The sequence below is a fragment of the Mirounga leonina genome, unplaced genomic scaffold (assembly GCF_011800145.1).
Source record: "Mirounga leonina isolate KUSES-001 unplaced genomic scaffold, KU_Mleo_1.0 Mir_125, whole genome shotgun sequence".
NCBI lineage: Eukaryota > Metazoa > Chordata > Mammalia > Carnivora > Phocidae > Mirounga > Mirounga leonina.
In genome coordinates this window covers 23,436,242-23,580,420 of record NW_023270305.1, presented here as the reverse complement: position 1 = coordinate 23,580,420, position 144,179 = coordinate 23,436,242, and the positions used below count along the sequence as shown (strand labels likewise).

At 40.8% G+C, this 144,179-nt stretch overlaps 1 protein-coding gene across 4 annotated transcripts; it reads left to right on the top strand.

Moving 5' to 3' along the window:
- Positions 1 to 39,748: 39,748 nt before the first annotated feature.
- Positions 39,749 to 101,612, top strand: ATL2 (atlastin GTPase 2). Of its 4 annotated transcripts, XM_035000944.1 has the most exons (14): positions 39,749 to 39,922; positions 65,742 to 65,986; positions 84,227 to 84,361; positions 84,641 to 84,745; positions 88,455 to 88,505; positions 88,808 to 88,864; positions 90,323 to 90,415; positions 92,702 to 92,840; positions 93,603 to 93,730; positions 94,851 to 94,907; positions 96,491 to 96,562; positions 97,229 to 97,660; positions 99,172 to 99,186; positions 99,282 to 101,608. In XM_035000944.1, exons 1-14 carry the CDS (start codon positions 39,805 to 39,807, stop codon positions 99,387 to 99,389), a joined length of 1,755 nt encoding a protein of 584 aa, XP_034856835.1. In that variant the 5' UTR covers positions 39,749 to 39,804; the 3' UTR covers positions 99,390 to 101,608. The 4 variants fall into 4 exon arrangements, with proteins under 4 accessions (XP_034856835.1, XP_034856832.1, XP_034856834.1 ...); XM_035000941.1 differs by lacking the exon at positions 99,172 to 99,186 and having other exon boundaries at positions 99,771 to 101,612; XM_035000943.1 differs by lacking the exons at positions 39,749 to 39,922; positions 99,172 to 99,186 and adding an exon at positions 40,508 to 40,977 and having other exon boundaries at positions 99,771 to 101,612.
- Positions 101,613 to 144,179: the final 42,567 nt, after the last annotated feature.

The following is a 144,179-nucleotide window of genomic DNA, read 5'->3' as shown; positions in this document are numbered from 1 at the left end:
TTTGGACCTGAAATCCACGTTTGCCCAGTCTTCCGTGGACCTTTCAATCACTGAGCTCTAGCGTGTGACTGGTGAACTCAGTCCCCAGTGGCTACTGCACAGCAGCATCCTTGGGCACTTAGCCCTCAGTGAAGCCCAGGCTGGCCACCATCCTTGTCAGACCCAGGTGACCTCTGCTTTAATTGGCATTGGTGTCCCACCGGGAGGCGGAGCTGAGGTTGCCCGCTGATGACTCGTGGCCTTGCACCCACTTTGGGGGCAGCCGGGTCATTGCATAATCATTAGGGCAACGTGGCCATCCCTGGGGCTGGGCCCACTGGCTTCTGAACACGTGAAGCCACTTAATTGTGACTTTTCAGCTGCCACTGTGGCTGTGAGCCCCCTGGAGCTGTTTCTGCTTGGAAATGTACTCATTCACCCTGTTATCATGGTTGTCTTTCCCTCGACTTCCTTCTCTCAGGAGTCAGAGACTTCATTAGAAAAGCTTAACCTTTTTTTTGGTCAAAACTTGTGGTCATTTTAATGGGAACTGCTGAATTGGTTCTTTCCAATTTCCAAAAAAACAGATACCTCTTATTTCTCAGGATCATAGAATGTCAGAGGTGGAGTTAGAGCTCACCTGTCACAGAGGTTCTCAAGCGGGGCCACACGTTTGAACCGCCTGGCGGTTTTAAAAGGCACTCGGGGCTGAGCCTGACTAGTCAGACAGTACCTCCCAGGGGGGGCTCAGGCACCTGTGTTTTTAAAGCCCCCTTGTGATGCTCATATGCAGTCAGGGTTGAGAACCATTCGCTAATTAAAATTCCTTTATTTTTCATTTGAGAACATTAGGACTGAGGTGTTTGGAGGCAGTTCTGAGCTGTTAGCCCTGTGTGGATGTCCAGTGTGTCCAGTGAGCCAGAGTTATAAACAGCCCTCGGGAAAGTTCTGCTCTTTTCTGCCAAGCAGATCTCTCTGGACCATTCGCCAGCTCTCCCATTTCTTTCTCCTCACCAACTTTATATTTCTAAGTCAGAAGTCTTAGAAGTTCCAGAATCTCTTTTCTTTCTAAACCCCAGACTCCTCAGGTACAGGTTCCATAGGTGAGCTAGAGCAGAGGGTGCCTGGCCCAGGACTGCCCAGCAAGTGGCTGTGTCCCGGGTCCCATTTGCTGTCCCCACGCGGCGGCTGCTGAACGGGAGCCCACACCAGCGGGCTGCCCCAGGTGGACCGTTCCTATTTATTTAGTCCTTTTGCAAAGCTGGAGGTTGGGACATTGAAAACTGTATCAGTTGTAACGAGGAAGGCTCGAATTGTGGGGGGTTTGTCGGCCCCGTTTATTCTGTAGGTGCTAAATCATCTTGGTGACACCACAGGGGGTGGAGTGGTGGATGGGGAGGAGGTAACTAGGCTGTGGCTGGGGTGAGGCAAGCAAAGGGCCCCCAGGGACAACACTGAGGGCAGTGTTCATTCTCAAGTAGTGCAAGGGCCTCCTTCAATTGTGCGCCGTAGGCACCTGTCTTGCCTCACCCTAGACTTGGCTCTGAGGCAGGAACAGTGAGGGCAGGGGAAGAGGAAAATTCTATCCTAGCTGAAGAGCTAAATCTGGAATGTATTGCACGTTAAATATAGTTGGAATGCTAATATGTTGGTCCTAGCCTGCCTTAGGTGCAGAGTCCAGCTCAAAGATCAGTGCCTTCCCAAGTAGAGAAGGCCAGGGGGTATAGCTCAGGGGTACAGCATTTGACTGCAAGTAGAGAAGGCCAGAGCTGGGAGGGCCCTGAGGCTGCCAGGCGCCGGCTCACCAGCCTCATGCAGCCTCCAGGCCACAGGGGCCCCTGGAGAGGCAAAGAAAAGAGACACCTCAGAAGCAGCAAGTCTGAATATTTGTTACTTTCGTTCCTTTGACTTGAGAAATAACTTTCAGAAATAAGCCCGGATCTGGAGGCTTTGCACTCCTGCCAGAGTGCAGTGCACGCAGTGTGACTTCAGGGCGCGGGGAAGTCTCTCCTCTCAGGCACAGAAACGCTCGACCTCTCGGTCCTCTCTGGTCCCAGAGTCCGTGGTTGGAGCCGTCTACCCTGTGTCCAACGTGAGCTGCAAACTCCTCAGGCAGTTAGCACACGGAGCCCTGTCGGCCATTTCTGAGAGCTGGAATGCCTGTCCTACCCCTGTCCGCTGTGGAACAAAGACACATCCCTCCAGGCACATCGGGGACCCCACCGGTTCTGAGATACATGCCGAGACCTCTCTCAGCTAGAGAGGATGCTCTTTTTACTGTCTGCATTTGATTAACTAATTATCCTGTGACATTTCCTGGGTCTTGTTGAATGTATTAGTGCTCAGCGTGGGATCCTGGAACAGACAAAAGGACATTCGTGGAGAAACTGGTGAAATCTGGGGCGCCTGGGTGGCTCAGTTGGTTAAGCGACTGCCTTCGGTTCAGGTCATGATCCTGGAGTCCCGGGATCGAGTCCCGCATCGGGCTCCCTGCTCAGCGGGGGGTCTGCTTCTCCCTCTGACCCTCCTGCCTCTCATGCTCTCTGTCTCTCATTCTCTCTCTCTCAAATAAATAAAATCTTTAAAAAAAAAAAAAGTGGTGAAATCTGAATAAAGTCCGTAGTTATCACGATAAGGTAGCAATGTCGATGTCTTAGTTTGGGCAGAGGCACCCTGGCTAGGTAAGATGTTAACATTCGGGGAAGCTGGGCAAGGATTGTACAGGAATTCTTTGTGCTAGCTCTGCCAATGTTCTATAGATCTAAAATTACTCTGAAATCCAAGAATTATTTTAAAAACTGCGTTCGATGTTTTATGCTGTAGTACAGTGGAAAGGCTGAGGGTTTAGAATGAGAATCTCGACCCAACCACTCAGGAGCTGAGAGCTTTTGGCCAAGTAAATTACTTTGCATCTGTTTGGCCATGAAAGGGAGCTATTACCTATGTGGTCAGGATTGGACCTGTCCACTGAAACTGGTCCTCCTCCTCTTGCACAGTTATAGAATCTGGCTGCCCACCTTCGCAGTTCATTATGGTCGGGTAGCTGTTCTGCCTGCAGCCAAATACCTGATCAGATTCTGGAAGCCAGTGATGGAGCTGGCTAATGCTGGTCATGCAACCTGAACTAGGGGATCACACATCAGTGGGGCTGCAGGGCCGTTTGGGTAAGAGGGGCAGTGACTATGGCATTCTATAGTCAAATCACCCGGGAGCTATAAAGAGGAAACCCAGATGCCTAGGCCACACCCCAGACCAGTAAAATCAGAAGCTCTGAGGGTAGGACCTGGGCATTCATATTTTTTCAAGCTCTCCAGGCGACCCCAACGCACACCAGAATTGAGAACTAGTGAACTAAGATGGTCTCTAAAATTCTTTCCACTCTTGAGCTTCTGGATGGTGCACAAACCATGTTTTTGGACTTTAAAATGTGTTTCCATGTCGATCAATAATGGGTGTGTTTGGGATGCAGAACACTCTGAATGAAGTCTGGAATCTCACACCGAAGGGCTGACCTAAGAAGATTTGGAAAGTTGTTAAATTTCCTCATTCAGACCCCCTTCTAACCCTGCTCTCCCCTCTTCTCAGTGTCTAGAACCAGTATGACTTTTCCAATGGATAGAATTCTCTGAACGCTTGCTTTTCTGGGTCAGGAAAGTAAGCGGGCTTTGGGGAGGCTATAGAGAGAAAGGAGAATTTGTGGAGTCAAGAAAGAACTTTTGCCGGGACAAATGTTTAGAAAAAGTACTCATATGAGTCGTATGTGTCCATACTAGTTAGAAAATATAGAAAAGTGCAAAGAATAACATTTAAATCATATCAATTTCAGAGATACAGACCATTAACATTTTGGTATATTTAATTCCCCTTTTTTATTTACATAAAAGTGGGGTAATGGTGATTATAAAATTTTGTATCCTACCTTGCCACTTAATGTTTTGTGCTAAATATTATTGAAATCCTGATTTGAGTGGCTACATAATATTTTATCAAGTGGTTGTTTCTTCTTTTATTTAACTGTTTTTTATAAGTGCCATTAAATATTTTTCCTTTTTAAATTTCCTTTTATAAATTTATTTTTTTAAATGGATATCTTTGGCTCAAATGCTTGTAAGATCTCCTGTGGGATGTGTGTGTGGGGGGCGGGGGCTGAGATTTCTTCAGAGAACTGAGGGCTGGTTTCCTTGCACAGCAAAAATCTGCTCATGCATATTGTTTGGGAAAGTCTTATTTGTTTTCTTAGAGAGGTCTGGAGGCCCTAACAAATACTTATGGCTTCCTTCTATTCATCTCCTATGTTTTGGTCCGAAGATTTCATAACTCCATCCCCACCCTAGCTGTTCCCTGGGGCATAAGGGAAAAAGAAAAAATATTTTTTAAAGGGCAGGGATTGTAGCCTGTTGGCATGTTCCCCAACAAAGCATTGTGTACACTTAAGGCTCTTTATAAATAAATGACACAAATACAGATCTTGTGGGGGACGGCTCTTGCCTGCTGTTTTTCTGGGGCCCAATGGAACTATTTTATTCAAGTGTTTATGAATCAAGGCTGGTTTGTGCTTGGAGTTAGGACCTCAAGTAGAGATATGGTTGAGTGTTTGAATTAGACCAGGTTGAGACAAGTAGGTATTGATTTTCACACATGACCTGGTTTTGGAATTTGAGGAAGAAGTGATGAAAGATGAAAGGGAGAAGGAGAACAAAGGAAAGGAGGAGTTGAGGTTGCAAGGGCCCTAAAAACAAAAACAAAAACAAAAAAACCAGGGCTTGGTTTCCTGTGCATCTCATTCCCCGGGGATCCTGTTAAAGTGCAGGCTCTGACTCAGTCAATCTGGGGTGGGGCCTGGGCCTCTGCATTTCTTCTTTATGAAGGGATGTTCACCACAATATATGGCGTCTAGCAAGTCTGGAGGAAGACGGTTGTTTTCCCTAGAACGCAGTTACTGTGTCACTGTGGTAAATAGGAATAGTCAGACTTGCAGTCAGTGAAGGTCTTCAAAACCCTCTTTGGATGAGACTAATCCCAAAGGCTGCTTAACCTCCCTATAAATGAGAACTTTACGAGGCTTATTGCCCAAATGTTTGATTATCCTGCCTGAAAACAGTGATTTGGGTGTGAGTCACTGACCACACATCGTAATGCGTGACACCATCCCTCCAAACCCACTCGGGACCAGCAAACTGTGATTAAGCTGACAGAGCTGAAACAGTCCTTTCCAGCCCTAACTATGCATGTAACTCACGAAAACCCAAAGCTGTTTTGGCGGTAACCTCATTAGACTGTTTCATGGTGTGTCCATTAAAAAAAAAAACAACAAACCACAATATTATTCAAAGGTTGGCTTATATACCATTCTATCAAATGGGACTTTCTATTAACTGGTATTTGCACAAAGTTATGGTGTAAGGGTAAATGATGTTTATAATGATGCACCCAAAGCACTTACTGAAATGCCTTCTGAATCATCAAAGAAAGATGTGAGTTTTGCTTAACACTTTCTGGTGTTAAATACATTTGAAGTTTATTCCTGGGGAATTGGTCAGGTACACCTAATGATCCCTTATATTGGCAGCTCAATTCACAGCTTATCCAGTATTTTATTTTTTATTTATTTTTTAAAAAGATTTTATTTATTTGAGAGAGAGAGAGCACAAGCAGGAGGAGCAGCAGAGGGGGTGGGGGAGAATCAGACTCCTTGCTGAGCAGGGAGCCCGACGTGGGGCTCGATACCAGCACCCTGGGATCATGACCTGAGCCGAAGGCAGATGCTTAACCAACTAAGCCACCCGGTGCCCTTATCCAATACCTTAAACAAGAAAACTTTATAATCCATATTCTGAAGCTGAAGGAATTAAGGTGAAGTTACTTGCCCAGAGTCAATAGAAGGTGGTAAGTGGAAAAGCCAGGACCCAGGATCCAGGTGTCCTGTTTTCTTTTATGATGGTTCTTTATTTGATTAATCAGAACACCCACTTCTCTTACAACCACTAATGAATAAAGTTAACTGAATGTTATCCTGGCTCTAAAGTGTGACTGTAAACTAAGGAGACAAATTTAGTTTTACCTTCACGTGCACTTTGACAGAATTTGCAAATCCAAAATTCACATAGAAGTTGTTCTTTAAAGTAATTTATTTGGAGATGATATGCACATATGACTTCATTTTTCTTCTCACACTGTGAGTTGAACGAGAAAAAGAAAATGGCTTGTTATTTCAGAGTCATACTCAATTTCAATTCAATTTGATTCAACAATCATTGGTGAGGTAACTAGCATGTGTCATGCACCAAGCTGGGCACTGGAGGAATAGAGGGTGATAAGACACGGTCACCTCCATCTGCCTGTAGGGATTTACGGACTCACAAAATCAGTGAGTCTAATAAAGCGGTGCAGAGGCTACTGTCGTGGCCCAAGGAGGGAATGGTCAGTGGGTGGAGGCAGGTTGCTGGGGGTGGGGGGGCTGATTCTTAAGGATGAAGAGGCAATTCCCAGGCATAGAAAGGGCAGGAATTATTCCAGGGCGAGGAAAGCTGACCCATGGTCAAATAGTTGCTAGATCAACCAAGTTGCTAGGAATCTGGATGCCCGAAGTTGAATGTCTGGAGGTCATGTCAAGAGATAGGGCCAAGCCAGGTCCTGTATGTCACCCTAATGGACAATGGTGATTGGAGTTCACCGTTTGACAAGGGGAAGCCAAAGAAGGATTTTAAGTAGAAGAGTAACCATGAGCACAATAGTTGGCAATTCTAGCTTTTGACCCTCATGAGGGTCCTTCCTCTTCTTCTCTCATTCGTTACCTTTGCCCTCTGCTGAAATACACTTTCTGCTGTCCAGGTTAATAACCAGCCAGTTCCAGCAAAGCCCCTGGGAGCCTCCTTAGTCAGAGACCCCATATGCTCACACTGCGATTTTGGGTCCCAAATTGTATTTGCCTGCTTTGTTTACCAGACTTGACCAAAATGACCAACCACATTACCTGATAGTCAAGATCAAAGAAGTAGAGACTTCCCACTAAGCAAAACAAAGTGTGAATTCCTGTTCCACATGCTTAGGTATTCCAAGTTTGAGGCTATGCCCATCGTTGGTGCTGCAAGATTGGTGAATTTTAGAGGTGAGTAGATTGAGTAGTGACTTTAGGAGAAAGTCATCTATCTGCTTTCTGACCAGCTGCTAAGCAGCAGGTGAACTAGCATCAAAACCACAAATGTCTCCAGTCTTTCTCTACCCCTGGGGACCTACCATTCTCCCACAGGCTCCTGGAGGAAGAGGAGCGTCCAGACCCACCGGACGCCTAAATGGCTCCCTCCTTGGCCATCCCAAGGCTACAGAGGCTTTATCAAAAGCTGCTCCAGCCCCTCTCCCAAGTAGACAATTTCCTGTCTCTGCTCCAACCTCTGTCTTCCCATTTCGTCTCCCACCAACCCAAGCCCCTAAAGCCACTTCTCACCAACTGCCACTTGGTTTACAATCAGCCTGGTTTGGCACCAGGGGTCTCAAGATGAAAGCTCTAGGAGCACTAGCCTCTGCTCCAGGGACAACACTTTGGGGGACACTCCACCCTCACTCAGCTGCCCGTAGTCCATTCCTGCCTGGCCCAGCAGAAGAACAATCATCTCATGTCATGTTTGCAAACTGTTAGATGAGTAACAAAAGCAACCTCATTCTGATTGGCCTGATAGCTTAATGCCTTTTTTCCCCTTGTTTGAGGATTGCCTGGAACATCGGCAAAGTTTATACAATATAAAATCATCAGTGGTGTGTCCAGGACCTACAAGATGTATTTATTTCGTAGGCAATCAGGGTTATACAAACTTCATCACTTCAATTACCTAAATTGTTTAAGTAAAAAAAAAATTTTTTTAAAAGAGCAGCACACGAATTTATAATTTAAAGAATATGCAAATATAACTCTTATCTCCCTGTGCTTCCTTCACTAATATTTTAATTATCTTTGATTCTTCCTTTGAAGGATGAAAATTTTAGAAGTACATGCTCCTTATTTCTTTTGAGCCTTTTATCTTGCCAAAATTTTTAGAGAAAGATATTAAAAACTGTCATTATTATGTACTGTGGGCTCCCAGTGGGGAGGAGGGAGACTGTTGCAGCTGATGTTGATCTAGGGGTAAAGGGGGAAATAGCTGGGATGGAGGGAATGACAGAAGACTCCTCCTCCCCCAGGAGTAGAACCCATGGTTCAAACCACTAAGCTTGGGGAGTGGTGCTGAGTGTGATCCAGACTGAGCTGGTCCATGGGGGATTCTATTTGAGTTGAGCAGGTAGAATTGAGGGTAGGATTTCTGAGAATTTGGGTGCTCTATGTATATCCAACATGTTTATCCAACATGTCCATCTGTCCTGGGGAAGAGACTGGAAGGAACAGGGCCCCAGCCAATTGGATCAGAGCTTAGGGATGGGCCCTAGTCCCAAAGGGAGCTGGAGAGGGAATTGGAATCAGAAATCATAGCAGAGAACAGTCTGACAGATGGACCGTATGTGGTTGCCTGTGATAGGAAGACTAGGCTGCAGGTCCCACTTCTGTGGACACCCAAAGGCAGATTCATTCTTGCCAGGATCACTGGACACTGGGCATGGAGCTCTTTCCGGCTCCCCCTCAATAGCAGGGAAGGCTGTGCATGCATTGCAAGCCTGGTCTTGCATCGGCTCAGAGACCAGGCTGGATGAGCCTACAGATCTTGGAACTCCTTTCTTCCTATTCCAGAAAGCTTTCTTTTCTCTCTGCCTTCTTACCTATCCACAGATATTATTGTCTTAATGTACAGTTGTCACTTTCCAGGTTACAAAGCAATTTCATACATACTGCCTCAAACAGAATCTGATACCAGCCAGAAAGATGAGTAAAGGAGGAATTACTACAGATGAGGAAATGGAAGACGAGTAAGTTGGCCAAGGTCACAGAGTAAATCCTGTTATTTTGCTCCCCACTCAATATAGTACTGCCCACATTCTGAGACAAGTTCCAAGGATGTCTACAGTAAGCTGCTGGACCAGAAAAGCCAGGATTCTGATGAGTTCCACGTTGGGCACTGGGAGCCTTAGCTGGGTGAGTTTCCTGGGCCCTTGCTTCTTGGGTCTATAGTCCCCTAACTGGGCTTTTCCACCCTGTGATATCTGTTTCTGGAATGTACCTGCCTAAGCTCATCAGGCCCACCTGCTCCTCTCTCTGTTGAATGATGCTCCTGGATTTGGACCTAGATCCTCACAATTTGTCTGCAAAGCCTATACCTGTCTCTCTTGTGTAAGGAAGTGGTAGACTAGTTATCTCTAGATCCTTTAGGGCTAAGGGCCTGGAGGAGCAAGCACTTGGGTAATAAATATTTCCTGCTTCACATTTTATTCCCTCTCATGAGGAATTTCTCGTGTATCCGTTTTGGTGATTTAAAGATTATGTCTCTTTTATGGATGGTGGTCTTGCTGTTATGATGATCTCCAAGAGTCTTTGCTGTTTGTGGGGTGTGGAAGTAAATGTCCATGCCACACACACGAGTGCTAACGGGTGACAATTAATTCATTTAAAGTCACAAACAAGTCATAGATGAGACAGAAAGAGGCTCTAAATCTCTTTCCTCCTAAACTCTGTCTTTCTCTAAAATGACAGGTAACACTGGAGAGCCTGGATTCCTCTTCTGTTCAGTGGGGACAAAGGGCTAGTTATAAATCTCCTGCAGTAAAAAAATGCCGAGAAAATGATCAAAAGAGACATGGTGCTACCAATCATTTTTTTCACATCGTTTGGTCTCCTTCCTAACATCTAAAGCAAATGCTCAGAGAAAACACTAAAGGTGGGGCGGTCACAGTTTAGAGTTTTACCAAATGCTCAGCATCACCGCCTTTACCCTCCCACTGCCAAGTTCCAAAGGTACTTAGAACTCTGGCTCTCTGGACTTGGCTAGAGGTCCAGGATGGGCCTCAGACAGGGATGCTAGTCATGAAATAAGTAAACACATCCATGCAGTAGCCTGAGCACTGGCTGCAGTGGGTCTCAAGGGCTTGTGGCTTTTTGGCTGTGTTTGAAAGTGGACCAGACAGGCTTTGACATGGGAAAAGATGATACTGTCCTTATCACTTTATGTCTTAGGTTGGGTACCCTAGAAGCTGGGCCCCAGGTGAGGATTCAGATAGGTATAACTTGGTAGGGCAAGGCTCTAGGAGAAAGGGAATGAGGGAAGCAGAATGAGACGGAGGAAGGAGCTAAGCCAGGATGTCAGCCCCGCTACAGTCTAGCTTCGATCTGATCCCAAAGGAGTATGGATTATATCACAGAGCTGGTCTCACCTTGAGACAGGGCTGTAGCCGTTTGACCACATCAAGCAGACATTGGTCGACTGCCCTGAATAGAGGTGATGGTGTAATCTCCAGGACAAAGGGCTCACAAGCTGTGAGCCCTTCACAGCTATCCAGGAGGGGCACCAACGAAGTCCACCTAGTACATGGGTCTGAATGGTAATCATCACGGGCCATTTGGCAGAGCTGAGGCCAAAGAAATACCGATCATATTTTGGCTTCCTGGTATTAGATTAAGCAGGTTATATTGGGAGACTGATCTAGGTTTGGTGAGTCCTGAAGCTTATTACAATTTAGGGAGTCTTCTTCAAGAAAAAGGACACAAAATGACTTCGAAATTAGATTCACAGCCTGTGCAGGTGGTAGTAATGAAGGATAGTTGGAAGAAAGACAGGCAGGGACAAGGGGTCCCTGCCCTAAGAAGAAACCACCCCTGAAAGGATTTTACACCCACCCGGGAAGGACCCTCCACCCTTTCCCATGTGATAGGTAGATGACAAAAACCTAATTGGATGACAGGCGCATGGAGGGTTAAATCAGATTAAAAGAGCCTGCCAACAAGCTCATAAACATTCCCCCCACCCCCCCAGACTTAGAAACTCTGTGGCAACCCTCTCAGATCCCCTTCCTCTTCAGGAGCTTTGTACTATCATTCAATAAACTTTGCTTTGCTGCGCACCACTATTCATCTGGTCTACCTCTTCATTCTTCAAAGCGGTGTGACCAAGAACCACGGGCACCAAAAGAAAAGAAATCCTGCAACAGTAGGTCCTGAAACTAAAGCTTTGTTAGTCCCATCCATCTCTGGGTGTTTTGGCTCCTTTGTGCAGAAGAGAAGGCGGAGGATCACAGTTGAAGTGAAATTGCCCAAGGACATCAATCAAGGAAGTGGCCGGAGCTGGAGCCCTCTCCTTTGGGTTCATGGTCCAGAGCCTGCTCTGTGATAACACCAGTCAAGCCCACAGCAGAGGGCTGCGGGCAGGGTCAGGAGATAACAAATGAGAACATGCTTTGTAAGCTTTCCCTGAAGGGTCATGTGGCTATAAGGCATTATGATTCAATGGGCAATTGATCTGGGAGATGGGATGTTGTCAACTTGAATAATTTGTTCAAAGGATATATATTCTCTCCTGGGTTTTCCACAGTGGCTTGCTAGGTTTGTACAATAGCAAGTATCTCTGGTTTGATTCAAAGTTGCAAGCTCCCCAAATTGGCATGAGTAATAAATGGATAAATCTCCCAGGCTTGTGGCTACTTGCCTAAGCATGAAAACAGAACACAGAAGCTTTATCGTAAAAAACAAGAGAATTCCTCCTTATCACTGTACCAGGATGAACAGTTGATAAACACTCAACGGTTCTTAAGAGAGCAGGTTGAGGAGATAAGAGAAGTAAGGAGTGGTCTCTGGAATTTATGGTGCAGAGCAATAATAGAGTAGGTTCCTAAAAACGTTTTCTCTGTCCAAAAACTGTTGCCAATGGTCACAGCTAACTCTAGATCCTGGATGTACCAGTTTATGCCCAGTGAGTTTTTCTTCACCCAAGTTTCATCAGCAATGGGTCAGAAGGGCCCACCAATGAAAATAACTGGGGGTCAATAAACTGGGATTATGTTGAGCCCAACGTAGCTCATTTGCATTATAAGGTCTATGGAGAATAAAGGCATGAGGGCTTGAGAGTTGCCCCTCTTCTATTTATATCACTGGCCTGCCCACCTTGCATGAGTAGAAATGACTAGTAGCGTGCTCTTTCTCCATCATTTCCTAGCCTTTCTCGGTTTTCGTACAGCAAGGTCATTTCTTTTAAGTGTGTGTCAACTCCTAGGGCACTGGTGCTAGGGGTGGGCCATGTGGGTATTCCCTCTCACCACTTTGTTTATAGAGCTACTCTCTGCTTGGCCTTGGAGAAGGTTCTTTAGGGCCATGAAGGGTGGGTAGGGGTGGAAGAATGGGTGTGGGTGGGGGCTGATGGGTAGGATGAAGCACAGAAGGTGAGGAAACTGGGTTGTCAAAATCCTGGGATTTTAGGATCTTGTGGCTTTGAGATGCAACTTTCATTGCTTCAGTACACTGAAGATAAACTCCTTGAAATAGAAGTGAGCCATTCGCTGAGGCTGGTATGCGAGCCAGAGAGGGAACCACATCTTTGGAACTTCCCTAACTTTTTTGCATCCCAGAATTCTAGGTCAAGGGCTGCAAACAACAGTTACTTGGGTATTAACATTTAGCGATGTATTTGACGATTTACTTAGAGAAGCAATAACCCAATAAAGCCAATTGTAAGGAACTCCTAAATTAGAATGTGTGTTGTTTAGACCTTTGTCTGTGGCATGTGACACTGCTTGCTACAGCCAAAAAGGAACAAAGAAGAAAACCAAATTGATTTCCACTTTCCCTCAGAACAGAAAATGCACAAACATGGGATACGAGTTAGAAGGTCTGGACTTTCTGTGCTAACTTTCTAACATTGGCCAAGATCAGTAAAATGGAAACCACTCTCATCAGTAAAATGGAAGGGACAATGGGAGTTACTGTATCTGAAAAGAGAGAGGGTATGAGGATTGTGATTAGAAATATTTTGAAGTGTAAGAGAAAAAATAGTTTCTGTTGGAAATAATAGGACTTAAGGTGACACCATGGGCATGACCCTTCCATTGTCCCCACATTTCCATTTCTAACACCAATCCCACTGAAACAGGTCATGTGGCCACAATGCCCATCCCACGAGCCCTTCTCCTCTCAGCACTCTTTGGATAGTAGTGAAAGAAGTTGCAGCCAGTGTTTATTGAGCATGTGCAAGGAGCTTTATCAATATGTGTTAAGTGCTTTATCTCATTTATTTCTCACTATAAGCCTTTGTGGTATCATCATTTTTTAGATGTGGGAACTCAGGGGTTAAGTCACTTGCCCAAGATTACACAGCTGACAGAAATATAGTTCTTTCACTTTCTCTAAGTGTTCTTCTCATTCACTCTAACTCAGATCATCCTTTTGCTGTTGCTGTTAATTTGGTCTTCTGGTCTTTTTCTGAGGTTTCCACCTTAGCTGCCTGTTAATTTCATTGGCATATCTACAAACTCAAATGGATCTAGTGAGGTAAATCCTATTAGGTTGCATACTCTATGAGAAGAAGGAATTGTGCCTGTCGTGTTCATGGCTGTATCCTCTGACACATGGTAGGTACTCTATCCATATTTGTCATATGAATTATTTGTTATTAAAAAAGAATGGTATGTCCATAGGGATTTGCTTTTGGGCTGAGGTCAGGCTTCTTGAAGCTCTGGGTCTGGGATGATGGTTCCTGGAAGGTATTCTCTGGGACTTGAGGGTCTGGGCAGGCAGATCCCCCCAGGGCAGCCCCAATAGAACTACAGATGAAGGATTCATCCAGAATATATGTCTGGGTTCTGAAGACTGTTTGCAAGAATGCACGCAAATATCATGAGGTGGTATAATTGTTCAAGAGATGGATGTATGTCTGGTCTTAAGGCCAGAATGAAATTTCTCCTGAGAATCCTCATAAAGAGAGTCTTGCATGATGGTTATACCATGTTTTCAATGACATCCATGTAAGAGACACCATGGAGATATCCTATGACTCTTTCCTATGGCTAAGCTCAGTAGAGGCGGATGGTAGTTTCCAGAAGTGCAATGAGAAGTCGTCAGGCCCAACCCTTGGATGCCACAGAAGAGGCAGCCCTCCCCCTGTTTTACTCATCTGGTCTCCCTAGCTGATTCCATGTCGGGGGTTGGCCCTCTGGGAGCAGTTGGACACCCTGGGGAGACTTCACTCTTGGATTTTTCTCAAGGCAGCACTAGAAATTTAAACACACGCTTTCATACACCCTGTGCCTTCTCTTTGACCCATTACTAATCCTGAAATGTGCTGGATCTAAAAGACCATTTCACTTGAAGGGAGCCAAAATAAGGAACAATCATACTTGCTTTCCAAATAAGACAATGGGAAAAATGCAAAACAACCCAGCAACCCAGCCACCCAGTTTGCTGCTGGTGCTCTTTGTTTTGATGCAAATTTAAGACAAACCCTACCCAGTAAAGAAAAAGGGGCAGGACAGGACCTGGTCCCCCAGAAAGGCAAGTTTGCATTCTCTCCCACGTGCTTGGCTAATGCCGAAGGGTTTTGGAAAAGCCACTTACTCAAAATTAACACAAAATTTTCCAGCCCTTGGGGAATCTTACAATTTCCTTTGGAGCGGCAAAATAAATTTCAGACCTTATCATTTTGTCATTTAAAGTCCCTAAATCTAGAGCCAGTGTGATTAGGGACACTGGCGAGTTGCAGGGAAGAGCTCTCTCCCAAGACCTCGCCAGTGTTCCAGCGAGCTTGCCAGTTCTGCCTGTCTGTCCGGCTAGAGATTGTGTAATGCCAACACTCCTGGGAGACTGGGGAAGCTGAAAGGGACTGCCTGGTACTTTAACCTACCCCCGGCAGGTCCCCCACACAAAGAACTTCTTCATTGTCCCTCCGTAGAACCAGCTTGGACCACATCCTGCTGGATTTAAAGCTATCAACCACCCATGTACTGGCTCAGAGGTAGCTCTTTTCTCCTTTGTGCAAGTCAGGACTTCTGAGCTGACTAGCGTTGTACATCCCCAATGACCGTAGCACCCGAAGGTGTGGCCTCCGAGTACACAGCGTGGCAAACGTAGGTTCCACTGAAGGCAGACCGCTGGCTGGGGCAGGTGACGGACACCAGGATGGGATTACTGCTCCCTGAAGGAGGCGGTGGGGGAGTTGTTGGGTAGCTCCGATTCCCCTTGGGGCAGCAGGATTACCGCTAAATTATAATCTCAGGGAGGTCCAGAAGTCCCTGGCTCAAAGAATTTATCTTTTAAATATGTCCACTGATAGGACCCTGTTTCTTGGTGAAAGCTGCTAGGCTTCAAGAGTGCCCTATGAAAATGTAATGACCTTATGGTGGGTTCTGCCTTAAACATGACCAGTTTTCTAGTAGAGACCATCAAGAGCAGGGAGGAAAAGGCTGGGGCAGGGATGGGGGGCGGGGAGAGGGCAGAGCCCCGGGTGGGCAAGGCTTAGACTGGAAGAGAGGTAGAAGAGGTTGAAAGAGAAACATTTTGTTTCCAGACTGCACTGCCTCCCATTGCCACCCGTAAGACAAAACAAGGCGTCGGGGTCCCTCTGTGCCATCAGTGGGTTGAGGACAGAGCCGGGTTGGGAAGGAAAAGGGGAGAAAGAAGAAAGGAGGAGAAGGGGAGAAAGGAAGGGTGCTTGGGTGGCTCAGGTGGTTAAGCATCTGCCTTTGGGTCATGATTCCAGGGTCCTGGGGTCGAGTCCCAAGGCTGGTTCCCCACTCAGTGGGGAGTCTGCTTCTCCCTCTGCCCCTCCCCCTGCTCTTGTGTGTGTGTGTGTGTGTGTAAAAAAAAAAGGAAAGGGAGAAAGGAGACGCCTTGGGCGGGGGCGCGGCTAGCCTCCGCCAGTGTGGGGGGTCATGCCCAGTTGTCCCCTCCAGCCATCGGCTGCTGACCGAAGGTCCATGGATGTGTCTGAAGGTGCAGGCAGTGGGGGAGAGTGGAAGGGGCACTGGCCTGGATGGCAGGAGTTCTGGTCCCTGTCCTGCAGGACCTGGCTGGGTCACCTCTGGGGTTTCTTAAACACAACAGGAGGGGTTGGTAGAATGGAACAGTTCTTGAGTGGTGAGTTGGTGATGATGGGACAGCCCTGCGATTCCACCACCAGTGGGGAGCAACACCCTGCCCAGAAGACGTCCTGATGAACCCAAGGGAGCAGCTGACTGTAGAGGCCTTGGTCGCCCCAGTTCCCACCCAGGGGCCTCACTGTTGGCAAAAAGTTTATAGGAGGAGTGCTTGGAGACGCTGCTACTCTTAATTCTTTTCTTTAACCTTGAGATAAGAGCGCCTTTGAGTCTCATGCAAGTCTCAAGTTATGTAACTCACTTTTAATAAAACTCTCCCTGACTGCTTTATATTCAGCCTTTTAGCTGCCCTGGTTTGAGGCTTTCATTGAATAGGTGGCCTTGTATTTATGCTAAGTGTTTTGTCTTTGTCTTTCAGATCTTGACAGGATACGAACATTGGTTTGTTTAGTAAACACTGAGGCCACTCTACCACCACCCAGCTACTTGGCGCATGGCCTGGGGAGGCCCTGGGAAAGCTTCCCTCTGAGCACAGGGCTTCAGGGGAACGAGCCCCAACCAAGGCAGATCTGCCTCCTTCCAGAACCCATAGCCCCTCAGAAAACCGGACAGTTTTGTTCTTGTCTGTAGATCCAATCCCAGGGACAAGCTGCGGTCATCGGCTACTCCTTAGAGTGGTAGTCCCAGGTGCTCTGTCCACAGTGTCGGCTGTAGTCCTTTTAATGAGCTATTTGCTAAGTTTTGTTTAGCGTTAAGTGCCGTGCTCCACCTTGCCCTGGAGAGGGCGCTCTCCGCGGGAGCAGGGTGCCCACAGGTGCGCTTTGTATCGGGTAGGTGCGCACCCATGCAACCAGTAACCACATGCTGACCACCCAGTGTTTCCTGGGCCCTGGGCATGCTGGGGTAGATGTGTACATAAATTAAATAAAAAAAAAAAAAAAAGGCTTAGAGCTATGTTGGCAAAACTAGAAGTTTCCTCAAACCCTCATGTTCTCTCCTGCTAAGCATTTGGGAGGTTGCCATCCCCTGATTCACTACTTAATGTGCTAGATCCCTGGGATGGGGCAAGGGAATGCAGGAGATGAATAAGACCTGTTCTCAAGGAATCCACTAGGCCAGTTTGTCGGGGGGGCGGGGGGTGAGAACAGATGTGGAAATGAGTAACTCTGATTACAGTGAGGTTGGGGTCTTCAGAGAGTGATGCATTCAGGGTCATGGAAGCAGTAGTTGGAGGAGGACGAGAGGGCTCCAATTTTGTAGAGTATGAGTGCAGCAAGGGTTTGACAGGAGAAGAGGGGGAAAAGCATTCAGGCACGAGGAACAGCATGTGTAAAAATATGGAGCCAAGAGAGGATTTGCTGGTTTCCAGAACAGGAATGAGTTGCTGCAACTTTATTACAGGTGCGGGGAAGGTAGGGGAGGCAGAAGAGGGAGAAGGCTTGGAGAAGCCATGGGGGATGAGGCTGGGAAGGTTAGCTGTGAACAGATTGTAGAAAGCCTGGCCCCAAGGCCTAGTAAGGCAAAGAGAAGTAAGTAGGGCAGCCCATAGAAATGTTGGTCTCAGGCTTCCTGCGCTGGTTGAGAAGGACCCTGAGTAGTCAAAAGGAGGCATATTTACAAACCTCTGGGTCCTGACTTGTTGCTGAAGCTCTGATTCTAGAAATTTGCAATAGCATTTGGACACATTCAGGGGTTGGGGCCTGTCTGGGAGACCTTTTAAAGAAAAAGAATACCAAATTGGATTACAAGAATGCTGGAGTGCCTCCCAGGGTCTTGGAAGAGTCTTGTACGAGTGGGGCACTGTGACATTCACCCTCCACCAGCCTCAAAGCGAATCCATCTCTGGAGCCTGAGTGGTGTTTATCTGAAATACTCCAAGTCAGAAGTAAGGCCCGGTTTTATGATTTCACAGCTAGTTCCCTGGGAGAAAAGTCTTTTGCTGCCAGGTCTTTCTGTACTATACACGAGTCTTGGTCCTGTGCCCTCTTTTCTACCTGCACCCTTTCCCTAAGTGACCAGCTTCTAGCACAATCCATGATGTCTTCTGGGCTCCGGCCCCCACCTGCCTTTCAGGCCACCTCTCCTCTCTTTCCCTGCTCTAGCCACAGGGGCTCTCTGTCTCTTCTCACATATGTGAGGCTCCCTCCCATCTCAGCACCCTTGCCTTGGCCCATCTGGGTCCCCTCTGCCCCCAGAGCCTCCTCTTCACTTTCGGGACACAGCTTCAATGGCCCCCCCTCAGGGAGGCTCTCCCTGGTCGTCCAATCTAATGAAACCTCCTAGTCACTCTCTATCGCACTGCTTTGCTTTCTTTTTAACTAACCAAACTCACTCATTTATTTATTATTAGTTTCAGGTATGCAACGTAGTGATTCCACAATGCATTACTATATGTATACTATACACTACTCAGTGCTCACCAAGGTAAGCGTAGTCGCCATCTGTCACCGTACCACATTAGGACAATATTATTGACCGTCAAAGTCATCTTATTTTTCATTTGGCCTTTTACTATCTGTAAAAATGTCTCCTCACCACATAAGCTGCTTGAGCGCTGGGACCTCGTTTGTCTTGCTTGCTGTGCTTTATCCTCAGCCCCTGGACATTCGACTTTAAAACAACAGAGTTTACTGACAGCACTCTTACACAATTATCATCCTTTGCATTTGGGTAGCACTTTCTAGTTTCCAAAAAACTTTCACATACGTAGTCTCACTTTTACCTCAAAGCAACCTGATGACGTAAGTAGGAGAGGGATTGTTATCTCATCTTAAACACGAGGTAATTGAAATTTAGAGGGGTGGAATGACTTGTTAGAATTTTCCAGCTAATAAGTGACAGCCCCAGTCCCCTCCCACCCAGACCAACTCTCTTTTCATTTTGGCTCATATTTTGCTAAGACTTGTTTCTTCTCCTGTTCCTCAGAGCAAGGGAATCCACCCACATAAGGATTGAGAAAGCACCTGTCCCCGTCCCTCTGAGAGCTTGGCTTCCACATAAAGATTTATGGCAGACAGTCTAAGCTTCACCTGTGGGCTGAGCAGAGAATGAGAATGATAATGATTTCCTTTGGACAATAACAACCCATCCCCTATGGGCAGCAGAATTTTGTTACCTATCATGAAAATTGAAAGGGACTTGAATTTTCGTTTTGATTTAATGTCGAAAGCATCAACTGCTGGGCAATTATACATATTTTACCCTTAAAGGCAAACCCATTAGCTGGTGATTGAAGAATGAAAGCCAAACTTGCTATTTTTAAAAAGAGAGGTATGACAAGTAATGTTTTTCTAAAATTGTCTAGAGAATCAGTAACAGAACAGGGAGTTCAGAAACTTGAAATTCCTGGTCCCAGTCAAAGACTGCTGGAAGTAAATTTCTAAAACTCTTCTGGGCTTCAATTCTCCATTAGTAGAGATCTTTAGAAAATGTTTATGCATTTAAAATACTCGATGTGACCCTTGTATGGATTTTTTTATTGACAGATTATATAGAAATGTGTGCAAATCACAAAGAGCTCAGTGAATTTGCACAAAGTGAACACTCATGTGATCACCTCCCAGATCAAGAAATAAATCATGATCAGCCCCCCAGAGTCCTCCTCTTGCCTATCATTCCAATAACTACCCTTCCTGAACAAAGGAAACCACTATCTTGAGTTCTACCACAATAGATTAGTTTTATCTGCTTTTGAACTTTATACAAATAGAATCCTATTGCATGTAGTTGTCCTTTTTTTTTTTTTTTTGGTCTGGCTTTTTCTGCTCCACATTGTGTTGGAAAGACTCATCCATATTGTTGGGTATAGTTATGGTTTGTTTATTCCCATGGCTCTTTAGTAGCTTATTGCCTGAATATGCTACATATCTATTCTGCTACTGATGGCCATTCGGGTTGTTTCCAGTTTGGGGAATATTATGAATAGTGCAGCTATGACCATTTTTATATATGTCTTTTGGTGAAAATATATGTGGATTTCAGCTGGGTGTAAATCCAGGAGTAAAATTTCTGGATCATAGGATATACTTATATTTACAGATACTGCCAAAGAATTTTCCAAAGTGGTTTTAGCAATTTCTTCTTCCATCATTGATGTATGACAGGCCCAGTTGCTCTACATTCTTTTCAACACTTGACATTATCTATCTACTCGTTTTAGCTGTGCTGGAATGCGACCAATGATGGATTTTAATTTATTAAATTATACCAAATTAAATTAGTTATAATTTAATAAATGTATTTGTGGAATGGTACCTAAGAAACCCGAGACTGGGTAAAGATTAGATCAATTTTGATGCTCAGTTATATTCTTATGTTGCTCTCTAATTCCTTCGTATATGTAGCTTCAGCCTACCCAACAAGATGGCAGGCTTCTTGAAGTCAAGGGCTTTGTCATAAACTTCTTTCACATTTGTTGTAGCCCTTAGCACAGTGCTGAGTAGTTCTGATTGAATTTGGTTGAAACCCACCAAGGTCTATGCAGTATCTCTCTGTTCCCAGTTCCTTGCCTAATCACTGTTTTCAGGCACTTCCTAGGGTGATGAAAGGATCAGAGAGGAGTTCTAGAAAATCTCCAATTCCTTGATTTTCTACCGGAGCCTGCATTCCAGGTGCTTTAAAACTCTTTAGGTAGAATGAGCCCTTCTGTTTTCAACAGGATTTTCCTGAGGCATGTACCTCAGGCCACCAGAAAGTAGAACAGACAGAAGACTGTCTTATCCTGCGTTATCAGGAGGAAGCATTGTTTGTGTCCTTCCGTGCTTGAAGGGGTGCTTTGGACTCAAAATGTCTGGTCTGATTACGCTAGCCTAATTTCCGTGTAGCTGCAACCAGTTTGATAGAAATTTCTCCAAAGGCCACAGTAATCTCTATGATACTTAGTTCCCTGTTTTGCTGATTTTTTTTTTTATCTGTCCTGATTTTTAAGAACTATTTCTGTCATCTCATCAGCTAAAGAATCTGTACTCAATTGTCCACTTCAACATGCAGCTGTATCATGCTATGCACATTTTTGTTCATACTGAATGTTGGCTATTTCTGGACTGAGATCCTGAGACGTTAAGTTAGTACATTTTTACTGTTCTGATTTAGTTTGGAATTAGGCACTTACTGAAAATAATTGGTAGAACTTTCCCTCCATTCCCATCCCTGGCCCTCCAGTTTTGGACTCTGACATTTAGCAAGTAAGATAGGTTTTAACAGATGTGGTCATTAAATGGGAATTAAAGAAGGAAGAAAATGGACCTTGAGAAACATGTATAGAATGCTGACAAAACAGAGCCAGTTTTCAGAGTCCATTTGGGCCACCTGCTATCAGACCTATCAAGGTAAGTGCATGTGTGTGTGTGTATGTGTGTGTGCATGAGTACCTGTGTGTCTGTGTGTCTGTGTGTAGGGGGTGGAAGAAATGAGAAATCCCTGAAAAGAATACTGTGGTAAGATCCCAAAAGCATATCAGTTAGTAATTGTATACAGTCACTAATGGGAACAGGCTTGTTCTGCAAGCTGAAATCATGATCAGTAGGTAATCAGATCTAGTGCGCTGGGGCCTCCCCCGACACGGTGATTGTTGTAGACTAGACCAGAACACAATAGTATGTTTGATTCTTTCCTCTTTCTCTCCTATCAGGACTGGCCAGCTTCCCAAGATTTGTGGGGAGAGGGAGGAGGGCTGTGAGTTTCAGAATGTTTCTCCGTGGGGGATGGGCCTCATGGCTCAGCCCTTCTCAGAGATCATATGTCTCCTATCATGTGTGTAACACATGTATGTCTCTTCCTTCATATATGCATTTGCTTTTCTTTCTTTTTTTTTTTTTTTTAAAGATTTTATTTATTTATTTGAGACAGAGAGAATGAGAGACAGAGAGCATGAGAGGGGGGGAGGGTCAGAGGGAGAAGCAGACTCCCTGCCGAGCAGGGAGCCCGATGCGGGACTCGATCCCGGGACTCCAGGATCATGACCTGAGCCGAAGGCAGTCGCTCAACCGACTGAGCCACCCAGGCGCCCCGCATTTGCTTTTCAATCTCAGATTGAACTGGCTATGACTTATCAAATTCAGGTACATTAGGCAAGTCCATGTGGAGTTTTGATTAGGTAGCCAGGGGCCATAAACTTGGGATGGATCAAACAGGCAGATGAATATGAAATGGAGTCTGTAGCAAGCTGGAGAATCTACTTCCCTTCCAAAGGGGGATCACTAGTCAGCTTCAGACAATAGTCACTATGTGACCCCATGGTCAGATCTGATTTTTTGAAAAAAATCCAGAAATCCAGATTTTTAAAGATGTGATTTCTTGATTTTTAAATGTTTGTAATTAATTTAGAAATTTTAAAAACCACTTTATAGGCTAACTATGTGAGGACAAAATAAAACAAATCTGTAGGTCCTCATTTGGCTCCCAACCCTGGGCCTCCAGGTTAAATTGACTTTCTGCAGAGAAAAATCCAACTTATTAAAGTTACTTTAACTTATGGGAGACTATGTTATAAGGATATGTGTGACAATAAGATAAACAGGATTTTCAACTATGCAGTAAAGCCTCAAAGAAACCCAGGACCTCTATTAAACAATCCAGGTCAAGGGATGAACAGGAACAACATCTAACTGGTACTTACTGAGTATTGGAAGGTCCTTTATCACCATCAGTGGTACAACTTATGCTTCTCAATTGGTTTCAACATAAGCTGCCTATGACTCACATTAATTTTTTTGGTACTTGTAGAATTCTTGACTGGGTCTCAGGGCTTCCAGGCTTGCTCCTAGCCTGTCTGTGAAGGGTCTTCATTACTTCAGTTATGCCCAAATTTAGGGGTAGAGGGTGGAAGAGTCATTATCCTTGTGTCAAGTGGATTGTTGGAACAGGAGCAGCAGCTGGTGGGTCAGGGTATGTTTGGAAATCATGTTCCTCTCTAAGACAAACAATATGGCGGCCTCTCCATCAGCCATTCCTCCCTTCTTTCTTACTAACAATATCTCAATTTGTTCAGATATCAGGCAACTTATGTGCTTCAGGGAAATTTGATTTCAACCCAAAGCAGGGTGGATCTTGATTACATTAAACCAATCACAGCAAGGCCATTTTCCTCGTCAAAGTTTAGGAATTGTCATGAGTAGCAATTTTGAGCAGTGAGATTGCAAGAAATTTTAAAGAAAGCTTAAAATTAAATTAAAATTTAAAAAACTAAATTAAAACATAAAATTCCCTCTGAATAAAAGAGATTCAAGGCAAGAAATAGACCCTCTTTTGTTCACACTGTGGCATCTCTACGGAGCACTTACAACTTTGGCAGCCAGTTTGCAACTGTAGAGGATAAATGTGAGGACAAGGGTCAAGATTTTGGTTGGAGGAAGGAAGAGCAGAGGAAGGAGAAGTAGAAAATTGGAAAACACATTGCAACCAGATGTCTTAATGATGTCATTGAACAGTAAGCTTATCAACCCTGAAACCATTTTACCTTTGAACTTACTGTTACATGAGATACTACATTCTCCTTTTTGTTGCTGATGTTCCTGGTTGGGTTTTCTGCTATTTTCAGCTTAAAGCATCCTAATGTATTATATTATAATGTTATACTTCCACTTGAAGTAATGAAATAGCCTAGCTTTCCCTTCAAGATTAAATTGTGTCCTCAAAAAAAGTGTTTACTAGAAGCTGCCTATGAGTTTATTGCCCTTTGGGACGTCCGGGTGGCTCAGTCGGTTAAACGTCTGCCTTCGGCTCAGGTCATGATCCCAGGGTCCTGGGATCGAGTCCCACATCGGGCTCTTTGCTCAGCAGGGAGCCTGCTTTTCCCTCTGCCTGCCGTTCCCCCTGCTTGTTCCCTCTCTCTGTCTCTCTGTCTCTGACAAATAAACACATTACTTAAAATCTTTAAAAAAATAAAAAAATAAAAAATAAATGTTGCCCTTTATGCTCCAGTCTATGTTGGAGGAACCTGCTAAAGACTTGCAGATGTGATCAGAGATCTCACTGGCCGGAGAGAAGAGCTATCTTGAAAACCTGTGGTGGATTGGTAGCTTGTGCCCAATACCGTATCCTAATACTATATATACCCCAGGTATGCTACCTGGGGAACCAGGCACAGTCTTAGATTTAAAATACTCATATTCATTGAACTGCAAATGATCTAATTTTCAAAGGATCTATTGAGCCTAGAAAGTTGCCTTTGGGTTGTGATCACTGTCTACAAGCCTAGTGTAGACCCCCTGAGGCACAGTCTACTAGATCCCTGCCTCTCTCACTACGGAGCCCACACTCCTCTCAGGGTGTTTCCCCAGCAGCACTCCCAAGTCTCTCCTCTACTGAAATACTTGATGCTACTGTCTATTTCCCTCCCACCTTTGTTGTCTGTATGCTTCCCACCCAAAAGGGAATAGCTGGCCAGATTGCTTTAGCAGATGCTGGGGAAAATAGAATAGAAACCAAGGTCATCTTATTCTTCATTTTCTTGCTGTGGGATTTGGGAGCACCATCTTTTGGTGAGCAGATGCAGATTCCCCGGAATCATATGTGACACTAATACATTCATTTATTCTCTTTTTTGGGGTTCCTGAATTTTTGTTGCTGAATTTCTCTTTCCTCCTTTCTGACCCACAAAGGGCACTTCTTTGATTGTCAGCCTTTTCTTACCTTCCTAAATTGAACTTCCTCTTAGCTTCTTCTGCCCTTTCTCGACTGCTCACAACTAGCTCCTTTACCCCCAAATATCTCTTTTCCTTTTTTTTTTTTTTTTTTTCCCACCAGAGACCTGTTATTTTCCTTCCAACCTTCCTGGAGCGTCTGTGTGTACACCTGGAATTTCAGCAGTTTCCTAGAGCTCTCCTGTCTTAATTTTGGGAGGTTGCCATGTCTTAATCTGTGCATAATGTTTAGCCTCACCCCCAGAATGACCACTAGCACCTCGGTTCTCACATAAGCATGATGAAAGATGTTAAAATTGCTCTGAAAATAGTTTTCCTTGTTAAGGTATTAGACTGAAAGATTTTGTGTTCTTCTATACAACTACAACATTTATGGTGAGACATAACCTGCTTATCTTGTCAAGAACAAGTCCCCTACCTACTGTCACGACGAACTTCCCTTAGTGTTTCTTCATTGCATTTGACAAATCCTGTCACTCACCGTCATTCAGGATGAACTAAAAGAAAACATGAATGTGGGGCACCTGGGTGGCTCAGTCGTTAAGCGTCTGCCTTTGGCTCAGGTCATGATCCCAGAGTCCTGGGATCGAGCCCTGCATTGGGCTCCCTGCTCTGCAGGAAGCCTGTTTCTCCCTCTCCCACTTCCCCTGCTTGTGTTCCCTCTCTCGCTGTGTCTCTCTCTGTCAAATAAATAAATAAAGTCTTTAAAAAAAAAAAAAGAAAACATGAATGTATGTGAGGACAGAGTTCCAATATGGAGTGTAGGGTGTTGCTGGTCTTGACCTTCAGATTTAAATATACCCATGATATAAAAATGCTGTTTTCCAGATAGATATGCACATTTTTGGTTCTACATACTTAAAATAAGAACAGGAGGAAAATATTTAACCCATGCTGAAATTCCTAAGTATTTTTTAACATCTGTTATAGGGCAATTTTATCTTCCTGAGTGAGGGCCAAAATACAGCTAGTGAAGACAATATTTTTCCTTCAAGTCCCTTTCAGCTTTGCACCCATTTTTATCACCAATGTGCATTGTTTTGTGCTGGGTTGGTCAAATATCCAGTGCCCTTGCAGGGAGGACAACTAAGATTAGTGAGGAGTTGGGCCTGAGAAGTGAGTGGCAGAGCAGAGGCACAACATCTAGAAGGTGCTGCAGACACTGGTTAGAGAGGAGAGACCAGAAATGGAGGAGCTGGCTTCATGAGACTTTAAGCAATTCCCAAAAAGAGGCGAGAGGAAGAAACTGCAACATCTTTGAGAATCTTCAGGTACGAGCAGAACTGCTTGGAACAAAGCATGGCAGGGCTGGTCGGAGGTTGATCTCACTGCCTCTGTATGGGATCTTCTCAGCTGCGGTGCCTACTGGACCAGAGGCTCCAGGAGCATCAGCAGTCTGCATGCTTGGCACGAGTCCTAGCTCTCTCCATGGGCACTGCCAGCACCAGCAAGGAGATGGCTTTGTCCTTAAGAACTCGGAGGAAAGTAGATGCTGATGGGAGGGGTGCTGGAGGAGATGGCGCAGCTGGGCAGAGAAGTACAATTGAGCATGAATACTTGCTCAAGAGGAAGCCAACCAACCAGCCTAGAAGTGATAGTGGTATGTTGCACCCCCTTCCGTTTTATGGAAATGAAGTTGCATGATGGATAAATACATTTTCAAGCGATCCTGTCACAGAGTCAGAATTGCAATCTGGACCCTGCAGTGCTCCACTTTCTGGATTATCTGTAGCAAGTGTGATTACTTCTAAGGATGAATTTCCATGGATCAAAATATGTTGTGCTGGAAGTGAGCATACCTTTAAGATGCTCCAGAGGCTTCTGGCATGGAGCAGAGAACATGGGCATGAGCATGGGTATGAGATTAGAGCATACTTGGTCTCTGCCAGGGTGGCCTAGTGTAGTAGCCACAGAATAGTAATGGCTGACGCGCGGCGCTTCTCCAGCAACAGGTGACTCTCCCCTGAAGCAGTGTGAGCTCTGCATTTGAGAAGCGAACCACACTACATAGACTGGAGCAGCAATCCCTTTATCTTCTGAGATCTGCCACTGATGTCACGCAGTGAGAAGGAAGGGACTCATGGTGGGGGATGGTCAGGCCAACCCCAAGGAGGTATTGGTATTATACACTTAGAGTCCTCAAGCTGCTACGGGTAAGCAGAACTCAGCAGTTCCAAGTGTGCACTCCCGAGTTCTACCTGTGAGTTCAAAGCCCAGCTCTACTATCTTATAAACTGGGTAGCTTTGGGCAAATTAAAAATTTAATTTCTCTTGGCTTTAGGCTTCTTAGTGTAAAATGGACATAGTAGTAGTACCTCTGTTTTAGAGATATTGTGAAGCTTAACTGAAAAAAAGTGATATAAATGTATTATTATGGTAACAATTACCGGACATATATAAGAACCTGATGGATATTGTTAATAAGTCTTGGTAGAGGATTGCAGGGATCTTCCCCTGTGACTTGAAAATCTGACTCTGGTATCTTAGGTTCCATTGTTTTCTACTCCCTCCTAGAACAATAGTTAAAGGAACAGGGTTGCAGACAGAGTGGAAAGCTTACTCAGGTGGCCATCTGGCAAGGGCAGGGGGCCTGGGTTACATGCCTGTGTCCCAATGCTCTTGTGTGGGGTGTTGCTGGGCTCTGCTGTGAGGCCACTTGGCTAGTCTGGTCCCGGGGGCATCTTGCACTTGACTCTGCCATTGGAGTTGACCTGCCTGGACTTTGTTCTTGGTGCGTCCAGGACCCAGTGCTCTTTTTTGCTGATTCAGGTCACCTTGGTGTGGCATACCTGTCTGAGTTGCACCTACAACCTTCATCAGATTCCTGGTTTAAGTTGAACACTGTACTCACAGCATGCCCTCTGGCTCCCAACTCAGCTGCCTTCCCAGTCCTTCATGGGATATATGGTGACAACCAGGTCTCAGCCAAGGGGGAGGCTCAGAGGGATAACCAAGGCCCATTGCCACCTAACCCCCATGCACCACTATTTTTAATCTACAGTGAGCCTTTCTTAAAGGAGCAAGCCCACTCTGTGCAGCTGTTCCCTCCCCAAGTTCCAACAGGGGAGGGGCCAAAACCTCCGCGGCTTCCTGTAATCCCTTCAGTCTCTTAAACTTCAATTTCCTGAATTCAAGCCCTAAAGGAGCAAACCAGAACATAGGTACCCTTTGTCTCTCTGGTCCTTGTTCTTAGACTCAAAGGTGATATGTAAAAAAAAAAAAAAAAGCTCCAACAGTAGGAGAGTAGAAGGGAAATAATGTTTGGGAAGTATGGAAAAAATGGTCTAGGGGAAATCCTTCCAATCACTAGATGGGTACAATTGTAAAAAGAAGATTTTGACCCCATCAGTAACGATTAGAAATGGAATTTCTCTTGGGGCACCTGGGTAGCTTAGTCGGTTGGGCGTCTGACTCTTGGTTTCCGCTCAGGTCATGACCTCAGGGTTGTGAGCTGGAGCCCCGCATTGGGCTCTGCACTGGGCATGGAGCCTGCTTGAGATTCTTTTTCCCTCTGCCACTCCCCCACCAAAAAGAAAAAAAAGAAAAGAAATGGAATTTCTCTCCTGTCAAGAATCTCCTGCAAAATGCAGCATACGCAATTATAAATGCTGCATGCATTTCAAATCAGAGTATTTGAGATTGGTCACTGAAAAGATAACTTGATATGCCCTGAAATCTGACACTCCTGCACAAAATACCTGACAGGGATCTCCCCAAATTTGACAATAATCCTCAAAATTCACATGAGATCAATAAGAAAATATTAAAAGCTGACGGAGACTTTTAAAAACTCAATAAATAAGAACTTCATTAACTATGCTAGAAGAAAAACTAATTTGTCTTTCCATTTTCTTTTCAGAAAATGATATCCCCAGATTGGTATACTGTGAAGAGCCAATCGAAGACTGAACAGCCACAACTTCAGAAAAATAGTTTTAGAAAGATATGTCATAAAGTGAATTAATAAAAATATTATTTTTCTGTATGTTTGTGGTATGTGTTAGCTTTATAAAATTTGTGATTTCTCATTCTAAATAAGTATTTACTTTTACATCTAATTTTGGTTCAGAATTTTTTTTTCTGAAAGAGGTTCCCCAAATTTGTGGATGGTTTAGGCCCCACAAATCCTGGATCTGCTCCTGATGGGTGCTGCATGACCAACAGTCTAATTTACAATGATCACAATGGATATTTGGGCACGCCTGTGGGAACATGCCCTGCAAGTGCATGCCATTTAACATTCATATCACTGTTAAATAGAACAAAATGGCAACAACAAAAAATTAAGATCCACTGTTCTACAGCAGAGGCAAACAAGTGACTTTACTGGAGTGATTACCACCATCCTGAATTCAGTGTTTATTGTTGCTACGTACTTGTTTGTTGTTTTGGCACATAGATATTTTTATGCGTTGGTATCATACCATGTATAGGCATCCTGGTTATCCATTGCTGTATAACAAATTGCCCCCAAACATAATGCCTTACAACAACAATCATTTCATTATGTATTATGATAGCTCACCTTCTGGGAGGGTGATCAGGGCAAGGTTGAAAGATAAATATTTGCTGGGCCAATCAGGTGGTGGTGGCATTACCTGCTGACGTTTCAGCTCGAGCGAAGAATGGTTATGGGAAATAGAAAGAGGGAGTTCACTTTCTGAGCACTTGTACTTGAAGACAGACCCTGAGAATAGGAGGGAGGGAGAAGTGGCGTGGGGCTTGGGGAGGTGTTTGAGGTGAGGTGCAGATCTGTCAAAATATAACGATGAAACTACTCTAGAAGGATTAAATAGGTTACAACAAGGACAATCAATTCTAAGGGCATTGTCAAGGTGGAATGCTCTGCCTGCCAACTAGCCAGTCAGATTTGGGATCTTGGAATTAAGCTTGGGTGTGAGATAGGAAAGATTTGGCTGCTTTCCAGTTACAAATAAAATATGTTGATTGTAATAGGTCGCTGTAGATATTGTCCTCATCTTAAAAGAAGCTAAAATATGCAATTCCTTCTGAGACGCCTGGATTTCCCACTGACTTCAAAGGCATTCCTGAAGTCTGGGGAGTGATGGGGAGGATATTAGGTGTACCCAGACAGGCTCCTTAGAGAGGATATCATTGTCTGCCCTGTTCTCAGAGGAATAGAAAGCACACGGCCGTGTTTCCTTCAAGCCACAAGCCCATTTTGTGTATCATGATGGCTACATCGACTTCCTTGTTACTATTTTTGAAAAAATGTGATAGAATATGATAATCATCCCTAAAGAGTTCCTGACAGTGTTCTTTTCTTTTGTACATTGATCTTCACTTAAAAACTGGGCTCTGTCTACTTTTCCAAGTATTCTCAAGCAAGTCCAGTTCACGGATTTGGATTTTTGTTGCTCCTACTGCTGACCTACTTTAGTGACAGCAAGACACGTATGAATTCTGTAAAAGTCATTCAAGTAGATGCTCTCGTTGCATTTAGGAGAGTGCTTGTCAGAATGCTCATGGGCACCCTCGTCCTGGACTTTGAGGGGTGTCTTATCTCCACTCCAGCTACCTGAAACAGTCTCCTGGACATCCAGAAGCTGCTTCTAGCTACTTAGTGGTCTATAGAAATGGCTTATGATGATAGAGTTTTCAGTGCCTAGCCTTAAGACCAGTGTGTAATCTGGAGATACATGGTTAAGAACACAGGATCTGGAGGCAAACAGAGCTGCATTTAAACCTTCAGCTCTTCAACTTACTCGTCATGTGGCTTTTTTTGTTGTTGTTAAGATTTTATTTATTTATTTGACAGAGAGAGAGACACAGCGGAAGAGGAAACACAAACAGGGGGAGTGGGAGAGGGAGAAACAGGCTTCCCGCAGAGCAGGGAGCCGGATGCAGGGCTCGATCCCAGGACGCTGGGATCATGACCTGAGCAGAAGGCAGACGCTTAACGACTGAGCCACCCAGGTGCCCCTCGTCATGTGGCTTTGAACAAATTATGTGACCTTTTAAAACCCGGGTTTCTTCTGTCAAAGGCTGATGATGCCAATAATACTTGTCTCATTGAGGTATTTTGTAGATTAAATGAAATTATGAATAGGTATTATTATTAATTATATTTTTGCTTTTCCAGTCTATTCCTGGACTCAAAAGAGCTGCTTCAGTGGAGCAATAATCATGATGGCTATCACTTATTACCATGTGCCAGCCACTGGGCTAAATACGTGATCTACATTATCTGTAATCATCATGACAAACATGCTAGGAAGAGACCCTTATGTTACAGCAGAGGAAACTGAGGGTCAGAGAGGCGAATTAACTTCCTCAAGGTTACAAGCTGCAGAGCTGGGGTCTGAACTCCAAAGTTGGTGTTCTTTTTCACTAAGCCACACTGATGCTAATGTATCCCAGTTCAAGTCATTCTCTCTCAGGTTCAGTGTGGATTGGAAGGGTTGTTATTTCCCTCTTGCTCTAGAGAAAAATGGACACCTACGATTAAGCAGCAGGCCGAGGGGGAAACTCATCTGTCCACAGTGTTCCATATAGAGCAACCACTTTTCTAGATGCCAACAATTCTCAGTACGAGACAAACATGGTTGTGCTGGAGAAGCATGCACTCATGTCCAGGCCCCTGCAAGTACCAGCCTCAAGGAACCTTGATGTTTTTGGTTTGGTCTCCCTTAGATAATATAACGAAACCACTCTGGCTCATCAGCTTTGGATATAAGTAAAGTCTTCCTGCCACTCAGTAACCCAGAATCCCTATTCTTGTTCACATCTACTCTAGTTTCTCTCTTTTTCTGCAAAAAAAAATCTCCTCTCTGCCCTCCCCCTCAGGATGTTTAATCTCAAAGAAAGCCCCCTGGGTGGCAAAGCAGTTTGCCAGCCACAGTCACCGTGCAACTTCTGGGATTAATCAGTGGCGCTAACTACCACCAAGCCTGCGGAGTCCACCAAGGGATGCCAGCAATTGGGTCAAGCTCACTGGTTCCCAGTGCTCCCGACGCTGCCAGACCCCAAGCCAGTTCTCCAGCCTTGTTCTTCTTTTTGTCAACTGGGCCCTGAAGCACCTCTGCCCGTACGCAGAACTCTACCTGGTCTCAGGGAAATGGCGCATTCATCTTCTGTCAACGACTCTTGCACAAGAAAGCGCACATCTTCGCATGAAGGAGCAGCAGTTTGTAAGCATGGGGTAGCTTAAACTATACTTCTAGAAAACACAACACTGAAAACGCAACAAGCTCTCCAGTTTGCCCTAACACAGACAACTTTCTTATTCTCAGAGAATAAACCATCTCATTTTAGCCTCAGCCATATCCAACACCTTTTCCAGTGTAGTTGCTACTTTATATTTGTTAACCAGGTCCCCTACCCTAACCCTGCCCCATCCATCCGGTGTCCCCCAAACCAAGGGAAGAGTTTCCCATAGTGGATATCCAAATCTCTACTTCTTACTGGAAGGACATTCTTTCTATCTTACACCATTTCCATGAAGGTTAAAAAGATCGTAGGGTCCGTCCTCAGTCAGTTCTCACACTCTTGGTAACTTGTACTTTCCTTCCATGGAAAACTCAGCAAGAATCCCTGAGATAGGAGAGTGGAAGGTTTTCTCTAGGGTTACTGCCTTTTCTCTCCGAGAAGGCTTTTTTCTTTCTTTCTTTTTTTTTTTTTAAGTAAGGATTTGGCCCATCTTGTTTCAGGTATAGGAATCACAGACTGGAGGGAGTATGGAGGAAGGGGGCAACATACACAGAACACCAAAAAGAGAAATGTCTATTGAAAGAAAGGGAAGGAAAAGACATGGGAGACCAGACTGACAGATAGAATTGGATTCCTTAGAACTGAAGTGAGGGAAAACCATAAGGGCTCTATTACATTATATTTTGAATCTTCTGAAAGAATACCTACACTAACCAGTAGAGAGTGAAGTGACTTCTCAGGTAAACTTACAGGTCAGTAAGGACTTCAGTAGCTTTTTGGTTGACTATATCAACTTCAGTTTAGCAAATGGTCTATGCTGTCCTGTGTATAAACTGTTTATTTCCATGTGTCTTGGCAATTTTTTAGTGAGTAAATGACAATGTATAAATCTTTGTGGAATAATCCTTTTAGAGCTTTTTTCTTTTTTCTTTTCTTTTCATCTTCTTTTTTAAATATTACATTCTTCAGGCCAATAATAAAATAGACAATGTCCTGACAAAGCGGACTTTCAAACTGCATGTCACTCAGACATAAGGAGGATTCAACCGACAAGTTGGTAAAGATCCTGCCATTAATATGAAATGGGGGAAAGGTTTATCATTCTTCGGATTGTGGTGGCGGTTTAGGTCCCAGAACTGGAATTAGAACCTTTGGACAACCTCAGTTACTCAAAGAATATCGCCAAGAACAGGGAAATGGTTATTCCCTTAGTTTTGTGTGACAACTGGAACAAACTCTTGATTCAGGTTAAATATTTGGATTGAGTCTGTGGCTTTTCTGTAAATCAGCTTTATTCTTCCTTTCTGACTTTTCAGGGAAGTCAAGCAACTTCTAGAGGTTCTGTGAGAAGAAAGGAAAAGGGAGCAAGTAATTAAGAGGGGTAGAGGAAATGGGGAAGAAAGTTCTTCAATTCCCCTAAAAGGATAGTGATGACATATTCACAACTAAACATCTGAATGCACGATTTCATACAGAATAGGTGATTATGTATGAAAGCAGAATCAGCTGGGAAATCCAGACTGTGTGGTTGGAGAATATGCTGAGAGTTTTCCTTCTGTTCTAGAATAAACTGTGAAGCATATAACAAGGTATTTTAGCAGTATTCTATATAAAAGGAACAAACTCTATATCAGAAATGGACTTTGAGAAACTTCGGGTCATTAGTTATTCTGTTTAAAATTTTTCTTTTATTGCTGACTTGTGCCAATATTTTCTAAAATTTCTTCCAGGAAGGAAGTCCTAGACATTAGAATGTCCAACTTAGATCCTTCCTCCTGAAATTAAGGTCTCTTCTATCCTCCATCACAGAAATTTGTTAGAAGCCCAAAGAGCCACTCGCAAAGTAATTTTTAAAAATATTATGGGCAATTTTGTAAGACTACCAAAAATTTGTAAAATAGAGAATAGATATAATCCCCATATCATTCTACCAGTTTTTAACATACCTCCTTCCAGTTTTTTCTATGTCCACACATATCTTTATATAGTTGTAATCTAATTTTTTTCCGGCTTGACATAAAAATTTCCTCCTACTGCTGAATTGTCAGTGGTGATTATTTTTAATAATTGCACAGTGATACATGAAGTGTTAAGTTTTTTTAAATTTTTAAAAAAGATTTTATTTATTTATTTGTCAGAAAGAGAGAGAGAGAGCACAAACAGGAAGAGCGGCAGGCAGAGGGAAAAGTAGTCTCCCTGCTGAGCAAGGAGCCCCACGAAGGGCTTGATCCCAGGATCTTGGGATCATGACCTGAGCTGAAGGCAGATGCTTAACCGACTGAGCCACCCAAGCGTCCCATGAAGTATAAGTTCTGATCAATGTTCGATCCAATCAAAGAGAGATGATGTTTTGTCTTTAAAAGAAACAATTTAAATTTTTATTTTACATTTTTAAAAATTATAAAACCCAAACAAATCCATTTTGGCAATAATTTCAAAATTACAGAAAGGTTTCAAGAATAAGAATAAACATTGACCACCTATATGTTCTATATCCAGGCTCACTATTATTAATATTTTGCCCCATCTGCTTTATCATTGCTTTCTTCTTTTCTGCCTTCTTCTTCTCTCTCTAATATTTTCTAAACCATTTGAGGGGAAGTTTTATACACACTGGCCCTTTACTCTAAGATACTCCTGTATGTATTTTGTATAAATACAAATATGCTTTTACAAATTTAATACTGATGTGATACTTCTATCTACCATCCATATTCCAATTTTGCCAATTGACTCAGTAGTGTCCTTTATAGCATTTCCCCCTCCAATACAGGATCCAGTCTAGGATCAGATCAATATCTGATCTAGTTAGTTGTCATGTCTCTTTAGCCTCCTTTAATCTAGAACAGTTTTACAGTCATTCTTTGTCTTTTGTGACACGGATGCTTTTGAAGAATATATCCCCTCTTCTGTTTTTTTCTTTTTTTTTTTATACAATGTTTTTTTGTTTTAGGTTAGTCTTAGGTTCCCTCATGGTTAGGTTCATTCCAGACTGGCATACTGCATAAGTGATATTGTGTTTCTCTCTGGGCATCAGCTCTAAAGGCACATGATGTCCATCTGCTTCCTCATAGGTGATATTAATTTTTTTTTTTTTTAAAGTAAGCTCTATACCCGATATGGGGCTTGAACGACTCCAGGATCAAGAGCCACATGCTCTACCAACTGAGCCAGTCAAGCACCCCTGGAGATGCTAATTTTAATCACCTACTCGAAGTGTTGTCTAATTTTGGTTTCTATTTTTCTCTTGCAATTAATAAGCAAATGTGAAGAGAAACTTTAAGACATGCAAATATTTGACTCGTCATCAAATCTTTGCCCCTAGATTTAGCATTCATTGATGATTCTTGTCTGACCCACTCTCTGCTATCATGGTTGCATTGCAAATTGATGACTCTTCAACTCTAGCGCTGTCTCCACATTTACCAGTCGACCCGCAGCATTCTACTGTTAACAAGAGTCCTCCGTTCATCTATCTATCATCATCTACCTATTTACCTATCTAATCTATCATCGGTTATAGACTCATAGATTCTTATTTTCTATAATTCATTGTTGTCCTTAATTGTTTTAGTGCTCAAATTGTTTCAAATTTGGCCAGTGGGAACCCCTTATGTGTCTTTTTGACATGTCCCATTTTTTTTTTTTTGAGTACTTCCCTTCTTCTGACACAAAAATGATGCTCATAGCTCATCTTGTACTCTCCCCCTGCTCCAGCTTTGAAACCAGTGGTTTCTCCATGGACTTCTGCTTCCTTTTAGTAGGGAATGGTATTAGAGGCCAAGATTGGGCACTAGGTATGATCGTTGCTACCTGGGTGTCTTTGCTTATAGGCCTTTTTCGTGGATAGGAAAAGGAAACATATGCATGCATATACATGTATATATTGTACATATGTATATGCATGCATATTTACACTTGCAAACACACATATATGTATGCATGTTTTAGAAATCTTCAGTCCATATCAATAACTTCAATTATTGCATCCCATAGGATCCACCTTGTTTTTCCCCTATCATTATTTATATGTCCATTCTACCCCATTAAGAACCCTACCTCTCAACAATATCAACACATTTACTCATCTATAACTCATCTAAAATATATTTATATATTTGTATATATATAATATCTAATATATGCATATATTATGTAAATATATTTATATAGATTGATCATATATTATATATCAGTATTATATATATATCATATAAATATATATACATTTACTGATCTATAATACATCTAAAATAGATTCAAAATTGCTTTGCCCATACCTCTACGAAAACAAGCCTACTGGAAAATGTTCAGGATTTGTTTGCTGTTTTCACCCTATCCCAACCAAGACTGAGAAATATTTATAGTCCAATTCTATGTTTGTAAATTACTTGGATTAGTTGGCTCTTTTTCTCCCTCTTCAGTGGGGCTCTGTTATTCATTTTGATACTGTTATAATCATTTATTTGGTTTGCTTTCAGTTTTAGGTACCCCTTCCTGTCCTTGTTGATTTAATTTTATGTTTTGATCATGTAGATCATGTTTTCAAAAGTCAACATTATGTAAAACAGGATACTCAGAAAAGTGTCACTCCATTCTGTATTCCTTCTTATTCCCTCCACCACCCCCTCTTAGAGGGAACTAACTGTTGTTCTCTGTTTAACCTTTCTGAGTTTCTTTTTGGACAAGTAAGTGGATATACACATGTTTTCTTATTTCTCCCTCTTACACAAAAGGTAGCATACTACATATACTATTCTGCAGTTTGATTTTTCCACTTAAGAATATCTCTTGGGAATTACTCCATACCAGTTCATAGAGATCTTTCTCTTCTCTCTTTACAGATACAAATTGCCCCATCATGAGTATTTATCATAGTTTATTTAACTGATCACCTATGCTTGGATATCTTGTTTCTAATATTTTGCAACCGCAAATAATGCTGCAGTGATTTACCTTGTGCAAATGTATTTTTTTGTATTACTGGAGTTGTACCTTCAGAGTTAATGCCAGAAGTGTGATAGGCAGGTCAAAGTGTAAACGCAGATGAAGTTTGTTGGACGATGCCAAATTCCTTTCCGTAGGGGTTGTACCATTTTGCATTCTCAGTGAGAAAGCAACGTGTGAGTGCCTGTTTTCCCCCATGTCCTTGCCATCATAAGCCAGTGTCATCATAAGCTTTTGAATTTTTGCCAAACTGATGCATGAAAAATGGTGCCTCAATGTTATTTTAATTTGCATTTATTTTATTATGAGTGAAACTGAGTATTTTCTCACATGTTTAAGGTCCATTTTTATAACATATTTTTTTTACGAATTGTCTGTGGACATCTTTTGCCCATTTATTAATAGGATTTAAACATGTTTAAAGTTGTTTATTTGGAAGAAATAGTTTTTAATACAATTTACACTAACTGAAGGCAGAATCCCAAAGTATCTGCTGTAAGGATAAGCTATGGCTTCTGCCCTCCAGGAATTCACAGTGTATAAACTGAACACCGTCACAGTGGATCCAAATATAAACTCTGGAACCAGACTGCCTGCCTTTGAATGCCAGTCCTGCCACTTAGGCACGTTTTAAACCTCTTGGCGCTTTAGTTGTTCTAACTGTAAGATGAGAATATTAACAGCATTTACCTCTTAGGATTGTTTTAAGGATTAAATGACTTAACATATGTAAAGTACATTTCATAAATGTTAGCTATTTAGCAATCAAGAAAAGGCTCTGATATATACTGATTTGATCCCATAAGAATTTTGTTATATGTAGTTAGTTATTAAAAATGAGACCTGGACGTTTAGAAACATTAGGTGAATCAGCAGTAGAACCAGAATTTTCTCGAAGTAATCTCCACACTCCACATGGGGCTTGAACTCAAGACCCCAAGGTCAAGAGTCACATGCTCTACCACTGAGCCAGCCGGTTACCCCTGAGTAAGATAGATCTTTGAGCCTGTGAAGCTCACTTTCTTGTGCTGGAGGGGTCTGTGTGGGCTGTAGAAAGAAAAAACAAACAGCTAAGTAAACCAGTTTTGTCGGTCATGTTCATTATTTGTTGTTCAGCACACAGGACAGTGTCAAAATTCATTTGTTAAATGGAAAAAAAAAATGAGGAATGAGTGACAGAGTAGTGAAAAATGAAGCTCAATACATAGGTAGGACCCAAATCATGAAAGGCCTTGTCAACTATTCTGAAGAGTATGGACTTTATCCTGAGCAGAGAAATCACATCAACCGATCTGCATTGAAGAAAACTTAAGCCAGTGGCTGGGTGGAGGACCCACGGGAGAAGGGCCCACAGCAACGTTACCTCACGGTAGTGGGACATGATGGTGCTGAATCAAGAGGGAGACTGAGGGGATGGAGAGGAGGTGACCTGGACAGAGATTTAGAAGTCAGAACCAACTTCACACAGACTTGTTTGGTGCAGAGGGGAGGAGAGAGGAGAGAGAAGTCTGAAGTGACACTGAGGTTTCACTGGGATTAGAAACTGAAGAGGGGTAGCCGACTGGGGAAAATGAAGAAAGGACTTTCCAACATGCACAGATTTGGGGCGACTGTGGGACAATGCTCAATCTCTTGACTATACTTCCATTTGGCTTCTCTACACTCCTTAAAGTCAGGAGTTGTGTGGACCTGCTCAGGGCACTGTAGCAGCAGCCTAGTGTCTAATAGTGAAAAGGAAAGCAGTTAGGTCAATAGACTAGGAGGGGTGTAGCCTTAGGTCTCTGGGGGTCCGTGATGGGGTGCACTGAGTACTAAGTTAACTGCTAACTCTAAGGTTATTCTTTGACTGCAAAAATACTCATTTTTGCATCTTCTTTTATGCCCAGGATGATACCTTGCATAAAGCAGATTGTGGACAACATTAAATAGATGCCGCACAGGGAGATTATGAAAGAAAATCCATTATCAAGCCAGGCTCATGGCTGGGAGCTTAGGGGCACTGAACCAGGATGCAGGGAGTAGGAAGTCCAGGAGGAGCTCCAAATCCCTTTCCATAAAGACAGAAAACAGATGAATAAATCGACAGCCCAATGAAAACCCAGATAAAATGGCACTGTGCAAATTTCCAGGACACCAGTGCTTTTCTAGAGATTATGCAGGATGAAAAGCCGTGATTTTTAGACTTGTGAGAAGACCTGGACAAGATAGCAATCTGGACACCTGGACACCTATCTCTACCAAGAAAAGGAGTTTTTAATGCTTTGGTGATATGGTAAAAAATCCAAAAGAAAAGAGATCGTGTTTCACAGAAGTTTCCACAGGCTGGTATTTATTTTAAAAAGTGACCTGAACTTTCTACAGGCTATCACTGGATTCACACAAGAAGGTTCATCATAGTTGGTAAAGGACCTGCTACAATTCATTTTCTGATGACAGTGCTTTCTGGCTTGTCCCTGCAGGTACTAGGAGCAGGAAACGGTATGCACAGACAGGAAGATAGGTGGAGGGTCTCATAAGCAGATGGGAACTATTGCAAATAAACCATAAGATGGTCTCCGGAGGGGAAGCAACATTAGGGACTTGGACGAGGAAAGATCAAAAGGTAAAGCTTGCGAGGGGGGCAGACAGGCAGGAGGAAAATAGCTGTGGGGGAGAAGTGGGGGATAAAAAAGAGAAAGGCGTGTGAAAGCAACCTCAAGCGCAGGACACGAGTTAACGATTATGAAGAAGAGCAGTAAAAAGAATTGGGTTACTGAACTGGGAAGGAGGGACTTGGTTCTCTGGAGATCCCTTCTGCGTTTACACGGACCGGCTCAGCGCTAAGGGGGTGTGGTACTGAGCTCAGAGCGGTGCGGTGCGAGGCGATCGCGGCGGGGGCGCCGCCCAATCCCTTCTAGAAGTGGAAGGCCAGGAAAACCTAGCGACTGGCGGGCAGGCAGGCAGGGAGGTTGGCAGAGCGGAGGCGGAGCGAGGGCGCCGATGGGCGGGACGGGGGAGAGAGCGTGGGGAGGACAAGGAGGCGCTGGCTACCGGCGGCGCTAGGACCCACGGGCGCCCCGCCGGCTCCCGGGAGGTTGATAAAGCGGCGGCGGCGTTTGACGTCAGTGGGGAGTTAATTTTAAATCGGTACAAGATGGCGGAGGGGGACGAGGCAGCGCGGAGGCTGCAGCCGCACGAGGGGCTGCGGCGCCGGCGGCGGACTAGCGACCCAAGCACCGGGGTTAACCACGTCTCGTCCACGACCTTCCTAGGTACGCGCCGGGGGAGCGGAGGCCGCAGGGCCCGGGTGCGGAGAGGGCGCGGGCCGCTCGGACCCGCGGACACCGGCCGCAGGCGGCGGGGTCGTCGGCCGCGGCTGGTTCAGCTCTCCTCCTGCCGCCGCGTCTGACGGCCGCCGGGCCTAGCCCCCGCAGCGTGCCGAGCTTCCGCGGCGCGCGGCCTGAAAGGGCGGCCCTGGGGCCGCGGCTCCCGCTGCTGTCGGGTGAACGGGCGGCGAGCGCGTCTGCGCCCGGCCCGGCCCCCTGCCCGCCCGCCGCGTGGCTGCCTCCGTGTGGCTGCCGCCGCGTCCGCCCCGACCTGAGGGGGCGGCCTCGAGCTGGGGTCGCAGACCTGGGGCGCGGGGAGGTCGGTGACGCCGCGGCTAGGTGCAGGAGAGCTCCGGACGCGGCAGGGCGATCTGTCTCTTGGCGGGCACTCTGCGCTCTGTTGCTCTGTCAGAAAGGGAGGTAGGGGTGGCCAGAGCTTTATGGGCCCCCACGGAGGAGGAGGACGCGGAGCGCGCGGGGGGAGCAGACACCTCGCTGCCAGGTCGCAAAGCTCTCCAGACACCCTTCCAGGAGGGAACCGCAGTCCGCAGGCCAGGGCTGTGCCCCGGGGCTCGCGTTCTAGGGCTCCTCGGCCCCCGAGCCCATTGGCGCGGGTTGCGCGTGGCTGGGATGCAAGTCCGGATTTAGTTGTTAAACTAGGGTTGTGAGCAGTTTCCTAGTCACTCAGACGGCATAGTAAGGCCCGGTCAGACTGGAGTGTCTGCGGTGTGAAGTCACCTGATCCTTCGCTCCCCGGTTTTGCTGAATGTGAGCTGCTACTGTACGTGGACAAGGAGCGCCCCTGCTCCCTCCAAGACGCGTTTGCTTTGGCAGCGGAGTGTTGTGTGTCCCTCTCATAACACCCCTATTTTTAGGAGTTCAGCATTTGATCTTTCGCTCTGGCGTGAATTGAACGCATGAAATCCTGATTGAGAATTTTGATAGTACTTAAAGGCATAAAGTTTTTCAAAGGCTTATAAATAGTAAAAGCTTGCGGTTAGGTAAGTACGGCCATGGCATACATTAAGAGTTTATAAACTACACTAAATGTGAACTTGTGTTCTTCAGATTCCTCTCTTTCCACAGTCTGATAAAGGTTTTGTAAGATGAAATGTAAAACATTTTGATAAGGTGTTATCCGTGAAGACTAACTTCAGTAGAAAAGTTTACGTGAAATATATTGCATCATTTATAGTAACCTTTGGATGTGCTGAACATATGTCAGAGGTGATGACAAACTAGAGTTCAGATACGGGAGAAAGAACAGGAAATAAAGCTTATTTTATTATTGCTTGCCAACAAAAGCACTTGACAGAACTGTTTACATAGAAAAATACCCCCCCCCCCCCCCCCCCCAGAGGTTTTGCCTTAGATTTCTTCTGGTTGGAATTCTCAAGTAATTAGTTTTGGAATGCTGATGGATTGATTTAGATCTTTTGGACCCTACGGGTGTGTATGTTGTGTGTTCGCTCTTGCATTTATTTATTTATATATATTTTAAGGTAACTGTTTTAGATGTATTTTCAAAGTGATTTATGTACTTGCCTTACTAGAAGCATAACTTTATGACTTAGTCATGGTTATGAACATCGTTTTTATTTTGTGGTACACTGAGATGTGATTCTTAAGAGTTGATACATAGGGCTCGCCATTTATTGAACATTCTGCTACTCACAGGTTTTTGTGTGTCCCCCCCCCCCCTTGGAGGTATCCCTTCCCTTGATAACCATACCTATCAAATGACTGCCTGAAACCTTTTCATTTGCTCTGTAGTCACTCAATACGACATTAAAATCCAAATAAAACTTCTTAAGATTTGTGTTTAAAGTCAGAGCCAACAGGCTGTGAGTGAGTAGGGACTCGGCTATTTTTGACAGTGTATAAGGAACTCTCTGTCTCCCTCTGCTTTCTGGATAAGTAAACTTGAATTGAGTTGGGGTGAGTCAGGTGCCACTCTAGTAGTTTAGTCTAAGGAAGGTGCTTTGTGTCTCTTAAGAGAAATCCTTACGCTCTTTAGGAATGTAGGATCTTTGTAAAGCTCTTACCTACTCTTGTATTTTAATGGCTTTGTAGGATGATTAAATCTCTTGGAAATTATTTGGGGAAGAAAGAGCTGTCTTACATACAGCAAAGAGGTATTTATTACAGGGAAAATAAACCGTGAGTTAAAATGAGATTCTGGCTTTAAGTTGGGCGCACCTATTTTGGGATTCGATTTTAGTTTGCCAGTGTGTTTTAACTTTAGGGTAAAGTTCTTAAATATTCACAGATGAAAGTAACTTTCTTGAAATTGTTAGACCTTTTCCAAAATTGTGCTTTTTCCATCTGTCTGATATTAAGCAGTTGTTAAAGAGTACCTGGAAGACTGTCACCTCGTTCCATGCTGTAGTTCAAGGCATATTTTTACAATTTCGAGACTCTTTAGCAAGATGCGTTTTTTTTTTTTTTTGTGGTTTCCATCACTTCTTTTATTGATACTCATTAGAGAATAAAATTGTATTGGTTTTTTTGATGCATGACAACACACTCTGTTGGTAGTGGTTGCACAAGGTTGATCATGAGCTATACTAAATACTGCAACCTCCGAATTCCTGATTTTTACACTGGTATTTCCTTTGTGGTGATGGGTGGCTCCTCTCTGAATACATAAAGTGGTCCGTTCAGTTCGTGGTTGCATTTTAAAAATCTGTTTATGCTCAATTGGAAGACCTATTTGACGCACAATTGTAAGCAGAGCCTCTTGGCAGGCTCTCAAGGTTAAGAGACAAATGTAAGGAATGGGATTGGAAGTTAAAACTTTTTTGTAATGGTGATTTACTGCTTTACAGAGGGAGGTTTTTTTTCTGGGGTGGCTGCAGGGAAGTAGCCTTTTTTTTTTTTTTAAGTGTAATGGTATTCTGATTGACCATTTTAGTGTTTTAAAATCCAGGTGTGTTATTAAGGACGATAGATGTGAATGTTGAGTCACTGAACTTAATCCCCCAATGAATTCATTACTCATGTAAGTTTCTTCCTCTCCTTTACTGTTCCTGACCTGGGAAACAGAGACAGAAGAGAAATTAAATTTCCTTACTACCTACAGCTCGTTGACAAGTCCTTGAAACAGGCGGAGTGACATTCCTCTAGGGACTCAACTGCCTCAATGTTAATACTTTGCTAAGGGCAAAAGGCAGTCTTAGCCTGACCCTCAGGATCCTGTAAGTCTACTTTAACATGTAAAAATTCTTTTAGAAATTTCCTTTATCTCTAAACCCCCAAGATACTTGTTGGCAATCATCCCCCAAGCATATGGACCACCGATATACATCTGAAGGTCTCATGACTCCGGTTATTAGACAGTAATAAATGATCTTTTCCTAACAATAGCTCGCCCCCTCAAGGTCCTGGAAACCTTGCTTCCAAAATTCCTTAGAGACTTATGCTATCTCTAACCCTTCCCAACTTGAAAGTATGTAATGGGCTGCTCCTCGTGACCCCAGTGCAGCTCTTTCTGCCCATGGGTCCTGACCCTGTGCTTTAATAAACCATGGGTCCTGTCCCTGTGATTTAATAAAATCACCTTTTTGCACCAAAGATGTCTCAAGAATTCTTTCTTGGCCATATGGCTTCGAACCCTAACATTCTTTCCTTCACTCACCACCACTCAAGAATGGTTGAGTGCTTTCTCTATAGCTTTAAAAATGAATAGCCAAAAAACCCCCCATTATCCTGAAAATAATGATGGCAATAGCATAATCCTTGATATTTTATAAAGCGCTTTAAACATCTTGCCTTTTTTTTTTTTTGCCCCCCTTAAAATCTTCCTTTGAGGGAGTCCCATTGGAGGGAGTGATTTTAACTTGTCTACAGTCAAAGAAACTACTCAGAGGCAGTCTTAGTGCTGTGGACTTGGAGGAGAGTAGGAGCCTTTCTTCATTGAAAATTATCAAATACACAATTAGAAATGTCTCGGTAAAACTGTTGAATGAATGATGTCTGAAGTCATACTAATGAGAAATTGGTGCGGTTAATAAGTAAAGATAGAGCAAGTCACTAAGTGGAGTGGGAAATTTTCAAGTAAGAAGGGAGAAGGTAGATGTAGAAAGAAGTAGAATTCATGAAGTAGAACAATTTTGCTTGTTAAGGACATTAAGAAGTATGAAATAAGTGTAAAGCCAAGATAACTATTTTACAAATGATTTTTCAAGTTATTGGTAATCATATCTCTGTGTGTTTAGGTGTACACATATTTGCTAAACTTAGGTAGATTTTTATAAAATGTGTACTTAAGTAACCACCCTCTCTATCTACTGTGGGACAGATAGCTGTAGGTAGTTGGTTTTATGGGCAGATGGTAATCTATTAGAAGCAACTGTTAAGTCATGAAAGACTAACATATATGTACTTTGTTTTCCCAAGGAGGTAGTATGCACTTTTGACTGATTTGGGGTTTAGTTTTCCGGCCAGTACAAATAGAATTTAGGGGATTCCTTGGTAATGTACCAGCTTAATGAAAATTACTCATACAAATTATATTTCTATGACTAGAGTCAAAATAACCGGTAACTAATAACTTGTGAGCTATGTAATTTATGAAGGATGCATATCAAGGGTCTATAGTACATTTCCTCCTTTTATTGCATAATGCTCTGATTGTGGGGGCAATGTTTTTTTAATTATATAGAAGTAAGTTAATGCAGTGGGAAAGAATAAGGAAAGGAATCAAAAGCTGACTTAACTCTCTGAGCCTTGAAACCCTTCACACACAGCAGTGATAGTAATCGCATAATAGGACTGTTGTGGGAAACAACAGTGGCAGTGATAGGTACAAATGTTTTATAAATTGTAAAGCTGCCTGTGTAAGAGACTGTAATGCTTATGTAAGAATGTGCCTATTTGGCTACTTATGCTGTTATATATACATGTGTATATTTGCAATCAGTTTCTTCTAATTTTTTTTTCCTGCAGTGTGGACAAAGGTTTAGTTTGGGCAGAGGTGGTAGGTAAATTTTTAACTTTACCTGTAAAATGCTGATAATGTGTTCATGATTAGGGATATTGCAAGTACTAAATGTGAAAAAAGTGCTTAACCCAGTGGCAGACATTCTGTTGATGGTAGTATTGCTATAATGTGTAGTTATTTTGAACAAAAAGTTTTAAGTTTCAAAATACACGACTTGAAAAACCTTTGTTCAGTTTTTATAAGATAAAAATATACATTCATACTTTTCACCAGCTTCATTTTAATAAACTTGCGCTTTAGAGAATCAATCATAGCAAAATAATCTTCTGAAATTGTTTATTTTCAGTATGAAAATATGAAGTAATTTCTTAAGGTCATGGCAGTTTTCAAGTAGAGTGCATTTACTTTTCAGATAGTAAATGTGCAGAATCTAACTAGGGTCTGTTTTGTGCAAAAATGCCTAAAGAATGATTGACTTGAAAGTACACAAATTGTGTATCCCATTAAAAGCTTTTCCCCCCACAAATTGTGAATCCCATTAAAAGCTTTTTTCCCCCTACATGTAATCATTTAGAGTCATGAATAGTGATTAGGATATATTTTAACTTTTGAATTCTATAAACTTATTATGATCTTCAGAATGGAATTAGAATGGAGGCTTGGATTATAATACTAGCTCTGTAATAACATTTTTTCCTTCCTGGTAGGTAATATCTGCCTTAGCAAACTTAAAGGTTTTTGTTTTTTTCTTTTTTTTGATTATTAAATAGATAATCTTTGAAGGCACTTTAGAAATCTTAAAGCCTTCTATAACGAAACTTTTTTTTTTTTTTTTTTTAAAGATTTTATTTATTTGACAGACAGGGACCCACAGCTAGAGAGGGAACACAAGCAGGGGGAGTGGGAGAGGGAGAAGCAGGCTACCTGCTGAGCAGAGAGCCGGATGCGGGGCTAGATCCCAGGACCCTGGGATCATGACCTGAGCCGAAGGCAGACGCTTAACGACTGAGCCACCCAGGCGCCCCACGAAACTCTTTTAAAAGGGGGATGGAATTGGCATGCTAAATGAGCTCATTTCATATTTGAATGAATGGGTTTATGAGATATTAAAACTTGGATTAAGTTTACTTTTATCAGAAAGGGGGGGTGAGTTGTTTTTGAAGTAAATTGTAGAGAAACTGACACGAATACCCTTGTTAGATTTTTTTGAACGTAAGTTATTAATCACATCTTCAGAAATTGCTCTTTTCATCAGCACTTTAATTTTTTTTTTTAAAGATTTATTTATTTGACACAGAAAGAGAGAGACACAGCAAGAGAGGGAACACAAGCAGGGGGAGCGGGAGAGGGAGAAGCAGGCTCCTGGCTGAGCAGGGAGCCCGATGTGGGGCTCCCAGGACCCTGGGATCATGACCTGAGCCCAAGGCAGATACTTAACGACTGAGCCACCCAGGCGCCCCAGCACTTTAATTTTAAAATAGATACTACAATATGATCTTGTGGAGTTTTTGTTTAGAGTTGAGAGGCTTTTTATTGCAGGAGAATGGCAGTGGCCTTGGGTATTGTTTCGCAAATTCTGAAGTGTAGGGTAGAAGTTCTCGGAAAGGTTGAACAATGTTGTTGATGCCAAAAGTCTTACAATTAGATATTAAGATAGAAATTTACTGCCTTTAAATTACAGCTAAACTTGTGATTGATTAGAGCTTGTGATCATGGCTCTTAATCTAATATAAGTCATGGGTAATTTATACCTTGTAAAAGTTTTAATTTTTCTTTTTTAAATTTCAAAAGCAGTAAATCTTTGTAGATACTTTGGAAAATACAAATAAAAAAGAAGAAAGTAAAAATCATATCAACTAGTGGTAAGCACTGTTAGCATTCTGGTATACGTCTTTTAGTATATACCCTTTTTTAATGCATAATTTAATTTTTTCTAAATTGGGATCTTACTGTAATTTTGTAACTTACTTTTTCTTTTTTTTTTTTTAAAGATTTTTTATTTATTTATCTGAGAGAGAGAATGGGAGACAGAGAGCATGAGAGGGGGAGGATCAGAGGGAGAAGCAGACTCCCTGCCGAGCAGGGAGCCCGATGCAGGACTAGATCCCGGGACTCCAGGATCATGACCTGAGCCGAAGGCAGTTGCTTAACCAACTGAGCCACCCAGGCGCCCCTGTAACTTACTTTTTATATTGTATTTCCCTGTGTGATTAAATAATGTCTACAACATGATTTTTAAAGTGGCATTGTAGTACTAAACTAATCCTCCTTCTAGATATGGGGTTATTTCTTGTGAATAATGCTGGCTAAACATGTTTGTAGATAAATCTTGACCTTTAGGATAAGGTCTTAAAAGTATATTTCTGGGTTGAACCACCTATACTTTTCAATATTGAAGACACATCAGCAAATCCATTCAGAAAGTTCTGATTTATTCTGTGTTCGTTTGGGTTAGGTTTGTACTTGTTTGCAAATACTTTTGTTCACAAGTGGGTGGTGTTATTTAAAAACGAATGCCAACACATAGGTAAAGGATCTTACTGTTGTATTTCTTTCATTACAGTTGATGTTTAAATTTTAATATGGTAACTGAATGTGAATTCTTTTTATTAATTGCATTTTCATATTCTTGGACCATTTCTCTGTTTTTCTTACTGCTTTGTAAAAGTCCTTTTGTTCATAAGAAATTCTTTTTCATATTTGCTTTTTAATTTTGTGGGATTTTGGGGGGAATATTGTGTTTTCGGGAAAAAAAACCATTTAAAATGGTTGCGTATGAGTGTTTTTCTTAAATTGGTAACTTTTCAACTTATTGGTGCTGGTCTCTTTTGAATTTTTAGGTATGGTGCCATAGGGTTTTGTTTTGTTTTTAACTGTTTTGAATTCTTCCTGAAAAATTTTTTATTCCTCACTCTTTAATGGCAGAGTATGGGTATCTGCTTTGGTGCCCCATAGTGTGGTAGAAGCTTCTAGCTTAGGCGCTTGGTTCGGATTGTCAACACCACCAAGTTTCCGCTTCCTTAACTAAGAAAAAAACTTACTTTGGAAGTTTAAGATTAAAAGATAATATCTTAAAAGCACTTGGCTTGTATTGAGTGTACAAAGTTATCACCCCTTCAGGGTAAAGAAGTTAGTTTTCTTTGGGAGTAAAGAGGTGGAGGAGGGCAGGCTGATACAAGACCATTTTTAGACAAAGAACTAGCTTTTTCCCCTTGATGTTATCAGTTGACATATTGAGCACCTACCTTAGGAAAGGGCTTCTCAGTTGCTTGTAATGAGTACCTGTGTAGAAAAGTGTAGAACAAATCCCTGTTCTAAACTTTCATGTAGTTGGGAGATCAAATAGACCTTATGCATATTTGTCAGTAAAGTGTATCATTTAAGTTTATAATTTCCAAGTAGGAATTACTTGTGTGCTAGTGTTACTGAGGAAGACTTCATGGAGGAGGGTGGGCTTTGTCAGGCCTTGAAGAATGGGTAGGTCTTAGGAGGCAGAGTGTAGGATATACCACTTGTTTCAAGATAAAAAGGCAGTGTTTGGTAAGGTTTTTTCAAAATAGTTTAAGCACTTGTCTCTCCTTTCTAAGAATTTGTTTAAAAAGTATTTAAAAGCAATTAGATAGAGGTAACTGAAGGATCAAATGGTGGTAGAGCATGTGTAATAAAAAGAGAATATGGGCTGTTTTTGTAGCCAAGTCAAGCAAAGAATTGATTTAAATAACTGGATGATTCCTGGAAAAACTTTCTGAATACCTGTAAATGTGACTTCTTAAAAACTATGGAGATGTGTTCCCTCACTCCTGTTTTTGAGCATCTGCATTTATCTACTGCAAGGAATCCTGATGTGTACTCTTAAAAGTTGCCAAACTAGAGAAAGGATAAAAAGAGAGTATAGTGAGAACCTCTGACTTTTTTATCCCTTTTGTTTTTCAAATTAGTCACATATATCTACTTGGAAGGATGTTTGTCTGTTTTGCACTGTTCCCTTCTTCTTCTTTTTTTTTTTTTTTTTTTAAGATTTTTATTTATTTATTCATGAGAGACAGAGAGAGAGAGAGGCAGAGGGAGAAGCAGGCTCCCAAGGAGCAGAGAGCCCGATGCGGGACTCGATCCCAGGACCCCGGGATCATGACCTGAGCCGAAGGCAGACGCTTAACCATCTGAGCCACCCAGGCGCCCCTGTTCCCTTCTTCTTACAGCTATTCTCTTAGTAGGAATTTTGCCTGTATTGAGCCAAGTTTGGGATTTGAGTGTATACCTCTCTTTGTTTGTTTTTTTTTTTTTTTTAAGTGTTGCTGTAGAGGCATCTGGGTGGCTCAGTTGGTTAGGCATCTGACTTCAGCTCATGTCATGATATCAGGGTCCTGGGATTGAGCCCCGTGTTGTCAGGCTCCACGCTCAGTGGGGAGTCTGCTTGTCCCTCTCTCCCTGCGGGGGGTGGGGGTGTGCACATGCTCTCAAATTAATAATTTTCTTTCTTTTTTTTTTTTTAAGAAATAAAGTGCTGCTATAATGAGCCATCTGAGGTAGAGAGTTGTGGCAAAATGGAATGTAGCAACTTATTTCCAGAGTCTTGGCAGATACCTGAGATTTGTCATAAAAACCTTATTCTAAATTTAAGCTTGGGTCTGTGTGTGTATTAATGACTCCTTTGCTCACTGGTTATCCCAAATTTCAGTAGCTTTTTCTATGGATTTAATATCTTTAACTCACTACTGAGTTAATTTTGGGGCCAAAAGGGAATGATTCAGTGGTTTGCCTGATTCAAGGAAACCTACTCTGGTTTTGATGGATTCCTGATCTCTGTGTTAGAAAGTCTTAGAGTAACTGCCAAAATTACTTTTGGAAATGGAAATTTAGTGCATTGTTGTTTTATAAAGGCTTATAAGAAAAGTATATGTTCCTTATAGAAATATGGAATGATTTAGTGTTTTCTGTTGCCTAGTTCAGAGAAGGATGTTGAAGAATTGGCTAGCTCTCACATGCAGTGCTTCCCATTTTTACTGTCACCTTCTGACTTTGGGCTTCTCACCTTATGCTTAGGCTCTTCTAGTTACTTAATATCTGATTTCCCTGTTTTTAGATTCTCATTATACTTCTTACTCATCACTTTTGGTTTATCTCTGTAGCACAGCTTTGATCCTGTCACTCCTCTGCCTCAAAATTTTCCTTGGCTCTCAGGATAATGCCCAGTATTCTTAGCCTAAACTTTTAAGGTTAGCCTTAATCTGATTTTCAGGGCTCAGAGATGCAGCCTTCTCCAGGATGTCTTCATTGATAACACTAGCTAAATAATCTAACATAGCGCTTTCTTTACTGTTCTCTTATACTTGTTTGTGTTGAAGCCTTGAGAGTAAGAACCATTATCATCAGCAAATTGTATTTCTCTAGTATCTAGTATAATGCCTTGCTCTCTAATTACTACTAGCTTGAAGTAGGTGGGGTGGGGGCCCTTCCTCAGTTATTCATGACACATTGTATAGGTGTACTGTATGAAACAATGAATTACACATTTATTTACATGTAAATTATATATCCATATCTTATCAAAGATGGGCAAATATAATTTTATTGTATCTCATTTTAAATGCCTGCAATTTAAAATTTGCCCTTCTAGAAAGCTTATGAAGAGAAAAAAGATTGTTTCCCACCTGTTGGGGGATGGTATAAACGCTTTGCTGACTGCATAAATAAATTTTGACAAAGAAATTTTTTGAAAGAGGGAAGAATAGCTGTATGCCAAGATTTGTTATAAAGATGAGAAATAAACCCCTCTTTATTTTTTTAAACAAATTGTGGTTTTGGTACTTTTTTCCAGCTTTCTAGAAATCTTGAGCACGTAACAATTCAGCTCTGAGTTTATTCAGCAAACATGCTCATTTGGCATAGTTGGAAGATGATGGATTTGACTAGGACCTGAGTGTGCATACAGATTTGATTACTTAGGAAATATATGTCCTTGCAAATTGCTTAATCTGAACCTCATTGTCCTCCTTTATATATAAACAGGGAAACTCATAGTTTACCCAACAAAATGATTTTGAGGATTAAAGAGATATATTATGTGGTTATTAACCCAGAATAGACCCTGTTTTTCCCTCTTCTATAGTAGAAGGTACACCTAAAATTATTTCATGCATTAAATTATTTCGAAGAGTGAGAAAGTTATGAATAATGTTTTCACCCCTTCTCCCAGATATCCACTTCTTTCAGTTCTCTGCTCAAATGTTTCCTTATTAGGGAAGCTTTGCCTGATCATTCTTTTATGAAATAGCAAGCCCCTGTTTTCATTTCCTTTAACCTGCTTTATTTTTCTTCGTAGTACTTAATACTAGCCTATGTCATATATTTGTTTTCTATTTCCTCATCTTTAGGATGTAATAAACTCCTAAGGGTAGGATTTTTTTTTTTTAATTTGTTCATTAGTGAATCTTGCAATTCTTAGAACCATGTTGTAGGTGTTCAGTGAATGTTTGCTGAAGGAATAAAGACTTATGCACTCCCACTTCTAGTCCTTTAACCTCCTTGCACAGTAATGACCTTGGTGGTTGTCAGTGGGGTGCTTGTTACAAATGTAGATTCCTGGACTCCACTTCTGATCTGCTGAATCAACTCTGGAGTTGAGGTCCAAGAGTCTGTATCCCAAACAAGCCACCCAGCTGGTTCTTAAGCTTTAGTGTACATGGGACTCACTGTTTTATGGTGTGGTTTTGGCTGATTAAATATTGTCAGTATAGGGCGCCTGGGTGGCTCAGTTGTTAAGTGTCTGCCTTCGGCTCAGGTCATGATCCCAGGGTCCTGGGATCGAGTTCCAAATTGGGCTCCCTGCTCGGCAGGAAGCCTGCTTCTCCCTCTCCCACTCCCCCTGCTTGTGTTCCTGTTCTCACTATCTCTCTCTCTGTCAAATAAATAAATAAAATCTTTAAAAAAAATTTTTTTTAAAAATATTGTCAGTATAACTCAGATCCATAATTAAATTACATACGGATTGACTGTGCTATAGCAAACATTTTTTTTTTCCCTGGTGATCTGTCAAGGAAGACTTAGGTATCTGTAGTTTTGATTATTTTGGTTACTCTATTTTTTTTTCCAGAACTCCAGTTTAATCCAGGACTTTAAGGATCTAAAAATCTCAAATATTAGATGTTTATCAGTTCACCTCTCCCAACTAAACAAAATTAAATTCGTTAAGCCCATACATAACTGTACGTGTCATTTTTTACTTATAAGAATAGATGAACTGATATCAGGGATTTAAGTGATAAACATCTTTTCAAAATATGAACTGATTTGTGTCTCCTTTCCCATGGCTATACCACTGGGGAACAGTGATTTTTGTAAGAATTACCCTGTAACATTGAAAGTTTGGTATAGAGGAAACAGCATGGACTTAATATAAAAACCCAGATAGAAATCTTGATGCATATATACTCCATTTTCTTTCTTAAAAAATTTTATTTATTTATTTATTTTTAAAAGATTTTATTTATTTATTTAATTGACAGAGAGAGAGAGAGAGAGAGAGAGAGACAGCATGAGAGGGAACACAAGCAGGGGGAGTGGGAGAGGGAGAAGCAGGCTTCCCACTGAGCAGGGAGCCCGATGTGGGGCTCGATCCCAGGACCCCGGGATCACGACCCGAGCCAAAGGCAGTCGCTTAACCAACTGAGCCACCCAGGTGCCCCTCTTTTTTTTAAAAAAATTTTGTCTGTATTTCTTCACTCTGAAATGGGAATAATTGCTAAGTTTCAGGGTCGTTGAGAGGGTTCCTGTCAGAGTGTCTATCCTAAAGTCAGAGTCATTCAATAAATAGAAGTTACTTTTTCTGTGGAAGTAAATTCTGAAGTAATTTAAAAGTCTTCATTAAAAATGATTGTAACATACTTCAAACTTATAAAAATGATAGAAAAATATTATAGATGTCCAAGTGCCCATTGCCTAGATCTAATGCATAGTATTTGCCCTAATTGTTTTGAATCATTTTTAAAGAGAAACAAAATGTCACTGTACAAGTTGAAGGGTTCTCCCAAAATCTTTTTCTTCTTTTCTTCCCTCCCTACACATACCACACACACACACATACTTATCTTGAAGTTGGCATTCATGTTTCCTGGTTTTTTGATAGTCTTATAAAATATGTATCCTTTTTTTAAGTAGGCTCCACACCCAGTGTAGAGCCACAACGTGGGGCTTGAACTCACAGCCCTGAGATCAAGACCTGAGCTGAGATCAAGAGTTGGATGCTTAACCAACTGAGCCATCCAGGCGCCCCCTTATATGTATTTTTAAAATAAATGACATACAGTATTGTGCTGTATTTAAAATTTTTTTTTTTTTAAGATTTTATTTATTTATTTGAGAGAGAATGAGAGCGAGCACATGAGAGGGGGGAGGGTCAGAGGGAGAAGCAGACTCCCTGCCGAGCAGGGAGCCCGATGCGGGACTCGATCCAGGGACTCCAGGATCATGACCTGAGCCGAAGGCAGTCGCTTAACCAACTGAGCCACCCAGGCGCCCTGTATTTAAAAAATTTTTAGTAAGTTGCCCAGAGCATGTACTTGTGATTTGATTTGTTTTTTTCATTCGACATTGGTTTTGAAGTTTATCCATGTATACACACTTATATCTTACTCATTAATTTTGGCTTTCTATTTCTTTTTATTTATTTATTTTTTAAGATTTTTTATTTATTTAACAGAGAGAGACACAGCAAGAGAGGGAACACAGACGGGGAGTGGGAGAGGGAGAAGCAGGCTTCCCGTGGAGCAGGGAGCCTGATGAGGGGCTCGATCCCAGGACCCTGGGATCATGACTTGAGCCAAAGGCAGACGTTTAATGACTGAGCCACTCAGGCGCCCCTTGGCTTTCTATTTCATGGTTTATTTATCCATGAATATTTAGATTGTTCCGTGTTTTTTTTTTTTTTTTTTGGCAGTTTCAAATAGTACTTCAGTGGACAAGGAACGTTTTTTTTCCCCCTGTGCGTAAGTGTAAGAATTCTTGTAGCATATAAATAACTTCCCTAAAAATTTTTTCAGTATTGCGTACTCTGATTCTTCAAAAACTGGGACTGCAGAACAAAAGTATATCTTCCCCACCCCCCCTCAAAAAAAGTACTTAAGAGCAGATGCAAGACCCCTGGGGTAACTTGGGTGAGATTTTCCACAAGACTTAACTTTAGAAGAAAATCGAGAAAAACCTTTGTTGCTGATTCACTCAGTAGAATTTTTCTGAATTTCCGTGTTGTTGTTTAGAGTCCCCTGAGCCATTATTCTAGCATCTCTTAACTAGCTAACAAAATTGACTTCATAAACTGTATCCTCATTTAAACTAATTTAAATTAACTTTAGTTGAAAATTTTTTCCCTCAGAGTACACTTATATTTAAGTGTATGCTTTAAGAACTGCTTAATATTTGGTGATAAGCTTTGGGAAAAATACCTTGTGTTTATACAGTTGTAATCTATTTTACATTTGTTTAATCTATTAAGTTAAATTCATAACATTTTTATGCCTCAGTGTTCTTTAAATGGGAACAGCAAAAATTCTGTGACATCAGTGCTGGTTACTATGGAAACAGTAGTTTTCAAGTGGAAAATAATATGTGAATGTTCTAAGAAAACAACTTTTGTGTATCTCTTGATTTGACAGTAATGAAGGAAGGAGATGAATTAATTAGATACTCTTTAAAAGCATTTTTTAGCAAAATGATTAGCAAAGGGGGCAAAGCTAATGTACGAAAGTACCTGATATCTGACATTGTTAATAGGTCTTCTGGAATCTTTGAAGTTTTTATTTTTGCAGTTTGCATTGTAGTTTCCGTTTTATGTGAGAGAATTTTAACCTTATGAGTTCTTAATAACACTGTTTTATAGGAGCAAATAGTTAAAAATTTTCTTGAAGTCCCTGATTCTGCTTCTCTTTTTCAAAAAAACCATATTATGGAAGTCCAAGTTTGTGTCTGTCAATATTCTTCTGGGCTGCATCTGTCTGGGGGGAGGGGGGAGGGAAGCCCAGCACTGTTAGAAAGCTCACTCAGGTGGCCGATGATGACTGCAGACCAATAGACCAATAATTTTCAACTCCATCTATATATCATGTTAACATATTAAAACGTTTTCTACACTTATATTTTTAAAGTAGGGATGTCTATGTTCACTGCCTTTTTTCACTTTTTCCAGAATCCTCAGTGGCTAGGCTGGAGTGGTTAGTTATATCAGAGTATTAGCAGTCTCTTAGGAAGAATACAGGATTATAGTTTAGCTTGAAAACTTTTTTCCTTCTGTAAAAACTTTACATCAGAAGAAACTACAAAATAAAATTAGTTTACGTACTAAACACCTGTAAAATATGGTGATCCTTGGTTCTCCATTAGGTTCTGAGACTAACAGTGTTGGAATCATTTTGGAGTTAGAAATGTGCAGTTTCAGGCTTCCCTCCAGATTTATTGAATCAGAATATGCATTTTTACAAGATCCCCAGATGATTCATATGTATTTTAAAAGTTTGAGAAGCACTGCTGTAGAGGAAAAACAGGAAATTAATAAGAACACCTAGCCCAGTTCTCCCTGCAAACAGAAGTCTAGTCCTTTGTTTTCCTTTTCTGTACAATTAGTGAATTTATCTGCCTAATCTCTAAAGCCCCAGTGAGTGATATATTAGATATAATTTTAAGTATTGAGACTAATTTTTAAGCGTATATCCTAGAACTTGAATGTCCTCATGTGTCTTGACATATGTATTATAGGAAGCATATGCATAATCTGTTGATGCTTAAACAGATAGGGAATTTATAGGAATAATAATTAAAAAAAGCCCTTGCTTCTCAATATAAAAAGCTATTTTGAGTTGAAAATAAGTATTAGTAACTTCCTAATACTTTTTATTTTCTAAGCAAATATTTTGGCATGATGAGTTAGTGGATTCACAAGAATTCATTCACAAAGGAGTACTTTGTCACCATTGGAGACACTCAAAATTGTATTTTCCAGTTCCTGAATTCAGGTCAAGGGAAAACATTTTAAATTGAATTTGAGCAGTGTCAGAATTGATGGACAGCTCTAGTTTTTCATCACATTGGAGTATAACCTTCATGGGCAGTACTCCTTGAAGTAGACGATACTAATTAGAATAATTTTGTTCTGCAAAATGACTAATAAATTGGTTGTATTGCTTTATTCTCTCATTTATTAAATGGAAGTGCTAAGGGGTGGGGGGGATGGCACCTGGGTGGCTCAGTCAGTTAAGCATCTGCCTTGGGCTCAGGTCATGTTCTCAGGGTTGCCTCTCCCTCTCCCCTGCCCCTCCCCCAACTCGGGCTCTCTCATGAATGAATAAAATCTTTAAAAAAAAAAGTGCTAAGGGGAATAGGTTGCGTTGATTTTTTTCAGAATCTGCCTTACTGAAATAACTTACATAAAATTCACTGATTTTTGAGTACAATTTGATAAGTTTTGATGAATTTGATGAGTTTTATAGCCACCACCACCACCACCACCACCACCACCACAACCATAATACAGAATATTTCCATCATCTCAAAAAGCTTCTTATATCCCTTTATAATTGTCTTGGCTTGGACTGCTATAACAAATTACCATAGACTGGATGGCTTAAACAGACGTGTATTTTTCAGTTATGGAGACTGGGAAGGTGACAGCAGATTTGGTTTCAGTCCTCTTTCTAGTTTGCAGATGGCTGTCTTGCTGTGTCCTCACGGGGCGGAGAAAGAGATCATCTCTCTGAAGTCCCTTACTAATTCTTGAGGGCTCTATCCCCATGACCTTATATTATCACCCCGCAGGCCCTACCTCCAAATACCATCACATCGGAGATTAGGGCTTCAATATACGAATTTGGGGACACATACACATTTGAGTTTGTAGCAGTAGTCAATTCTCTTCCCCTACCTTCAGCTCCTGGGAGCCAGTGATCTGCTTTCTGTTACTGTAGTTTTACTTCTTCTAAAATTTCATATACGTGGACTCGGACACTATAGCATTTTGTGTGTGGCTCCTCTCACTTAGTATATAGCTTTTTAGATTTATCTTTGTTAGTGTGTATTTCAGTAATTCATTTCATGTCCAAGTAATAGTTCATTGTATGGATTTAACACAATTTATGCATTTTCCAGTAAATGGACATTTGGATTTTTTCCAATTTATGTCCATTATGAATAAAACTGCTATGAATATTCATTTTCAAGTCTTTTGTTGTCATATATTTTTTAAGATTTATTTATTTGACAGAGCGCGAGAGCAGGAACACAAGCAGGGGGAAGTGGGAGAGGGAGAAGAAGGCTTCACGCTGAGCAGGGAGCCCGATGTGGGACTGGATCCCAGGACCCTGGGATCATGACCTGAACCGAAGGCAGACGCCCAACGACTGAGCCACCCAGGTGCCCTTGTTGTCATATGTTTTAATTTCTCTTTTAAGTACCTGGGTGTGTGATTGCAGGTTGTATGGTAAATATATGTTTAACTGGGGCTCCTGTCAGGCTCAGTCGGTAGATCATGTGACTCTAGATCTTAGGGTAGTTAGTTCAAGCCCCACGTTGGGCGGAGATTATTTAAAATATGTTTAACTTTCTATAAGGTAAATTATAATTTATCTATACCAAAAAGTTTTTCAAAGTGGTTGTATCATTTTGTACTCTTAACAAATATATGTGCAAGCCAGTTGCTCCCCACCACCTATTTTGTCAGTCTTGTAAATTTTAGCTATTAGAGTGTGTAGTGGTATCTGATTGTGGTATTAATTTTTATTTCTCTAACATCTAATGGTGTTGAGTATATTTTCATGTGCTTAATGACCATTCATATATCTTCTTTGAAGTGTTTATTAAAATCTTTTGCCCATTTTAAGATGGAATTGTTCTAGGGGGCACCTGGATGGCTCAGCCCGTTAAGTATCTGACTTTGGCTCAGGTCATGATCCTAGGGTCCTGGGATCCAGGCCCTGTGTCAGGGTGCTTTCTCAGAGTTTGCTTGTCCCTCTCCCCCCCCCACCCCCCGCTCTCTCAAACAGTCTTTTAAAAAAATGGAATTGTTCTTACCGAACAGTTGTAAGAATTTTTTATGTATTCCGAATACTGGATTTTGATTAAGGATTTTTATGTCTGCTCGCGAGGGCTATTGGTAGTTTTTTCTTACAATGTTTTCGTCTAGTTTTGGTATTAGGATAATACTGGCTTCATAAAATGAGTTGGGAAATGTTCCTTTTCTTTTTTTCTGTAAGAGTATTTGTAGAATTGGTATAATTTCTTCTTTAAATGTTTTTTTGTTTGTTTGTTTTTTTGTTTTTTCTTTTTTTTCTTTTTTTCCCTTCCTTAAGTGTTTGGTAGAATTCACCAGTGTAGCCATCTAGTCCTAAATTTGTCTTCTGTTTTAATGGATTTGATTTTAAACCTCATTTTTTTTCAGTTTTGCCTAGTAAAGAGTACCTACTTTTTAGTTAGCCAACGGATAATGAGTTTCTTAGGGTTTTTGCTTTCAGATTTTCGGAGGCAAGGATTGATGTGTTCAGATGAACTGTTTTTATGGGGAGGTAGGTTGAGGGGAATGGTAGGATAGACATAGAATTTTACAATTGCTTGACATTGTGTATTTTGAAAACTTTTTTTTTTTTAATCCTCCATGCCACTCCTTTGTCTCTCCCAATCACTAAAGGACTGTGAAAGTAGAAGGTTGAGAAAGCTGTGTTATAGAATCTTTGAGACTTTTCTTTTACTTCTAATAGCACTAACCAGTATCTCTGTCTTTTGTATTTGGAGCTGTTTCATCTCCTAATAAAACCTTTATTAGCCTCACTACTGTTTTTTTTTTTTTTAAAGATTTTATTTATTTATTTGACAGAGAGAGACACAGCAAGAGAGGGAACACAAGCAGGGGGAGTGGGAGAGGGAGAAGCAGGCTTTCCACTGAGCAGAGAGCCCGACGTGGGGCTCAATCCCAGGACTCTGGGATCATGACCTGAGCTGAAGGCAGATGCTTAATGACTGAGCCACCCAGGTGCCCCACTACTATTTTTTTTTTTTTAAAGATTTATTTACTTGAGAGAGAAAAGAGTGCTCACAAATGGGGGGAGGGGCAGAGGGAGAGAGGGAGAGAGAGAATCTCAAGCAGACTCCTCGCTGAACTTGGAGCTCTATACAGGCCTCAATCTCATGGCCCTGAGATCATGACCTGAGCCAAAGTCAAGAGTTGGATGCTTAACCAACTGAGCCACCCAGGCACCCCTAGCCTTACTACTTTTTAAAAGAAACTTTCAGGGCGCCTGGGTGGCTCAGTTGGTTAAGCAGTTGCCTTCGGCTCAGGTCATGATCCTGGAATCCCAGGATGGAGTCCCTCATCGGGCTCCTTGCTCAGCAGGGAGTCTGCTTCTCCCTCTGACCCTCCCCCCTCTCATGCTCTCTCTCTCTCTCTCTCTCTCTCTCTCTCTCATTCTCTCTCAAATAAATAAATAAATAAAATCTTAAAAAAAAAAAGAAACTTTCTATTATGGAAATTTTCAAATATGTAGGGAAGTGAAGGACATAACGGAACCTGTGTATATACATCTCCCAGATTCAATGATTATCAACGTAATGGCCATTTTATTTTATCTATTCTTCCATAGCCAGCCTCCCCATCAGATTATTATGCCTTTGTGGTGTCTGAGATGTTCATAAGATCTTTCCACTACAGCTGGGCCAGAATGCCAAAGTATCCCGATACTGTTAACATTTCTGGTGTCTGTTCCTCTTTCAATTCTTTAGTAGCAGCTTTCTGGTAAGCTTTGCATAGTGTTGTATTCCTCTGCACCTGTGAAGCTTCTGGGCTGCACCTCTGCACAGCTTCTTTTTCTCTCTGTCCTGTGTAGCAGGTTCCAACTGCTTTAGCAGCCCTAAACTCAGATCTTGTGCTTTGGTTCCCCATGCTGTGTTTAGGAAATTGTTTCTAGGCGGTGGGGAGATTAAGTGAGAGGTGGCGGGTGGTGATCATGGGGCTCACCTTTTGAGTTTCCTTCTATCAAGGATTATTCTTCTATGACTGTTGTCCATCCTTGAAAAGCGATGCCTCATATATTTTGCCTAGTTTTACAGTTTGTGGCAAAGGGCCAGCAGTTACTCTAATGACTGGAAGAGGAAGTCTCAAGTGTTATTTTGTTTTTGTTTTTTTCTGTAAGTGTACCTATGTTTTTAAAAACAAAGCAAAACAGAATCGGGGATGAGTTGTAATAGTTTGTGATCTGCCTTTTTCCCACTTATTTTATACTGATGTCTTAAATATCCCTAATATCTTAAATGTGTGGATGTGTTTTTAAGCCATGTAATATGTCCATGTGGTTAAAAGAACTATTGAGTCCCTTTCCAGCAGAGTTCCACACTCAATATTAGTTTTCACTACCATAAAAAACACTGCCTAACAAACTTGTTCATCTTTGTTAGCATCTTTATTTTCTTATAAAATTCCTATAAATAGGTTTGCTATGGTATAACCTCTTAAAGGCTTTTAAAAATATGTGCTAGAATAAACTTCTGAATACTTAGATACTGTTTTCATTTGGTTATACAGTATAAATGTTGAGGGCCAAGTACCAGACACAAAAATACTGCTTTTGTCAAACTGCTAATTTTTGTAAATACACTGAGTAGACTGAATCCAGGCTACTTTCCATACAGATTGTTTTACATTTTTAGTTGGAATGTGAATAATAACTTAAAATATACTTTCATTGCTTTTGAAAAGTGAATTACTCTTTACTTGGTTCTCTTCTACAAGTTTGGGGTTGAAATAATCTAACATTAGTAACATTTTATTGTAATGCAGATTTGTAGCATCTTTTTATTGCCTCAGCTTATAATTATGCTGGAAGCTGGCAGACAGATCTAGGTCAGTCCTGAAGTGTAAATTTTGCCATTGGAATATATGCTGAATGTATGAATTTGGCAGATTTAAGATAAAGTATGTTTAAAGAGCAATAAAAAAGACAAGTGTCTTTTTTTGTAGATTTCCTTTTTTAGAGGAATTTTAGGTTCATCACAAAATTGAGTGGAAAATACAGAGTACACATGTACCCCAGTCCCCACACATCAACAGCCTCCCTGCTCCAGACCAAAGTGGTACAGTTGTTACAATCTTCATTGACACCTCATTATTACTCAAAGCCCACGGATTACATTAGGCTTCACTTACGGGGTTGCATATTCTGTGCGTTTTGACAAATGTGTAATACCATATGTCTACCTTAAGAGAGAATAGTTTAACTGCCCTAAAAATCCTCGTGCTCCACCTGGTCATGTGTCCTTCCCCCTCAACCAGTGGCAACTACTGTTCTTTTTTTACTAAGACAAATGTCTTTTTGTAGGCCTTGTGACAAATAGGTTAAGTATACTTAGCGTTAAGGCATGGGGAAATATTTGAGGAACGGTTGATCTTATCTAGGTAGGTATCTTTCAGCTTTGACCTTGAAAGATCCATTTGGGAGTTGGAGTGGGGGAAGAACTGACTTGGAACAGTGAATCAGGAAAATTTATTGGAGGTCTGAAGTCACCTTCAGTCATTTTTTGACACTGAGAAATGGAAATAGAATTAAAATCACTATTCTCTGCAAGCATTTAACTTCAGTTTAAAATCTCAGAGTAATGCTAAATTTAAAAAGATTTCCAATCTAGGTAATCACTGTATGTTAATGTTTACAAGTAGTCTAATGAAATGTACATTATAATTATTCAGTTGCTTATATCAGTATTTGATGAATGAAGTACTTTATCTGTAGTTACTACAGATTTGGTAGAGCAATCATGATGGGGGAGTAAACTTAGTGAACCATGTCATTGTGCTCCATTATACCTTTGAAACATGTTTGCTGCACTTTAGAAGTCTGTAGACTAGAAATGGTGACTATGTAGACATCTGCTGCCTATATATCTGAGGTACCTATCTTTATCCATGCTAATCAAAGAAAACTGGCTAAGTGATAACTATAGTCAACTAATCTAGGTGAAATTTCAAGCTAATAAAAATTTCCTGCCGGGGCGCCTGGGTGGCTCAGTCGGTTGAGCGATTGCCTTCGGCTCAGGTCATGATCCCAGGGTCCTGGGATCGAGCCCCGCATCGGGCTCCCTGCTCCGCGGGAAGCCTGCTTCTCCCTCTCCCACTCCCCCTGCTTGTGTTCCCTCTCTCGCTGTGTCTCTCTCTGTCAAATAAATAAAATCTTAAAAAAAAAAAAAATTTCCTGCCAAGTGGTTTGTTTTATTTATTAATTATTATTTTTAAGATTTTATTTATTCATTTGACAGAGACACAGCGAGAGAGGGAACGCAAGCAGGGGGAGAGGGAGAAGCAGGCTTCCCGTGGAGCAGAGAGTCCGATGTGGGCTCGATCCCAGGACTCTGGGATCATGACCTGAGCTGAAGGCAGATGCTTAACGACCAAGCCACCCAAGCGCCCCTATTATTATTATTTTTTTAAAGATTTTATTGATTTGAGAGAGAGAGAGAGGGAGGGAGCACAAGCAGGGGGAGTGGCAGGCAGAGGGAGAAGCAGACTGCCAGCTGAGCAGGAAGCCCGCCTGGGATCATGACCTGAGCCAAAGGCAGACACTTAACCAACTGAGCCACCCCGGCGCCCCCTGTCTGTTTTATTTTTCAGAAACTAATGCTTTCTTTACAGTAGGAACAAGACTATTTGTTGATTTTAACAAAATCAGCAATCCAGATTTGGTCATTGTGATATTTTAGCATACTTTATTCATTTTGGATTCTTTTTAATTAGTGTATTACTTGGTAGAACCTCATACTTTAAAAAAAAAAAAAATATATATATATACTACTCTTGAGTTGCTGGAAGTATTTTCCCAAACTAATTATGTGATTGTCAGATTTGCTCATAAAATACATAGCGGCAGGTATAAAACTCCTGAGTAAAATGTGTAAATTTTATCCAATCAAGAAATATTTATTAAGCACCTGCTAGGTGCCAAGCACTGTTCTGGGTGCTGGGAGACAAGAGTGGTCAAAAGGGTGATTGGGGTCCTTATTTTATTTTATTTTAAAGATTTTATTTGTCAGAGAGAGACAGGGAGCACACAAGTAGGGGGAGTGGCAGGCAGAGGGAGAAGCAAGGCTCCCTGCAGAGCGGGGAGCCTGATGTGGGACTCAATTCCAGGACCCTGAGATCATGACCTGGGTGGAAGGCAGCGGGATCCTTATTTTTGTGGTACATATATTCTATGGAGGGAGAGATACAAGGTAGACATGTAAACAATAAAGCATTATTTTAGATACTGAAAAAGACTGTGGGGAAAAAAACCTGTTTTGTTCAAGTGATGTGGGGGGTCTGTAATTTAGACTGAGTGGTCAAGGAAGGCCACACTTAAGAGAGAATATTTCAGCTGAGATCTAGATGATGGAGAATTAAGCCACCTGAATTTCTAGGGACAGAGCATTCCAGACAGGGGAAAACAGGACAAAGATTCTAAGGTAGGAAACAGGTTTGGCCTGCTCAAGGAAACCGCTAGAGGACTAGACTGTAGGAGCCAGAACACACAGGACTGTGGAGGTCATGGTAAAGAACTTAGAGTTTGTTTTGTTTTTTCTCTCTGTTTGCTAATTGAGGGTTTTATTTTATTTTATTTTTTTTAAAGATTTTATTTATTTATTTGACAGAGAGAGAGAGAGTGAGAGCAGGAACACAAGCAGGGGGAGTGGGAGAGGGAGAAGCAGGCTTCCTGCCGAGCAGGGAGCCCGATGTGGAACTCGATCCCAGGACCCTGGGATCATGACCTGAGCCGGAGGCAGATGCTTAACGACTGAGCCACCCAGGCGCCCCTAATTGAGGGTTTTAAACAGAGAATTGATAGTCTAGAGGGGGAGACATATAATAAATAAGTACTTACATAAATATTCAAATGATGGGTGGATTCAGATTGGGGGAGTGTAGGAGGACTAAACTTGGTTAGGAGCCTCAGCAAAGATATTCCTGAGGAAATGATGTTTAAACTGAGACCTAAGGAATAAGCATGAATTGATTAGGGCAATGACGTGGAAAAGAATATTCCAGACAAAGGAATATCATGAATGAAATACGAGTCTAGAAAGAGCTTTAATAACATAAGGATCTGAAAAAAGGCTAGCTTGTCTGTTTGTAGTTTACCGAGGCGAGAGTAGTACCAAATGAGGCAGGAGAGATTTGGCAATGAGTACAGGATTTTATAAGACATGTGTAGGATTTTAGTTGTTAATCCTCCATAACAGTGATTTTTAAGGAGAGTATAATTTAATCACACTGATATTTACCTATATTATTTAGTTGCTACTTTGTGGAATTTAGATTGGATTAGAGGAGGGGGCAAAAAGGGAGACCAGTTAGGTACCACTCTATATTTGTGTACCATTGAAACTGGAAGTGGTAATATCCTCTTTAATTAAATATTGATTGCTTTTACTTTCAAAGATTCTCCTTTGAAATTGCTTGCTCTTTATATTTTCATTGTTTGCAGCACATTTTGAAATAGTGTTGCTGTTTTTGCTGTGTACAGTTAAAGGTGCCTTGTGATGTGGAAGTAAAGGCTCCTAGCTTTTGCAAATCAAATAAGCTAGATATTTCTTTATGTAAGGAGAAAAAAAGTCCATTAATGTAGATAGATAATCTTTAAGAATAGTGGTTAGTTGGATAAGGTATTCTTGTAGTGTTGGCTAACAATGGGCCACTCCTCAGTAGACTGTCTCCTGGGAGAGAAGGGACACGATGGATATGGTATGTCTCCATAGATTGGGAAGGGGCATTTAGTAGACAGGTTCAAGGGGAGAGTCTTTTAAAAATGTTGATGTGGGAAAGGATAATAAATAAGGTCCCCAGGAGTAAGTTGTTACTACATGGAATCAGGCAGTTGATAGGGAATAAAGCCAGACAAGGGATATAGACTCTGAAACTAGCTTTTAGGTGTTTTTGTTTGTTTTGTTTTTAAAAGAACAGAAGCCTACACTTTAGAAATTTGTCTCTGCTGTTTCATGTTTTATAGTTATTCATTACTATTGAGTAAAGTTCTTGGGCAAAGGTTACCTTCATTTAGTGTGTTGGGTAAACAAAGGAAGAGTTTATATAGCTGTTTTGGGGGAGTTATGTGATTTTTGAAGTGGTGGCTGTGGTCTTTGAAAAAGAGCCCGGAGGCCAGTGTAACTATAGGATATAACTCTGCACCTTACTGACTCTTCTTGTGTTTTCCACTAAAATATTAATCCTGTTCTTTGCTTTAATAAGGGAAGTGTACTATTAGGTTACTTTTACTAAATTAGGGGCTCGTTAGCTTTACCGTAAGTGCCAGTTTTAGAAACTTCTTAGGACCTTAGCTTAGCCATTTAAGTTTCACAGTGAACAATGTTTACAATTCCTGTTTTAACGTTTGTAACTTAGAGTAATTTCCAGGTGATGCCCACAGGGAAAAATTGGATTCTGAGTTATTGGGCAAAATTGACCCCCCCAACCCCCTTTTGCACAGATCCAGTTTCTGTGTGCATATAGTAGCAGAAGTTGTTTATAGAATAAGGCAGTGCTCAAGAAACAGCTACTGTTCACATGTAGCTGTTAAGACTTAATAGTAGAGGCTGTACTCGTATTGCGGCTTATCTGTATATATAGTGGGAAATCTTAGCAATATTCTTGGTCCAATTACAGTGGGAGTGAGAAATCCAATATGTGCTTGAACATCACTTTTTGTAACTATTTTCAGATGATCTGGAATAAGGGGGAAGTCACTTGAAGTTTTGTTTTATTTGTGATCCTTTCGGAGAAGTTTGTAATGCAGGAATTCAAGTAACCTCTTTCTCTTGGTTTAATTCTAGGTGAGAATTATGAAGATGATGACCTAGTAAACTCTGATGAGGTTATGAAGAAACCATGTCCAGTACAGATTGTTCTTGCTCATGAAGATGACCATAACTTTGAGCTCGATGAAGAAGCTTTGGAGCAGATATTGCTACAGGAGCACATACGAGATCTTAACATAGTAGTGGTATCCGTGGCAGGAGCTTTTCGTAAAGGGAAATCATTTCTGCTGGACTTCATGCTTAGATATATGTATAACAAGGTGAATAGTGTCTTTTAAATTGAACCCAGTTAAAAACAACCAACCAACCAACCTTGTTTAAAAATAATAGACAAAAAATAGTGAGAGCTGTGTCTTTAATTTTACAAAAATCCAGTTCTTGCTAAGACTTCTCAGTTAAGACATTAATCTAAGTTTGTTTGAGTTCTTGATTCTTCCTCCTCTCCATAATTGCTTTTTGCATAGTACATAATGATGCATATGACTGAGCATCTATGTTTGAGGCATTGTAGCTCTAACTCGCAATGTCTTAAGTATACTCTAAAGTCTCTGATGTACTGTTCATTTCTCCCGTTATTTCTTCACACCTCCCCCTTCTTGATCAAGCCTCTCCAACAATGCATGAAGTAGGCTGATAGAGACTTTTGTAAAAGTGCACCTATGGTCTTCAAATAAGTCAGCTTCAGTCTCTATTGCATTTTGAAATAAAGTCCAGTTCCTTAGAGTGGCTTCCAAGGCCTTCACTTGATGTCTGAGCTTCATATCTTGCTTCTCTGTGTCAGGTGTACTATAGTTTTTGCAGTTCCTCAAGTGTTTCATGTTATTTCTCATATGTTGCTGTATCCTTGGCTAATCTTTGCATAGCAGGCCTTCCCTGATTTTTTTTTTTTTTTTTTAAGTAGGCTCTATGCCCAATATTAGGGCTTGAACTCACAACCCTGAGATCAAGAGTCACATGCTCTATGACTGAGCCAGCCAGGTGCCCTGAGGCCTTCTCTGATTTTTAAGACTATGTTATATCCAACTCTCATGGCACAAATAATTTGTTTCATTGATACTGCTTTAGTTATTGTTCCTGGCCAGTTTAATCTCTGCCAGGAGTGGGTCTTATCTTAATTACCATATCTCTCTCACTGAACACATTAATTGGCCCATAATAAGCACTTACTTTCTGTTTTGACCAATGAATCTCCCTTTCTCCACAGATTTTCACTTTTTAATGGTGCCAAACAATTGTTATTTCCCTCTTCCTCCCTGATTTTGGCTTTCTCCCCTGAAAAAAAGCAAAAAATAATTTCACTTGAATCAGAATGTTTTTCTAACAGTTGAAAGTTGCGTTGAGGGAGTGAGAATTTGATAGGGACGAAGAAGGAGGAATTGGAAATTTGGAGTGGAGCACTTAGGAGGAAGAACTTTCTTTACAGGGGGCGTTTGACATTCAGAAACTACATGAAGATGCTAGAAATAACACTTTGACAGAATTATGTAATTGCCTAACCACATGTCAGGGTGCTCACCTTTATGAGTTCTGTATCAGTCTGTAACTGGGTGTGCATCTGCCTTAAGGTAAGTAACAAGGTAAACATTCCTAGTTGATTTTCCGTGAAGCTTTTCAGGAAATTCTTTTCATAGGGATCTCCTCAGGCATGGTCAGGTATGCCTCAGTATCAAGAATGTAGTTCATATTAAACAACACTATTTTGCATGTTTAGCAAATTGAGAAAGATACAGTATTTCATCCATTTAGACTTGATTATTTGTCACTTTTACATCTGAAATAGAGAAATGAATAGTGACATATTCTTTTTAAAAAAGAATGTACATTTAAATATGATAATTGAGGTTCTAACCCTAAGGTAAAGTTAGCTTATGTATATTGTATATATGTGTGTCTGAGCTGTTCAGTGCATGTGGGTCACAGACAGAATGTTCAAAGGGAAAGGAAGTGTAGATCACTTGCCTAGCAATAACAGATAAATTTCACCTCAGGTGCCATTTCTGAATCCATCTCTGATCAGTTAGTAGTGGTTGTTCAGAGGGGGAGTAGCAGCCCACGCGTGTGTCATGTATTTGCAGTCTCTGAACTAATACAATTTCCTTTTTCCTGGGGGAGACACTGAAGCCACCGGAAGGTTATGAGGGCCTGAGTGAGGTTATATACCTAGTTAATGGCCTCTAAGCTGAAATATCATTACTAATACAGAATTTCTGGTATAAGTAATCTTACTCTGTTAATTAAAAAATGACATTAAACGTCTGATTTTTGAGATAGCATGCCTCTGCTTACACTGATTTAGTGGTGGGTCATGCTTTTCCTAGGACAATGAAAGTAAACAAGAAGAAGTCACAATGGGGTAGTTTTGAATTTATTTCATTAACCATATCTGTCTGCAAATGTGGAATGCTAGCTGAAGAAGGTAGGAGATGAGTAGTGGCTTATACTGACTTTGTATGTCCTCTTTATTGACCTGAGTCAATTTATGTAAGGGTGCAGTTCACTAAAGGAGCTAAATATAAATATTTTACTTCATGATTTAGAAATAGATGACTGTTTTCATTTTGAGTAGTTAGTAAAGTAATAATACAAGGTTAAATGTGAGCTTGTTTCTGTTGGACAAAAATGAAAACTTCAGTATTTAAAACTAAGAATATTCTGAGGTATTTACCAAACATTTCCGAATTATAGGGGAAATTCTGATTTTTAGGTCTCATATTCTTGTGAAGTAAATAGCTTCTTACACAGGTGTTGTTTTGTTTTTTTTGAGCGGCCACTTGTATTTTGAAAATAGGTTTTCAAAATATAGGAGGAAAGAAGTTAGTTTTCTTTTGTAAACTTAAGAGGTGAACTAAACATTTTTCTAGAATAAAATTCCCTCGTGTGTTGGAATTGATCATTTACTATAGTTTATATGAGAAGGGTCACTAAAATTGCTAATTCTTGAATTCATTATGTAGGAAACATTTTGAACTTACAAGCATATCACTTATGACATTCACTGAATGCCATATATGAGGAATACCACAGAAATTCAAGTATTGTTGGTGAACTTAATAATTTGTAAGTAGAATATTTATTACTTGTAAAAGTCATTCTCAAAAAGCTATAAATGAAATAATCATAAAAATTTATGTGAGAACTGTTAGGTCTGTTATGTCAGTATTTAAAAAAAAAATCATTATTTCATTTGTAAAAGTAGGGAGTTATACAAGGAGATAAAAATCTGTAATGAGAGACAGAGTAGGTAAAATGGTGGGAGAGAGGATGACTTTTCCCTGCAGAATATATGTGTATACTCTTAAGTATTTTATACTTTTCCCTTTCTAATGCTGATTTCGTTGTTGAGGGTATAGTTCAGATAAATATATTTTTTCTTTTTTTGACTTTTTTTTCCCTGAGGTATAATTTATATACAGGAAAGTACCCAAATCTTAAGTGTATAGCTTGCTGAAATTTTACATGTATACACACACACACACACACACCCATATTACCACTACCCAGATGAAGATATAGAACCTCACCCCCCACCATGTTATATCCCTTCCAGTTAATATATACCCCCCAGTTAATATCCACCCCCAGTTAATATCTACCCCAAAGGTAACTGCTATACTGAACTCTTGTACCACAGACTGGTTTTCCAATTTCTGAACTTCACATGAATGAAAACATGCCATGAGAGTTTGTGTTTGGTTTATTTTTTTAAAGTTATCTATGAAATGTGCCCATGTTTTTGCATGTAGTGATCATTATTTTTGTTACTTTGGTATCTGCTACATGATTATACCATATTTTATTTATTCATTAACTGTCAGGAGATATTTGCTTTGATCTTACAAGTTTTAGTAAGCTGATTTTTGTGAATCCCATGCTTCCAAAGTAGATTACTCCTATGATAATAGGAATTATTACAAAAATGCTGTTCAAAAATTATCATGTAAAAGTAATTTCAGTTTCAGGAATCGGTTTAGGAAGGTCAAAACTTAATTTAGAATTAAATTATGTAAAACTTAATACTTGGGACATATTGAACACTAAGCAATGGTGAGAGCTGTTACTTAACTCTTCTAGATAGAATCTTAATTCTGTATGGAGTTGGTTGCAGTTTTATATCATTCCCTATTTTTTAAAAAACTTCATTATGAAGAATTTTTAACACATGTAAAAGTGGATAACAGTATAATGCATCCTCATGTATTTACAGTTATCAACTCAATCTCATTTCATCTATACCCCAACTTATTCCATACCTTATGTGTTGTTTTGAAGTATATCCAGATACATGATTTCATTTGTCAATATTTCAGTATATATCTCTTTAAAGATAAAGGGTCTTTGGACATTACAGTAATATCATACATAAATAATTCCTTAAGTAATATAAGGGATCAACTTTCCAGTTGACTCAGATATTTACATTTTTAAATTTTTAACTGTTTTTTTTTTTTTTTTTAAGATTTTTATTTATTTATTTGACAGAGAGAGACACAGCGAGAGAGGGAACACAAGCAGGGGGAGTGGGAGAGGGAGAAGCAGGCTCCCTGCAGAGCAGGGAGCCCGATGCGGGACTCGATCCCAGGACCCTGGGATCATGACCTGAGCTGAAGGCAGTCGCTTAACCAACTGAGCCACCCAGGCGCCCAATTTTTAACTGTTTGAGTCAAGATCGAACCAAATGAGTTCCACATTGTGATTGGTGGCCTTTAAAGTGTTTAAACTCTTTTTAGGCTTCCCTCCATCTCTTTTTCTTGGCCATTTATTTGTTGAAGAAACTGGTTGTTGGTCTTAACAGAGTTTCCTCAGTCCGGATCTGCTGATTTTTATTCCATTTGTATAGTTTTACATGTTCCTTTGTCCTATGAATGTTAGTTAAAGCTAAGGACTTGATCAGACTCACGTTTGACTTTTTGGCAAAAGCATCTCATAGATGATGTATTCTTCCATGAGGAAGTATAGATTATCTTTTAAGATAACAGTTTTTGAATCTTTACTGAATTCTAGGTATGCTGATTACTGAGTACTATCTCACTCAGTATTCACATTAACCCTATGCAGTCTTATTAGTATTTCAGCTTGATAGTTGAGGAAATGAGGCTCAAAGGACATGACAAGGGTGAGATCCAGACCAGGGAATTTGATTCCAAAGTCTTTATTCTTAAAACCACTATATAAAATGATGTTTGGTCCTTTTCCATACGTACAGTGAACTATTCTTTTGTAAACGGTCTCTTTTCCATGTTTACTTCAGTAGTTGAGGTAGACAGACAGGAGTGCATGCCTGCTAACTTTTTTGCTGCCCACTGGTATCTATGCTTAATGAGTAAAGAGTTTTGACTCCATTTATAACATAATTGCTAAAGGCATTTTAAGGGAAACTATATGTAGTTTTTATTTTTATTTTTATTTTTTTTAAAGATTTTATTTATTTGAGAGAGAGAATGAGAGACAGAGAGCACGAGAGGGAAGAGGGTCAGAGGGAGAAGCAGACCCCCCGCTGAGCAGGGAGCCCGATGCGGGACTCGATCCTGGGACTCCAGGATCATGACCTGAGCCAAAGGTAGTCGCTTAACCAACTGAGCCACCCAGGCGCCCTATTTTTTACTTTTTAAAGAGTTGCTCCCCGAATGGCTTCCAGAGATCAGGAGTAAGAATTATCTCTGAGGATCATCTGTGCCGCTACCTACAATTTGCCAAAAGCATAAATATCTCTGCATTGGCCATGAGGGATGTTGAACTTGATTTCACCTTTTTTTCCTAAGGCTGACAATATCTGAGATGTGAGACTTGGGGGAAATGTGTGAATGCATGAAGAAAAATTTGTTTTTTTCATGTTCTTTTCTAAGAAATGTATTTAGAGGAAGAATGGTATTTTTTTAAAAGTTTCTTCCTAGGGTCATTTTATTACTTCCTTTTTTGTGGTACAACTTACGTACAATGAAGTGCATAAACCTTAGTCTAGCCGGTGAATTTTTATGTGCCTATACTTCTGTAACCATTGCCATTCAGATCAAGAAAGAGAACACCTCCATATTGTAGAAGGCTCTCTCATTTCCCCTGCCAGGTATTACTATCTTTTTTTTTTTTTTTGACAGAGAAAGAGAGAGAGACCACGAACGGGGGAGGGGCCGAGGGAGAGGGAGAAGCAGGCCTCCCGCCGAGCGGGGAGCCCCATGCGGGCTCGATCCCAGGACCCTGGGATCATGACCTGAGCCGAAGGCAGACGCTCAACCGACTGAGCCACCCAGGTGCCCCTGGGTATTACTGTCTTTAACATTGAGAGTCCATCATCATCTTGACTTAAATCACAGTAGATTAGTTTTGTCTACTCTTGAACTTTACGTAAATGTAATCATAAAGTATGCATTCTTGTGTCTAGTTTTGTTCGCTCAACATTGAGTCTAAGATTTCTTCATGTTATTAATGCATCAGTAATTGTTTGTTATTGCTGAGTGGTATTTCATTGGATGAAGATATCACAATTTTCTTATTCCTTCTTTTGATAGACATGGGTTATTTGTAATTTTTGTCTATTATGAATAAAGCTACCATGAACATTCTTTTACAAGTCTTGGCAACATAAGTACTTATTTCTGTTGGGTATATTCCCAGGAGCAGAATTGCTAGGTCCGTAATGCCCATTCAACTGTAGTAGGGACTGCCAAAATTTTTTCCAAAGTGGCTTTACCAATTTGTACTTCCATGAGCAATGTAAGAGACTTAAATTCTTTACACATCTGATGAACAGTATTGTCAGTCTTTTTAATTTTAGCTGTTCTGATAGGTAGGCATTTTGTAAGTTCTAAGCCATCATCTTACTCTATACAGGTTCGTGCTTATAAAACTGTTGCCACATTTAATGTAGAAATTTAGCTTATTCATTTAATTATTACTTTAACTGAATTAGCTTTTGTGTATTTCACTTACTACAAGTGAAGCACTGTGTGTAACTTATGTAATAAGCTGCTGAAATTTTAAATTTCATATTGTTACTATTTTTGCATATGCAAGAAGCCAGCAAAAGTTGATCAGAATTCCAAAAAGGAAAACAAAAATTGGTGGGCTTATTTTTATCCCTGAATATAAGCTAAGGGGTTGGGTATAGAGGTTATGTGAACTCTGAACTACCTTTTTTCCATTAGCACATTGACTTTTTTTCCTCCTAGATTTTGATTGCTGTGTTGAAACTAATCTTCTGTTCTCTGATATGCAGTTTTAAAATTAGTGTGAGTAATTTTAGTTAGAAAAACTTCACCAAATGTTGCCAAAGCTAGAGGAATCAGAAGCAGATGAGATGGAGGAGTCTACAATATATTGTTCCAAGTCCTTACAGCAGTGTTTTGGGAGAGACTTTCTCGGTTGTATTCCTGAATCTATTCCCTGAAAAATGTGCTGTCATTTGTAGTCTTTGAAAACACTTCTCTAGCTTTAAGCCCCGAATGTATGTACTGCCTGTTATGTATTATCATCAAAATTATGGTACCTACATCATCATATATTTGGACTTGAGAGAACATAAATTATTTGTTCCAACAGATCTTTTTCCATTCTGAAGTCTGTGTTCCTTTTACGTTAAAATTTACTATTTCTAAAGTACTTGATTTCATTTAGGTTATTTATTGAAGGATATCTTAAGTAATAGACTGTTAATGTAAATACTGATGACTCAAACACAGCTTTAAGACATTTAGGGGGTTAAACAGTCTTGTATAATTTAAGTTCCTTTTATATTAATAGTAACTGTTTTTGAAGAATACTTTTTAAAAGTAATTAACTCCCTGCCTCTTTCCCTCATACTGCCAGACAATTTTGCTGTTTTAACTTACAAGCTTTAGTTGAGCAATGTTTTGTTCTCACTGTTTGAAACATTTTCTTACACATATTTTTAAATAACTAATAGGTTGCATTTCCTATAGATACTTGGTGATGTTCACCATAATCCTTTCATCAAAAAGCAAGTTGAGGGGCGCCTGGGTGGCTCAGTTGGTCAAACGTCTGACTCTTGATGTCAGCTGGGGTCATGGTCTCAGAGGCCTGGGATTGAGCCCAGTGTTGTGCTCCCTGCTCAGTGGGGCATCTGCTTGAGTCTCTCTTTCTCTGCCCCTCCTTGCTCGTGTACACACACACACACACTCTCTCTCTCTCAAATCAATCAATCAATCTTTTTTTTTCTTTTTTAAAGCAAGTTTAGGGGTGCCTGGCTGGCTATTCAGTAGAGCATGAGACTCTTGATCTTGAGGTTGTAAGTTCGAGCCCCGTGTTGGGTGTAGAGATTACTTAAAAATAAAAAAAATCTTGGGGCGCCTGGGTGGCTCAGTTGGTTAAGCGACTGCCTTCGGCTCAGGTCATGATCCTGGAGTCCCGGGATCGAGTCCCGCATCGGGCTCCCTGCTTGGCAGGGGGTCTGCTTCTCCCTCTGCCCTCTGCCCTCTTCCCTCTCGTGCTGTCTCTCATTCTCTCTCTCAAATAAATAAATAAAATCTTAAAAAATAAATAAATAAATAAATAAATAAAATAAAAAAAATCTTAATGTTCAAGCCATAGGATTTATGACATATTGCACTAGTACATGGATATATAGCAGAACCTCCAGTGGACACGCCTTTTCCTCCTAGACTTCTGTAGTATTATGGGATGGATTTTGTATGACTGAGTCTTTGTTAAGCTTGTATACTAAGTGTATTTGATTTTTGGTTTTTCTTTTAACAGCTTTTTTTTTCCCCCCAAAGATTTTATTTATTTATTTGACAGAGAGACAGCGAGAGAGGGAACACAAGCAGGGGGAGTGGGAGAGGGAGAAGCAGGGTTCCCGCCGAGCAGGGAGCCCGATGCAGGGCTCAATCCCAGGACCCTGGGATCACGACCTGAGCCAAAGGCGGACGCTTAACGACTGAACCACCCAGGCGCCCCTCTTTTAACAGCTTTATTGAGATATAATTTACATACCATATAATAAATCCACTTAAACTGCACAGTTTCATGGGTTTTAGTATATTCACAGAGTTGTACAACTGTCACCACAATTTTAGAACATTTTTATCACCTCAAAATGAGAAAAATGAAATCCTGTACCCTTTATCACTCCTCCTTCCCCAGCCCCAAACTTCTGGCCCTAAGGAACTATCCATTTGTTTTCTGTCTCTATACATTTGCCTATTCTGGACATACACATAAATGAAATCATATAATATATGGTCTTTTGGTGACTGGCTTCTTTCACTTAGCATAATTTTTTTTTTTTTTTTTTTTAAGATTTATTTAAGAGAGAGCACGAGTGGGGGTTGAGGGGCAGGAGGAGAGGGAGAAGCAGACTCTCCACTGAGCAGGGAGCCTGACACTGGTCTTGATCCCAGGATCCTGAGATCATGACCTGAGCTGAAGGCAGACGCTTAACCAACTGTGCCACCCAGGTGCCCCAGCATAATATTGAAAGGTTCATTTATGTTGTAGCATTATCAGTGCTTCATTCCTTTTTAAGACTGAATAATATTCGATTGTATAGATATACCACATTTTATTTACCCATTTTACCAGTTAATGGACATTTGGGTTTCCACCTTTTGGCTTATGAATAATGCTATAATTATATGAATATATATTAATACATAATATTTCACTAATTATAATACAAGGGTATATAATAATAATAATAATAATGAAATAGGTAAGGGTCTAGCTTCAGTTCTTTTGTATGTGCCTATCCAGTTGTCCTAGCACTATTTGTTGGAAAGGCTATGCTTTGTCCATTGAATGGTCTTGGCACTTTTTTTGTTGAAAATTAGTTGATCATAGACATGAATTTATTTTTGGACTCTCAATTTTATTTCATTGGTCTATATGTCTATTAATGCCAGGACCAGACTGTCCTGATTACTGTTGCTCTTTGGTAAGTTTTCAAATCAAGAAGTGAGAGTCCTCTTATTTTGTTCTTTTTTAAGATTGTCTGTTCTAAAAAAATAAAAATAATAAAGAAAGATGATTATTCTAGGTCCCATGCAATTCTGTATGAATTTTAGACTTAGCCTGTCAGTTTCTATGGGAGGTTAGCTGGAATTCTGTTGGTAATTGGGTTGACTATGAGAGATCAACTTGAGTATTGCCGTCTTAATATAAAGTGTTCCAATTCATGAACATGGGATGTTTTTCCATTTATTTAGATCCTTAATTTCTTTCAAAAATGTTTTATGGTTTGCAGAGTATGTTTTACTTTTGTTAATTTATTCCTTTTTTAATGCTATTATGGTACGTATTGGAATTGTTTTCTTAATTTCATTTTCAGATTGTTCATTGCAAGCTTACAGAAGTACAGTTGATTTTTGTATATTGATCTTGTATCCTGCAACCTTGCTCAATTCCTTCATTAGTTCCAGTAGTTTTTTAGTATACTCTTTAAAGTTTTCTATATACCAGATCATGTCATCTGTAAGTAGAGATACTTTACTTCCTTTCCAGTCTGAAGTACCTCTTACCTCTCTTTCTTGGTAACTGTCCTGGCTAGAATCTCTAGTACAATGTTGAGTACAAGTGGTAAGAGTGGATATCCTTATTGTTTTCTTAATCTTTAAGGAGGAACCATCGAAGTTCTCACCATTATGTATGATTTTAGCTGTAGGATTTTTTGCACTTTTTTTTTTTAAATCAAGTTCAGGAAGTTCCTTTCTAAGTCTGTTGGGAGGTTTTGTTTTGTTTTTTAATCATGAATGGATGTTGGATTTTGTCAGGTGCATTTTCTGTGTATCTGTTGATATGATCATGTGGTTTTTCTTAGCTTGTTGATATGATTATGTTATTAATATTTTTAAAATATTGAGTCCTTGCATCCCTGGAATAAATCCCATTTAGCTGTGGTGTATAATGTTTTAATATACGTTGTTGGGCTTAATTTGCTAACATTTTGTTGAATGTTTTTGCATCTGTGTTCATGAGATATATGGGTCCATAGCTTTCCTTTCTTTTAATGTCTCCAGAACTTTTTCACCTTCCCAAACCAAAACTGTACCCATAAAACTCCCGTTTGCCCCCTCCCCCTCAGTGCCTGGTAACCACCATTCTCCTCTGTCTCCGTGAGTTTAAGTACTCTAAGTACTTTGTATAAGTAGAATCATAAGGTATTGTTATTTTGTGACTGGCTTATTTCACTTAGCATAATGTCTTCAAAGTCAAGGACATCTTTATAACCAGATTTTTTATTTTAATTCTTGCTGAGTGTGTACCTAAGTTGATAAGAGTTGTCCTTTGTCTCTTTGTCCAGCTTGTGACTTGGGTCAGTCATAATGTTATCTATTTGTCTAGCCCCAAAAGAGAGGAGTTGGACATGGGGTTGGTTAGGTAAGATGTTAGACAATTTTAAACTGTTTTAAGACTCTAATGTTTCTTCATTTGTTCTAGGACTTTCAGGGTATTCTTACATATTCAAATGAAAACACTAAATGATGCTTGGTGGTCAGAATGTGTATATTGTTCTATCTACAATTTGGGTGTTGATTGTTTATAACCTACCTCCTAGTAGATTTGTAAGGTTAAGATTTTTATCCATGGTGCGTTTGTGGGGAATGTCTCTCAACTAAGAAGGATCTCCTCTTTTATTGTGTTACTTAAATCTTTAATTTTATCCCTTTTGTCATTTTTCTTCACAGCTCTGGTAAGTTATTATGGCCTTTATTCTTCCAGCCTGCCCAGTTGGAGTGTGTAGGCCTGCAAACAGGAAGTTGTGTGTATTCTGACACATACAGACCTGGCTGGATCACCAACTCTTTGTTTAAAGTTTACCTGCTGTTGTTTCACTTTGTTGCTAGGGCATGTTATCTTTCCTACGGTGAAATAAGAATTTGTTTCTTACTATTTAGAGTAGGTAGGGTTTCTTTATTGTTGATAATTATATTACATTGGTAAGTCTTTTTGGCAAGGGCTTATGTTTATTCACTATAGTATTTGACTATATTTAAACTTCGGGTGTTTTCAGATTACCTTTTACCATTAAGATTCATTCTAAAAGATCTTCTCTTTTTATTTTACTGGAGGACTAAGATTATTTTTGGAATCTTGAGTTTTAAGGCTTTTTTTTTTGTCTCCACAGTAGTGAATGGTACTAGTTTACTGTTTTTCAAGTTATCTTAAGATTTGTTTTTAGTAACTTATGACAAATAGTACCTATTTTCAGTGAGGCTGCTTCTAGAATTCACTAGAATGCTCCTTGGAGGGCAGGAATATATGTTCTTGTGCACTGCTGTAGCCCTAGGACCTAGAGCAGTAGCTGGCACGTGGTAAGGGTTCAGTGAATACTTGCTGAGTGAATGTGTAAATGTATTTTATGGAACTTACCAGTATTCTTTATGATACAGTGATAGACGTCTTTTTTTTTTTTTTAAAGATTTTATTTATTTATTTGACAGAGAGAGAGACAGCTAGAGAGGAAACACAAGCAGGGGGAGTGGGAGAGGGAGAAGCAGGCTTCCCGCCGAGCAGGGAGCCCAATGTGGGGCTCGATCCCAGGACCCTGGGATCATGACCCGAGCCAAAGGCAGACGCTCAACGACTGAGCCACCCAGGCACCCCCAGTGATAGACTTCTTAACTTCAAGTTTTACGTGTCATCCTTTTTTTCTTTAAAAAAGATTTATTTATTTTAGAAAGAGAGAGAATGCACACGAGTGGGGGGAGGGGCAGAGGGAGAGAATCTTATGCAGGGTCCCTGCAGGAGCCTGACTTGGGGCTGGATCTCATGACCCATGAGATCATGACCTGTGCCAAACCAAGAGTCAGACCCCCAACTCACTGAGCTCCTCTTTCATCCTTTTATTGACTAATCAGTTTACTGGTTTTTAAACATTCTGTTAACAGGGTAAACCAAGAAAAGATGATATATAGTCAATAGATTTTTTAAAAAATTATTATTATTTTTTTTGAGGCATCAGTTCTTTTTAAAATTTTTGAGAGGGTAAATTTAACAAACGTGTTAGCCTGTGATTTCGGTCACACATTTTTAAAATTTATTTTTACTGTTTTGTCTGTGTAATTGTTTTTAGGAATAATAAAAGGGACATATTTCTTCCGTATCTCTTAAGCATGCTCAAAAGGAAATGATACATTAAAGCTTAGTAATTAAAAATTTTTTTTTAACTTTTTTTTTTTTATTCTTATGTTAATCCCCATACATTACAACATTAGTTTTAGATGAAGTGTTCCATGATTCATTGTTTGTGCACAACACCCAGTGCTCCATGCAGAATGTGCCCTCCTCAATACCCACCACCAGGCTAACCCATCCTCCCACCCCCCTCCCCTCTAGAACCCTGTTTGTTTTTCAGAGTCCATCGTCTCTCATGGTTCGTCTACCCCTCCGATTTCCCCCGCTTCATTCTTCCCCTCCCGCTACCTTCTTCTTCTTCTTCTTTTTTTTTTGTTTCTTAACATATATTGCATTATTTGTTTCAGAGGTACAGATCTGAGATTCAACAGTCTTGCACAATTCACAGCGCTTACCAGAGCACATACCCTCCCCAGTGTCTATCACCCAGTCACCCCATCCCTCCCCCCCCTCCACTCCAACAACACTCAGTTTGTTTCCTGCGATTAAGAATTCCTCATATCAGTGAGATCATATGATACATGTCTTTCTCTGTTTGACTTATTTCACTCAACATAATACCCTCCAGTTCCATCCACGTCGTTGCAAATGGCAAGATCTCATTCCTTTTGATGGCTGCATAATATTCCATTGTATATATATACCACATCTTCTTTATCCATTCATCTGTCAATGGACATCTTGGCTCTTTCCACAGTTTGGCTATTGTGGACATTGCTGCTATAAACATCGGGGTGCACGTACCCCTTCGGATCCCTACTTTTGTATCTTTGGGGTAAATACCCAGTAGTGCAATTGCTGGATCATATGGTAGCTCTATTTTCAACTTTTTGAGGAACCTCCATACAGTTTTCCAGAGTGGCTGCACCAGTTTGCATTCCCACCAACAGTGTAGGAGGGTTCCCCTTTCTCCGCATCCCCGCCAACATCTGTCGTTTCCTGACTTGTTAATTTTAGCCATTCTGACTGGTGTGAGGTGGTATCTCATTGAGGTTTTGATTTGGATTTCCCTGATGCGGAGCGATATTGAGCACTTTTTCATGTGTCTGTTGGCCATTTGGATGTCTTCTTTGGAAAAATGTCTGTTCATGTCTTCTGCCCATTTCTTGATTGGATTCTTTGTTCTTTGGGTGTTGAGTTTGATGAGTTCTTTATAGATTTTGGATACTAGCCCTTTATCTGATATGTCATTTGCAAATATCTTCTCCCATTCTGTCGGTTGTCTTTTGGTTTTGTTAACTGTTTCCTTTGCTTTGCAAAAGCTTTTTATCTTGATGAAGTCCCAATAGTTCATTTTTGCCCTTGCTTCCCTTGCCTTTGGCGATGTTTCTAGGAAGAAGTTGCTGCGGCTGAGGTCAAAGAGGTTGTTGCCTGTGTTCTCCTTTAGGATTTTGATGGACTCCTGTCTCACATTGAGGTCTTTCAACCATTTGGAGTCTATTTTTGTGTGTGGTGTAAGGAAGTGGTCGAGTTTCATTCTTCTGCATGTGTCTATCCAATTTTCCCAACACCATTTGTTGAAGAGACTGTCTTTGTTCCATTGGACATTCTTTCCTGCTTTGTCGAAGATTAGTTGACCATAGAGTTGAGGGTCCATTTCTGGGCTCTCTATTCTGTTCCATTGATCTATGTGTCTGTTTTTGTGCCAGTACCATGCTGTCTTGATGATGACAGCTTTGTAATAGAGCTTGAAGTCCGGAATTGTGATGCCACCGGCTTTGCTTTTCTTTTTCAATATTCCTCTGGCTATGCGGGGTCTTTTCTGGTTCCATACAAATTTTAGGATTATTTGTTCCATTTCTTTGAAAAAAGTGGATGGTATTTTGATGGGGATTGCATTGAATGTGTAGATTGCTCTAGGTAGCATTGACATCTTCACAATATTTGTTCTTCCAATCCATGAGCATGGAACGTTTTTCCATTTCTTTGTGTCTTCCTCAATTTCTTTCATGAGTATTTTATAGTTTTCTGAGTACAGATCCTTTGTCTCTTTGGTTAGATTTATTCCTAGGTATCTTATGGTTTTGGGTGCAATTGTAAATGGGATTGACTCCTTAATTTCTCTTTCTTCTGTCTTGTTGGTGGTGTATAGGAATGCCACTGACTTCTGTGCATTGATTTTATATCATCCTGCCACTTTACTGAATTCCTGTATGAGTTCTAGCAGTTTTGGGGTGGAGTCTTTTGGGTTTTCCACATAGTAATTAAAATTTTTTATGTGTTCATTTATTGAACAAATATTTTGAGTGCCTACTACAGGCCAGGCATTATTCTATGTCCTGGAATACTGTTCTATGTTTTGAGGAAAAAATAAAAAACAGACAAAACTTCCTTCCTTATGGAACTTATATTTTCTTAGAGGAGATAGAGAAATAAGACAAATAAGTAAAATATAGAAGAAAAATCGATTTCTCTAACAGGGTGGATTCTTTTAAGTTATTTGTATGGGTTGGACCTTTTAAAAGTAATCAATTTATTAAGTACCGCTTTGGCATTGTTAGGGGAATGAGAAGCCACATGTGAGAGCCTAAAATGGGGTAAGACACTTTGGTAGGAGCAGTTTGGTAAACAGGTGGAATTTATAGTGTGTGCTTTCAAGACTTACACAAGAAATGCAGTGCAAATGCAGGTGTAAGGATAACCACCTGTAGTGTCAACAGTATTTTTTAGGAGTTCGGAAAACTTGGAGATTCTTGAGTGCTGGCCCAGTCCAGGCAGAGAACAGGTGGAAGGAACAAAGGTATAGATATGCTAAACAACATACATACTTGGAATAGTGACCCTTTTGGTATGGTAGAAACAGGAAGAGTGTGTGTGTGTGGTGTGCTGGGGGTACTATACGGTATACCAGGAGCAGAGGTAGGAAAAGTAAATTGAAGGTGGGTTGTATGCAACAGATTCTAGATGGTTCTGTAGGTAAATGGAGAACTGCAGGTGACTTTTTTTTAAGGTTTTATTTATTTATTTGAGAGAGAGAGGGGCAGACGGAGAGAATCTTCAAGAAGACTACCTGCTGAGCGCGGAGCCTGACTCAGGGCTCGATCTCACCACCCATGAGATCATGACCTGGGTTGAAACCAAGAGTCTGGTGCTTAACTGACTGAGCTATCTAGGCGCCCCCACAGATGACTTTTAGGACAGTAGCATGATTCCATTTCTTGTTGAGAAAATTAAGTGACTATGGGAGGATGGGTTGGAGAGTATAGCACAGAGGTGCAGGAAGACCTTTTTAGAGCATCCAAAATATAGTCCGGGGCAAGACCACCATTGTGCTTGTTTAGGGGGTACCATTATTCCTCTAATCACTGTGAAGGGTCCCTCCTGAAGCACAATCCTTAGTATATAGTGTGAATGGAGTCGTGCCATGAGGCAGCTTTGTCACCAGTAGAGAGATGAGGGGGCCTTAAGTTGGAAGGTTCTGAAAGGTGAAGAAGAGTGCAAGAGAATTTTGTAATTGATAAGATTGGTAACCTACGGGGGATGGGAGTTTTGTGGAATAATAATCATTATAGATGGTTTGAAGTTTAAGGCTGATCTTCACATTAGGTATCCACTTTTTTTCCACCTTCAATCTGCTTTTCACAAATTGCTTCATTCCCTCATTGAGCCTACCTTAAACATCTTTACTCATAATGTGAGCTTTGTTATCTGTTTTGGACTATGTGTCTAAGCTTATTAGAAGTATTTCTGAAACAAAGGAATTTTTCCTGTGGGGTACTTTGAGTAAAGGGTATGTAGGCTAAAGTATAGGGGTCTTGATATCTGTCAAACTTACACATTATGTCCTAGAATTAACTTTCCAGATAAATTATCTTATGGTATATTAACTTTTATATTATTTTACAATATTTAATTATAACTATTTGGCCCTGTGGTTTTATTTATTTATTTATTTATTTTATTAACATAATGTATTGTTTCAGGGTACATGTCTGTGATTCGTCAGTCTTACACAATTCACAGCGCTCACCATAGTACTTACCCTCCCCAGTGTCCCATCACCCAGCCACCCCATCCCTCCCACCCCCCTCCACTCCAGCAAACCTCAGTTTGTTTCCTGAGATGAAGAGTCTCTTACGGTTTGTCTCCCCCTCCGGTTTCGTCTTGTTTCATTTTCCCCTCCCTTCCCCTGTGATTTTCTGTCTTGTTTCTCAAATTCCTCATATCAGTGAGATCCAATGATAATTGTCTTTCTCTGATTGACTTATTCGCTTAGCATATAATACCCTCTAGTTCCATCATTGCAAATGGCACGGTTTCATTTTTTTGATGGCTGCATAATGTTCTATTATATATATATACACCACATCTTTATCCATTCATCTGTTGATGGACATCTAGGCTCTTTCCATAGTTTGGCTATTGTGGACATTGCTGCTATAAACATTGGGGTGCACGTGCCCCTTCGGTTCACTATGTTTGTATCTTTGGGGTAAATACCCAGTAGTGTAATTGCTGGGTCGTAGGATAGCTCTGTTTTCAACTTTTTGAGGAACCTCCATACTGTTTTCCAGAGTGGCTGCACCAGCTTACATTCCCACTGGCCCTGTGGTTTTAGTTAGAACATTTTATTATGGAAATTTTAACTTACCCAAAGATGGGATAGTATGATGAACCCCAATATATGTATCAACATTTTGTTGGTCTTGTTTCATCTGTATACCTCCCTGCCCTTTTATTTTTTGCTGGAATATTTTAAAGCATATGCCAGGTTTATTTTTTCACCGTAAATACTTGACTATTTAACAGTTAAGAACTCTGTTATTGTTAGTATTACCCACAATACTGTTATCACACCAAGCAATCATTTTTACTGTGATTTAGTACTGCCTAGTAAAATACCATGTCTGGGTTCAGATTTCCCTTTTGGTTTTGAAAAAAAGCCTTTTTTTTTTTTTTTTTTAACTAATTGGATTATTTGAATCAGGTTCCAAGCAAGTGTTGTGGTTATTTTTAAACTTGATATTTTTTAAAGAGAAAATTAAGGCAGTGTGAAAACATTTTAGTATAAGCTATTCTAAGAGAGCATTGCTTTTCTGACAGCCATTCTTTCTGGAACTTCGTTTTGCTTATCTGTACGAGGAGATGTCACAATAGCTGGTATCTACTTTTTAGGATTTTTAAACATAGGAAATCTTCAAAATGGGAGTGGGTATGACCTCACCTATCTAGAAGCCTGAAGAGTAAAAAATGTGAGATTTGAGAAGGTTCGGTTTGTAGGAGACTGCAGCTCTAAGGCAAAGCACCTCAGATGGGACTTGGGATTGCTTTTGTAACTATTTGTGTAATGTTACCATGTATTTTATCTTGCTGGACTTACCTGCCTCACCTGTAAAATAAAGAATGGGTGATTTCTTACACTTCTCCTTAGTTCTTAATTTTTTGTTTTATTTTACATTTATGCTTGACTTTGATAGGATTCCCAAAGTTGGATTGGTGGAAACAATGAACCATTGACTGGCTTTACATGGCGAGGTGGTTGTGAAAGAGAAACAACAGGCATACAAGTCTGGAATGAAGTATTTGTAATCGACAGACCTAATGGAACGAAAGTAAAATTCTGTTTATACTTTCTTACTGTTTTTTTTTTCTTCCATATTCTTTTTTGAGCTATTTCCTGGTATTAAAGAGCAAAATAGCACAGAACTATTAATGTCTGATAACTTCAACATAACATATATGGGTTATTATGTCAAAATGTGTGAGATATTTAGCTTAGAGTACTTTTCTTGACTTAGTTACTGATTTTGACATTTATCATTTTAAATTTTGTTTTAATAGTCACTATTGGTGAATATTTTACTTAATATTTTAAACTTTTAAATTCCTAGGTGGCTGTGCTGCTAATGGATACCCAGGGTGCCTTTGATAGCCAGTCAACTATCAAAGACTGTGCAACGGTGTTCGCTCTGAGCACCATGACTAGCTCTGTCCAGGTGAGACATGAAATGCTGTGGTCTGATCAGTTCAGATAATCCTAATACCTTTGCTCTTTCTTAAAATGCTTTTTGAAAACAAAACAGGTCACATAGGGTAAAGGGAGGGGAAGGAAGCAAACAATGGTAAAAGACTCAACTATAGAAAACAAACAGGGTTGCTGGAGGGGAGGGGGTGGGGGATGGGCTAAATAGGTGATGGAGATTAAGGAGGGCACTTGTTGAGCACTGGGTGTTACATATAAATGATGAATCACTAAATTCTTTTGAAATCAATATTATACTGTATGTTAACTTACTAGAATTTAAATAAAAATTTGAAAAAGAAAAAGAAGGGGTGCCTGGGTGGCTCAGTCATTAAGCGTCTGCCTTCAGCTCAGGTCATGATCCCAGGGTCCTGGGATCCAGCCCCGCGTCGGGCTCCCTGCTCAGCGGGAAGCCTGGTTCTCCTCCTCCCACTCCCCCTTCTTCTGTTCCCTCTCTCGCTGTGTCTCTCTCTGTCAAATCTTTAAAAAAAAAAAAAGATGCACATTGAAAACAAAAGTCTTTTGATTAAAGAAAAAAGATTAAAATTAGAGTTATTTACATTTCTTATTGGTCATTTATATTTCCATGCTTTTCTGGTTCACAATGTGAAATTTCATACTTCAGTAATAAACCAATAGCCAATCCCTTTGGTTTTTCATTATAGCACCTATACTTTTTTTTTTTTTTTTTTTAAGATTTGTTCATTTATTTGAAAGCAAGAGAGAAAGCACATGAAAGCGGGGAGGGGCAGGGGGAGAGACAGAATCTCAAGCAGACTGCGCTGAGCACAGAGCCCGACATGGAGCTTGATCTCATAGCCCCAGGATCCATGACCCGAGCTGACGTGAAGAGTTGGAGGCTTAACTCACTGAGCACCCCTGTGCTTTTTTTCTTTTTTTTTTAAAGGAAAAGATATTGCATGTCATCTTTAATTGAATTCAGTCATACGGTTCCCAGATATATTAAGGTGTAGAGTAGGTCTTTTATGTTTTGGTTAAACCAATAAAGAAAAATTAAACTTAGTTTTTAAAGTAATTAAACTTAGTTTTCTACTTGATATGTATGACATCTAGTACTTTATTATTTGAACTAATGGTGGTAGAGGTGGAAGAATTAATTCATATTTAACTTAGGAAATGTATGTGCTATTTCTGTAATACACTAAGGACTTAAAGGAACTGTTTAGTAAAATCCCTTCTGTTTTTCACTTAACTTTGTACTCTAATTGTGTTTGGTATTATATCAAGTTCTAATCACTTCAAGCTAGTCCATCTCTTTTCTGTATAATTTAGGCTGATAGACTGAATTAAACCACCACATGTCATTTTGTATCTCTTTACTTTCTTTTTCCTGAGATCATCTGTGGTTGATGCTTCTCTGGCTGAAGAATTTATTGAGTGTGTTGGTTAGTGCTAGCTGGGGATGATGTACCCAGAAGTATATATGTGAATAGTAGAAGTATGTGCTCCTTTTGAGATGATGTTTCTTATTGATAGTAGATCATAGGTGATAACTGTCACAGTGTCTTGGAATTTTTGTATTGCTTTCTGGTAATATCTGGAACATATGTCCAGTCTTGATACAAGGTCCATTTCCTTCCTTCCTCAATTTGAAGTATCTAGCTGTCAGAATGGAAAGGAATTGGGATATTATTATGAGATAAAAAAGGAGTACTTTTCAGCTTGGCTTTTGTTTTTTGTAGGGCTGGGGAGCTCTGGACTACCAGTTGAGTGATGCTTTGGGGACCCTTCCAGTATCTTTTCTCCATTTCATTCTACCTTTTCCCTCTGATCTTGCAAGGTGGCACTGCTGCCGTTCCCTTGAGGCATGAGGCAAGCAGAAGCCAGTCATCGTGTGCTTCGGATAAGCTGCCTTCGTGGCTTGCCGTAAATTATAATGAGCGAATTCTCTGTCCTGAAATTGGTACCTTGCTGTTCTCTTGTTTATTTATTCAACTTTATGATAGTATGGGAGACCTGGTTTTGGACAACCACTTAAAGCCACTGTGCCACTTTCTTAATCTGTAAAATGAGGATTTTACCCATCTTACGTGTGACGGTTGTGTGGAGGCAGAAATAAGATCTAAATGAGATAATGCATAAGAAAATACTTTGTAAACTATCAATAATGAAGGTGAAAATTATTTTCATCATTGCTTTTTTCCTCATCTTTGAGGCTAGATTTCTCTTCCTTACATACATTATCTGGTTGATAGATCAATGACAAGTCCTCTTGTCATTTATTCTTACAACAAATAATTGTTGAACATCTATTAAGTAAAAGGCAGTATGCTAAGTACTAATGATCTAAGATAAACAAATCTTCTCTTGCCATTTGCAACCTGGCCCTGACTGGTGAAAGTAGCTCGACCTGTTTTCTAAAAGCTAAGGCTCCTATGGGTAAGAATAGGTTGGTCATGCTTTCACATTTTAAGTTTAGCTCTAGTATAATCACCTCAGTTATTAATTACTTTTTAAGTACCATGTTTAGAAATAGTCAGCTGAGAATGTCATTTTAGGTTTGCTGTCCTATTTTGGCTGTTTATATTCTTGACCTCCAAGTGATTCAGCTAGATTATCACTTATTTGCCGTTAGAACAAATTGTTCTATCTTTGGAATAACCCTGTTTTCTTAGACATTAGTTATTTCTCAGCAGAGGTGACATCTGCGCACACCCACTTAGCCATGCGGCCGCCTAGGTCACTTTTTAACCTGACTGGGAAGGATTGGGCCTCTTTTGCAATTCCAGTCTTTTCTCCGGTTTCCCTTCCTTGACAACACGTAGACCATCAGCTCTGGGCTCTGTGCCCTGGAAAGCCTCCTAAAACATTCTAGAAAGGGCAAGAGTGCCACCTACTGTTATTTTTTTCAGCTATCATAGGCTGGTAAAATTTTCATTTTAAGTTATTAAGACAGATGGTTTATTTAAAGTAGAAAAAAGCCATGTAGACTTGATGGTACTCAAGGCAGCCACCAAATAACTATAAACTATACCTTTCTATCCATCCACCCAAACACACACACACAGACTACTCAAGGCAACCACCAAATAACTATAAACTGTACCTTTCTATCCATCCAAAACACACACACACACACACACCACACAGACTACTCAAGGCAACCACCAAATAACTATAAACTATACCTTTTTACACACACACACACACACACACACACCCGATTATACCAGGGAGTCAAGGCAGCCACCAAGTAACTAAACTATGCCTATCTGTCCATATACAAACACACACACACTCTATACCAGGGAGGAATATTAATCTTTGCAGAACTATGCCCCTCACGTTCATTGACTTAGAAAAATAATTGTGGAAACAATCTTCACTCTGTTAAAAATAAATGATCATGTCATAACATTAAAAAAACTTAGAAAAGGAGAAAAACATCTTTTTACGTAATATACTTTTTAAAAATGTCTGCTACTTTCTAGACCGCTTATGTATGTATTCATGATTTTTACATAATTTACCACCACTTTTCCCCCCTTAATGTTTTATCCTGTTAGGAAGAAAGAGAAAATCCTTTTCATGTGCCACTTCTTAAGCTAATGACTAAGTGATTCATTTGTGCTGACATATAAAATAATCTTCATTTCTACAAATAAAGTTACGTACAGGTGGGTATTAAAAAAATGAATAAAAACATAATTTTGTTTTAACAGGTATATAATCTGTCTCAGAATATTCAAGAAGATGATCTTCAACACTTGCAAGTATGTATTTCTCAAAGAATGTGTGTCAAAGAATGGAAAATATAATTCTTACTTAATTGTGGCTTTCCATCTAGAAGCCTATTACAGTGTAAGAAAATTCAGTATTATATGGTTTTAAACTGATACATAACTTCTTAACTAGAAGAAATTTTAGGGTATACCCAGTCTGTTAGAAAATTAAATGCTTGACTTTCAAATGATTTTAAAGGCTCTGATGTCTGTCTCATTTGACATAGAATGGCTCTACAGTGTCTTCTTTGAATCTCTTTGGGGGCATTAATTTAAATAACTTGCTTTAATAGTTATTTACAGAGTACGGCAGACTTGCAATGGAAGAAATCTACCAGAAACCATTTCAGGTAAATAAGTATTTTATCATTTTTAAAAACTTAACGTATAAAAAGCCATCAAGCCACCTTATCTTTTAAGTCTGAAGATATTACAACAAATTCATTTTTAGCAACAGATTCAGTGGAGTTGAAACTTATGTCATTACCACCTTAATAGTAGGCTAACAGTAGGAAAGAGAACAAATGATATAGTTAGATTGCTAACACTTAGATTGAGAGGTTAATATTTCTCTTAATTAGATGTTATTTCCTCAACTTGAGACAGTCATGTAAATTTCTTTTGTACGTAGGAAACTATTACAAAATATTAGTGGGGTTTTTTTTTGTTTTGTTTCTTGGTGGTATATTACAAGTTGAGGTTAGTCCTGTTACTCTTTCTTGGTTTCATACAGAAAAGTTTCACAATTTATTACATCTCTCCCCTCCTCCCACCCCCTCAATCCCCATATGTTTTTATTCCTTTTAAATGCCAGGTACAGAATATTAAGTCAGAAATAAACCTGGGTGGAGTTGTGTGAGAAGCATATGCTCTGCTTGCTTCTGTGGAGTCCTGTTATGACAGAGATTTAAATTTAAAAGAAAAAAGCAAAGCTAATTTCAGATAGTTTCTTTTTTAAAGTAAGTGTAATTTATAAGTTGGCATTATAAGTTGACTATTTAGTCAGATGTGTTACAGTAGGTGAGAATGACTCCACCCTGTTTGCTCATCAATATGTGAAGTCCTTTCTGTGTGACAGCTTTGCTGGTGATTCTTAGTATGGGTGGGTTTACGTCGATTGTCTCAGTCTTATGTGGTTCAGGTGGTCACTTTTATGAGATATGGGGCAGGTTATGGCTTTATTTTGTATATATGGTTGAAATACACTCTAGTTGGCCTACATCAGTTTTTCTGAACTGGGTTAATTTTGTCACTTGGGACATTTGCCAATGTCTGGAGACGTTTTTGGTTGTCACAGTTTTGGAGGGAGGTTAATGCTGCTGGTGTAGTGCATGGAGGCCAGAAATGCTGTTCACCATCCAGCCACGCACAACTAAGAATTGTCTGGTTCAAAATATCAGTAAGGCTGAGATTGAGAAACCTAAGCATATATAAATTAAAAATTGAGTGAAGAGAATCAGTCTAGAATTAGATTAGTTGGTCTTTTAGTTATACAACCTTGACTTAAAATTATGATCTATATGCCCTGATACGCCTTTTGTTCATTTTTTTAAGACCCTGTATTATTGCCTGTGGTGACTCTTTCTTCATATACCATGAAGTTCTCAAACGGAAGCAATTGTTTGGTGTAGGGGCTGGGAGTGTTGTAGACTTAAGTAGGACCTTGCTAGAACTATGAGCAGTATTAACCATTTGTTACTATAACTTTTGATAAGGATTGTTTAAGGGAGTGCATGATTGTTAAATAGTGATTTTTTTTTTTTAATAAAACTTTGTAAGAAATGATTTCTACTTTTTTCTGTCTGTAGACATTAATGTTTTTAATTCGGGATTGGAGTTATCCTTATGAACATTCATATGGTTTGGAAGGTGGAAAACAATTCCTTGAAAAGAGATTGCAGGTAAGCCCCCATTTCCTAGTGAGGAGAGCATAAGCACCAAGCCAGATGAAGGAGCGGGCTGTCTGGACTGCTGCTTACATTTCCAGTCTCTTAAGTGTCGCCACCGTAAATTGCACATCCCAAGTTAGCCTAGGTGGCTCCATACAGAATTGATGAAAAGTAAATTGGTTGTATTCTTGCCAAAGAGGCCAGTGCCCTTGAATAGAAATTAAGGAACAAGTATTTCTCTTTAGAACCAACTATAAATCAATATTCAAAGGATAAAAGTTTGAAGGAGACTAACTTTTTTGATTTACTTGCATGTGTATCTCTTTCTGGCCAACTGACCTTTCGAACATTTGGGACAGACTGGATAATATAATGTGCATACATTGAACACATGATGTGAGACCCTCTCTCCAAAGAATACTGTCTCCTAGAGTGACAGCCTATAGAGATAGAAGAGGGATCTTAAACATCATCTAACTCAGCTTTCTTTTTAAAATATATAATGTAACTGAACCCAGAAAAGTGACTTGCCTTTGGTCTCTTAACTGTTGATAGCTGGGACTAGGACCCAAATATCCAGATTCCTGGCCCATGCAACATGCTACACTAAAGCATTCCTAGAAAATAACCTCACAAACATGATCCTTTGTTCCTAAACGTACCCTCCCATGGAAATACTTGGGGAAACCCTCAGGTCAGATACACCCATCTACTCTCATATATAAAAGTTATGTGAAAATCCCTTAATTCATAAGTAGTAGGGTCCTCTCTTTTGATTAATAAAATTTTGCCTATAGGATGATGCATGTAGTTTTTCAACCACATTCAAAAACTTGGGTATAATTTTCTTATCACTAAAAGAAGATTAAAACCAATTCCTCATTCTTGGATATTTGAAAGGCATTTCCAGACCCTATTGTCAGAGATAATTGCAGTCATCTTTCTGGTTTTTTCAGAAAAAACGAACACAAAGCATATCAGGCATACTAACTAAACTCAGAATTATATACTTCAAAGACAAGATTTTTATCTTACTAAAGTGATACAGGAAAGTGCTCAAGTCATTAAGTGTGCAGCTTGATGAATTTATACAAATGAACATAGCCATGTAATAGCACCCAGAAGTACCCAACCTCCATCCGCTACCCCCTAAACCCTCCACTACTCTCCTGACCTCTAACAGGCCTTGTGTGTACTTTTTATGAAAGGGATCACATACAACATGTATCCTTTTTGTGTCTAGCTTCTTGCTCAGTATTTCTGAGATACTGTTGCATGTAGTTTAATTCATTTATTCTCATTGCTATGCAGTATTCCATTGTATGAATAGACAACAGTTTCTTCATTCTATTCTTGATGGAGATTTAGGTAGTTTCCAGGTTTTGTTGATTATAAATGGTGCATGTTTTTTTAAAAATGGTGTTTGAGAAGCGTCCTTGAGAGCGTATGTAAGTTATACTGGGATAAGCGTATGTGAGTTATACTGGGATAAGTAGTTATTAAAAAAATCTGAGTTTAAGATTTTCTTCCAGAAAATAGCAGTCTCTCTCCCCAAAACACTGATAACTAGCATAAATCATAAATAATTATTTGGGGTAAGTACTGAAATTCCAATAAGTTTCAAAAGTCCTTTGGACTGCACTGGATCTTTTCCAGTTTAGCTGTTATTTTGCTCAGGGGCTGACCTTTTTATTTGTAGGCAAATTAGTACTTTGTTTTTCTCTTTGCCGTTATAAGTACTTGAAAGGCAATTTCTTAATTTATTTACTGGTTTGTAAACCACAACCACTCCTTGTTAGTCTGGTGTGGGATATTACGAGTAATTATTTGTATTTTTCTTTTTTTTCTTTTTTTCTTTTTTTCTTTTTTAAAAGATTTTATTTATTTATTTGACAGAGACATAGCGAGAGAGGGAACACAAGCAGGGGGAGTGGGAGAGGGAGAAGCAGGCTTCCCGCCAAGCAGGGAGCCCGATGCGGGGCTTGATCCCAGGGCCTGGAATCATGACCTGAGCCAAAGGCAGACGCTTAACGACTGAGCCACCCAGGCGCCCCTAATTATTTGTATTTTTCATTCGTTGGCAGCTAACACGGGAAAAAACATCTTTTCTAAGTTTTAAGACAAAGTGGGATCTTACCAAAGTGGTCAGAAATGGGTCTTTAGTAAAATTTTTTGTTGTCAAAAACCCATCTGGAGTAGCATCTGAGTTAAGTGTGCACACTTGTGAGTATGGGTGTATGTTTTCTTTAAAACTTTTTTTTCCTCTTTGCACCTTCACCTGTCTCCTTCTACCCTCAGGTAAAACAAAATCAACATGAAGAGCTACAGAATGTAAGGAAGCACATTCACAATTGTTTCTCAAATCTTGGTTGCTTCCTTTTGCCACATCCTGGTCTTAAAGTTGCAACTAATCCTAGTTTTGATGGGAGATTGAAAGGTGGGAATTCCCATTCTTGCTAAAATCAGAACTTACTTTTTAGAGGCTGAGAGTTTAAAAAAAAAAATACATGGTTCCTTAAATTTTCTGTCTTATACTGGGACACATTTTGATGCATTGGTTAATGAGGTGATTTTAATGCTCTGTGTGGTCTGTCTAGCTTTCCATTGGTTTGTCCTTGACTGTCTAGTGTATGGATTAGCATATTTTATTATGTGGTCTATTGCTCAGCACTAGTGTCCTATAAATTCCGAAGGCTGAGAACATTTCAGTATTTCATCTGTTTGCAGTCTTTAAAATGTTTTACCAATATATTGTATTCATGTAATCAGATTCAAGTTTCTGTTTTAGGGATGATAAAATTTTTTGAGTATATTTTAGGATTGGATTGGAGCATGATGGCAAAAGGCTGGAGGAATAATGAAAGTTTTAGAGTATAGCTCGAAAAACAAAATCTAGTATTAAAATTTAGTACAATTTCATGAATTGTTTGCCTTTTGAAAAGGATATGGAATTTATTTTGGTAGTCCACAACTTATTATTTGAGCTTAAAGAATTATTGGGGGATGAGGGAAATGGAGTAGCAGAGTAAGGGGAGATATGATGTGTTTGGATGAGTTTTTTTAAATGAATCTACTTAAGTAATAGACACTGTATATTGGTGTTTCATGAAACAGAATTTTAGGAACGTGTACCGGTGGGGACTCCCTTAATCTTTCTTTTTTTCACTAAGGTGTTGCCTTTTATCTCATTATCTGTTAGATATTGATGAAGACTTTAAACGAGAACTTCGAAACCTGGTTCCATTGCTGCTTGCACCTGAGAATTTGGTAGAAAAAGAGATAAGTGGATCTAAAGTCACTTGTAGAGATCTTGTAGAATACTTTAAGGTAGGAAAACTCCCACATTAAATGACTTTGTCTCAGAAATATAGCTGACTTAAAACTCATATGTATGTTCATATGTATGTTTATAAAGCAGAAAAATGAAATTTATAATTTTTGTTTTGAATTGGCTAGATCAATTTTTAAGGATATATAAAATAATAGCAGACAACTTGTATCTCTTAGACAGTGATTTTGCTTGTTTATGGAATTACCTACTTTTTCTCCAGCTCTGATACAGAGAGAAGACCATTCAACATATAATTGTCATACCACTCTCACTTGTGAATGATGATAGATATTGGGAGTGCAGTTCTGCATCTTGAGTTCTCATAAAAGCCTTCTCTCTGAGTTCTTGAGGACTTGATAAGAGCAGCTGAAAGTACAAAACTGGTTTCTGAGTTCAAGTAAATTATTCATAGATTTTTTTTTATCCTTTCTGCTCTTTTCTAGTCATCATTGCTTGCTTGCCAGAGCAAGACCATTGTCAGAGTTCTTCTTACTCATAGTAGTTACAGAGAAATGGAAGGGAAATTACAGTTAACTTAAGAGTGTAATTTTGGTTATTTATTGGACAGTTAGTTGATGGTCATTTTCATACTATTTTTGTTTAGTTACGCATTTAGAGGCAGTAAAAAGTTGAGATGAACAGTTCCTATATGAACTAATTAATCCTTCTTACTCTTAAAGCATAAATTAGGTAATTTTTTTCCTTGAACTGAAATATAATTTAACTTGGTCAAAGTGAAATACTGAGTAAAAATGTTTTCTAACATTTAAAACAATGGCAGGAGGGGAGAATTAGGGATTTCTTTTCATTGTATATATAACTTTTAAATATGAGATAATTTGTATGTAAGTTAGAATTATATTTAGAAACATTAAGGTATAATTTAGCAAGGTATTTTTTTTTTTGCAACATGTGTTTTTAATAGAGTTGAGAACAGAGTTAACTTTGGAAATGAGAGTGTATGATTTTTAAGCCTTCATTTTCCTTTTATTTATTTTTTTCCATTTTTTTTCGAGACTTTTCCTTTTAAAAGTATGAATTATTTTTATATTTAATGTTTTTCTTCTGTAGAGCCAAGTTGTTTAACCTGCCAGTATAATGTCTTTTTATTTTTAGGCTTACATTAAAATTTACCAAGGAGAGGAACTTCCACATCCAAAGTCCATGCTTCAGGTAGTGTGTGTGTTATACATATATTTATTTATGAAGGAGAAAAGTCTTCGTTTAGAGATAAATGCTGGAAATGGGATCATGCTTCTTTGCATGCAAATAAATTTCAAATATTTAAGGCAATACACGTCTTGGGCCCTGAAGTTTTTATATGATTGCAGACCTTGCACACACATAGGCCATCAGAAATGAGAGTTTTCAGTACCTTCTCTTTAGTTGCTGGAAAAGTGTAGAAAAATTGCTTTTGCAGGAGATGGCTTAAAATGGGCCTGTCTAAACCAAATTTCTTCTGTTCTCTGAGTCTTTGACAGTGAATGTTTGAAATAAGGCATATTTTTCCTCATAAGGATTTAGAGCTGCTTCTAGTGCATCTAGGTTTTTTTCCCTTTTTTTTTCAAAAGGTGTCTTTTGGGGGTTCCTGGGTGGCTCAGTCGGTTAAGCATCTGCCTTTGGCTCAGGTCGTGATCCTGGGGTCCTGGGATCGAGCCCCACATGGGCTCCCTGCTTTGTGGGGAGCCTGCTTCTCCCTCTACTGCTCCCCCTGCTTGTTCGCTTTCTTTCTCTCTTTCTCTCTCTCTGCCAAATAAATAAATAAATGAAATCTTGGGGGGGGGAAGTGTTCTTTTGGGACAGTGTTATTTTAACCTAGTTCATTTTTTTTTTTTTAAGATTGTATTTATTGATAGTGGGAGATCATGACCTGAGCCAAAGGCAGACATTTAACTGAGCCACCCAGGTGCCCCAACCTAGTTCATTTTTTTTAAAAAAGATAAAACAGTTTAATTAAGGAATCAAGAATAATTAACGTTACATTCATGTCAATCTGTTCTTAGTAAATTTTATGTTATTGCGTTCATACTGTTAATTTTTCACTCAAATTTATGTTTAATTTTTTTCAGATACATATCTAGTTCATATTTTTAAAGATTTGCTATTTTGGGCAGTTTCTCAGTTTTATAGTAGATTAAACAGTATTTTCTTCTAAAACTCCTGCAATAAGCAGTTTTGTGGATTTAAAGTCTCTTGTGTAATACTGATATGAGAGATCAAGCATATCTCTGATTCTTGGTTCTGTACATCTGGAGGCTTGACAAATTTAGGGTTGTGTCTATTTCTCTGTTATTTACTGAGCATGTGTGGTGTTTTGTACAAACTCTTTTTTTTTAAGATTCTAGAGAGAGAGTGAGAGAGTACAAGCGGGAGGGGCAGGGAGAGGGAGGGAGAATATCAGACACTGCGCTGAGCACAGAGCCCAACACGGGGCTCGATCTCATGACCCTGACTGAGATCATGATCTGAGCTGAAACCAAGAGTCAGACACCTAACTGACTGAGCCACCCAGACACCCCTACATACCCATTTTAATAAACCTAAGCAAAACAAAATTAGACAGGCAGTCCTATTAGAAGCAATTATTTTATCTTTTACACTGGTGTTCCCTTCCATTGGAAAGGAAAACTGGAAGTTGATAATGTTTTCTCTGGTTCATTTTCAGGCTTGTTCATTATATATAATTTATTGTGTTAATTAGAATTTATAGAGCCACTGAGTATCTTTTGCATAAAATTGGCACTTTTTTTTTTTAGGCAACAGCTGAAGCTAATAATCTTGCTGCAGTAGCAGGAGCAAGAGAGATCTATTGCAAAAGTATGGAGCAGGTTTGTAACCAACATTTAAATTTGACGCTAGAGTGAGAGAGAGGATTTTTACATTTAAAATAATTGAACTAATTTGCGCTCCTTATGCATTGTCAGGTTACATCATTCCCTGATTCCCTTTTATCATCTCTGCTGGGAATAAACTAAGAAAATAATTCACATGGTTAGAGTGCAGGGTGCAGGATACAGGTGGCAGGTTATTATACAAATCATACTAAAATAGTTTTGACACGTGATTCAGAGTGCTCTTATTAGTAGCTTCTGATGTAATACTAGTTTAAGGCCAATAGCAGCTTATGTGCTAACCTTGCTAACTTGAACATTAAAGTACCTTTTTTCTGTGTTCTCTTTTACCCACTTTCTGCCAGCAGTCTTTCTGTATTCTCATGGTGTGTTGGTGGGTCAAGTGAAGTCAGGTACAGATTGCAGTGTAATTGTTTTTGTCTTTACTGGTATTAGTCATACTTGGAAGATTTATTTTGCCTGAGTCAGTTAAACATATAAGAAATAAGTTATGATTATGTGTGAGGTATTATGAATAAGTTTAAAACTCAACTATGTAGGTGGCTTGGCTTTTTGAGATTAAAAACTGTGAGCAGGGAGCTTCTTTCAAGTGTGAATTATTTCTAGCCTGTAATGTATCCTTCTGTAATCCTGTCTGGACAGGTATGTGGTGGGGACAAGCCTTACATTGCACCTTCAGATCTGGAGCGAAAACACCTGGATCTCAAGGAAGTGGCGATTAAACAGTTTCGTTCAGTAAAAAAAATGGGTGGAGATGAATTCTGCCATCGTTATCAGGACCAGCTTGAAGCTGAAATTGAAGAAACCTATGCAAATTTTATAAAGCACAATGATGGCAAAAATATCTTCTATGCTGCTCGTACTCCTGCCACACTGTTTGCAGTCATGTTTGCTATGTATATAATCTCAGGACTGACTGGCTTCATTGGCCTAAACTCTATAGCCGTCTTGTGTAACCTTATCATGGGGTTAGCACTGACATCTCTTTGTACTTGGGCATATGTAAAATACTCTGGGGAGTTCAGAGAAATTGGAACAGTGATTGATCAGATTGCTGAAACTCTATGGGAACAGGTTGGTATCTATCTTTTGGTTTTCAGTGACTAATTTCATCCCCGTGACACTTCCCCACCCTTCTCCTGCAGTATTTGCAAACACCTACTTTTCCTTTATATGAGGAATGTCAAAGGATGTTTTCTGTTTTGTTTGGTTGTATAATCTGAATATCAATTATGAACCGGAGAATTTTTTTCTTAAAGTCATAATTATAGTGTGCTTTGATTGGCTGAAATCTGTAATATCCTTTCGATAGATTCTTAGTCATAGGCCTGATGATGCCAGACCATGGGCAGGGCCAGAGTCTCTAAGGATTTTTTTCTTAGAGGAAAGAAAATACAGTCAGTGTAAGGAAGAGAAATTTGGAAGTGCAGTGCTTTAGGAAAGCAAAAGAAGTTTTGTAGTAATACTGGCAAAAAGCAATGCATGCTTAATATTTGAGGAAAAATATTGGATGGCATTCAGGTCTTTGTTGCCTTCCATGAAGATAGTGGTGATTTACTGATGCACGACAAGGAACAACCCTATAGGGTTTTCTTTCACCAAACGAATTTTGTTCAACTTCTGTGGAAACACTAATGAACAAAGTGCTACAAAGAGAACCAGCTTCACGTAATCATAATCATTTACCTCAACTAGAATTCAAATCATAATCTTTACCTCAAACCAGAATTCAGAGTCGGGCCTGACAAGAATCTACTAAGGAAAACCATGTTGTATATTGGCCAACTGTGCTGGAATTGCCTGTGTTCAGAAAATTCCATTTAAGGATGTTGTCATTAAAATGATCATCGTGAAATACTTGAGCATCATGTCGAGGATCAGAATGAAAGCTGCAGATATTATTATTGATGGACAGTATAATAGGCATTTTCAGATATCTTTTCTGGGCTGATGAAGTATTGGGCTTATTTGAAGATCTAGGATATGCAGGTTCATGTTGGTTTTGGCTTTAAATTTAAAGACTGAAGAAGTAAATCATTTTTTGAGGAAGGTTTATTGGGTATTGACTTTTCTTGTTAATAATGTCATTATTATTTTATAAAGTGACCCACTATATTAATTTGGATTTTGTATTTATTCTCCAGAGAAATGCTCGATTTATTCGGATCTGATTTGGAAGCTTGTGTTTGGATATTTGTTAAATTTAACCCTTTATCTCAAAAAAAATCTCTCTTCATATTCCTTTGATACCTTCTAATAGAGGATGGACAAAAAGCTATCAGCAATCTCACTTTTTTAAAAGAAATTATCTACTTAAAAATTTTGGACCATTACTAATTTTCTGCAGCATGAATTTTAATCATTGTACAGTGTCTTACTTTGAAAACCAGTCATTCTCCTATATAGCATTGATTCTAGGACTTTAGAAGTACCATTATTACAAAACAATTAAATGGAAGAATCTAAAGTGTGTAAAAGTATTTTCATTGTAGTTAAGGTAAGTTGATCACTAGTCAGAGAAGATCTGTGCTGTGTCAACAAACCTTGCCTAAATTTTCTTGCATTTCTCTTTTCTTTTGCTTCAGAGGAGTCCCAGGAAGGTGAGAAACCCACAGTCTCAGATTCTTGTAGTCTTAAACTCTTTAAGTTCAAGGCACTCTGAGTCATTGTCCTAACGAATCACTCCATGTTTTAGGTGTTTTCCAAACTGTTTGAAGTTACTAGACGTCGAATGGTCCATCGTGCTCTTTCATCAGCACAGCGACAGAGACTGTCATCCAACAATAACAAGAAGAAAAATTAGACAGTATTTTTAACTTTTATCTCTATCTGAAGTGTTCCCACTTGTACATGTAGGACAATAAGCAGGACCGTCTGGGCCGGTCTGCATAAATGCTGTATACTTACCAGATTTGATGCTGCATATAGGGTATGGAATTGCACATCCGTCTCCTAGGAATTGTGAATGGTTTGAATAGGACGAAAGTAGTTTATGTTGCATTATCAAGCGTCTAACTGCGTTATTTGTAGCATCATAACTTTCTTTGGGAGAAGCATCTTTTTATTTCCCACATTCCTGGTTATTTTCGTCATTGCTTTGAATTGAATTTTTATATCTATTTTTATATGTAACTCTTTTTTTACCTCATGTTTTTATTTGTTTTGCACATTTCTCATACCACAGGTATTGAAGCCTCTGGGTGATAATTTGATGGAGGAAAACATAAGGCAGTCTGTAACAAACTCTATCAAAGCAGGCCTGACTGACCAGGTGTCTCATCATGCCAGATTAAAGACAGACTGACAGTTCGTCTCCTCATGGACTCCACTCTCCCTTTTTTTCATGCTTGCTGTTCAATGAGAACTCAAATAAAAATAAACCAAAGTTTACAATCAACTGTAGAAGTAGTTTAGTATAACTGGCTTCACAGATGGCTGCCACAGAGTGTGAAAATTGTTTGTTGGTTTTAAACATTCTGTTCTTGGCTCCTAAGACATGGAGATTGGCTGAGGAGCATTAGTTTATCATGCACATTTGTGCCATGTTTCTTTTATTTTTTTTTCCTTTTAATCTAATGTTGGTGAAATTTGTCTTGTGTACAAGGATATTTCAGGGAAATATTTTAAGAAGTCTATTTAGAGTCTCTTTAACACCAGTGTCCCATTGAAATTTTAATTTTTCATGAAGTTATGAATCACTGTATCAAGAACCAGATCAGAAGACAATGAAGCCTTTATCGAGCCACTACATGAAAAGTACATGTTGCTTTACTGCCTTCAATACCAGTATTACATACGTGCATGTATCAGAAATTTCACGGAAATTACATGACAACTCTCGTAGCTAAGAAAGTGATTCTGAGGTGTACATTTGTCTTGCCTTTTTAAATTTATAAACCTGCCCTAAAAGGAGATGCATATCTGGGAAACTGAACTGTCTTTATGCAGTTTAGCCTTCATGTACATAAAATATGCCATTAATTTTATTGGGGGAGAAATTCCATCCAAAAATGTTGCCTACAGCTATGAGTTAAGAGTGTCTGTACAGTGTGTAGCTTTTATTTTCTAAAATCACAGATAGGGCATGTATATGAATTATAAATATATAAATACGATTTTGTATTAAAAGTTTTGTAGTTTATGGCAAAATCTGGTTCTGTGGTAGGCTAAGTACAGTCCCTGTGAAGGAATGTTTGTGGCTCATGTCAGTGTGTGAATGCATAGACAATTTGAAGTTTTTGATATATTTGTGATATTTATCTTCCTTGAGCACTGCAATCTCACCTCCCCTCCCCCACCAAGGGAAGTCAATGGGAATGTTTATCGTGACTGTCCTCTGTTGCATTTTAAAGTTATTTCCTGTAATTTATTTTCAGTACATAATTAAAAATTTGTTGTATATATAAAATGAAACTTGTGATTCTTTTTTAAGGAATCCCTCAAGTATGTATTCCATTACATAAACCATGTTTGTTTATACTGAAAAGAGTATGAGCAGGAAAACACCCACGTGAGAGCTCTAAGGTATTGTACCCAAAGCTAAGCTTGTAAAAATTATTTTTCTTTGTCTGTCTCTGTTAGGGAAAACTTGTGATTAGCCTAGGTGTAGCTGGGGATTTGTTAATTTCTTTTCTCCCTCTTTCTCTCACTTTTTTTTTTGTGTGTGTGTGGTATATGTAAGGCTAACATTTTTGCAATATTTTTGTAGCCTTCTTTATAGACACCTATTATTAAAGCACCTAGTTTGGTTTTTAAGTGAAGAAAATTCAGATGTTGAGTTGCATGCCTGAAAGCTCTAAATTTACTTCGGTTGGTATAATCTCCTCCCCTCCTCCTTTCAAATCCTGTTTTTATATGGATTGTATTGTTTCCATCTGTATTAAATTGCTAGCTACCAACTCATCTGTTCTTAAAACATAAAGAATCCACTTGAAAAGTCTTTTTATTTCTTCTACCACCCTGTTTTATGAATGCTGTGGACTGTTTTTATGAATGAAAAAATAAAAAGTTTGTTGTATAATAGCAATTCTTCTGCATTTAAAGACACAGAGCTTACCTTTTAAAACAAAACAAAACAAAAGAGTTGTGAAATCTAGACCATGGATTTGGTAGTATTTCTTGTTGGAGAATGTGTTTTCCACAAAGAAGGTAAGATTCTATGAAGAATTCCAAGAAAAAAACAATTTGGTTTCAGCTGGAAGACTCTGAAAGTAACTGTTAAATAAGAAGCAATATTCAAAACTGTTGACTGATCAAACTTTGGTGTTAGTGCATTTGCTGTGGTACAATTTTATAGTAACCCATATAATATGGAAAGTTTTTAAAAAAGAAGTACTTAGTGATTTATCTTCCTAATTAAGACACAAATAATTTACTTTTGTGGAAGGGACAATCATTCACGACCCTGCTGAGTCTGTCATATATTATATATATATAATTTTTTTTGAGAGAGAGCGAGTGAGTGTAGGGGTGGGGTGGGGGTAGAGGTGGAAGGGGAGAGAGAATCCCAAGCAGGCTTCATGCCCAGTGAGACGACCTCCCCCCCTCCCCCCCCATGTAACAGACATTTTCCTAGGCCACTAAGTAATTCTTTTTTTTTTTTTTTAAAGATTTTATTTGTTTATTTGAGAGAGAGAGAATGAGAGAGAGAGAGAGCATGAGGGGGGGAGGGTCAGAGGGAGAAGCAGACTCCCCGCCGAGCAGGGAGCCCGATGCGGGACTCGATCCCAGGCCTCCAGGATCATGACGGAGCCGAAGGCAGTCGCCTAACCAACAGCCACCCAGGTGCCCGCACTAAGTAATTCTTTATGCTCATGTGACGGCTTTGATTCTTCTGAGAGTAAATGGGGTTTTGAGGAGAGAACAATTAGACCTTGGATTGCTGCTTAATAGTTTTCTTCTTTTTTGAGTTTTTCCCTACCACAGGATTGGTGAGAGAGTCAGATAATAAAATGTGAAGGGTGTTTCGGAAGCAGGAATAGAAAATTTGCACTCTTTCTTGTTTTAGTGCTCCATGCTCTGCCTTTATTTGGCCAGTACTCTGATAAATGGCTTCCTGAAGCTTGTCCATCGCTAACTTGTTTGGGGGATGGGGTGGGGATCATTTGAGCATTAGTTTAGACTTCCCAGTCACAAAATGTAAAGACTACTTAAAAACTTGGAAGCATACTTAAATTTTAATTTCAGGAAAAGGAGATGGACCTTGGAGTTAAAACTGAGCTTTGGTCCCATCGCCACCCCTTCATGCTTTATGGACTTGGGTAAACACTATGTGACAGCTTAGCCTCTACTGCTTCATCTGTAAAATGGAGAGAATACTTCTATACCTCTCTCTCAGGGAAAAAAGGCATTATTTTACATGTTTGCAAATAGAACACTTAACTGGCTTAGCAGACAGCTGGATTCTCATTATCAGCTTCCACATTCGTATGTTGCAATATGTTGTTTTGGTTGAAGTATATGAAGAAAATCTGGCCTCACACAGTTATGTAATTGGAAAAGGAGGATCTTCCCAGAATCCCAAAAGTCTACTGGGGACTCCTAGAGGTCCTCGGATTACGTTTTGAGAACCACTGTCCTCGAGTAAGAAATCCCGTTGGCAGGCATGTTACAACAGTGCCCCTGTTGGGATTTGAAAGGACAGGGTGTACGGTCTTCTGTTTCATTTCCAAGTTTGAGATGATTTTTCTTAATACTTCAAAGCCCGTGTTATGTTCCTGTCACCAGAAACAGGTTGGGCCAGACCAAATTCTCCTTGGAAATAGTAGGAATTCAGACTGATTGTAAACCCATTTCTTTAAATAATCCACCACCACCACCACCCCCGCCCCAAACAAAAGTCTATTTTCTATCAATGTAAACTGTGTGCAAGAAATTTTCAAAATATAAAAAAAGTCACCCTTAGTACTTGGCACTTGTCAGAGATGAACACTGGTACCTTTCTTAAAGGTCTTCCAGTCTGTTATCTGTGTTGGTGTGTAAAAGTCAGGGTCTCTCGATTTGATACCCTGCTATATACATAATGGTTTTTTTTTTTTTTTAAAGATTTTTATTTTTATTTATTTGAGACAGAGAATGAGAGACAGAGAGCATGAGAGGGAGGAGGGTCAGAGGGAGAAGCAGACTCCCTGCCGAGCAGGGAGCCCGATGCGGGACTCGATCCCGGGACTCCAGGATCATGACCTGAGCCGAAGGCAGTCGCTTAACCAACTGAGCCACCCAGGCGCCCCCATAATGGTTTTTTTGAAACTGCATTTTCTATTTAATATATCCTGAATCTTTTTTCATGACAGTAAATCATATTCTAAGTTTTGTAAATGACTGCATTTTATTTTGTTAATCTTTACGTTGACACTTTGACATTTCATAGCATTGCATCTTTGACGTTTTCATTTTTGCTGTGTTAATAATACAGCAGTGGATGACCATGCGCCTCTCTGTTAATAACCAGGAGATTGGAACAAACTCCTGGAGGTAAAATCACTGCCCTCTAGGAGTCTTGTACCAAATTCTGTCTTCTCTAGCAGTACTTGAGAATACCGTCCCGCCACCAGTGCTTCTGGGACCAACCCCATCATGCCTCACCACTCGTCTCCCCCATTCAGCGTCAGAAAATGAAGTCATTTATCTCCACAGTGCTTCACATATCACTTGAGCCAGTGGTTCTCAACTCTATGTGTCAGGATCATAGCACCCCTGGAGATTGTGATCCAGGTGTTCTGGGCCCCCGCCTTAGTATCCTAAACATTCCCCAGATGGTTCTGTTGTGCAGGTAGGACTGAGAACCACTACCTACTCTTGCCCCAACCTTAACCTTTCCCTGCCTCCCCCTCCCTTTCTTTGTACTCTGTAATAATCCACTATATGTTATTAGCAAATTTGCCCAAAAATCTGTGTGTTTTCATTTCTCTCCTGAACTGAAACCTGGTTTCCTTTTCCACTTTTCCACTTTCCCAGCTGAATGTCTCCTGTGCAGCCCACTCAAGGCTGGTTTTCCCCACACCCTATATTCTTCAGGTACTAAAGGAGGGTTAGATGTCCTTGTGCTCCATTGCTGATTTCATTTTTTTTTTTCTTTTAGCAAACAAAACAGCTTTTTCAGAGTAGTCAGAATTTTCCACTCGTCACCGCAGTGTACTGTGGGCAATCTACTGACTTCCCCACCACTGCCCCCTCCTGCATTTATAACTATAGCACGACGCTTACAGTCTTTTTGCTCCTTTTATGGTCATTCTTGGCAACCTTCCCTCCAGTAAGTGCCCCATCCCACACCATGATTTTTTTCAGCTCTGAAGGTCTCTCCTTCCACTCCATCTCCATCCGTTCATAAGTCAGCCTCCTGCTGTAGAACTCATTGCCCCCAAAGGCTAGATTTTTGACAGCAATCACTCCTCATCCTTTCAGCTCCCTTACTCCCGTATTCCCTTTCAAGACATTCTCTAATCCTTTCAAATCTATCTCCTCCTTTGGCCCCACTGCTTCTTTGTGCATGTCACCCCGTCTCACTTCCCTTCTTACTCTCCTTAGATGCAGCGGTCCAGCACTACACTTATTACTTTATACATACACATCCTTGGCCCCATTGTGGCACTTGTACCTCTTCTCGAGCCGCTGAATGTTACTGCAGAATATGAGGGAAGCCCGCTGGCTAAAGTTCCTTAAATTGCATGACTGCAGATCTGAAATGGGTACTCAGCCCTGCCAAATAACCTGACCACACTTCTCTGGTAAATTGAGGGGCTATTTTTTACCTGCTTGCTCTTCATATTATTAAAATCCTTTCCCTGCTCTAATTCTGCACTGATGACTTCACCTTATATCTCATAGAGAAAAATGCATGCAAGAGGACAGTTATTTTTATCTTGCCACAATTGATCTGTGAGTGTGACTCTAAATTTGCCCACATCATTCTGTGTTTCTGTTACACGATGGCTGGTGTCCCTGTTCCTGTCGAACGTCTACAGTTCAATATGTGCTCTCGAATCCATTTTCACGAGGACTTTGATCCTGCAAATAGCCTTTTTCTTTGCATTTCTCCGCATCATCAAATTCTCTGCTACTGCATCATTTCTTTTGGCTTTCAGACGTTCCTTAATTTTACTCAACTTCAAAAAGCACACACAAAAAACCCCTTCCCTTAGCCTGTCCTGTCCTAGCTACAGTTCTATTTTTTCACTTTTCGCAGCAAATTTTTCTGAAAGATTTATATACATACACTACCTCTGTTTTCTTAACTGACTCCAAGTTGGCTTGCCTCCACCAGTTTAAGGAAACAGTTCGGATTCAGGTTGCAAGACATCTTCAAAGTTAACAATCAGTCTTAAAGCACGGTCTCTCAGCAGCATTTGATATAGTTGACTAGACCTTCATTCAAATGAGTTTGTGATTATTTCTCTCACCTCACTGGTCTCTTCTACTCATTGTCCTTTGTTGGATCCCATAATCACCATCTTTACACTGGTGTAAATCTGTATCTCCCACCCAGACTCTGTATTGAACTACACCTAATCTCCATTTGTATGTCTGTTTCAATTTATGCCCAGACCAGAAATACTGATTCTCTCCCAGCCCCAACCGAGTCTGTTCCAAAGCATTTTGCCTCAGTGAATAGTCTTAAGAGCTCTCTTCTATTCTGTTCTTTCTCTCATATCCACATTCAACCCACCCTGGGTTCCTTGGTTCTGTTTCAGAACATATCCCGAATCTGATTTCTTCTCTCCAGTTCCCCTGCTACAACTCCGGTCATACATGGTCATCTCTCATCAGCCCAAACTGGTCTGCTCACCCTCTTAGATCCTGATCTCCCCAGTGTGGCCAGAACCACTCTTCCTCTAAAGAGCGAATCAGATCATACTTTGCTGTTTCATTCTCCAGTGATTTCCCCTTGCTGCCAAAATAAAACTCCGGCTCCTTAACTTGGCTGAGAAGCTGGCCCTTGCATATCTCTCTGAGCGCATCTTTCCTATCTCTCTGCCCTTAAACACACGAAGACTGTCTCAGGGCTTCGATGCTTGTTTATTCCACTAGGAATATTCTTTCGTCTGATCTCCCTTCTCATCATTCAGATCTCAACTCAAACGTTAGTTAACCTCCTCAGAGATGTCTCCTAACCACTGTTATTCCGGTAGCTCTATTGCTTTACTCTATTTTTGCATTTTCTTCTCAGTACCTGATAATGTATTTGTTTGCCTATTATGTGTCTTCCTATATTAGTATGTTAGCTTCTAAAGGATAGGGGTTCTCTTTGTTCAGCTGTCAACTGTCAACTTTAGAAGTGTGCCTGGTAGAGTCAGAACACAATATTATTAACTAAGGTTGTCAGAACTGGTAGACACTCCTTTTAAATATATAATGAGGCTGTTCAACAGAGCTCTTGGATGAAACAATTGCAGGTCTCTCTGCCACAGCAAATGGTCATGTCAACACCCTCATATCACAAACTTGCAGGGGTCTTGAGAAGTAAATGGATAAACAGTATTGAAAAGAACAGTCTTGGGGCACCTGGGTGGCTCAGTCGTTAAGCATCTGCCTTCGGCTCAGGGTCCTGGGATTGAGCTGTTTAATGGGCTCCCTGCTCAGCGGGAAGCCTGCTTCTCCCTCTCCCACTCCCCCTGCTTGTGTTCCCTCTCTCGCTGTGTCTCTGTCAAAAAAAGAACAATCTTATATCAACTATACTTAACAAAGTATTTGGCAGACACCTTCGATGCTTAAAAAGATACTATACATACATTAAGCAAAACTCTCCTAAATCTTTCAAGAACAGTGTAGGTAGAATAGTGGAGAAGCAGCTCCAGGGAGGAGACAGAAATTAAGGAGGTAATTCAGGTAAGCTTCACACTGGTTTGCCTTCAGTAATATTTCCCAGAGAAGTTGACTCCTTGGGTGTTGGCAAACAGCTGTTGTTGAGGAAATGGCAGGATGTTATTTCTGGGCTGTTTGTGGTGTCAATGTGTATACCTATGGACTTAACATTTTTCCTGACTGAGGAGGTGTGGTGCCAGGGAGAGGAGATCAAATGAGTTAATGTAAAAGTCCATAAAGAGATGTTTAAAGATATTATTATGAAGATTTTTAAACAAAGGAAGTAGAACAGTATACTGAACTGCCATGTACCCATCACCCAGGTGAGTTACCAGCACATAGCCAGCCATACCATCTGCGCACTCCCACTCTCCATCCCCAGACTCAGTTATTTTGAGGGACATCTCAGATATTATATTACTTGAATCATAAATACCTCAGTATCTCTAAAACATTAGGACTTTACTTTTTAGCAACCACAGTACTCTTATTTTTTCTAAAAGAATAACACACTACTCAATATCGAATATCCAGTCAGCATTCAAATTTTCCCGGTTATCTTATAACTATCTTTATATAGCCAAAGCCCCCGACCATGCGCTACAGGGTGAACGAACTTTTCATGGGCATTGCCCTTGCTGTGTGTTACAGGCTCTGTATACCTCACGGATTCCTCAAAAATGAAGGATCCATTTACCTTACCTCTTAATCCTTTAAGAATTGTGCATCTCTGCTGAGTCTCTGCATCTCTGCATCATTGATCAGGGTGTTTTTAATATGAACAAGTGAAAGAACCCTCCTTACACCCTCCCTTTCTCCCATTCCCCCCCTCCCCTAACAAAATTACATTGGAGAATTAATAGTTTTGTATTCTTGATAAGGAAACATGCTGTTGGTTTAGTGACTTTCCTGCTCTGAATCTCACTTCTTGCACAGGCAGAATTTTGCAAGGTGAATACAGACAGTGAACTTGGAAGGGCAAGAAAGAGGTAATAGTATTAGTAGAGCAGTTGTAGAAGCAGTATTCATTCATTCACTTGATAACCCATTTACTCATTTTGTAATTCAATTTATTCACTCCACAAATTTTCATTGGGTACCAAATGTCAGGCCCAGGTAAAGGCATGAGGGAACATCAATGAACAAAAGAGACCAACACGTCAGCCTTTGTAGGGAAGTCAGACAATAACAAGTGTGGTAAAGTGAGTTATCAGGTTTGTTAGAATGTGGTAACTGCTGTGGGAAACATGAATCTCCAGTCTACTTCACACGAGGCAACTATCTCTTTTACAGAATATGCTACTCATTCCTCAAAAGGGGAAGCCCTAAACTTTTAATTTATTGCATCCAACTCTAAATTCAGGATTTTGGTTTGATGTTCATTCTTCTAATTTAAACACAATCCCATCTTAATACCCCATCACCTGTGGATAAAATATAAAATGAATCAACAGAGACTATATAGAAGGGTTGGGGAGAGAGAGAAGAAAGAATTAGTATACACGCGTATGCACACAGCTCATCAATTGATATTTGTCCAATCTATGTTTCTTTTGCCCTCAGCCACTATTTAGTCTGGCTTTTCCTCGTAGAGCAGCGCAAACCTTTATTCCTGAGGGATCTGCACCCTTGGTGGCCTTCTACCCCTCTAGAGTTGCTCTAGGCCTCTGTTAACTTTCACCCCTAAACAAGGCAGGACAAGGAGGATTTCCTAGTTTCCAAACATTCATTCCTGTCTCATGTAGCACCAATCCTATTTTCCCTTAGTAGCCAGGATCAATGACCTCAGCTAAAATGGTAAACGCTCACCCCACCGTCCACCTAGCCCCTATTTTATTTGCTTGTTTAGTGGTGTGGTATAAGGAACTTGAATTGGTTAAGTGCCTGTCTCAACTGGTAGAAATAATTCCTTGGTGGAAACATTTCTTTCTTGGACATTTTCTATATTACCTCCATTGGCACTTACTTATATTCCCTGTAGAACTGTTCTGCATATACTTACTTGTTGACTTCTCTGTGAAACCTAAGCTTCTCCAGGGTAGGTACATAAGTATATAAAATGTCAAAATCTTTTTTTTTTTTTTCAAATGTCAAAATCTTACCCCTAACATGACTTCTTTCATATTCAATAAATCTTCCTCCAACTAAAGATGATGCCTATCTGTCCCATCCTTGCCTTTACTACTCCTGGAGAGATATACGGGTATATCATTGGAGGGCTAGTAGAAACAGGGGTCTCTGGAGAAAAGGATGAAAGATAATATAACTTAATGACCTCTCAACTTGTTCTGCCATCTTGGAGAAAATCACACACACATATATATTTTAACCTCATGGCTTTTATTTTTTAAAGATTTATTTATTTGACAGAGAGAGACATAGCAAGAGAGGGAACACAGCAGGGGGAGTGGGAGAGGGAGAAGCAGGCTTCCTGTTGAGCAGGGAGCCCGAAGCAGGGCTCGATCCCCAGGACTCTGGGATCATGACCTGAGTTGAAGGCAGATGCTTAACGACTGAGCCACCCAGGCGCCCCTTAACCTCATGGCTTTTAGCTCCTAAGCTCTCAAAGATTTATTTCTTGGCAGTAACGCTTAGAAAATCTACCTTTATCCTTAAAGTCTGGATATTCCAATTTTATTATTTTGTTTAGTCCGGTGGAATTTTTAGAGAACACCAAGCATGCCGATTGTTACCAATTTATTTCAAACACTTATGAAGAAAGAATCACAAAACATTTACACTATATTTTTCCTCAGGCCAGTATGCTCTTGGTATGATGCCTATGCAGAGCATGTAAGCCCATCTTCCTCACCTGTATGTTTACTCATTCAGCACATATCTATTGAGTGCTTGCTCTCAACCCTGCTATGTGCTGGGAGCACAGTGGTGAAACCCAGACACAGGCCCTTTTGCCACAGCCTTCATAGTTTACAAGGAGTGCCAGGACCTGCCTAATTGGGCCCCATCTCCTGCAGCTAAATTAGGAAGTCCTGTCATTTACCTAGAGTACAGCAGGGGGCAGAAGAAATCCGTCTTTCAGAATCCTTTGTGGCGGCCTAGCATTTCAGGGGTAGCAGAGTAGAATTGTTACTTAGTTCTGCTTTGGAAACTGGAATCTGGTGTTGCATTTTGCTCATGGCTTATCTGACTTGGGGTACCGCTGGTAACAAACTTGGGAAGAAGCCAAACATTTTACCTTTCAGAGCAAATATTTTTCTGGAAGAGCTGAGAGAGAAGCTTGCTAAGTGAAGGAATTCTACTCTGAATGCTTTAAAAAAATAAAGACTATTCAATGGATTTAATATTAATTTAATTTTTTCTACGAATTTTCATTTAGATGTTTGCTTAAATTGAATCATAGTTGCATTTGTATTGTTACTGAGAGTGGGTAAAGAAACCGTGATTCCCATCAGCTAATCTTGTTCTTATTTCAGCAACATTAAGTCTACATCCTCAGATTTTGAGAATGAATAAGAGGAAATTTTAGAAATGTAGAGAAAGCAAATGTGTTGTGTGTGTGTATGAGTGTGTGTGCATGTTTTACATACTGTTATGGCCACACGAATGGTATCAGGGGCAGAAACAAAGAAAGGATTAGGGATGTGGAGTGTTAAATTCTGGGCAAAGACCTCAAGAAAATATTCTAATTTTGGACTTTTTAATGCTATATTTGCTAGGTGCTTTAAAGCAATCAGTATTCATTTGAGGTATGAAGATAGATATTAGAATTTCCTTTGAAAAGGAAAATCTGAGTCAGAGCAGAATCACCTGAGCAAACAGCTCTTTTTTCAACCAGTACCTTATTGGATCTTTTATTAACCTATGGTTTCCCTGGCCCTCCAGTTACTCTCTATGGGACAAACAGAAGAAAATTGCACCAACTCTCTCTGGGTATGGCTCCCTAGAGAGCTAGTGGTTTATGAGTAGATGTGGAAGGGGAGGGAAATGAATCAATTTCTAGTGAATTTGAGAGCCAGTCACATCTCATATTCTGTGGAATTATTTATCTTCACCACTAGATAGTAAGTTCTGTGGGACAGGGTCATGTTTATCTTGCTCACCATTGACTTTCTTGTGCCCATGACATTTTTCATATGCCAATGCTTTAGGAGCATAAATAACAGTCCTCCCACTGACCTCATTAAAGAAAGACTAAAGAGATTAAGAAACGTGGATAATCCCAGCCACGAGTTCTTCTGAAATTTGTGTGTGTGTGTGTGATTTCCAATCATCTGTCTCTGGCCCACCTATGAATATGATGGGAAATGCAGAGGTAATAAGTAGGAGTACCTAAGTAAACTCTGAAATGCCTTCAGACTTGGCCATCTAATAGTCTAGATTCTTTGAATTAGAAGGGCCCTACCCTGCCCTACCCCTCCAATTTAGGATTCCACAGTGTCCCTAAAGGGAAGTCACTCATATTTTTGGAACATTCACCATATTTTGATGTAGCTATTCCATTACTAGACACTTCTTGCTCCTTTTTCTTTTTTTGGAGGGTGGAGCAGGTGTTTATAGAAATATAGAAAAAGGCAAGAAATAATGTAATGATATTCATATGCCCACTGCCTAAGAATTAACAAGCACCAATGTGTTGTCCGTTTTGCCCCAGCTATCCATCATTGGGAAATAACTTTCCATGGGTCTCTCACCTTTTTGAACATCTGTGAATGAACTACTCACTGCTCCTTGTTCTGGACTATCTTCTCAAAGATGTTTGTATTGTAAACAGCTATGAAAGATAGAATGATTCCCCTCAGAGTAAAGGGCAGGTTTCTTATAACCCTGGAAGACAGAGAGTGTGCCTCGCTCTGGAAAAAAGAGCAGGTATGCTTCATGCCCATTATAAAATAATCAGTTTCCTTAAACTCAGGGTTCTGCCTTTGTAATCCAACCACTTCATATGCAGGTATCATCTGGTCCTCTTCACATTGCCCCGTGAGAATCGGGGCTTAAGAGATTGACACAAACACTCTGATCTCTCACTGCTGCTATAAACTGTCTTTAGTCTCTGATCCAGGAGTTTTGTGTGAGCATCTGTGAGACTGTGGTGGGTTATTTTTAAACTATCCTAGGCCATGAAAAAAGGCAGAAAAATTCCCAAGTAATATTAATATTAAAACTTGAAATAGTAAAGCCATTTTAAAATCAGGAACAAACAGCACTGAGAGCTTTTGTCATTACTTAGTATTATTTTGAAACTTTTAACTAATGCAATAGAGCAATAAAATATGTAAAATGTTGGAGAAAAATCAAATGATCCCTTTTTTGCAGAAATATAAGTGTATATTCAGAATTTAGTGACGTTAATAACCTACTAGAATGAAGAGGAGAATTTGGTAAGGTGGCTGGATATGATAAACATGTAAAAAGGTCAATAGCTTTTCTCTAAATGAGCATATCCAGTTACAAATAAAAATAAAAATACCATTCTTGATAGAAATAAAAACTACAAAATACTTACGAATGAATCTGATGAGACGGGTGAAAGACATACATTTAAAAAAACCTATAAAATCATGTCAAAGGACATAAGGCAAGATTGAAAAATGGAGATACATACCAATGTACGATTTAATTTGCAACGTCAATCTTTATTAATAATGTATATTAACATACAAGTGTAATTCAAAATTAAAGGAATAAAAATCATTATTTTGAGTAGGTGGAGGGATGTAGACAAAAAGATATTAATGTTCCTATGGAAGAATAAATACCTGAGAGGAATTTAAGAAGGATGGCTTGCTTTACCAGGTAGTACAACTTAAAACAAAGCTATGGAATTGAGACAGCTGGGAAATGGTGCTGGAATGATCACTGTTCCACTGATCAGTGGAACAAAGAGAGTCAGGAGTAGAACCTGTGAATATGGAAACATCATGAATGCTAAAGATGACAGTTTTAATTCAGTGGGAAAAAGAAGCTTAAAAAAAATCAACTGTACCAGGTATACATGGGTGTCCGTTAAGAGAAAATAAAGCTGTACCTCTAACTCACACCTTACTCAAAAATAAGTTCCAGACGGATTCACAATACAAACCTTAAAATGACATTAGAAAAAGAGAGAATATTAGTAAAAGTTTGGGGTTTCAATACTTTCCTACATTCTTGACCCCAGATGGTCATAAAAACTAGATCAGAAGCAAGGACTCAATAACCAGCCAAAGTATTTCTCTTCACAGTGCTTAGATTATTAAGGCCCCAGGGAGGCCAGTCCCAGAGAGGCAGTCTGTGTGCCATGGAAAGATCAGGAAGCTGAGACAGATAGACGGGTCAGAATCTCAGTTTGGCTCCATATTATAAGTGGAACTTTGGGCAAGCTATTTAGTTTCTTTAAATTTCAGTTTTCTCTTCACTGAAATGGGTATAATAACTTTCGGAGGTCCTGCAGGGAGGATTAAATGTGCCGCTTGACTTGTAAAAGGGCCTAGCTCAGTGCCTGACACATGTTCAGTATTCAGTAAATGCTCATTTCCTTCTCTCATTTTCAACTTCTGAATATTTGAAAAAGCATAATATTTTGGATGTTTATGAAGACTGTCATTATAGTACTCTCTGTGAATAAGAATAAAACCAATATAGAGACCCTTATTTCAATTCTTTTGGTTCTAACTTCGTCTGGAAACCTGAGAATTTTCAATACAGGCAAACCAAATTGATGGTTCTGCCTCTTACAGAAGAAAATCAATAAACATTAGCTCTTCTGAGGGAGACAAATTACAGGAAACAAAAGTTCCACAGTGTTTCATAATCTTATGACAAACACCATCTGAGTTACTTATAGTTCCTGGATGAGGAATCTTTTCTTACCAGGATCCACTGGCCAGGCCCAGAGTTGGCTATTTCTCCTGGTTTTGTCGCTTTGCTCATCTGATGTGTTTGCACTTTTGCTTATTGTGAGCTTAGCAATTCCCTGATTTGGTGGATTCCCTGCCCTTCAGAGCCAGCCAGTCTCCACAGAGGGTCCTGGGAGACTTACTGGTCCGGCTGCTAACCGTTGTCTTTTAGCTCCAGCAATAACATGCCAGGCTGACGCTTAATTCTTTGGAATATTTGTTTTTGGCTGGCTTATGGCTCAGGCCTTCTCTGCTCATCAGAGAGAAGTATCTCTGAGGCTTCTCAGGGAGGTATCACTCCCATTATTGACTTTGGGATTCAGGGTCTGTGCTGGGCCACAGGAACTATGTGAGGTAAGTGCCTCGGGTAAGTGCTCGTATCTTAGCTCTCAGGGGTGTCCTTTTCCTTCTCCCTGTAGGTAATTTTGTACCTGTTAATAAGAGACTGTGTCTTGTTTGCTTAGTGTCTAAGTGAAAGATTATTTGGGTATAAGGAACAGATATTCCAACTTTCACCCCCCCGCCCCCCAGCTTAAGCGAAGAGGGACTTATTATACAACGTCAAGGGAAAATCTCTCAGACATCCGAGCACAAGACACAAAGTGCAGCCAGACTGGAAATGCAACTGGAATGTTGGGAACAGAGATCGCCCTCTGTAGTTGCAAGGCTCAGATGATCTCTCTCACTTCTATTTCTCCATCTCCTCTGATGGCTTCTTGGACCAATATGGCTGCCCCAGTCATGGCTCTACACAATTCTGTTCAATCACGTACTTTCATTTCATGATCTTTAAAATCTCTGTGACAGTTCAAAGACTGGAAGAGTCTGATTGGCAGCTTGTCAGCCAGTAGATTGACAGATTGGTCGGCCAATAGATTAGTCCAATCAGCTTTGAACAGAAGGCAGGGTCAGGTAATAACCATTGGCTGTGGGCCAGAAGAGGTTCTCTGAGAAGGGGGTTTGGTAGATCGGGTCAGCTACTCAGGAACTAGCCCCATACCATCCGCTAACCCTTCACATTGAGATAAGGCCCAATAGTTTACAAAGTACTTTTACATACACTATGTTAATTTGCTTGCTTGCTTGCTTAATTTATTCACTCAACATTTATTGAAATGACCTGTACCCAGAACAGGAGTAGGGACCACAGTGCTAGGTCCCATGTTCCAATACGAGTATGTTGTCCTCAAGGCAGTTCTAATAGGAGTGGGGGTGCAGGGTGAACAAACAAACAGGGAAGGTGATGGGAGTGCACTGATAGAGAAAGTGGGGCTGCTGTGAACAGTAGAGAAGGATAAAATTGGCACTTGGGAGTAAAGGGAGCAAGTCAGGAAGCTAATTCTGTGGCTTGATCACCTTTCCACATCACAGAAATCAGGAGGTTGGCAAGGCAGGTAAATGTCATTCGATAGCTGAGATAACTAGGGCTCAGAGGGGTCAGGTGATTTACCTGACACAACACAGCACTGCAATCCAGACCCAATCCAGATCCTCTGACTCCCGGTCCAGTGCTCACTCCTTTCACCTGAGTTCTCCCCCTCCAGGTTTGCTCTGGCCATGCACTGGGTAGAACTCATCACATTAGTGGGGTGTTTGAGACTTGGAGATTGGCTTGGTCACTACCTCAATGCCTGGTGTGGTCACATTCTACAGATCCTACAGCCTTCAAGGCTGGGGTGATGGGGTGAGGATCAGGAGGAGGAGTTGAAGAACCTGCTGTCACTTTGCTTGGGGTGGGGAGGTGGGGACTCAGAATTCTAGCTCTTATGGCAAGGGTTGGGCAATAGAGGAGAAATCAGGCAGATTTTGACTCTGCCTCTAGCAAGTCATATGTTAGCAAGGATACAGAAGACATGGAAGACCCTCTCTCTGCTCACAGGTCCTGGGGTGGGATTGGCAGTACTGGAAACTCCTGTCCAGGATAGGCCTGGATGTGCAGACCCTACTGGATGGCTGTGTCTAGGTAGGTGCTAGGGCCATCCCTGCGTAATGATATGAATTTGGTCTGTGGAAGGGTCTTGGGACTAAGTCAGGGCAGCGGGGAGGTTTCAACAACCTTTCCCCTAACTCATCTACTTTTCTCATAATTGGCTTCCCTCTTGACCCACACCCCTCCTTTCTGCTGCCAAATAAGTGGTGAAGTGTATGTCATGTGGACAATAGTCACCAAAAATCACATGTAGTTTTCAGAGTATGCATCCATGCCCTTTTCCATTATCAGGAAAATGCAGTTTCCTTGAAGATTCCCCTTTCCACATTTCTTGCTTTTGCTTTTTCTTGAAGCATGGAGCCATCTGGGTCCACTTCTGTTGTGACAGAAATATAGAAAGCACCTCTTTATTGTAAGAAGATCAACACTGTGGATATGATAACTAATGGCAGCTGATACTGGGCCTTAGAGCTGAGGAGACCATAGGACTGGTGGGGCCCAAAGAGGACACATGCCATGAGGGGGTCATGGCTTCTCAGTGCCCACTGAGTGCCGTGGGAGCCCGCAGTCATCAGCTCCTTCTAGTTTTTAAGAGAAGCTAGAAATCTGAATTGAAAAAATTCAGCACCAAATTGGCACACAATCTCTTAAAAGTGCAGATAGAACAAACAAACTATGATTTGATTTGACAGCAGGTCAGTTTGTAATTTCAGAGTTACCTGTTTCCTGGATATTTCACGTCTGAGTATTCTTCCTCAAAACCCATAACCTTAGTCTACTCATGAGACAACATCAGACAACCCAAATGGAGGGAATTCTATGAAATACCTGACCAGTATTCCTCAAAATTGTCAAGGTCATGATAAACAAGGAAAAGAAGACTGAAAAACTGTCACAGATCAGGGCAGGCTAGGGACACATGATGACTAAATGCAATGTGAGATCCTGGAATATTAGTGGAAAAATTGGTGAAAATCTGAATAATGTCTGGAGTTTAGTTGATGGTATGTTAATTTCTTAATTTTGACAAATGCAGCATAATGAAAGATGTTAACATTATTGGAAAGTGGGTGAAAGGTATGTGGCAATTCTCTGTACTATATTTGTAACTTTTCTGTAAATCTAAGATTATTCCAAAATCAAAAGTTTATTCAAAAGAAAAAGTCCCTTCCAAGCTCAAGATAACCTTTGGTTGTTATGGTTCTGCAAATGAAGCTGGATTTCCAATGTCAGAACAAATGCTGTCCCATTGGTATTCCTTCTTTCAACCTGTGAAGCATGCTTAGCATAGTGTTGAGCTTTATTGTCATTTTCTTTAGAACACAAGGTACCGAGACTCCTAAAACGGGTCTGCGGGTGAGCCCAGAAGAATACGGGTGGTCATGCAACTTTGCTGCACAAAATGGCATCTCTCTTCCTATTAGTAAGAGAAGGTCTACTTTGTGGCCACACACTGCTGTCCTCCCACTCTAACTGCCCTGCAGCAGCTGGAGTCAGTTTGAAATTCATAGACAGAGGCTTAGGTGCACACTGAGGGCTGACATTTTGCCTAAGGATATGGAGGTTTGACCTGTTAGCCAGGCTGGGCAGCTGGCTCATTTTCTAAATGGTTTCTGGCTTGGTGTAGTAGGATTCAAGAAGACCCCCTCCTTTCTAAGAAAACATTCCCAGAGTCAGGAAAATTGGAAAGGCAGAGAGGGCTGAAGTGAGCTGTCAGAGTGAGGAAGGAGCCAGCATGGGAGTGAGAAACCTTTACCGATGTTTTCATCTTTCCGGGGGAGTTAAGTTTCTCTAAATTTGTGGTCCCTCTGACTCCACAGGAATTGTATCTTTCTGCAGCGTTCCCAGGCAATTATTCCTCCTCACAGAGCTGAGCCTCTGCTTTCAGGACCCAGTCAAGTGGCCACAAATCAAAGATAGCTTGGACTCATTCCACTAATAGCATGGAAAGCCATTAGCTGAAGTTGTTTGAAAAGGGAAGTGGCTCAGATATCTCTGGTCTCACAAGAAAAGCTTCTGTAATGTCAGATTATGGTTACCAAATGGCTTAGTGGACTGAGGCATCACATTTCTCATAATGAGAGGTTATTTATTGCACTGCTGAACCAACACACTCTCCCCTGCTCACTTGCACAAGATAAGATGAAGAGCCCTTTCAAGTTGAATTAAGTTTAAAAGGAAAGGCAACACACATGCTCTCGGCTAATGCCTGGGTTTAGCTCTGGTTGTGTAGGCACCGAGTGTAGATGGCTCCCTCTGTGGGTGGTCCGAGAGCCTCTGCAAGACTCTCCTTGCCCCAGTCTCTAATTTTTTGGGCCCACTGCTAATGCTTGAGGTTGAACTCTTTCGGACCATTTCTTTTGGTTAAGGCACTGTTTCCAAGAAAGCCTTTGTCCAAATGTTAAGAACCAATGCTGTTCACCATCCTTAACCTAACAGGTGCCCCTCTTTCTGGGGTAAGCTTCTCCTCCTGGGTCCCCCTTCCTGTGGTTCCCAGCCGCTGTCAATCCCAGCACTCCCCGCTCTTGACGACGGAGTAAGCATGCGTCCATCCCTCGGGCTACAGTGATTGGTTCAGGGATGGGCGCATGACAGAACTTGGGCCAATCAGAGGCCTTTCTTTGGATCGTTGCGAGAAGAGGTAAAGGTGACAGCCTCGTAACTCAGGAGGTTGGGAGTCTAGGGTTCCAGAGGCTGTGTTTTCAGTCACACTGAGGAAACCCACGTCCACTGGAGAGAATAAAAGCCATGTGGAGGTAAGGAGAGAGGAGAGAGAGGGAGGGGTCCTCACGGCAGTGAGGCCCCGTTCTCGCACTGAGATCCCAGGTACGTGTGCGGATGCCCCAGGAGCCTTCCAGTAAAGGCCCTTTTAACTAAGCTCGTTTGAACTGGGCTTCTACCACTCGCAGGGAGGAATGCTCTGACTAACGCACCCCGTCCATGTGCCTGTGATCTGTGGCTTTCCATAAACCCCATTCCTGCCAGGCTGCCGGCTGGCCTGCTCCCTGACGCTGGGCTCCGAGGTGCCAGGTGCCTCTGCTGGTCAGGAGTGGAAGGGAGCAGAGGGAGGAGATAAAATGCAAACACCTTGGCCTGGTGGAAGGGAAACCCGAGGGCACACGTGTGGGCTGTTCTTGCAGGCTTTCTGGTAAGGGTCTTTGGAAGAAAGGGCTCTGCAGCTCAGGTAGTCGTGGTGGGTGGCGTTCCAGGCCTGGGGACTCCGGCCAAGTGCGGAGGACAGGGAAACAGGACCCCCCCCCCCCCCCCCGGCCCCCCCCCCCCCTCCGTCAGGGCTCTCCCAGTGGCCTCCAGCCCTGCCCGGACCCTGCAGGCCCTGGCTGAGATAAGCCAGGAGGAAGCCAGTGCAGTTGGCCCTTCTGCTCTGCGATGCGCCCTCCGGATCAGGAGGGTCCGGGCGGTGCAGGGGGGTCTCGGATCCCTGGGCCCCGGTCCCCGCGGCAGGCGGTCGCTGCCCGCACAGGTGCTCCGAGGCCAGCGGGCGGCGGCTGTGAGCACGGCGGGGGGGGGGTGGGGGGAAGGGGGTCGAGGCCCGAGGACCCCCCAGATGCACGCGGGGGCGGAGAATAATAAACTCCTTCGGGGCTCGGCAGGCGCTCGCAGTCCGACTTTGAATGATAAATAATCCCGGGATTTGTTCAAAGCTCCCAACAGCCCCTGGTGCTCTGCAGCTGGGCAGAGCGGCCCACGTGGCTTTTTAGATCTCACACGGCTGTGACAACCTCACTGTGGCCTTTCCAGGGATGGAGGAAGGGCGCTGGGAACACACTGGAAGACAGGCACCGAGCTGAAATCCAAGTTGCCAGCACATGTGTTTCCTGGGCCTTTGTGCAGGTGGGTTGACAGCGCCGGGCTGGCGGTGGGGAGCTCTCCCCGACACGGCCAGGCCCCCCCCCGCCCCGAGCCCCTCAGGGGCCTACATGCAGGTCGCGCACGAGGCGTTTGGGCGGATGTGGAGGCAGAGACAAATAAGTCATTTTTCCCGAGTTCCAGTCAGTGGGCGAAGCAATCACGAGAGGAAGATGATGTGCTAGAATACAGACCTTGCTCAGATGCTCTAGAGCATTCCTCAGAGCAAAGGGGAAGGTGTGGGAGGCCAGCCGTGTGGAACTGGTTCTTGCCGAGCAGTCAGAGAACCGGGGGAGAGGATTGAGTTCCCAGGAGGCTCAGGAAGCAATGGGAATCTGAAGTTCAGCACAGGAGTGGATGGAAAGACGGAGTCTGACCAAAGCAAAGGGTCTGTTGGGAGGGCCAGTATGTGAAGGGGTGCGACCTGCGGTGGGCCAGAGGGTCAGGGAGTGGAGCCCAAATCTGCCCCACAGCCCCGAAGCAGAGGCTGTGGTCTTTCCTTGTAAAACCCGTGGCTGGTGGCCGGGGAAAGAACGTTCCCTGAGAAAGCATGATGGGCCGGAAATCTGGCAGAGGGAATGATGGGCCTCTGGTAGGAGGCCCTTCTCCCCTGCTGTGTAGCCAGGATCCCAGTCTGCTTCCACAGCTAGCCATGGCCTGTGCCGAAGTGTTTTGGTTAGAAAGAAATACTTTTCAGGCAACACGAAGAGGTCCCAGGAAACATAACATTCGAAGAAAATATCCTTCTAGGGTTTTAATGTAGGTGGAGGGAAGGCAGGGTGGAGTTCAGAAATCATGTTTACACCCAAAGCAATGAACTGGTACATGGTGTTCTTTCACACATTGCTCTACTGTGTTTTGGGAATGCCTTGGCTCTAGGGCTGTAAGGGAGGGTAAAATTATCTCAGTGTAATTTGAGAAAAAGTGCCTATTATTCCTTGAAGAAGTGAAAATAAAGTGCGTGTGAGTGTATGTGGTGGGGGTGCTGGCTGGACTATCGGAAGACGGGACATCTGAAAAAAGACTCTTGTTACATGAATTAGTCAGTTGCCTTGGGAAGAAATTGTTGTCTTTCAAAGTCAACATTTCCAAGCCTCACAGTGAGAATGTCACCAGGGCAGTAGGAAAATACGTCACATCTTTCCCACTTCGGTTCTCCTAGTGCTCTCTCTTTCTCCCCTCCATGTTGTCTTCACAGGAAGGGAGAAATTGGTCTAAGGCAGGAAGGTTCAGGACACTGTATCAGGACTGCCCATGCTCCCCTAAACTCCACCTCTAATAGTTTATTTCCCAAGCTTTAAAGGTTTTGTGAACTTACTAGAAGGCAGATGTTCCTGAGAATAGTGAACAGGTCCATTGAAAGTGCCCAGGGGCCCCGAGCTGGCGGGATGCAGTCGGCGGCATAAGGTTTTGTCTGGCTGTTGAATGTATGAGAGTGATGCCTGGGGGGGAATCCAGGATGGTGGGAATGCGGCCAGAATATGCAGCAGCCACACAGAATGTGAGAGTTTGGCTCCACGGTCCTCCAACCCTGGAGACAAGGCTGGCTCTGGGAATGCCAGGATCATCATGGGAGGGGTTGGGTGCCAGAGAACCTAGACAGGGACAGAGCAGAGAGGGGTGGGTCCCTGGGGATTTAGCATGTTTCAGCGAAGCCCCAGTTCACTCCTCAAGGTCTGAGGATGGACAAAGTTCCTCTCATTCTACCCTTCCCTTTCAATTTCCAAAGCAAGGAAATTACTTCGGCCTCATCTTCCTTGTCTGATGAGGAGATTGAGCTAGATCATCTCCAAGGCTTTTTTTTAGCACTAATCTCCTGGGTAGGGCTGGCTACATAAGTTTTTGGGCCCATTGCAAAATGAAAATATAAGGCCCTTGTTCAAAAATCAGGGGAGGGCGCCTGGGTGGCTCAGTCATTAAGCGTCTGCCTTCAGCTCAGGTCGTGATCCCAGGGTCCTGGGATCGAGTCCCTCATGGGGCTCTCTGCTGGGCGGGAAGCCTGCTTCTCCCTCTCCCACTCCCCCTACTTGTGTTCCCTCTCTCACTGTGTCTCTCTCTGTCAAATGAATTGAAAAAAAAAAAAAAATCAGGGGAAAAGTACTCTTCAAGGTCCTAAAATAGAGTGTTTCCTTTTTCCTGTGTTCTTTCGACCAGTCATGATGTTTTTCATTTACTATTTAATGTTATTCTAAGTAGAGAAAAATTAAAATTTAATATTATTAGTGTGAATTTTACCATTCATCTTTATATTGTGCAATGTCCGTTATAAATTATTAACTATGAGAGCATCTAAATTAGAGGCACAATCACTGAAATTACACAATTCACATTTTGTAGCTTGCACGTGCACATATATTATTTTGTTTTAGCCAGAACAGCAGAAGTGCTGCACACAACTAACTCAGCTGTTTGCACTTTACTTCTTGATATGTACACATTCTACCTATGCTCTCTATCTTTGGCTTTCTGATGAGTAAGGAGGGCCTGAGAAGAAGAGGAACACCAGGGGGCTCATTTTTCCCTCTCTCTCTATGTTGTCATTTTCAGCCTAAGTGCTTGACTTAGGCAGGGAGGTAACATGAGTAAGGAAACAGAAAGCTGATACAGGAAAATACCACCTATTTCTATAAAAAGTAATAGAAAAGGATGTAATATACAAAGATGTTACAAGAAAAAAAGGAAAGGAAAAGTAAAAACAAGTATCAAAGTACACACTCCAGAACAAATGTTGCAGTCTCGCTGATAAAAATGATGACAATAAAACAACACTACACTTACTAGAATGGCCAAAATCCAAAACACTGACAACACCAAATATTGGAGAGGATGTGGAGCAACAAGAACTCTCATTTATTGCTGGTGGGAATGCAAAATGGTACAGCCACTTTGGGAGGTAGTTTGGTGGTTTCTTAGAAAGCTAATCATACTCTTACCATATGATCCATCAATCCCACTCCTTGGTATTCACCCAGATGAGTTGAAAACTTATGTCTACACAAACACCTGGATACAGATGTTTATAGCAGCTTTATTCATAATTGCCAGAACTTGGAAGGAACCAAGATGGCCGTCAGTAGGTGAATGGATAGATAAACTGGTGTATCCTGACAGTGGAATAGTACTCAGTGCTAAAAAGAAATGGACTGTAAGCCATGAAAAGGCTTGGAGGAGGCTGAAATGCATATTATTTATATTCATTAATCTGAAAAGGCTACATACTGTATGATTCCAACTATATTACATTCTGGAAAAGGCAAAATGATGGACAGTAAAAAGATCAGTGGTTGCCAGGGGCTAGTGGTGTGGGAAGGATGAATAGGTGGAACACAGAGGATTTTTAGGACAATGAAACTACTCTACATACCATAATGGTGGTTATATGTCGTCATTCCTTTGTCAAAACCTATAGAATGTACACTGCCAAGAGTGAACTCTAAACTATAGAGTTTGGGTGATAATGATGTGTCAGTGTAGGTTCATCAGTTGTAACAAATGTACCACTTCTGGTGTGGGATGTTGATAGTGAGGGAGGCCATGCATGCTGGGGGCAGGAAGTATGTGGGAACTGTCTGTACTCTCCACTTGATTTTGCTATGGACTTAAAAACTTCCTTAAAAAATAAAGTTTGTTTAAAAATTATGACAAAATACTTTGGAATTAACTTCAAAAGTAATCAAATCAAGAGCCCAAAGCAGAACTACAAAAGATCAGGGAGATAGATTGCAATAACAAAAGTTGCTGAAATGTAAATAGGTATAATATAAATTATGAGGTAAGATTTAAGGGAAGATAGAATATCTATATAGACCAATTATATTAAAAGAAATGGAGAAAGCTGCCAAACATCTATCTTCTTCAAGAAGCACAAAGTCCAGAATTTTTTTAAAAAGCAAAAAACAAAAACAAAAAAAACCATAAAACAAAAAACCCTTAAGAATGAAATTAAGCTATACTGGAAGGAACATGAAGGAACACAGACACGGCTGAATATAGAGTAGAGGCTATAAATGAAAAATCTGAGCAAAGTGAAAAGAAAGTAAAGTGCTTTAAAGATTAAGAGGCAGTACCAGCCTGTGTAACCTGGAATAGACTCCTCCTCTTTACCTTCTGTAAAATGAGTTTTGTCTTTCTATGACTTGACTGATGGATCTTAAAAAATAGAGCAAGTGGACAATAATCAACAAGGATATGGAAGATCTAAACAACCTAATTAGTAAAGTTGATCTAAATGATATACATAATGAGATCATACTAAAAATATTGTTCTGGGGCGCCTGGGTGGCTCAGTTGGTTAAGCGACTGCCTTCGGCTCAGGTCATGATCCTAGAGTCCTGGGATCGAGTCCCGCATCGGGCTCCCTGCTCGGCAGGGAGTCTGCTTCTCCCTCTGACCTTCCTCTCTCTCATGCTCTCTCTCATTCTCTCTCTCAAATAAATAAATAAAATCTTAAAAAAAAAAAAATAAAAATATTGTTCTGCAATCTGTTTTTTTCACTTAATATGCCTTAGAGATCTTTCCATATTATTATAGTTCTATCACAAAAATGAATGGCCTTAAAAAATTACAGTGTAAAGTATTCTTTTGAAAGGTTACAGGTGATACAAGGAGTTTGGGAAACTAAACAATCTAAGGCTTTATATTCCTTTTGATAAGTCACTTCCTACTCGGGGTTTTTGTTGTTTTTAAAGCATGTTGAGTTTCTTTTGGGGGGTTCTATTTCATTCACTAGTTGAGGCAGTTGCTCTCCCCTCAGCCAAATGTAATGCCTTGTCTGATTCCCAAGGTGAGGTGGGATTGAGTGACGATCAGCACACAGGCAGGAGAGCAGCTCTGACCCCTGGGACTAGCCTGAGCAGGGCAGAATGAATGCCAAGGGTAGCAGTCAAATTGAGAATGTGGCTACAGAGCAAAACGTGGAAGACGAAGAGGTACGTCACAGCTATTCCCTTACTTGAGATTCCGGGCCTGTGTCCCCTCCTTCCTGAGGACATGCAGAGACGTATGCTTAGCTCAGAAGACATTTGAATCTTTGATATACATGGTTTCAGTTAAATGAGACTATTTGTAGAGTTACAGTTTACTGGAGAGTTAATTCTTTTTGGGGGATCTTGGGTTGCAAGATTCTTCTGCTTTCCTTTGACTTCCTGTCTGCAAATACTCCCTGTACATAGGCCACCCATATCTGTCCCTAGAACAGGAGGGCAGAGCAAACAACCCCTGCCCTCACCTTAAAGGATACAAGTTAACTCTTCTAGACTTGGCATCTCATGTCCTCTGCCCTCTTCCCCCTCCTCTCTTACCAGAATTCGACCTCTCACCGTCCAGCCCCCACTGCCTCCACATTCCCTATCGCCTGCCCAGCTCTCCCTTAGGCTGTAAAAAAAGAGCTTTTGGGGCCAGGGCCTGCATTACTTATGCTCACGATCAATGCTGCTAAAATCCACTTGGGTAGTTGCCTCCTCCAGCCAGCGCTGTGGGGCTCTGTGCGGAGGTTTACCCAAAGTGAGAATGCTACACTGTGCAGCCTCTTTCCGTGGCAGTTCAGTGAGGCAGAGAAACCTTTGCCTGGGAGGGTGGGACGCTCAGGCTCAGCGCCTGGTGGATCTGAGCAATTTGTCTAAACACATCCCCTGCGCCAGCTTTCTAATGCCCACGCCCCCACGGAGACCCTGGCGGTGCAGTGGGATCGCCCCAGAAGGGAGGTAAGGAAGCTTGGCGCTCTGACCATGGTTCTCCGTGGGAGTGCTACTGCCCCCTAGGGGAACATTTTGAGAATTTTAGTATTTTTACTTACAAGATGATTGGGGGTGCTATTTGCTTTTAGTGGTTGGGATCAGGGATGCTGGTCACCCTGCCATGCACAGCATGTTCTTGCACATCACAAACCTACTACACCTCCCACACGACTCTCTAATCTCACTGTACATTCGTGTGAAAAACCCACTTGCAATTGCTTGAACCTAGATGTGAACTCCATTTTACATAGAAGTACAAATCCTTTTTTACATGGTAATAAAATACATTGAGTTTTCCAGGAATGCAAGTGCGCTGTAAGTCAGTGGACTGTTTTATCTTCAAGTAATAGTACCCTGACTTTTTTGGTGATTTGATGTAGGTGTAATTTGAGAACTACACATTTTTGCTTTTCATTTAAAGTTTTCCTCCCTCACCACAGATCCATGAGGAATAAGTCTGTGTAGTAGAAATATTTAATATATAACATATGCTGAATAATATCCTGAACATATATTTATAAGGCAAGATTTATGAAAGACCAATGATGGGTTAATAGGCCACATGCCTCAAAATGTTGGCTGCGGATACCTGGATTTCTCAAACATGAGAACTATAGATTGACCCCAGATTCTCCAGACAATGCTTATGTTTTGTGTTTCTGTTATGATGACAATCTAAAAAAGGATAAGTAAGCATATTCTGGATTATTTAGGTACCCACCTTCTGATAATTACTGCCACCAATTTAGTACATGTGCTTTTGGTTTTGTTTATGATCCTCTTGGGAACAATAGCACAAATTTAATTGTTGGCCAATGATAAAACAGTTGAGAACTTAAGCTTCAGCTATCAGAAAAATTTATTTGTCTAAGATACCCATTTCTTTAAAAAACACATAGATGAGATCTTACTCTAGGTCTCAGTCTAATTGCTTACCGTGTTCTGCATGGAAGATGTAAAATGGTGGATGTTAGGTGGGTACCAGTGGTGTAGCTCTTGCCCTCCTTAGAGTAACCCTATTCCAGAATAACTGGGAATAGCACTTCGGTGAAGCCTAAGAGCACATAGTTCCTTGGCGGAATTGTCTCAGACACACACGTTCCTCACTTCTCCATGTATTTCCTTTTCCCTTTCTATAGTCTTGCAAGCAAAACTCTCAATAAAGCCAGTACAGCCCTCTGCTATGTGATCCAGGCAAACATGTTCTGACCTCAAGCTCTAATATAATTTGAAACACAATTGATAGAAAGTCTCACCATGAATACATTAATGCTCTTTAAGGAAGATAAACCATGCCACCAGGTCACTCTGTGGATACAGATATTTGAAATTTAAAAAAAAAAAAAAAAGGCTTCCTATTGCCTGTGAACTATTTTCCAAATATTTACCTTGGAATCAGGACCCTGCAAAGGTGGGTTCTGTATTAATTAGGGTGTGGACAGTAGAAATTTGTGGTTCTGGAGGTTACGCAAGAAGCCAAAGTACCCTGACATAAATTAGAAGTTTCTTCCTTTGTCATGTGTCTAGAGCTGAGTGTCCAGGTGAGCAGCTGTGCCATCCTTCACTAATGGATTCCATATCTGAGTTCAAGGCTGTACGTGTTGCCATTTGCATCCAGGAGTAAGAGGAACAAGGGAAGTTTCGGGTAGGGGGCTTGGTCTTTAGGATGTTAGCACTGTGCTTTAGTAATAAGTTATGTCAGTTCATGCACCATTGGCTCAGACCTAGTCTCTTGTAGTCTCTAGCTGGGGTAGCCACGTTCCAGGATAAAATTGGGGTTTTCTTAACAAAAGGAAGAAGAGCAAATGGATACTGGAGACAATTATCAGTCCCACTTTAATTTAATTTAATTTTTTTAAAGATCGTATTTATTTATTTGAGAGAGAGAGAACATGAGTGGGGCTGAGGGGCAGAAGGAGAGGGAGAAGCAGACTTCCCACTGAGCAGGGAGCTCAACACGGGGCTTGATCCCAGGCGCATGAGATCATGACCTGAGCTGAAGGCAGATGCTTAACTGACTGAGCCACCCAGGTGCCCCTCAGTCCCTATTTTTAACTATGTCTTCCTTTACTTTGCCTGCATTCCAGCTGCACAAAATATATTATCCAGATATGTGCTTTGTCTCCTGGCTCTGGGCCTCTTTGCCCATGTCTCCCTCTGTCTAGGACACTTTTTCCTCCTTCACTTATAAACAGAGCCAGAGGAAGAAAAAGAGAACTGAGAGTCTGGGAAGACTTCATGGAGAAAATAGCATGTTATCTGTGCCTAGAAGTATGAGTATTTTCACAAGTAGAGGAGGAAGAATGTGCCCCAGACAAAGGGAGATGTGAGCACAAAGACCCAGAGCCAGGAAACAAAGCACATATTACACATTACACAAACAAAACACATAATCAATGATATTACCTATGGTATACCTTCTCTTCCTTTATTTGTAAATTTTATTTATTTATTTATTTTTGGTGACTCTGTCTTATTTGGAAATATGTTTCACTTTTCGTGATAGTTTGGAAGCTTCTTGAAACAAGCAAGGCTCAAGACTTGACATTTTGTGTTTGAACCCCAGCTCTGCCACTTAGAAGGCTTGTGACCTTGGCAAAGCTACTAAAACTTGCTACACATGGTTTTTTCCTTCAGTAAAAATGGGTGAATAATATTACCTGCCTGAAGATTAGAGCTATTTTATATGAAGGCTTTAGCAAAGTGCCTGGCAGGTAGTATGTGTTCAGTAAATATGAACCAGTATTATTATTGTTTTTGTTGTTGTCATTTTTCTAGTGTTACCAGAACCTCTTATATTCTGTCTTGCATATAAGCACTAACTAAATAATTGTTGTCTTGAAATAAGATATTTGTGGTACATTTATTATTATTCTTAGGGTAAAAGTATCATACCTAGCATTTATACAACTCTTGGCAAAGTCATCTGTGCCTCACCACAGTCTTATAAGGTGGGTATTACTGTTCCCATTTTCAGATGGGATGAAGCATAGGGAGATCAGATGACTTGCTCAAGGTCATGTAGGGGGTCTTAGTAAGGTCTGACTGGAACATAGCTCTTTGGAATCCATATGTAATACTCTTTCCACTTTCCACCCTGATGTCTGGTACTTTTGAAAAATAAAATACTGCAAGAACTATTTTATTTTTGTGAATTATAAGGGAATTTTTCTGTGGAATTATGAATGAAACAGATTAAAGCAGTTTAGGGGAGTCGGCTGTTTTGCATTCTTCAAAAGGCTAAGGAGCCAAGCATGGGTAGGGGAGGGCAAGGTGCTGGTGGGCTGCTTGGGGAGCCTCCCCCAGCCTTAGAAACCCTGCCTCTTCCTGCCTGCCACTTGTATTCCTAGATCTACCAAATGGTGACTTCCTCTTGCACATAACAGGTGTTCTGTACACGCCTGGATGGCATTTCCTGTGAAATCAGATCTTAAAGATCTTAAAGGTGGATCATCAGGATCAGTAATATGAAAAAACAGAAGTTTAAGCCCAAATGTGTTGGAATTAAAAACTCAATTTAACAAAAAGCACAAATACATGCATTATCTGTAAATTACGTCTTATAGACCAAAGTAGAACTGGCTTCAAAGCCAGAGAGCCCATGCATCCTGAAGGTCCAGGAGGGGCAATGCAAATTAGAAAGGCTCGCTGGTCTGCAGAGGGAGGGCATTAGCCAACCCAAGAACTGTGGCTGAAGCTCCTGCTCTTTAGAGTAAGAGCCCAGGAAGCTCAGCTGAGAATCAAGCATTTCCTGCCATCTGCCCACAGCCCCTTCTATGCATGGTAACTAAGGCAGCCTGGGTCAAAGATGGTGACCAGCTGAGGTGGTCACATCTGCTCTTGGTATTACTGTAGTATGAAGAACCATGCTCTGGCTTCCATTACAGTGAGCAGTGCCCTCTCTAAGGACCCTTGGGAAAATCTGTACAAACCAGAAATTTACAAGTAAGCACCCGGTCTTAACCCAATCTGCAGGAAGATGGTGCTTCTTCACGAGAGAGAAGTGGTTTGTGTTCAGTAAATGAAGGGTGGCCATCCTGGCTAATGTCATCATTGGAACTCCTAGCAGCCAGCAGGTGTCTTGGTGCAGAAGCAGCCTGTTACCTTTCCTCATTAGATTGTTGCCCTGAGTCACCCCAAACAGAGCATACCTAGGAATATAGTTATTGAGAAATGAATAGAATTTGGTGAAGAAAACAAGAAGCTTTATTGAGGGGGGATTTGAATAAAGGAGGAGATATGTTTCTGGATGGGAAAACTCAAAATTCTAGGTCTGTCAACCCAGTACACTCCAGAAGGTGTTGAGGTGAAGTCAGCTATCCTGGCTACTGTTAACTGCAGCCAGGAAACCCAGGCACCCTGAGACACCTTGGACCCTAACATCACTCAGGGGAGGCCACTCCTACAGCTTTGCTTTAAGAGCATTTGCTGAGCATTCTTCTAGACAGGAGCTGGAGAAGGAGGCTGACTGCAAATTTCCCACACACAAGGACTCTGGCTCAGCCTTCTGGTGATAGGGAAGGTCTAGAAAGAACAAGGGAGGAAAAATAATGATACCTGGAATTTTCACCACACAGAATCAGGGACTAGGGAACGCTGAGGTTCAGAGATGCCATCAGTCAAGTTAACATGGAAACCCCTTGCCTTGCTAGGAACTTAGTAACCTGGCATGGGATCAGCCAGTCTATTATGCAGATATAATGGAAGAAAAAGTGCTTCACTGCTCATTCCACAGCCAAACCACAGATCCTGGCAACTCCTTGTCTCTGAGGCAACAAAGACACATTCATAGGGTTTGGCTCCTTTCTCCTGAATTCTACACCTTAAGCTAAAGAAGTCAGTCACGCGAAGCTGGGCTGCTGAGAAGTGCATCCATGCTACTGCAGAGAACATATCACTGATCATTTCCTCTGTTTCGCATCCGGGAATCTTGGTTTGAAGGCACTGACCTAGGAGAGAAAAGTACTTGGTATCGCTTTTGGAGACACCTTGTGGACAATCCATCAAGAATTCTGTGATATATAGTTAACAAATATATTGAGGGCCCATAAATTGTCAGACCTTGTGCCAGTCTCAGAGAAGCAAAGATAAAGAAGACTTGAGTGGGTGCCTGGGTGGCTCAGTCGTTAAGCGTCTGCCTGTGGCTCAGGTCATGATCCCAGGGTCCTGGGATCGAGTCCCACCTCGGGCTCCCGGCCCAGCGGGAAGCCTGCTTCTCCCTCTCCCCCTGCTTGTGTTTCTGCTCTTGCTATCTCTCTGTCAAATAAATAAATAAAATCTTAAAAAAAAACAAAAAGAAGACTTGAGTTTTCTTTTCTTTTTATTATCCAACAGATGGAAGGGTATGGCCCAGGGGCTTGGTCCAAGGCAGGAAGTGTCAGAAGACCTGGATTTGGCTCCTGCCTTTGTCAGGTGATCATGGAGCAGTGGCTTGTGTTCTCTGAGCCTCAGTTTCCTCATCTGTAAAAGTAGCAACGGGCCTGAATGACCTCGCTGCCCTGTCAACCTCTAACATTGGATCCTGGCGAGTCTGTGAGCACAGGCAGAATCATGAGTTACTGGAAGGATCTTGTTTCTGTGTTCTTAGAAAAGCCTGGCCACCAGATTTTCCTTTTATTATTATTATGTAGTAGCTGATATGTGCAAAAGAATGTGAATATCACACAGGTAAGTGATAAACATAATAACAATAGGAGTACCTGTGAGCTTTACTTTGAGGAGAACACGGCTAATACCATTGCTTCCGCTGGAGGGCTCCTTTCTCATATCATGACCTGCATACCTGTAGAAGTAACCAACATTCCGAATTTGATTTCTGTGAATGCTTGGTTAAAAAAAATAAGTTAGCACATATGTATATAATATCAAATAGTATCTTATTTAATTTTGCTTGGTTAATTAAAATGGTATTATACTATACCCAGTCTTTTTTTTTCACTTGCTTTTTCTGCATTTTATTGTGTATGAATAAATCATTGTTTATTCATTCTTCTTGGCAGAAGTCAACTGGTACAACCACTTGGGAAAAAATAAGTAGAACATTCACATACTTCTGCCAACCATGTATAAAAATTCCAGTTGATTCACACTCTCACCAAGACTTTGACGGTGTTAGACTTCTTAATTTTTGCCCATCCATTGAGTGAAAAGTAATGGCGTCTTAGCGTCTCTTTGATTACTAATGAGGCTGTTCTTTCATGTGTTTGTGGGCTGGTCATGTTTCCTGCTCTGAACCTGTTTCTATCTTCTGCTCATTTTTCTACTGGGCTTTATTCATTTACTTATTGGACTTTGAAGATAAAAATAATAAATCGACTTTATGTACATTTTATTGGTTATACATGTTGCAAATTATCTTCTCCTGGTTTGTGGGGTTTCCAATCACTTTCATCATGGGATCTGTTGTTAAGCAGATGTTCTTAATTTGAATGTAGTAGAATTTATTATTTTTTTTCTTTTGTGGTTTGTACTTTTTTAAAAAAGATTATTTATTTTAGAGAAAGAGAGAGAAAGTGAGCATGAATGGGAGGGGCAGGGGGAGAGGGAGAGAGAATCTCAAGTAGACTCGATCTCATGCCCATGAGATCATGATCTGAGCCAAAACCAAGAGTTGGACACTTAACCAACTGCACCACCCAGTGCCCCTGTAGTTTGTACTTTTTAAAGTGATCTTCACCACTCTCAGATTCTAGAAATGTTCTCCTACATTGTCTTCAAAAATTTTAAGAGTTTTGCCTTTTATATCTTAGTCTTAAATCCACTAGGATTTGACATTTCTGCATGGTGTGAAGCAGGATTTGATTACAGGGTTTCTTTCTTTTTTTTTTTTTTTAAAGATTTTATTTATTTATTCATGAGAGAGAGAGAGAGAGAGGCAGAGGGAGAAGCAGGCTCCCAAGGAGCAGGGAGCCCAATTCGGTACTCGATCCCAGGACCCTGGGATCATGACCTGAGCCAAAGGCAGACACTTAACCATCTGAGCCACCCAAGGCGCCCTGATTACAGGGTTTCTTTTCCATATAGAAAACCAACTGGCCTTGCACCATTTATTGATGAATTCCTTGTTTCCTTAGTGATTTGCAGTGCCTTCCCCCTTGTATCTCAAGGACTCACCCCTCTCTCCTCTTTCCGTCTGTTTAATCTCTCCTCCTCTCCACTCCTCTCTCCTCTCTCCTCTCAATGGCCTTGCACCATTTATCAATGAATTCCTTTTTCCTTAGTGACTTGCAGTGTCTTCTCCCTTGTATCTCAAGGACCCACCCCCTCTCTCTTCTCTCTGCTCTTTAATCTAGTCCATTGGGCAATTTGTCATTAACTGTACCATTACAACACTGCCTTTATTACTACAGCTTTGTAATGAGTCTTGATCATCCCCTTCAGTAGTGCCTTGTTTATTCTTAGGTCTTTGCTCCTCCATATAAATTTGAGAATTATTGGTCAAATTCTTCAACAATTCTATTTGGCTTTTATTAGAATTGCATCCAATCTTTAGATCAGTTTGGAAAGAAGTGACATATGTATGATATTTCCAAAAGATTTTATTATGGCTCTTGAGTAGCTGGTGGTCTAGTGGGGAAGACAGATGTAGACACATCATTATAATACCATGTGGTAAATATTACATAAACATGAATTACCAGGGAGGAGTTAGGGAAAATGTTACAAGAAGGTAACATGTGTAAAGATTCTCAGTGAACAAAGACTCTGTATTCTGGCCTCAGATGTACAAAGTCTGTCTATTCCATTTTGTTGGACTCCCTCAGGAGATAACCACCAAGGCTACCCTATTGAAATCCAAGGTTTGGGCTAGAATTGCTGGGATGGTTGCACAGCTGGATCAGTTTGCCCTGGGCCTACATCCAAACCAGTGTGCCACATTCATTCTTTCTCTGTATCCAAACGTGGACATCAGTGCATAGAATCCCTTCTTGTATTCTTTACCTCCTACCCTAAGTGTTTTGGTTACTTTAGTAGGTCTGACTTGTCTTTCTCAGATAGACCTGCTTAGGACCTACTCACAGTCTTTAAGAAGCCAATTTGTACCAGCTTTACAAGTTCAACTTGCAATAGCTTTGCCTCCAGGATTTTATTCAATTCTGGACCAAGTTTTCCTGGTGATACTTCAACAATCGGTTAGTACAAACCATGGAGTACCTGTTATGGAGCTAGACGCTTTTAGGAGATACAGAGTCAAGGGATTTGGAATCAGGTAGAGTGAAGTTCAAGTTTCTACTCTACCTTATTAGCTGGGTGACATTGGGCCAACCACTTAACCTTTATGTTTACATGGTTCTTCATGTATAACATGGAATGATAATTCTGGTTAATAGATAATATATATAAAAGGTCTTGCACATTTAATCTTTTAATCAAAGGAGAAACAAAAAAATGTTAGTTTCCAAAAGTTAGAACATCTAAGATAACTAGATACAAGAAAACAATTAGAACAAGAAGATAACTTGCTTCTGAGATAATTTTTTTCCTCAGCAAAGTATATACAGTGGTGGGAGCTCAGCCACTCATGGAGGACATGCTGAGAGAACAACACATGCTAATATAGTCCACAGAGTCACATGATACTCCATTTTGGTCCAGAGAGGATGGAAGATATCATGTAAAAATAGATAAGTTACAACAAGGTAACACATTAGAAAGGATGAAAAGACAAAGGAAAATCAAGGGTGGGGACATATAGCGTTCACTGAAGGCAGGAAGGAGGAAGGGCAGGAAATACACACCAGGGAGCCCATTCCACACACTTGCTTTAAGGGGGTCACAGATGTGATGCTAAGCTTTCCAATGGCCGCCACCAATAGTCAGGATGACAAATACAGAAGACTATAGGGAATGACAAATAACAGGAGAATGATGAGCCTGGAGAAGGGCTGGAGAGGGGAAGCTCCTTGAACATGATGAGGTTTGAGCCAGGTTCTGAAGGATGTTAGAGCCACGGGTTCCAGACAGAGGTAGCCACCTAAGCAAATACATAGGAGGAGAGTAAAGAGTTTGTCCTGGGGCACAGGATTCCCTTTGGATAGCCTCAAGGTAGGGCAGGCCGATGACTGAGGCCTTTTGGCTTAAGATCAAGTTTAGTATCTGTTCTTACCAGTTTAATACCAGTCTTTTAGATTTCACACAAAAGGGAGCCCTGACTGTCCCTGAGGAGAAACTACCCTGATGAGAGTAGTATTTGGAAGAAACGATCCTGGCACCACACAGCTGCAATTTTCCCCTTTGCGAATTATAAATCATCACAAGCATTTAGGAAAACGCTGTCACGCATGTCTCTCCTGATGGGGTTCACATCTGGCTCTGTCACTGGCATTACAGAATATTTAGAAAATCTGTGCAGCATTAGTGTCTAATAACCTTTGCTTTAAACACAGTGAAGCAAACCACAAACTTAGCAATGGTACATACCCCTTTGCAGTAATTTAGTCCAGGTTTCCCGGGTGACTCACGAAATCCCTCAGTGTAGCCGCATCTAGTCGTCTGGACAATGGCAGGAGTGCTGAAAACTAGGGAGGTTGAAATTAATCTTAGAAATAAGAGCAAACTTAGTGACTTTCTCTTTCAGTTTGCTTTCCTTGCGTATGTAAAGTTTTGAGAGTTTAAAATGGCTCTAGACTTAAAAGGCATTCTGCTTAAATACAGAATAATCAGCAGGGTTTTTTAAAGAAAATTATAATTTTGTAGCATGTGGACATCAGTGATAAGTTCAAGTATTTAGATTTCAAATTTAGGCTTGAACTTTTGGCCAGAGTTTTCCTTTGTTGTATTTTGAGGGGCTAACGAGCTCCTTCATTTGGCCTCTAAAAAAAAAAAAAAAAAAAGAGGCTAAAACTCCTTGGTCGTTCAATGACAGAAGCCTGAAGAAGATAGGAACATCAAGTACTACAGGGGCTGTGTTTGGAGGCAGGAAAGTATTTGAGGGAACATGCACTTTGTCAGCCCCAGGGGCACCCCTTTTTATAAGACTGTGGGAGACCTCTTCTTGACTCTAGTTGGTTCTAATCCACATGCAAGCCATCTTCCCACACAGCTGTTACCAGGCTACATGGGGAAAGCATGTCCCCACTAACCTCTTGATGGAGAAGAGGAAAAGAAAAAGGCAAGGCTTTATTGCTTTGACAGTCGTGCAGTCACCTCATATAATCCAAGTGGCTGTTTTCTTTGGAGGCTTTTCCCAATTGACTCTTGGGAAGCAATTTGAATTTGTTGAAAGTGGGTGGTAAGATAAACCACAGACCCATCTGCCTTGGTTTGTCCCTAACTCTCAGCTGGGGAGAGAATTTCATTCACAAGTGGCAGAACCCTTGGGGGAGAGAGAGTCCTGGTGAGGAGATCAGATTTTGACTTCTTCCATGCCTACATGGACTGTCCAGATTGGGTGGTTCATTGTGATCCTGGGTGATTTCTCTTCTTTGTAGGGAAGTGAAAGTACAACCCAGAAGAAATACAGGACGTGTAGAACTTTGTGCTAAGTTGGTTTTTCTTTTCCTTTTCCTTTTTTAAATTTTAATCTCTATTTTTTAAAGTAAGTTCTATGCAGCACTTGAAGTAATGACCCTGAGATCAGGAGTCGCATGCTCTGCCAACTGAGCCAGCCAGGCACCCCAAGTCAGTTTTTCTTAATGAAATTCATTTATTCATTTATTTAACACATTCTTGCGCAGAGCCTTCTATGTGCTAGCTGCTGGTGACATGAGGGGATACTGACAAGATAAATCATAGCCCATGAACCACTGATGTGACATATGACAGTTCTCAAAATGGGTACCAAATGATGATACCAAGTCCATGAAATGCTCTTGCCTCCACAAAACAAATGAATACAGTGAGGGTGGGTGGGTGGGTGGTGGTGGTGGTGGTGGATTTTTTTCTCAAACAAATTTGGGAAACATTGTATACTTTGTTTTGGAGACACATATTGTACCATAGAATAATAAAGGCTCTGATATGTTCTGCTATAAATAACTGTGCTATTCATTATTCAATCCAGTATTTATCAAAAGCATTTAATCCCAGAAACCCACCTACTAATATCTTGGGGACTAGTTTTCTATAAAGTACCCTTTGGAAAACACTGTGGTGGAGACAACTTAGTGGAAATGAACAAGTGTCAAAAACTATCAGGATCACAAATTTGGCTGTGATTAGTGGTGGTCAAGTGTTGCTGCCACTGAGTGAAATCTACCTTGGAAACCACTGGAATCTGTCCTCTGGGCCACCAAAAACACTTCTGTGCAGGGCACTGTTTCTCTTACTCTGCACTTTTGTGAGAAAGGAGCTTGTCCCAGCCACCCTGCACCATTTCATATGCTTTCACAATCCTGGCTCCAAATTCACCTTCACCTGGGAGCACTCTCTGAGGTGGCATCTTTAGAATAAAAGGAAAATGACTTTTCTTATTTTATTACAACAGCAAAGCATGCTTGTCATGAAATACTGTGAAATAATATAACCAGTAAAAGGGAACAAAAGCCCATCCCTAAATAACTACTGTTTTTGTTTTTTTTTTTTTTTTTTAAAGATTTTATTTATTTATTTGAGACAGAGAGAGCACATGAGAGGGGGGAGGGTCAGAGGGAGAAGCAGGCTCCCTGCCGAGCAGGGAGCCCGATGCGGGACTCGATCCAGGGACTCCAGGATCATGACCTGAGCCGAAGGCAGTCGCCTAACCAACTGAGCCACCCAGGCGCCCCCTAAATAACTACTGTTAATAATTTAGTGACCATCCACTCAGAGTTCTCTACCCCCTACCCCATACAGAAGTACTTATAAAAAATGGGATCATTTGGCGTTTTTCACTTAGATTGTACTGTGGCGGGGCTGTCTTGTTTTCATTGTCCTTGTAGTGCCTCACACAGAGAGTGACCCTCTGTAAGTGGTCAATAAATATTGGAAGAACAAATGACCAATTCTGAGGTCTCTTCTGGCTTTAAACCTATTTGATCTTTACCATTCTTTTACTCTGTGGATGTTCCATGTGGCCTCAATTTACCCTGTATTGTTTTTTTTAAAAAATTAATAGCTTTATTTTTTAGAAGAGTTTTAGATTTACAGAAAAATTGAGCAAATAGTCCAGAGAGGTCTCATGTATATGATCCCTTCCCACCAACCTAGTTTCCCTATTATTAACATCTTGCATTCGTGTGGAACATTTGGTAGTGTCACGTTTTTTCCCCTATATTTCAATCATTCTAATAGGCATGCAGTGGTATCTCACTGTTGTTTTAATTTGCAATTCCCTAGTGACATATAATGTCGTCTGTTCAGATGCTTATTTAAGGTTTGTGTATCCTAATTAATGAGGTGTCTGTTCAGATCTTTTGCCTATTTTTTTTTAACTGGGTTGTTCTTTTCTTATTTCTGAGTTTTGAGAGTTCTTTGTAGATCCAGTGACAATTTCACTGGGTACAGAATTCTAGGCTGATGGTTTTTCCTTCAACACTAAATATTTCACTCCATTGTCTTCTTGCTCACATGGTTTCTGAAGAGAAGTCCAGTGTAATTCTTATCTTTGTTCCTCTACAGGTCAAGTGTTCTTTCCTTTATTCTTTCAAAATTTTCTTTGATTTACTGTAGTTTGATATGTGTGGGTATAGGCTTTTGTGTATTTATCCTGCTTGGTGTTCTCTGGGCTTTCTAGCTCTGTGGTTTGGTGTCTGTCACTAATTTTGAGAATTTCTCAGTCATTATTACTTCAAATATATCTTCTGTTCCTTTCTTTGTTCTCCTTCTAGTATTCCCGTTTCCTAAGCACTCTGTGAAATGTGGATTAAACAGTGTTCTAGCAAGATACTGATAGTTTTACAAGTGAGGAAACACTCCGAGTGATGAAGGAGTCTTTGTAACATCACAGAGCTGGTGCGCCATGGGAGATGTTTGGATGAAGACTCCTTGGGTACCAGAATGAGCTCTTACTCCTAACTGCTTGTCAGAGCTGCCTTTAGTAACCAGCTGTGACTGAGGAAGAGCTTTCTGTAGATGTTGGGGATGACCATTGCTCTAGGCAAGTCTGTGAAGTCAGCATTTAGATAGAACAGATCCAGATGGCCACTGTCATTCTGTTCTTCACCTGACTTGGCCACCTTGCAGATGCCCTTTAGGTCAGTGCAAATCACTCCGATGATTGGCTAAACAACAACTCTCAAGGACACTTCCTGTTAAACACACTTCCTGTGTGTTTCAGGGTTGGGGGTGGGTGGGGGAAAGGAGAGCTGCCTCACAGGGTGAGTACTGCACGGATCCAGGGGGCCCCAGGCACACAGATGACAACATGAATCACACCCTCCAGGGCTGGGCGGAGTGGCAGCCTGGGGAAATTCAGATGACCTGGTATGCTAGGATTTACTGAAAAACCGAGTTATCAGCTAGATTTTGGAGCTCATCTGTTTTTCAGAGAATTTTGTAGAAAAAGCTTTGTTGCAACAGTTTGGCCCAATTTAAGACATAGTAATGGAGTAAGGGGAATACGGGGTGGGGGGATGCTGGGAGAGATAGATCGTTGTCATAATTTAAGTAAAACTATTTCAAGTCTTCAAATAAGTACACCTGGCAGACACAGAAAACGATGGATGCCTGCAGAGTTCTGTGTGTCTGGACATCTTCCACCATTAGATTGCCTGCCATCATCCTGGGCAGTGTATAGGATAGTATTTTGGACAAAGGAAACATTAAATGTAAAGACCCATTATGAGCACATGAAAAGATACCAACATCCCTAGCCATCAAAGAAATGCAAGTCAAAATCACAATGAGGTACCACTTTATCTCATCTTTCTAGGATGACTATAGTCAGAAAGACAAATGCTAACAGGGGTCGGCAAGGATGTGGAGAGACTGGACTTGTCACATACTGCTGTGAGAATGGGGAATAGTGCAGCTCTTTTGGAAGACAGTCTGGCAGCTCCTCAGAAGGTTAAACATAGAGTTACCATGGGACACTGTAGGTCTACTCCTAGGTCTATAGCCAAGACAAATGAAAATACATGTCCACAAAAACAAAAACAAAACCTTGTTTGTGTTTTTAATGTTCATAGCAGCATTATTCATAATAGCTCAAACATGGAAACAATTCCAGTGTCCTTCAGTGAAACAAACTGCGTACATCCACATGATGGATTATTCTGCAATAGAAAGACGTGAAGTAGTGATGAACCTTGAAAACGCGCTAAGTGATAAAAGCTAGTCGCAGTGGATCACATATTGTCTGATTCCATTTATATGAAATGTCTGTAATTGGCAAATCTACATAGACAGAAAGTAGATTGATGGTTGCTTAAGGCAGTGTGTGGGATGGGAAGAAATGGGGATTGACAGTACAGGGTTTCTTTCTGGAGTGAGGAAAACATTCTGATAGTGACTATGGTGATGGTTATAGATTATACTGAAGCCATTGAGTTGTACACTTTCAGTGGGCAAGTTATATGATATGTGAATCATGTCTCAAGGTATTTTATACAACAACCATTATGAGCAGTAACCCCCACACCTCAGGCGTGGGGTGCCATGGGCTTATCAGCACTTTGTCCTCACTATTCACTACTGATTACAGCCCCACTGGGCAGGTGGAATAAGGAAGTCACATTTACTAGATGAGAAAGCCAGCCATAGTGAGACCATGGAGCTTTCCCTAGCTCATGAAGCTTTGAAGATCGGTGAAGCATCCAGGTCTTCTGACAACTACTTCCAGACACAGTTGACAGATGTGTGGTTGTTAAGCTGTGTTCTACAGAGCCTCTTCAGAGGACGCCCATGGGTGGGAGCAGTGGGGTTGGGGTGGGCATGGGAAGTAGGGTTGCGGGTCAGGCGAGCTCTGGTCTCCTACTTGGTTTAAATTAAAGCACTTCTGGGTTTAAATGGACATACTGGGTTCATGCATATGTTTTCTCTGGGAAAAGAAAAGGGTTTCTCTGCCAAAATTTATTGGTTCTCAGATTGCAGAGAGTGAACAGAACACTTCCCTCAACCTCAGCACCCGAAGCCCGGAGGGATTTTTAGAAAAATGTCCACATTTCAAACAAAAAGTGATAACTCAGGCTGCCAAGATCTTGTCACTTTGGTGTTGATTCTTTGCTGAGGAATGCGCCCACAAGGTATCTGTTTACAGCACTAATAGCCAATGAGCAAGTGAGAAATAGTGCCCTTGGCCAAAGTATATTCTGTTGCTAGAAAACAATACAGCTGAAGTGTTTATGAAATTATCAGAACACAGTCACTTATTAATAATATTGTACAAAATGTCCTTGTCCCCAGAAATGCTCCTATCCTCATCCAAGACTGTCTTTAGAAGCAAACGTTGTTTCCCAACAAAATCGAGGTTTGTTCTCAATTTGTCTTAACGAGGAATGACATAAGTTTACCAGACAAAGGAGTTCCATTTTTTGTTCCCTGTGTTTAATCTGTGCAGACAGAAGGCTGTAAATATCGTAAGTGGTTGTTGCTGGCTGGCTTGGAGAGGCCCAGTTCGTTAAAGACCATGGTTCGCTGGTTTCTTGTATGGCCTCCAAGGGCCAGGAGGGTGCTTGCGCGTCATCCCTGTGAGGCCTGGTGAACAAAAGCTCGGGACCAGGAGCCTGTGTTGAAGGATGATGTGACCTTTGACCCCCACTAGCGGGGCCTGGAGGGAAAGAGGCAAAGTCAGGCTCCAGTAACGTTTAATGACAGATCTTGTTAGGGTTAAAAAAACAGCTCTGGCGTCCAGCTGGGACTTCATCAGGGGAGGTGCTCAGAGGGCCTTCAGCCACTGACAGCCCCTGGGCCCCTTGGATTGTTGCAGCAGGTGCCAGCTAAGTGGTCTTTTTGATCCTGCTCTTGCCAAGGACCCCCACCTCGTCTGTCTGACTCCATAGGAAGATTCATTCTTTTTCTTTCCCGATTGCCTCCAGAGTGTCAGCCCTCCGGATGCTACGGTGCCATTCGGACAATGGCGAGGCACTGCTCCTGGTTTTTCTTTTATAAAAATAATCACTGAGCAAGTGACACAGGATGAGGGTCCTTGTAAAAGAGACCCGAGAGAGTGCTGTGCCTTCCACCACTTGAAGTTACAGGGGGAGGGCAGCTGTCTGGATAACCCAGCAAGTGGGCCCTCGCCAGAACCCAAGCACACTGGCACCTCGGTCTCTAGAACTGGGAGAAATACATTTCTGTGGTCTATCAGCCAGCCTGTGTCTGGTGTTTTTGTTTTAGCAGCCTGAGCTAAGATAACACCGTAGGAGCTTTTATTTATTTTTTAAAGATTTTATTTATTTATTTGACAGAGAGAGAGAGATAGCGAGAGCAGGAACACAAGCAGGGGGAGTGGGAGAAGGAGAAGCAGGCTTCCCGCTGAGCAGGGAGCCTGAGGAGGGGCTTGACCCCAGGACCCTGGGATCATGACCTGAGCCGAAGGCAGACGCTTAACGACTGAGCCACCCAGGCACCCCCATAGGAGCTTTTAGAGAGGTATGATGAGTGTTTAACTTCTTTTTTTTTATGCTTGCACTTTTTAATTTTTTTAATTAACATATAATGTGTTATTTGTTTCAGGGGTACAGGTCTCTGTTTCAACAGTCTTATACAGCACCCAGCGCTCTCCGCAACACATACCCTCCCCAGTGTCCATCACCCAGCCACCCCCTCCCCCCTCCCCTCCAGCAACCCTCAGTTTGTTTCCTAAAATTAAGAGTCTCTTATGGTTTGTCTCCCTCTCTAGTTTCGTCTTGTTTTATTTTTTCCTCTCTTCCCCGATGATCCTCTGCCTTGTTTCTTAAATTCCGTGTATCAGTGAGATCATATGATAATTGTGTTTCTCTGATTGAGTTATTTCACTTAGCATAATACCCTCTAGCCCCATCCACGTCGTTGCAAATGGCAAGATTTCATTTTTGATGGCTGCATAATATTCCATTGTATATATTTGCCACATCTTCTTTATCCATTCATCTGTCAAAGGACATCTGGGTTATTTCTATAGTTTGGCTATTGTGGACATTGCTGCTATAAACATTGGGGTGCAGATGCCCCTTTGGATCCCTCCATTTGTATCTTTGGCATAAATACTCACTAGTGCAATTGCTGGGTCATAGGGTAGCTCTATTTTCAACTTTTTGAGGAAGCTCCATACTGTTTTCCAGAGTGGCTGCACCAGCTTGCATTTCCAGAGTGTTTAACTTCTAAGTCAGATAGAGTCAGATGAAGATCGTGGCTGTAGCTCTCCACTGAAATATTCAGGCAACCTTCAGACTGAGAGAATCATGTCATAACTGGAAGGCCTTCATTAGCTTTGCTTCTGAATAATTCTACCAGGCATCATATATGTCTTTGGCACATCTGAATAGACACCAATGATCCGTTTTATTCATGCAAAAAAGAGAAAAAAAAAGGACATGGTGTGCCCTTGGCATCTCTACATTTAGCACCACTGTGCTCATTCATCTTTGCAGGAGCTGGGCAGCCCAGGACCTGGCATCTGCTGTCCCCTGAGGGAGCACCAGGGCTCCTGATTTGTTCTTGGGCACAGTGACTCGGGACACAAGGTCCCGCTGTGGAAATGAACATCAAGGGAGGGGTAAAACTCCAGCACAAGTTGAAAATGTGGTGGGGAGGACCGAGGATATATCCAGGGGACATGTGACTCTCCAGGAAGGGTGATGTGGGAGAAAGCCTGTACGAGCAGGTCCGTTTTCTGGTATTTGGGGATTCCTGAAGATTTGAACCTACTTTCTCAACTCTCAAGGGTCACCTATAGAAAAGACTGTGACACATGAAAAAGCACATTTTATTTTGAGACAATTAAAGATTCACATGCAGTTGTAAGAAATAATACTGAGAGATCCTGTGCACCCCTTACTTAGTTTCCCCCAAAGGTAACATCTTGAACACTATAAGGTAGTCCTACAACCAGGATATTGACATCAATACAGCCAAGATCCAGAACATTCCATCACCATAAGGATCTCTCCTGTTGCCCTTTTAGGGCCATGCCCTCTTCTCTCTTGTTCTCATCCCCTCTTTAATCCCTGGCAACCACTTATTTGTTCTCCAGTTCTGTAATTCTGTCATTTTGGAATGGCATATAAATGGAATCATACAGTATGTGACCTTTTGGGACTGGCTCTTCCCACTCAACATGGTTCTCTGGACGTTTATCCAGCATATTGTGTGTACCCATAGTTTGTTTCTTTTTATATCTGAGTAATATTCCTAGGTATGGGTTTACCACAGCTTTTTTTTTTTTTTTTTTAAACCAGTTATCCATTGAAGGACATGTGAGTTTTCCCCAGTTTTTGGCTATTATGAGTGTAGCTGCTATAAACATTTATGTACGGGCTTTTGTATAAATGTCCTTCATTTCTCTGGGCTAAATGCCCAAGGGTACAATGGCTAAATTTTGTGATAGTTCAGTTTTAAAAGAAAATGAAGTGTTTACTTTTATGAGA

Bases quoted from the DNA above. Each gene is read 5' to 3' on its own strand.
- ATL2 (XM_035000944.1), top strand. From the start codon at position 39,805: ATGGCGGAGGGGGACGAGGCAGCGCGGAGGCTGCAGCCGCACGAGGGG. The intron at 88,865-90,322 runs GTAAATAAGTAT...TTCTGTCTGTAG, and splicing joins TCTACCAGAAACCATTTCAG to ACATTAATGTTTTTAATTCG. The intron at 90,416-92,701 runs GTAAGCCCCCAT...TTCTACCCTCAG, and splicing joins TCCTTGAAAAGAGATTGCAG to GTAAAACAAAATCAACATGA.